The 144,179-nt window shown below is 33.6% G+C and overlaps 2 protein-coding genes across 2 annotated transcripts; both read right to left on the bottom strand.

Annotated features, from left to right (window-relative positions):
- Positions 1-31,802: 31,802 nt before the first annotated feature.
- On the bottom strand, positions 31,803-87,592 carry LOC149423746 (uncharacterized). The gene is made up of 7 exons (XM_089632097.1): positions 87,349-87,592; positions 82,280-82,412; positions 59,891-59,978; positions 59,665-59,750; positions 51,773-51,880; positions 47,893-47,952; positions 31,803-32,356 (listed from the first exon to the last, which is right to left on the bottom strand). The coding sequence occupies exons 2-7, from the start codon at positions 82,379-82,381 to the stop codon at positions 32,270-32,272; spliced, it is 531 nt and encodes a 176-aa protein (XP_089488223.1). The 5' UTR covers positions 82,382-82,412; positions 87,349-87,592; the 3' UTR covers positions 31,803-32,269.
- Positions 87,593-114,651: 27,059 nt separating this feature from the next.
- Ufsp2 (UFM1 specific peptidase 2) lies at positions 114,652-136,190 on the bottom strand. The gene is made up of 10 exons (XM_089631787.1): positions 136,099-136,190; positions 135,681-135,905; positions 135,283-135,504; positions 133,005-133,175; positions 131,457-131,556; positions 131,109-131,255; positions 129,050-129,172; positions 127,990-128,266; positions 117,383-117,636; positions 114,652-115,194 (listed from the first exon to the last, which is right to left on the bottom strand). Exons 1-10 carry the CDS (start codon positions 136,135-136,137, stop codon positions 114,983-114,985), a joined length of 1,770 nt encoding a protein of 589 aa, XP_089487913.1. The 5' UTR covers positions 136,138-136,190; the 3' UTR covers positions 114,652-114,982.
- Between the last annotated feature and the right edge of the window lie 7,989 nt (positions 136,191-144,179).

The raw sequence follows: 144,179 nt of genomic DNA, 5'->3' as shown, positions 1-144,179 counted from the left end.
TAAAAGTGACCGAATAGGATAGGGTCCCATTAGCGCAGTTGGTAGAGCATTGTCCCGGAAAGACAAGGGTCCTGGGTTCGAGTCCCAGATGTGACCGTTTCCTTTTCTGATTTTTCTGTTTCAGATTTGCGTTTAAGAATCACTAATATTGTCTTCAATATTTAAATATTATAATTTGAGGTTTTACTCAATAAGTTATTCCGAAAAATAATGATTTATTAATAGCAGAAAAGAAGATTTTTTAAATTATAACAATTTATGGACTATAGTTTAAGGTGATTTTTCAATTTTAAGCTGAATTTCATAAATATTAAATAAGTATAAACAAAACCTATAACGTAATAATAATTTATATATTATTATTTTATGTTAAATTCCAGAAGGTTGGTGTAATACCCAATAAGTACCAATAAAAAAGCTTTAATAGGCGTAAATAAATAAATATGTAAAAAAAATGTATATATATATAAACCTATATGTTTTTTTTATTTATTAACGAGGCTTCTGACTCACATAATGTTGTCATTTCTGTTTTTAAAATTACAATATTAAAATATTGTAATTATAATTTATAAGTTCTTTAAAAGGTGCCTTTTGTCCAAGATTACACTTTCAAATATTTTCCAATTTACATGATCGAATAAATTTCATGATTATGAAATATAATATATGTTGATTCGAGGTGAGTGCCGCAGCATCTCAAGAACTGAGCCACTCTGATGCAGTCACAACAATGGTGTTGATACGAGGTGGTCGTCGCATCATCTCAAGGGCTGAGCCACTCTGATGCAGTCACAACAATGATGTAGATTCGAGGTGGTCGTCGCATCATCTCAAGAGCTGAGCCACTCTGATGCTGTCACAACAATGATGTAGATTCGAGGTGGTCGTCGCATCATCTCAAGAGCTGAGCCACTCTGATGCTGTCACAACAATGATGTAGATTCGAGGTGGTCGTCGCATCATCTCAAGAGCTGAGCCACTCTGATGCTGTCACAACAATGATGTTGATTCGAGGTGGTCGTCGCATCATCTCAAGAGCTGAGCCACTCTGATGCTGTCACAACAATGATGTTGATTCGAGGTGGTCGTCGCTTCATCTCAAGGGCTGAGCCACTCTGATGCAGTCGCGACAAATATTTGATTGACTTTCGTGTCCTGCCATATCTACGAGTATATAAGTCGCAATATATCAACAACGTTGGACATAATTATTTCCAGAATTAACTGAAATGTGTTATCTTTTAATTATTTTTTTTTCTGATATTTAGTCCACAAAACAAGAGCCAAATAATATAAGTAAGCAACCCGTGGAAATATATTTTGACGCCTAAAGACTAAAGTTTAACTTATTCTTATCTTGACTCTATTGGGGTAAAACGCACGTAGATAATTTTACTAACTAAAGATAAGGATATAATCTTTTTAATAAGAAAAGTTAGAATAGACCAGAACTTATAAATTACCACGAATTTTCTTCACCAAAATTAATAATTTTCATAACAGGCAAAAAAATGTGTATTAGAATTGCGAAGTTATTTGGCGTTGACGTCATAGTCGAAACGTTTTTTTATGTAAATCTTCCAATATTGATCCACTTCAACAGGGTTTATTTTACCAAGGGCGCCGCAGGGGAAACACGTGTGATGTAATATATCTATTAACCGAAATTTTTCAACATTACACAGGCGTATGAGTTTGGCAAACTCAAATATATACCATTGATAATGATATTGTTACATTATATAATAAATTCTTCCTGTTAAAATTTCTTATACAGGGTGTCCTAGGGTAAAGCGCGCTTAATTTGAAGGGGGGTGATTCCACATGCTAATACAAGTAACAAATAAAAATAAGCAATAATTTATTAGTCGCATTGATATTTCAGGCGACTAATTATTGCTTATAATTATTTGTTATCCTTTTTGCTATGCACAAAACCTTGTCTTATAAACATTAGTTTATCATTAAAAATAATACTAGTACAAGTTAATAAGATGAATAATTTTTTTCTCAAATTCCAACTTTTAAAGGTAGTTTTAGGTAAATAATTTGAATTGTTTGTATGGGAAAATAAATATTCTTCCATGGTAAAATATTTTTATTTGAATGAAAATGGATATCGATTTTTTTTTTAATTCTACCATCATGTTGAATCACCTCCCGAAATTAATAATACCTAATAATAATAATACTTGGATGACTTTTATAGCGCAGTTTTTGTGCAAAAACATCTCAAGGGCGCTGTTAAGCACTTTAACTCCGGATACCCTGTATAACATCTTGTGAAGGTGCATAACATCCAACAAAACGTGCGAGTTGTTATATGATTTGAGGTTTTTATTTTTTTTTATTCTGGTAGTTTTTGCTAGAAAATTTTTAATGTTGTTGGTTAACAGCCACCCTCTCTTGGTTAATTTCTTTAGTTATTGATTGCAAGGTTTCGGATTAAAACTATTTACACATATTGGTTAGTCTGAAAATCAATAGATGTATGCTTCAACTCACGGAATAAACTCATTATCTGTCATTATTTGAAAAAAAATATCAAGCCGTTTTTTACAAAATAATGGTCTCATTTATAAACTTTCTTTTTCCATTTCAAACTGCAGAGTGCTTCCAGAACAGGGGGGGTCGGGCCCGTTTAACGCTGGCAATAAAATGTCATTTTTTCCATCTGATAGTCCCATGAGGCTACTGGGTGGCCTTCGCGCCCTACAACCATTAAAACAGTCGATATACATCCGATCCGACTATAGGATCGGATCAACGTCGCCGATTTAATTACCGATCCGATTGTCTAAGGCGCGCGGTGCCTACTTTTGTATGGAACTGAAATACACGTCCGTATTTTCTTTCGGACTCGTCAGTGTCCAAATGAGTATTGACATCCAATTACTCAAAGCTCATACAATAATGTTATTTTTTTTAAATTAATGAGTATTATAGAATAGTAGTAGAACAGAAAAATCAGAAAAATATTCGGTTTCGTCAATGAATCGCGTCAGTGAATTGATAGCAGTGTTTTTATTGAAGAGACTTGAAGGTTTAAAAAACTACATTAGTAGGTAATACTCAAATATGTAAATTGTTTACGAAAGGCGATTGTTAGTAGAAATAGTTAGTTTGATATACGCATTATATACCCAGAAGCAAAGAGCAAAGGCACGGCAAAGCTGAGGTCCTGGGCTCAATTCATAGATGCGTCTAAATCTTTTTCGGTTTTAAATTTTCGTTTGAGAGTCGCTAATTATTATATTCAATGATAAAATCATATTATTATTCAATTTATTAAAAAAAAAACTACTTTGATGCGTAATTATAAAATGCAATTATTTTATACTATTGGGCTGATTTCAGCGTTTTGCTGGCAGATCGGAAACGAGTGAGACTACAAAAATCGGTTTCAAGAATTGAACATGTATTTGGTTCGTCCGAACAATGGAGGTATTCCTTTTTACCTACGTGGTCAGAACTGATAGTCTGATCAGACCATTGAGATATACATCAATGGATCAGACAATCGGAAAACAAAATTGAACGTGTTTTCCTGGCCTCAATGTATATGTTAAAATCATCATTCAGTGCAAAATAAAACTCAATACATGTCTGCAACTGAAATACATGTCCGACTTTTCCTTCGGACTCGTCAATTTCCAAATGAGTATTGACACCCAATTACTCAAAGCTCGTACAATAATGTTATTTTTTATGAATTAATGAGTATAATAGAATAGTAGTAGAACAGAAAAATAGGAAAAATATTCGGTCGTCATCAATGAATCGCGTCAGTGAATTGATAGTAGTGTTTTTATTGAAGAGACCTGAAGTTCTAAAAAAACTTAATAGTATGTAATACTTAAATATATTAATTGTTTACGAAACGCGGTTGTCAGTAGTAATAGTTAGTTTGACATAGCATTATATAAGCATTAATTTCATTTTTGCTGACTGAGGAATTTTAAGCATTAAAATAAGTGTGCTTTCTGAAATAAATTTGATGAAGTCTGATAAGTGCTATCCAATATTAACTTCAAGGTTTAGAAATACTTTATTGTTGTACTTGCGGAAAACCAATGGATTACGAGAAGAGCGCGAGATGATTCAAGGGTTATTAATAAGATTTAGAAACGCTCAGATGGTAGAAGTTAACACTCTGAGGATGAAGAAATAAAGGATTGTCAGAGATATTTTTAACGCGCAAGTTTATTTTTCATAATTTAATTAGTAACGCCCTTTTTGGGAAATTTTACATAAGATTTTCAAAAATTATACAGATTTTTTTCTTTCATTTTATACATAACTGAACAGCGCCAGTATTATTTTTTCGTATAAATTAAAGTTGTCAATAGACTCACAGCATAATTTTTATCCTTCATTAGTATTCTGGGCAATGAGGAGTACATATAATACGGTTTTTATTCCCAGAATTTCTGCGCAGAAATAAATCCCGACTTCTGTCTATTACGTAGTGGAATTCGAAAATTTTTCAACGCAAGCAATTCTGTACTATTAAATGCATAATTTAGAATTTTGTACAGGAAAACCAAGTCAGTAAAAATCCTTAGGCATATTCAAAGATTATTGTAGTTCAACGAAATTTCAGGAATACTCATTTTAAAACTTGGAAGAACAAATAGGGGCAATCCAAAAAATACATACGTACAAAAATAAGCGATAATGTAGTTATGAATGTGGTTGTAACAAGAAATATGTGCCAGGACAGGAGTCATTTTCGTAAATACCGGACGCGTTATCCATTCGGGATATTTGGGCAGCGCTCGGTAAATGCCTGACACTCAAAATGACACATCAGCTATTTACCATTGTCCAATCAGTATTGTTTTAAAGTTCAAAATTCGTGTATTGTTTTTAACGGAAAAATAAAATAAATATAAAATATGCATGTATAATAATTTATCTAATACTACGTATACATTTGCGAATCGAAGAGCGAGTCGTTCCACATATCGTCACGAGACTTCGGGTATTTACCGAGCGCCCGAGCATTGCCGAAATATCCCGAGTAGATAACGCGTCGGGTATTTACAAATATTCAGACAGGAGTGTAGCATTGCGTTTTCGCTACTTGAGTCTACAGAAAAATGGTGTGACTTTAGCAATATTTGCTTAACCACTGAGCTATGGCGGCTTATCTCTTATCCGGGGCTTATCATTTGAGCTATGGTCAGAGCTGTCGACCGGAAATCGGAAGGACACGTGTTCAAGTCCCGTTGGCGTCATGTATCTTTTATCAGGAGATTTTTCAATGTGGATGAGTGTTTCAGGCTAATAATTATTGCTTATAAAATAATTGTTACCCTTTGTGCTATGCATAAAAAAATCTTGTCTTAAACATTAGTTTACCAAAAAAATAATAATTAATATTTGACAAGTTCTAGTATCTTCACCAAAAATGTAGACAATTTGTCTCGACGCCATCTAGTGAGAGAGTTAGCACTTACAATGCCTTTCTCATATAAAATAAAGTTGGTTGTTTCAGGTGAAAAAATGTAACGAGCAGTAATTATTGAATGAAATACTAGTATATATTGAATTATTTCGCGGATAAGAGATAAGCCGCCATAGCTCAGTGGTCAGAGCTGTCGATCGGAAATCGAAAGGACACGGGTTCAAGTCCCGTTGGCGTCATGTATCTTTTATCAGGAGATTTTTCAATGTGGATGAGTGTTTCAGGCTAATAATTATTGCTTATAAAATAATTGTTACCCTTTGTGCTATGCATAAAAAAATCTTGTCTTAAACATTAGTTTACCAAAAAAATAATAATTAATATTTGACAAGTTCTAGTATCTTCACCAAAAATGTAGACAATTTGTCTCGACGCCATCTAGTGAGAGAGTTAGCACTTACAATGTCTTTCTCATATAAAATAAAGTTGGTTGTTTCAGGTGAAAAAATTTAACGAGCAGTAATTATTGAATGAAACACTAGTACCTATACATTGAATTATTTCGCGGATAAGAGATAAGCCGCCATAGCTCAGTGGTCAGAGCTGTCGATCGGAAATCGAAAGGACACGGGTTCAAGTCTCGTTGGCGTCATGTATCTTTTATCAGGAGATTTTTCAATGTGGATGAGTGTTTCAGGCTAATAATTATTTCTTATAAAATAGTTTTTCTATTATTTTAGTTAAGTGAATACCGCACAAGAGTCTCTACTGCTTCCAAAAGCAGGAAGGGGAAAAGGAGGGTGGGGGAGTAACGTACTTGCCACTTAACTTATTGGTCACCAAAGACGGCTAAAACCACTGCAAGCAATGCTTCAATTATGATTTTTTGTCTTCGGAAGTATATTTTATATTATTTTGAATGAGTCAATTGTGAAATAACACAGATTCATAAAAAAAATATTACTTGCGCACGCCGGGATTTGAACCCGCGTTCTTAGAATTACTAGTCGAGAACCTTACCCCTCGACCACGGGCCAACTAGCGAATAGAGGTTTGCCACAACCGAAACCATAATGTCAACTACAAATAATTAAATAATCAACGAGTACGGCGAAAGTTTTGAACAAAAATGTCAGTTTTCTTATTTATTAGTCAGATCAATATCTTAACGAATTTTCAATTTCCATAGCACATTGGTTTCAAGCACTAATAAATAATTTCACTCAATTATTAGTCTATTAATGACTAATAAATCTATTTATGACTGAATCAGAAGGCATACTAATCGAGCTTGAAATGCATTCCCTGAATCAATGAATCGAACATCAATGCCACTGCCAATGCATTCTCGCAAACAATTATTAATCTAATGCAGACAGATCAGATTGTATGCATCGCATTCAAATCTCAACAATCACAGATAAACCAATCACCGTAATCCGGGAAATATTATTACAGTGGTTTAGCATTGTTCAGTGGAATGGAATTAATTTCTCGTCACGAAATGCCATTTGCATGAACTAATTTACAAGGGAAATGCTTTACGTTATTTAGTTTAACCTTTTCATAATTTGCCTTCGAATTCCAATCATTTTGCTAAATGTGAAATATAATTCATTTCGATTTTTTTTATTATTAATAAAGAACATGCGAACGTTAAATTGTAACTAATAATTATTTTTTTCATACGCAGCATAATTTTTTTAAATGTGAAATCTTACAAGAGACCCATCTGCAGCCAGTGATACTACAGCATCCCCGATTTTGGTATGTTGTCAGGCTAAAAGTAAAAAAAATAGAGGGGAAAGAGATGGGAAAGAGTAAGGTGGAAAAGTACCTGGCTATTCAAATCTGGTCACCAAACATGGCTAAAGCCATTTCAAACATTTCAATTCTGAATGGTGGACCAGGTCAATACTGAGAGTGAACGTGCCGCGAGTAAACTATATCTTATTATTATTGAATTAATTGTGAAATGACAAATCAAATAAAATGTACTTGCGCACGCCAGGATTTGAACCCACAACCTTCTGTTCTTGCTAGCTAGTCGAGAACCTTACCCCTTGACCACGAAGGCCGTCAAATACATACCTAAATGTGACATATAATTCATTTTGTTTCTTTTGTTGTAAAAAGGATATGCGATCGCTAAAATGTAACAAATATTTAATTAAGTTTTTTTCATACGATGCGGATCCTCTGTGAAGTGACTTTAAAATTGAAAATTAAACAATTACTTAGCAAACACAACTTTTTTATACCTAACGTTACAATCGTAGCTTCTTCAGGGCAGTATATTAGAATATTCTGAACTATGCGTCCCGGAAAACACTGGTCTGAGGCAGTCAACTCTTAATCAGTAACTTCATCAGCTGTAGACAGACTGATGATGTTACTGAACCTAAGCGCAAGCCAAATACTAAGTTTGGTGATCGCGCTTTCGGAGTATCTGAGCCGAAGACTTGGAATAAACTCCCTCCGGAACTAAGATCCATAACAAGTCCAATAGAATTCAGGTCTTAACTAAAAACTTACCTTTTTAAGCTGTCATACCCTTAAATTAAATATAACATCCCTGAGAGAAAGTCCAATTATATCCGATTTTCCAATTACGTCTTAAATCCTGTATCTAAATTTCGCTAATAAACAATTAGATAATGTTAATTTAGTGTTAATCTCAAGTGACCTACCAGGTAAGTATGGAACTGGATATTATCTCCATATATAGTTAGTAATAACAAAGATCATTGTAGAAATGTATTATAGATTTGTACAGCGTCCTCGAGGGCATTTTGCAGAAAAACGGCGCTATAGAAATCATCCAAACATTATTATTATTATTTCACTCCTCGGTAGAAAGTAACGTTGTCGCATAACCTGGTAGGCATTAAAAATAATGATAAAAGTGGTATTTAATAAGTTTTTCTGTTACTTTAAATTAATTCAGAAATACTGATAATAAATTATGGCTTCCATACTCACATGAAAACCTGTTCATATCAGATCAAACCAGTTTATAAGATTCAACCAGTTAGAAATATTTTAAAGCGGTTTTAACCTGATAAAACGAGATCAAACCACATAGAAACCTATCCAAACCGTACCAACAGAGTGGCTGAGTTCTCATTCTAACATTTATTTATTTTTGGTTTTTAAATAAATACATATTATTAAACATATACCAACTTTTTGTACAAACTAATCACACACAATTAAAAAAATCTCGGTGATGATCTGGATTGTAAGCCACCCAGACCATCAGAGAATAATTAATTCCCTTTGAAAAAAAGCGGGCGGCGTAAGAAATTATCATCCAGCCACCAAATACATAAAACTGAGGACTCACCGAGTATATCACTCGTATTGAGATTGGCAGCCTATAACTAATTCCTATTCTCAAGATTAATCTCCAAATTCGGCAGCGGACGGCAATCAGCACAATAAAACTTGCACTTGCACCATGAAATAATGATATGTCACGACAAGCTCTCAAGAGAGTAGAATTTTGAATAAATTGAATTAACACATTGTAATTCAAAAAGTACTGTCACTTTCTTGTGATAAAAATATTTAAATCTTTTAGTCGTAAATCGACCAAACAGGAATAGTGGTGCCCTCTTTTGTTAAACAACATAATTCAGATGAATCCAGCCGCTTAATGCACAGATGACTGAATTTCATTGTCACTTACCTGCAGAGAAAAATCTATACAATAACTGACCGGAGATGTCTATCCTGTCCACTATTTTTAATTTTAATTTTCAAATTTTAAGTCTACTGCTTCTCCAAATCTATATATTAATCCTAACTCCTCGGGCTAATTTGTTTGTTTTTTTAACATTCGGAACAGTTCGTCATAGTTACAAATATGAACTTGACAGTGTTAGTAAGAAAAAATACCAAGCCTTATAATAAAATAGAGAAGATAACAACAGAATAATTAAAATGGACACCGTTATGAATCCAAAGATTCCGACCGCAAGTTGAGAAAAATTTATGAAACTTGAATTTTCTATTAATTATTTTTGTATGTGAAACTAGAAAAAAGTGAGGTAGCAGTAATGTTAATAAAACATTTGTCTAGTACGAAAAAGTTTTTTTTTTCGTTATCAGTTATCTTAGTTCAGTGTTTAGACGAAAAAACGTAACGTGAGCCAATTTTAAAGCTTTTTATGTTTGATTTAAAAATTTAAATAATTAATTTTCCAATATTTATTTCTAGTAATAAAATTTTAATGTGTATTTCATCACCTTTCATAAACAGTTATTAGTTTTCGGATATGTTCACAAATATTCTACTTATTTGGTTTTTTTTTTGAGAAGCAGAAATACACAAAAATTCTATCTTATAAAGGTGATTGTGATTACACTTTTTTTACGAGCAAACGTTCGTGTGAAAAAGGACAAAGAACTTACAAAAGCAAAAAATGTTTTTATATACATTTGTTAAAAAACTTTTCTGAAAGAGATTTCGATTTTTTTTTGCTCTCACATAAAAATATATAAGACATAAATTAAGACATAATAGATACACAAGAGAAAGTGAAAAAGAAGAACAGAAATAAAATAATAACTAATTTTAATATTGAGAAATGTAGCAATAAATTTACAAAGTATAATAATTGAGAAATACTACTGAAGAAGTTTTTCAACTGTGATTTTTGATTTTTTTATAATTTTTCCAATCTTATGTTAACCGTTAATTGGTTAAACCATTTCACTCCAATTTATTTGTAATATTGTGGGACTCTGGTTGTGTTACAGCACGGAATAGTTATAGAGCCTTTACTTTCAAAATTAAAATTTAAGTTTCAAAGAATGTTTGTAAATCCGACATTTTAACACTAAGCCATCGATATATTGGATCCCTGCAGGGTGACTACTGTTTGTCCTGCGTAGTTTCCAGTAATTAAAAAATCATCGAACATATTACAGTGTCTTCAATTAGTTTGCTGTCTTCTAAAATGATCGAAGGTAATATTATATTCAACGGGGATTATATTACATTTTCAGTTGATCTGAGCTTAAGGCCAGGCTTTAGGGGTTGTATTAACCCTTACTTTCAATAACAGTCTTTCCTCATTGATATTCCCCAGTTAAGACTTCAAATGCTTTTGAGCAGAAGCCATGAATATCAAGTGGGCATTATTTTAATAAACGTGAATATTAATTAAAATATGACGGAATATTTTAAGAGAAAATAATTTCTTTAAATTTTGATAAAATTCAGCAGACTCTTAAATAAACTAAATTCATTTTGGATTTTTTTCACTGGGGTGAAAGATCAGAAAAGTGTTAATAATAAATGTTTTGTCTGCGTTTTTTTTAAACAAGTTTTCGAATGAGATAGAAAAATGATCCGTAATTCTTCAACAAAGGTATTCAGTGTTTTTAACGTAACTTCACATTACCTTTCTCTTCGATAATAAAAAATGTTAATCCTTTAAATACCGATGATTTGTTTTTAAGATTTATGTAGTTTAGTAAATAAATTTCCTCGTCGAAGACATCTAACAGATCCGGTAATGTTATTTAAAAACTGTTTGATCTGAATTTAAACTTTTTTTTTTTTTTTTTTTGTTGTGTGAAATGTGAGCTTAATAAGCTCACATTTTAACACAACCTCAAATAACACATCTGCCCTGATGATGGACACTGCAATGCTGTCCGAAACGTTGGCTAAAGAAGGAGTTAGCGCAACACGGCATAATACCCCAAAAACAAATAACAAAAATACTTTTGGCCGTGAAAATCTTAAATCATATTCCTTTGGGTTATTTTTTTCTTTTTTAAGTTTTTCGCCATAATATAATTCCTTAGCCACTCTAATAATTTTGGTGCAGATGTTTCTATATCTTTTATAGTAGTTAAGTTGTTCCATGTCGTAGGGTGTATATTTAATTTGTTTGTGAATTTTGTCTCGTTTACGAATACAGTTTAATATTCCCTGTGTTATCCATAGTTTAATTTTTTTAGCTTTGTGTGTGAGTTTTACTTGTTTTATGATAGTGTTTTTATTTATTTCTTGTGCTAACATGTTATGAAATTTATCCCAGGCCTCCTCCACGTTCTCTATTTGGTATATTGTACTCCAGTCTATTTGTTTGAGTTTTTCTTTCAAGTTTGAGTAGTTAATTATTTTTTTTGTGAATATTTTGTCTTGGTTGGGTTTTGTGTTTTCGGTGTCTATTGCTATCATATTCATGTAGTGATCTGTGATAGTGCTTTCAAGTACTACGGTTTTGGTTTTTAGTTTTGTTTTGATCATTATATGATCTATACAAGTTTTTGTGTTTTGTGTGACTCGTGTTGGAATCTTTATCGTTGGCTCCAGTCCATGCTGTGCTAGTAGTGTTAGGTATTCTATGTTTTGTGGGTGTCCGTTTTGTAAGATGTTTATGTTTAGATCTCCAATGATGATGATATTTTTATTTTTGTTGATTTCTTTTAAAGTATTGTTAAGTGCAGTTAGGAAATGTGTGATGTCGTTTTTGGATGGAGATCTGTACATCGCAAGAATACACGTTTCTTTATCATATGCTATGTGTATGCAGTTGGAGTCTATTATGAGTATTTCTTTGACGATTGTATTTATTTTATCATTGATGTATATGACTATGCCATCATTTTGATTTTTGTGTTTTTTTGTGTGGTGTGTGTTATAGTTTTCTATTGTTTTTGGTACATATTTATCGTTCAACCAGCATTCTGTCAGCACAATTATATCAAAATTATTATCAAGCTGTTGTAGGTATATCGTAAATTCATCAAAATTTTTATTAATTGACCTAATGTTTTGGTGTAATATTTTGATTCTATTTTTTTCTTTTGTGATGTTTGTCCATATATTAAAATCGTTTGTACTTACACAGTAGTGTTGGTTGTCCGAGTCTGTATATTCCATGTAATCCGCCATGTTGGTGATTAATTGTGAAAGTATATGATGTGAAGTGTATTTACGTGTGGAGTTGTGTTTATGTTAGTTTGTTAATGTCATCACAATGTTTAATATTGAAAATTTTGCCTTCCGGGGTCTTCCTGGTTAATAGATGGCCTCTTCGAAACCATACAAATTTGTAGTTAATTATTTTTGCATGGTTTTTTAATTTCCACATTAGTTGCTTGTAATATGGCGTCATTACTTCTCCAATGTAAATGTTTTGTTTTCCGGGCTGGTGTATTGCCTCCGTGGTGAGACCTTTTCTTGATGATAGTATGGCATCCCTTTTATTTTTGTTATTTAATTTGAAAGTTATTTTCGGTGGGTGGTTTGGTCGGCGATCTTGGATGTGATTTATATTCGAAATTTCTGTGTCTTCAGTTTGAACTCCGCACGCAGCAGTTATTTCCTTTATTATGTTTTTTGTCATTTTAGGATCATTATTTTGGATACCTGATATTTCGAGATACTCTTCCAGTGTCGCCTGTTCCATTTCTGTTGTTTTTACTAAAATACTATTGAATTCTATGTTTTTTTGTTCTAGTTCATTTTTTATTTCAGATATTTCTTTTTCTAACTGTGGAATTTTTTCAATAGATTTTATTAATGTATCGTATTGGTCGCTTATAAATTGAAGCGATTTTTTATTGTCCGCAGATTCCGTTTCTATCTTGTTTAAAATCACTGTTTTCATTTCATCGAATTTTTTGTCGATGTAATTTATAATGTAATTCATATTTTCTGGGTTTTCAGTGTGTGTTGAGTCGGAAGGCCGAAAGTTCTTACTAGAAGAAGGAGTGTAATTGGATTGTGATTGAGTTTTAGGATCCAATGTTTTACATTCTTTGCATTTCCAGTTGTCTCTGAGTGTTTTTGACATTTTTTTAAATTTTTCTGCGGTGCTATTTATGCAGGTGTAATGAAATGCATTTAAGCATATGCTGCATTTTATGCTCTTGTTTGGACTAATAATATTATCGCAACTATAGCAGTCCATTTTTGTTATTATTTACGTTTATTGTAATAATGTATTTATTTATTCGGTTTCTGTATATTTGTCTTTTATGCGAGGTTTCTTGATTTTATTTGATAATGGTAATTGATTTATTTAATAACAGTAGTAAAAATATATTAAATTAACACTGTAGTGACATCTATTGGTTTACTTCTAGTTTTTGAAAGATATTGCTCGGTAGGTGACTGGTTTCGCTTGGTCCATTTGTCGATAGATGGTGTAGTACGACAAATTATAAATAATTATTTAAATTATAACGAATGATTTATGATTTTTTTTTTTTAAGTGTCGCTTTTTTATATTGTTGTTGAATGTATCAGAATATAATTTAAGATCACATGGATTTTGCTTTGAGAATCACTTTTTGCGATATATTTAATATATGAAACACTATTTGACACTAGATAATGTTCTTGATCAGTTTTAGGGTAGTTAGATAAAGTTTTTAATTGTTATTTTATTTTATTTATGTTGAATTTATCAGGGAAACACTGTTTTGTTCATTTCTACTGTTGTTTTTTTTTTGTTTTTGCACTATTTTAAACTGAAAACAATGGTGTTGACAAATTAGATATCGGAAGACCGTTAGGTTTGTTGAGTAAAGTTTTTGAATTTTTATTATTGTTTATTTGAAATTCACTCTTTTATGTATTAAACTTTGATTATTCACTATTAAAGTTTTTTTTTTATACGTTAAATGACTTCAATTTAAACTAAAGATCGGGAGATATTTTGACAGGTGTTAACTGCACTAAGTAGGTAGATTAATTATAATATTATTATTATATTAGATTCGGTTTAAAGTGATATTTTTTCCGCATACATATCACTTGATTAATGTCTAATTAACACTATATTCATGTGATATTATATTCGCTGGTTTCACTTTTATTTTTAAGGTATAGTCGTTGACTTACAGTTGACCGCTCAACTTTTAGGTTAAGTATTATTGTACCAGGTTTTTATGCTGTTAAAGGGACTATTATTTGTTTTTGGAATTCACTGATTCACTCCACTGATTCTATCTTTTGTTTAATATGTTGGTTTAAATGTTATTCTTTAGATTTTACAGGATTTTTGTTGTTAAACTGTGGAGGTATTTTATTCCCTGTTGTTCGCGCAACGCAACTCACTGTTCTTTTGTGTCACTGTTATTATTATTTAAAACTTTTCAACATTCGTTTTACAGATGTTCTTATATAGGGGAGGTAGGGGAGGGACGGGCAGTCGGGAGACATAGGCACCCCCCTTTTATTCTGATCCGGTCACAGATTTTATTTTTTTCCTAATTTTGTAGTTTACTTTACCGACTGACAACACTGTTCATCCATAGACTATCTGTGATTTCTGTCAGTTGTTACACACAGACACGTTTGAAGGTAATGCACTCGTAAAAGTGAATATTTTGTTGTGGTTTCGGATCGTAATAAAGAGACAACTAACGAAAGGTATGTCTATTTTTTATTATAAATCTCTTGTCTATTTACTAACTTATAAATCAAACTGAAATACATGCTTAAATACCTAAATAAAAAGAAATACCGGTAACTAATTTTGAAAATGTATACAGAGGGAGTAATGGGCATTCTGATATGAGGGAGGTTTGGGCACGCCCAAATCTCCCTACTATATATTGAGTATAGGAGGATTTTTTAAAATTCTTATTACCTGCTTTAATTAAACTGTTTGAATAATTTTTTTATTACAGAAAGATGTCCTTCAAATTCAAAAAGAAAGGTTTGCGACGGGAAATTCCTAAAGATTTGATATTACGAGCCATAGAAGAGGTATCGAAAGGATCAAAAATAAAAACAACAGCTGATAAATATCATATCCCTAGATCAAGTTTGCAACGGTACCTTAAACAAGATTCTGTAAAGGATTCTTCGCACAGATTTATAACCTCACAAATTTTCACCGACGAAGAAGAACAAAAATTGTCAAATTACATGATAGTTTGTTTTAAACATAATTATGGATTGGCAAAGATACAAACACGTTAATTGGCCTATGACTATGCTGTAGCCATAAAGAAAACTAATATTCCTGAAAATTGGATCGATAAATTTACTACAAAACAGTCTGTTGTGCACTATGTCGGCCGAATCGAAGACATTATTCATTAAAATTTGTTAGGCTGAGTAAGATAAGAAACACTTTTTTTTTCCTGAAGTAGATGACGTAGCTAGTGTCCCACTAGACGACATCAAAACTAAATTGCCAGGACCAAAGACATGCAATAAAACCAAACGTGGTAGCTCTAAGTACACATTTCATAAACCTTTATGGGTTATACCTAATCTTAGATAAGTTAAGATACTATTTAAGATGTTTTTTTTTTATTTTTGAATACTATTATGGATATCAAGTGTTTTATAGGCTATGCCCAAGCCTCCCACAGGGTGTGTCCAAACCTCCCTGCCATAGGGAGCATCGGGCACTTTTGAATAACTTCTGAAATTATCTCGTAATGTTGAGACTGATTATAATTTCAAGAAAGTTCTCTCTAAAATATCTAGCCAAATGTGTGGTGAAATAAGAATTGGCAATAAATATTGATTATCTATAAGATCTAATTTTTTATGCATTTAATTGTGAAAAAGTGCCAATCCATCCCCTACCTCCCCTACATGTGAAAAAGTCAATTGCATAATTATCACATACATTTTGAGCATTGTAATTCAATAAAGGAGACCAAGTACATTTTAAAAATTTTATTTTATTTCTTGGATAATATTTTACCCCTTTAATTTTGACGTTTCAATGAAGAAATTAAAAGAGTTAATTCAAAACTACATTTTAATACTACATCTATAGTTATATTTTTTCTCCCTTACTAATGGGCGAGTTTTAGATTTTTAGCAGCTGTTAAACAACTATTACTAAGGATCGGTTTTTGGTTATGAATGGATTGAATTATATTATATTATTTAGACTTTATAGAAAATAACTGTAATGTATTGATCAACATGTCAGTTGCCTAGTATGGCGATTCAAAGTATCAATGTTGAGTAAATGTCAATTAAATACCACGTATTTCATGAATTGAAAAAATAATAATTAGAGAACTAAATATTTCGCATAGTAGAATTTCGAAGGTTTTTTTTAAATTTCTTTTGCCGCAAGATGCGGTCCGTAATAATGGTGACAAAAATATTGCTCAAGAATTACAACAAAACTCCTATACACAGTGCTTGAGCCAATACCACCTACCAGTTATTAAAAATCACTGCAAGGATAAATATTTTGGGTGTGCGCCACTACCACTAACCTACTCAGTAGAGAAGGTAAACTTATTTTTTTTAACAAGATAACGACAACTATGTACATTTAATTTGGTAGATATTCTTTCATAGAAATAAAACGAGTATCGCCATTAATTAGAGAAATTATATAAAGAATACTTGATGAGCCCCAATAAATATATTACACAAACAATACTAGATGAGCCCCGATAAATATTATACAAAGAATGCTAGATGAGCCCAGTAAAAAATATACAAAGAATACTAGATGAACCCCGATAAATATAATACAAAGAATATTTCATGAGCCAATAAATTTCAAACAAATAATATTTGAATGAGCCCCAATGAATATTATACAAAGAATACAAGAAAAGCTCCAATAAATATATTTTTTTAAATTGTGTGTATTTTCAATTACTTAAAGTATTTTACATTAAGGGTAGAGGGAAGAGACGTCTCACAAATTTATATTGCGAACAATCTTTTATGTATTCAAATTCATTCATCATGCTTTCCTGTAATTCTGAATCTTAACATGACTCCTCTCAAATGTTTGATTCACTCGATCGTTCTGACTTCCTGGCGCAGTTTCCATTTCTTCCACCCAGCTTTTCATATATAATATGTTCCTTTTATGTCCACGAGTTCTCCATGTCAAAACTATCTTATCTTAATAATAATAATAATTAGGAAATGAAATAAAAAGAATTTGGCATTCTCAGACTATAAAAATATTACCATTCGTTATTTTGGCTACTGGCATTATACCTAGCTCTCTAATTAAAAATTTAGGCGTATTAGATCTATCAAAAAATTTATATATAAAGATGCAAAAGTCGGTCATTTTGAATACATGTAGGATAACAAAAGATTTTTTAAATATTTATGTTGAGGGATCAGTAGGATTTATAGGCCCTGTTAGAAGTTCTACCGAGCCGAACCCTCTGATATGAAAATATCTGGAGACGGTGAATTTTTTTCCCATTTGATATCTGGTGATTTGACGTGTTGTTGTTCTTGTATTGTTTTGTATTTATTTTACTTATATAATGCACTTACATAGTGTTGATTGACTAGCTGATCATTTGTGGAAAAGTGAGTGGAAGGGTTAAGTTTTTCCTTTGGGGAAGACTTAACCCGGACAACTAAATCGGAAGTTTAAAAAAAATATAAATTTATTTCACATAAAAATCATACAATAAAACATGCGGAAACTTTGACTAGCCAACTAGGAATGGATCCTGTTTTAGGCCAGTCAAATTGACAAGTTTAGTTCATATCATAATTTAGCACTTAATATAAAACAAAACCGGAAAAATAAATAACAGCCAGATAGTAGTAATAAAAAGACAGATCACAGCAGGAGTTGTAAGGTAAAAAAAAGGGAAGGGTAGTTTATAAGTTAATAATATTATATTTTATCGTGTAATGGCCATTCTTATTATTTAAACAATTTTGAGGGTTAAAGGGGATTCTTTTTGCGACTTGTTGCCGACAGGCTGTCTCAAATATTTACAAAGTTTGCAAACATAACATTACCTAAAATCTGATAGTATTTCTACAGCTTCCGAAGTACGTGAAAGTTTCAATGTTGAATATTTAAGCATTGCTGTTGAGAATTCGAGAATATTTCTCGAGGAGAAGCGTTTGCACTTAAATTATTATATATTTAGGGAGTTATCATTGTGATTATAAATGCTTTCCTGAAATTGCGTACGACGAAAATACTTGCTGATTGCTCTCGAAGACTTGACAGGTGGATTCAGAAATATAATTGTTTTTGATTCAGTGATAGATGGAAAATAATGGATGAGAGACGTGAATTTAAAAAAAAAAGGTTTGAAAAAATTTTAATATTTTTTTTAGTTTTATATCATCATAAAGGGCTGAGGAGTCAGTCAAGTCAGTTGAGGTTAAACAAAAGACTTTGCAGGATGTTTTCTAAAATTTTCCCAAGAACACCTACTTCTAAGAGGAAAAGTTTTCTGCACGGAAAAAACTTACTGATATAAAATTTTGCTAATTTATTAAAAATTTTGCTAATTTCTTAAAAATTTTGCTAATTTCTTAAAAATTTTATCAATTTTTCGTATTCTTGTTAAAATATATAAAACATAAACGGGACTGCAGGCTTTTAACAAATTAATTGACAGATTTCCAAACAAATTATTAGTAAAACTCGAATGTGTCGTTAGGAATTTTCGAACTTGAACTTTTTCAAATTTCGTCATTATATAATAACAAGATAAGCGCAGCTGCATGAACAAGTGTTAATTATAATACTACTGTTATATTATGAAACTACTCATACATTGTTAGGAAATGGAATGCTATCCCATTTTTGCGAAATTTGGAAGGTGGGTTTGGGTACTTCTCCAATGGTCTCTCGACACATCGCCTTGCGCTACAGTGGGAGGGATATGTTCATATATCCTGGACATACTGATCTCGTACCTTTTATCTTCCCAGAATTTCTTCTGCTTCCATTTTTTCACGTTCCTTGCCTTCAAAAAAGATGCTCAACCCAGCATCCCAAAAATGACACAGACCCCAAGGAAAATTATTTTGCTCAGGGCCTCCTGTGTGGGGTTGTGTAAAAAAGTTTTTAACAGAGAGTCTTAATAATATAGTGATACTCATTTTTATCCGAATGACGTTCGGGATATGGGATTAGTAGGTATGCATTCGCAAAGACTTTATGGATGTGAAGTCTCAAATCCTGCAAGTACCCTACCTACTTAATGTACCCATTCCAAAATGTCACCATGACCATTGCAAGATGTCAATAAAGTGATATTATGCTCATTTGGAGCTCTGCAGAGCGTATTGCAGAATAATATCTCAGACAAGGAGGATTGACTCATAACATAACCACAACAGTAAAATAAAGTATTGTGAATATAATTTAACATTCATATTTCAAGGGAGTGAAGAATCTTGTAGACTGTGGCCACAACTGCGACGGGTGAGTTACTTTTATCATATACTAGAATCTGGGCTTGTCACATGTTCTAAAAGCCCAGGTTCAAACATTGAGCAATACTGTCCATCAAATTTAGCGGATGCATTTAAGTTAATTGTCCTATACAACATTACGATTAACATAGTTTGGGAATGGTCCTTCAGGTGTGTGGCGTAGGGTTTATCCCAGCAGCATATAACACCACCCCATTGGAGTCGCAGTTTTGCGACACCACTTGGCTTCTATACTTGCCTGTTCTGTTTCCAACCTTACTTATTTAATAAGCGTCGTGTTAGAATATTAACGCCTTAAGCTTTCGTTTCTATTTTTAACTCTAATTATTAGAGTAATCTTCCGTACTATATTTTCATCAACAACTCTTCCTTCTTCAAAAATCATCAAATTAATATGATATTTTTTCTTCGTTTTTCTTTTTTTTTGTTAATAATATTTGATTAACCAATTTTTAATATTAAAATATGAACGATTCAAAGGTAATTTTATTGTATTTAAAACTTTTCCAATTATAATACACGACATGCCCAAGTATCTAGACCCAGACAAATAACATTTTTTCTATATCCATTAGACATGATAACATAAATATGTCGTGCTTGCAGCATATTTAATACAAAACTCTCACAAAATTATCCCTTTACCACCAAGTTAACCCAAAACGCATTATGTAACTTCATGATAATATTTATGTGGAAAGTTTGAACAGAATAGGGATTTAAAGTTCACCTTCTGACTTAAATTCCACTTTTTTTTCAAACTTCGATTTCCAGTCGAAATAATTTTCAAAGTTTGCTATTTTTCAAAGCACGCCAAAACAATCGAAATCTTACGGGGTACGCGTGACGTCATACGTACCTTGGTTTTGTCAGTTAACAGTAATTCCAGTCAATTCCACTCGGGTCGGTATGAAATCATCAAGACTCAAAAACAAAAAAAAAATATTCAAAAACATTTCTATAAAACATGAATTCTTCTGAAATAATTTGTTTTCCACACTGGTAAACAGTTTGCAAGTCTACGCAACGCTACTTTCCACAAAATTGTCCCCATTCTTAATGCGCGACGTTGGCCGACTCGTAAGGAAGCGGTATAAGATCTGTCCGAACCCGCTGACCAATCACGGGATGTTTATGTATCTTACAAAATGTATTTATACAATACAATAGAATATATATATTTTCTAAGCTATAATATTTTTCACTCAAGTTCTTTATTACAGAAATGATTCCAGAAAAAAACAGTTTTTTTCTGCTGAAAAACTTTAAAACCCTCACAATATTATAATTTTTCTCTTAACAATTTATTTTATTTTACTATCTGCGATTTTATGCTAATGCCTAGCTCAGCACAAAACCGTAGTATTATGATCCCTTCATTCTTCCACAACTATTCACCAAAACCATTTAGATTCCAGAGACATTGTTACTTAACGTGTTCAGCTACTCACTCGTGGGTTCATAGATACCAATACACCCCTCTTGAATAGGAGAGCGCGGGTCAATTACCAGCTATTATCTTCAACACGATATTACGTAGCATTGAGATACTAGCATGTACTACATGTGTGTAGGCTTATTACCAGATTCTAGCTTATATTATGTACATATCGTATGAACACGTTATGAATGGGAGTTACATTCACTGGGCATTCATTATCTATCTTGTTCAATATCGTAATTTACAGTAGGGCAGTGGTTCTCTATGACCCTAAATTTAACCAAGAACATTCTAAGTAGGTTCTACATTTGCTTAGTACGTGACTTAATAAAGATCTGAACCCTATTATTATAGATAATAGGATTAATTCAATCGGATGAATTCCCGTTTGACAAACTTACTAATAAGTATAATGTAAATGAGGAAAATTTAGTGGACGCATTAAACGTTACAAAAAGTTAAAGTTACAAAAAGTTCGGCTACCTCCATGTCAGAGTGGCAAAGGAGCACTCTTGACTTTGGGTTCGAAACCCAGCGTGCTCAAATCAATCAATATATATTCTTAAAGAAAGTGTACAATATGCGTTCCGCTAAAACTCAGAAACGAGTCCGGCACAATCAAGGGAGTTATATGATGTGGTAGTCCTTTATCCCCCATCCATGAAGAATTTTCCCGTTTTTACCTGAAGGGCGTGCTATTGAAGATGTAAGGGCTGGAAGTTTTGCCCTCTAGAAAATAACTAGAACAGTCCAGAACATTCTATAGTATTCGAGAGCATTCCACAACATTCCAGAACATCCCGAAACATTCTGGAAGGTTGTGGGATGTTCTGGAAAAGTCTGGAACTTTCGGGAACATCATCACACAATAAACTAAAAAAGGGATTACAGGCCGTTTACTGATAAACTTTTAGTAAATTCGTAATCGTGACAATAAATTGGTATTTCTAAATAGTATAAACAATGTCACTATCCGCGTCTGTCTGTCTGTGCACTTAGTTCTTCTAAACTATGCAACGCAGTTTGATAAAGTTTTCACTATCATTTAGAATTTCTTCCGAAAGGTTTATATATACAATACATGGATATTAAATTTATTGAAAGTAGAGGAAAGTCAAGGAACGCTGGGTACACGTCAGCAAGTTTAGTTTTTTTAAAAGTATATTTAATGTTTTATTTTATATGAACAATTATAAAAAGTGCTTTTATTTGCGGCACATTGCACAGTAGATACTATGAAAATCGCTTCAGTGAAAAACAACAAAGTATTTAGAATTGATACATTGCTTTGTTCGAAATGATTTTCTGAACTACTTAACTTCCTTTGTAATAAACCACTTTTTATTTGAATTAATAATGACAGCCTACCGAGTTTCGCTTATCTCAAGCTTCGTCAGGGCTTATTATATTAACTCCTAATTAAATTAATATAATAAGTACTGACGAGATCAAGCTTGAGATCATCGAAACACGGTTGGCTGTCATTATTAATTCAAATAAAAAGTGGTGTATTAAAAGTGGTGGTTTAGCGATATACTCGTATAGTCCCAGGTATTTTTCACAATCTGAATTTTGTTTCTACTATTTCCAATGGTGTATTTGACGGATTTTTGTTTTGGTAAGCTTAAGATCATGTTACTAGTTTTTTTTTTTATTAATATTAATTGTTAATGTATTTTTAATTTGAAAGTTGTTTAATATGTTAAGAACAATTTTTTGATTTCTACAGTAAGTTTTCCAAATTTTTCATAAGTAAGTAAGTAAAATATAGCAGTATCATCTTCGTATAAGAAAATTTCGTCATTTAGATTTAATTGACATATATCATTTAAATATATTTGAAAAACGAGTGGCCCTTACATGGATCCTTGAGGAACTCCGCAGGTTATGGTATTATGTTGACATGTTTTGTTATCTAAGCTGCATTATTACAATCTGTTATTTAGATAGGATTTTAAAAGTTGGAGAGCAGGACCAGTTACACATATTTTTTGAATTTTTTTTACTAGTATCTCTTGACTCACGGCATCGAACGCTTTAGATATGAGGATTGATGTAGCATATTTTCCATTGTCTATGCTGTTTCTAAGTTTATTTATCAAGTCATTCGTTGCGGAAAGAGTATTAATTTTTTTCTGAAATTGTATTTTTTTATACATACTTTTTTTTTAGTAAAAACTTGTTTAGACTTTCATAAATAATATTTTCAAAATGTTGATAAAATTAATAAAATGGAGATGTGCCAGTAATTTGAGTTTTTCGTTTTAGATTGAGACTTGTAAATTCGTATTGCTGTCGCAATTTTAAAGCAATCTGGAAAAGTTCCCTTTGTAGAATGGTTAATTAGTTTTGATATTGGAGAAGCCAGTTGTTCGGACAGACGAAGTATTGTTTTACATTTTATTGTGTGGTAGCCAGCACTTGCACTTGGTTTAAGAGATTTAATAATTCTCTTTATTTTGTGCTCCGTGGTGGGCTGAAGATAAAAGGATTCAATGCTATTGTGCTCTAACGTTATTTCGTTAGCTGGATTGTGTGTTGAACTTATTTTTTTATTTTATCAGCCAAGGAGGACCCAGTATTGCAAAAGCAGTCGTTGAAATGTTTATATAAAAGATCTAGAGGTTGTGCACCGTAATAAAAGGTTCCATAACAGATTTTTTCTTGTTGATTCATATTTTATATTTTCATTTATTTTTTTTAGTTTTTTAAATAAATTTAACTAACATATATACGTAGGCCCGACGTGTGTTTAGTTGAGATGCAAAATGCAAATAGATTTCGAATAATGGGGTGAAAGAGCTCATCATTTTGACGCAACCAACCTTCTACAGTATTAGATCTCCCATTACCTCTACTAGTAATACCAGTACCTACATACTTTTTATACCGCTACCTCAAAACTCAAAACACCACTTTAGTTTACGTATGTTTTTATCACAAAGCAGTAGAAGAAAAATAAGAAAAAGAGAAAAATATTTTTCTACACCCAACCTAAACCAACGTAACCTAACTATTTATTCGTTTTCTATTTTGTCACAGTGTATAAACTTAGGTATATACGGTGTCCGGAAATCTGTAGTATAATCGGGAAACTGGAGAATCTACATCACATAGAGAATTAAAAATACTTTTTTTTAGATCTAAGAATTTCGATTTTTTTAAACTTTTTTTTTGCTATTTAATCATCTAAAAAACGCTTGGAGCCGGTTCTACGCTTTGAATCATTTTAAAAGACCGTAAAATACCCCTGGCGACCGAATTCGTTTCAAATGTGAAATAAAAATTTCCATCTTCGGACATGAATTACTCGAAAACGGAAGCTCAAATCAAAAAAAGTTTTACTACAAAATCGATGCCAAATGTGACGTAGATCCACCAGTTTACCGCTTGTTATAATTAATAATTATAGCTATTATGTTTTTATCGATTTTTTTCATTATTATGTTACATTTTGTTTACGAGGCTACTGCCCGCATCATGATAGTCGTAAAAATACTTCACGTCAATACCTATGTGAACAATAATGAAACGTATATAATATGCTTTTTATATATTCATTATTATAAAATATAACGTGAAGATACTCATAGTAAATAAATGAATATATAATTAGTTAATACATCGGAATTTAACAGGCCGCGCATACGGGAGACCAATTATTAAAACTTATTAAGTCACACTGACGTTAATTTAGTGAATTTTGCCTACCACACAAAATACTTATTCCAACCTTCTTCCAAAAACTGAATTATTTTATCGTATATTTTTAACCTATTAAATTTTTATTTTTTTTATTTTCTCATTGGCTAACTTATTATTTCTCGTGCTAAATATATTAAATCCCCCCGGGCGTTAAATATATTAATGTAAATATATCAATATAAAATAAATTTCCAATCTAAATCTTGCAATACAATATTTTATGAAAGAATATAAAATAATTTTCATAAAATAATTTTCAGAAATATTTAGTTAAAAGAAACCATTATTTGAATTTGTTATGTTCACGTTAAGCCGTTTAAACTAGTCGTTATCACTTACCAAGACTATACCAGGTAGGTACTATGGTAATATTGTTTTGATTTTTTCTTTGATTTTTAAGTTCTTACAAACATGTTTGAAAACATTAAAATTTATTTATATTCTTCAAATATTTTGATGGGGGTTTATTTTATACTCCCAAAAAATAAAACTTCACTTTGTAGTCGAACAGTTTCCCACCAAACGTTCGAATAATGAAATCACCAAATTTCCCAAAAAATGTATTATTAAAAGTTATAATCATCATTTTGTCAAATGTCATTTCTAAAATGCTTGACACTTTATACTATGAATGATTGTATGAAAAAAACACAAACTCCCATTTTGATGTATTTTTACTATTTAGTTCTTGAATTAACACTTCAAACTATGATCGATATTTAGATAAACCAGCTTTTTTATACTTACTCTTTGAACCACTTAGCAAAAAAGGGACACCAAACCCCTTGTCATCCCACCTACTTTTTAAGTATAATTGCGTAATATATTGATTACATCCCTTCACAGAATTTAGTTCACAATTAAAACAGCTTTCATTGAATTTTCGATTTCTTTGTTGTTATTTTATTAAAAATAAATATTTCATTGTTTTCTAGTGTATTAATATTTTCTTGAAAATACTGAAAAAAAATTTAATCCCTTCAAAACATTTTGAATCTCCAAAAATTCCGGCATGATAATTTTTGAGACCTGTGAGATTTTTCTTGTGAGAGAATGTGTAGGTACAAGGGATTAAATCACTACTTTGCACATCTTTTTATTAAAAAAAATTCCTTAAAAAATTATTTACCTGTTACCATACTTATGAAAATAACAAATTTAAATGGGACTTCAAAAAATTACTATACTTGCCTCTATGTTAATCATACCTAGTATTCGTTTTCCCTCGTATGGTATGGAAAGAATTGGCCACCTAAAAAAATTCTTTCTTAAACTTTGTCGTCGAGTTACTTCTAATGATTTGTCAGATTGATGTTGTATTCGAAAATATTTCCGATTGACATTAATTTTCCAATATATTCTTTTTTTATGTGAAACCGCACACGAACCTGGAGCTGAAGCCCAAACCCTCTGGAGCCAGTGAAACTATGGCATTCCCAATTGGGGTATGTTAGTGGAAGGGGAAGAGTAAATTGTGAAATAAAATATTAATTCAAATAAAATTTTATGCGCACGTCGGGATTCGAACCCGCCACCTACGGTTTGCTAGTCGAGAGCCTTTCCCCACGACCGCGGAGGCTTCCGTTTTAGAACTAATTCCAAAATAAAATACTGTTTTTGAGAACAATCGAAAGACTCTTAGGATTTAATATTACAAATGGAGATAGATATGCGATTAAAAATTTTAAAATTTTGATTTAAAAAATGGATATTTTTTTAGGATTGTTGTGTCGCTTACCTTTTATTTATTTTTTTCAAGCAAACTTTAAAAATACCACTTAAACAACGAATATAAATATCATATTTAATGAACCCTTTATGCTAATTTGTTCGGTTTTCCGAACAAACAGCTAACGCAGTTTATATGGTCTCAGAAAAATCGTTCTTGCTGTTATGGTGAGAAATTTGATCTAAATGGTGTTAGAAAGAGAAAATACCATGATAGGTATTCAAATGTCGAAGTTAACCATGGGATAATTAAAATATCTAAACTATATGAAACCAACGGTTCCGACCGCAATTTGAGAAGAAATTATGAAACTTTGTAAATTTTTTATTAATTATTATTGCATTCTAAATAACTTCTATCATCTTTCATATAGTTTTTAGTTTTCGGGTACGTATACATTATACGTTACACAAAAATTTTCCGACCTTCTGACAGCGTCTTTAAGAAATATAACGACCAATATGTCAGAGGCGTGTTGGTTAAACGAACGTATTCTGAATTTTATTCTTACTTCTCTTTTACTCGTTTCATATAAAAATAATATGAGCAAAAACTTTGCCAAATCTTTTACAAACATGCAAGCAATAGCAGTCAACAACTTTTTTAAATATATGACACTCATTGTGTCTATGGTCAACTTTTAAATGAAAATACGAAGCGTGGTGTTGCAACTTTCTAACATATATATATATGTATATCGAACGACTTTAATGGGTCAGTATTAGTTTGTGCCGTAAAGTACATAAAATACTATACTGCTGTCAATGTACCATGTTCTAAAAAGCAGAAAAATACCCATGCGGTTAACATTTCAAATGTTTAAGTTATTCGGTTTTAATAGTCAATATTATTAGTTTTATTCCTTTACTATACAAAATAATCCGGCAACACGTATATACAAGATTTGGCAAAGCATAATAATTAAAGTACTTATCTAAGTACGTTTGCAAGGAGCTTTACCTCAATATATACAGACACGTACATGTTCAATGTACAAACTAAATACATACTCTAACAAACCCATTTACACCTTGCTTCAATCCATTTACAGAATACAATGTACATAATGGCATTATAAATGTGATACATTCTACACAACAATGTCGTACCTGCTCGTAACCCCCAACCTAGCTCAATACTATTAGGATATTCAATGCCAGTGTTCTACGACAATCGGTACCTACATAGTGAACAGAAGGTCGTGGGTGTTTTGTGGCTTTTGTTCAGCTGGTTCATCAAATATATCCTTGGCAAGCTTTGACTCAGATCAAAGGGACATCATTTATAGTTAGTTCAGAAGAATAAAGTCGTGCAACATAAACTCAAATAGAGATGTGCGCAGTTGGGAAAAGTTTTGTCACTTTATTGTTGATTTTATTTGTATTTATATTTATTTATTTCTTTATGCAAAAATAAATTGGATTGATATTTTTAATTCCGAGTGTTTTTTTTTTTTTAATTTCAGCCATCAATTGTGTTCTCTGAACATGTAGTTCAACACATAAAATGAACATTCATTGGAGGTCACTAGGATTTGTGTATGTATCAGTGGCGTGCGGTCCATACAGGCTGAAGAGCTGTGCCTACCTAAGAAAAACAAACCATCAAAAGAAATTTAAAAACACTAAAATTTAGTTAATTAAAATGAATTTGGTAAAGAATTGTACGCTCATTTATTCAATAGGACAAAAATTATCAGCGGAGATAATAATAAATGGCTCTTTTAAAATTTCCCTACATTAATTACCCATAGCCGAACTTGCAAGACTACACATAGCCTACCTTTGGACAAAGGTAGACAATACACGCCACTAGTCTGTACACGTATAATGTAGATGGGTTCATCCTGCAGATTTTTAAATAACTTTAATTTATTTTTAAATTTTGACTGCGAAAAACGAATCATTTGCTTTCACTTTTTTGCATAAATTGTATTTATGAAACAATTAAAAAAGTTCAGTTAAATGACAGAGAAATTAATAGTTCCTAGGATTGACATGATATCAGATTATAACGACGATTACTATGCCGTGTTGTTGTTCCTCCTTGGCAATTGACGTTCTGAGATCTTTCTAGAGATTGTTCTAAGAATTTTTTTTTCTATGAATATCTAAAATATTAGCTATTTCTCTGAATTCTTAAATAATTATTGTGTAATAACAATTAATAAATAATAATTAATATAAAATGGCTACGAGTACAATATGCAGAGTCCCAAAAAGCTGTTGTTTGGATAAAACAATCCAAAAACATATAATAAAGAGCTGAAGAATCTGAAGATGATTTTATAATTTGGGACATTTTATTTTATTTCAAATAATTATATCTTATTTTATGCCACCATATAGAAAATAATAAAAGTATTATGCAGTTTTTTTTCGTGCATTGTTATGTGGTTTTAGTTAAATTATTTTTTTTGTGATGGCCATTGGTTCCAATTTTCTTTGTTTTGTTCTCCGCCAATCTCAGAGCCAATTTAGAGATTTCTAACAAAAGTTTGTTAGGCAATCGTTCTGTCACGGCCCGCAGTGAAGTTGTATATTAATTCTGTAAAGACCTAGCCAGGTTTTGGGTTCTTGATCAGTTAGTGAATAGAATCACAGGTGTTCATAGTCAGAGGGAGTAATAAAGTTCCCTTTCTTTTACACGTTGATGTGTCGCATAACAAGCGCGTCACAGAATATAATTTTTTTGCTAAAAATTTCAATAATTTCAATGTTTTTAGCTGATTTCAAAATAAAACAGAATATTTCTTTTAAAAATGTATATTTACATAACAATACAAATATTTTACATTTATATTATATCTGCAGCACACATACTGGCAATCTACAAATAATATTATATAGGGTTTTAAGCTTTTTATACGCTTAAACATAACACATAACACAGAAAGCATAATATTTTAATACAGACACTTTCAGACAAACAAAAAACTTATACTGTAGGTAGTTAAACTATTTAGGCATAAAATATCTAAAATGGAAATTATGGAACCAATTTGAATGGATAGATATATAATTTGCATTCAACATTATTAATTGATTGAGATTACATCATGATCAAATTAAAACTGTTTTATCTTTCTCCCGTAAAATTCAAACCATTTCAACAATAATTGAATTGTGGTCAGAACGGTTAAAAACGAATGAGTTGGTTAACTCCAAACCTCAATTAAAATTGTTTGAAATTTTGTCTAAATATTACGTGTTATTTCATTTAATGCAGTTTACCACTTGATTTTATATTCATAGTTAAGATTGTTGCCTAAAAACGAATAAATTTAATGTTTTTCATCTGAAACTAATGTCATTTTAAACAAAAAATTGTAAAACAGTTAGGATATAGCATTTTCTTTATAATAGCTTAGCTACAATATGCTGCATATGTATTAATAGGTATATTATAAATTAGTTTTTATTTCATGTATGTACAAATTTTATCACAAAAACTGCTCGATAAGTGATATGCACATAAATATGTTTGATTTTATTACTTAATTATTAATATATATTAATAATTTGTATTGTCATAAATGTATGCATGATTCGTGAGTAGAAAAATAAAATAAAAATGTAATAAATTAAAAATATATGTAGATATTTTTATTTTACATCTTTTACACCATTAAGATCAGCAGCACTTTCCAAACTTCGAGCTAAAGAAGGTATATTAAAAATATATACATATACGACTAACTTGAACGAACGAATTTACGAGTCTTTATTCTGATATGATTAAAAAAATACAAATTAATCGTATAAATCGTTACAAGCTCTATAAAACTGTTTTATTTTATTTTGTTTTTATTTAATAGTGGCTATGAAGTTGGTACGTTTGGATTAGTTCAGATAAGTATTCGAACAGACCGTGCCATCTTTGGAGCAAATTTAACAAAGTATGTTATTTTTTGTTTTAGTTTTTTTTTTCATTATTTCTAACCACTAATTATTTTTTACAAATATATTGCCTATCACATCGTTTTAACTTATCTATCACTACGTAAATATTCTTTCAACATTGATATGCCAATTTAAAATATTTATTTAGACCAAATCATATATTGTATATAAAAATAAAATTAAATTTACAACCAACTCTCATTTTCAAATAACAAAAAGAAGAGAAACTATTGAAAAAACTAGAGAAATTTCATAATGAAATTGTTGTATTCACAGATAAATTGGTAAAACTTATTTGATCAAACGAATTAAGTAAGCATATTTACAATTAATATAAACTTTTACAGAGATTATGCAGATAAAACAATTTAAAACATTTTTACTGCTAAAACCTATTAACAATGATTAATAAAGATATGGTGTCTTTATTTTTTTGTGGGAATTATTATCAACTGCCAAAGTTGCTTTTATCTTTAACAATACTTCCACTTGACAAGCAGTTCTCGGTTTATACTTATTCAAGAATGTTTGCAATCGAAGAATATGAGTATAATATCTATAAAATTAGCTACGTATGTTTCCAAGTACAGTCCCGAAATAGTTATCAGATCGAATGAATTTGGAAACGCTGATCTGCCAACATGGTAACTAGAGACTAATTCGGGGAATTACAGAAGTACACAGCATTCAGAGAATCGCTTTGGAGCTGTACCTCGAAACGTTTTATATTTTAGCAATGGCATTCGGAAATCAATATCGTATCTAATAATAGTAACAGTTCCTGAACAGTTCTCGGATCACAGTGATTCGAAAACGCAGATCAGGAAGGTTTTGTCACTACAAAAATTGTTTGAAATCAATATCAGAAATATGCCTGCCATTGAAGTGATTTTTCATAATGTGAAAGTCATTCCAATTTCAATTAACTGTATTCTAAATAAAAATTACACCCTTTAACAAATTTTAGGATCTTAGTGATTCAGAATGCAGGTATAGAAAGTTTTATCTCTGTACAAACATATTGCTAACGTTTGCCAAATCTTTCAGGTGGAGAAAAATGTAATTTAGTAATGGGCATATGGAAATCAATTTTTCCGTACGGAATTGGGTTGTAACTGATATTCACAGTTCATGCATCAGTTAAAAGAACATTATTTTACGGATCACATTTTGCAGAAACGCAGTTCTGGTAGATTTCGGCACTATGCAAATTGTTTAAATAAATCTTCCACATGTCAGATTTCCCATTTGGGAGTCGTACCATCAAATGCATTTTAATTTAGAGACGGGCATTCAGATTGCTCTGAATCTATGAGAAACGGTGTTCTGTTTTATCTATCTGAAGTCAGCCATCCCGGTCATCGATGCATACCCATTTTAGTGATGTACAGAAATGTCAGAAATCAATGAATCTAGGCGGATCAGTGGGTTAACCACGTGATAATACATGGCTGCGTGATAAAACAGTTTTCGGACCAATTTGATTCAGAAATTTAAGAAGAAAAAACGGCTCTTAATATATTCCTCACATTTGGAAGCAAATTTTTGAAACAATTCATATTTTTTATGATTAATATTCAGAAGTTACTGAATCTAGATGAACCGGCGTTCTTACTTATAGCTTCGATTCCAAAACAGTTCTACGATCACAGCGACTCAAAACGCAGATCTGGAAGACTGCGTCAAAATATAATCAATTTAATTTCATTTTCCAGAAGTCAGCCATCCTACCTGACCTTGCACCAAGAAGCCACCCCCTTTTTTCACAGTTCCGGGACTACTCCTCGGATCAGACTGACTCCGGGACGCTGACCTGGGAGTTGCTGTCATATCCCACCAGGAGGGATTCGTCTTCCAGCGGAGGGGCATCCATGGGATCCATGAGGAACTGTGACCTGCATCATAGCTCAATGGCTTCGGGCCCTCTCCAGGTCACACCGGCTTTCAAGAGATGATAGAAGCGCATTACGCCCCATATTGCGAAAGCCTAAATAGAAAAAAAAACATTATCGCGACATAAAAGTATATTGAATGCTGTGAAAATAAAATCCAAAACCCATGTGTGAATGTGTCAAAATGCAATAATGTGTAAAGAACGCAAGGCTGAATGAACGAAGAAATGGTGTATTGTATCATATGATGCAAATGTAAATGGTAGAAGAAATCGGGGACGCCCGAGGAAGACATTGCACGATCAAGTGTACCAAATCTTTCTAGTCGGGTCATGTCAAGAAGGGTTCGACAGAAGGGTACATTGGTGTGAGAAGATGTATGAATATGAATGAAGCAAGGAGTGTGTGTTGAGTTGTTTAACGGCCAATCCGCTCTGCCTACCCCTGCGGGATATGGCGTAAAGTACGTAAAAAAGGTCAAACAACATGTTATTAATATTTAAGGAAAAAACACAGATACGGACAGTAACTACGAAAACAATACATAAACATTAACTGGAGAATTCGCCTGCATCCTAACTATTTCTCAAATATTAAAAATACATTGACTTATTATATCTATTAGTTCTAAATATGTGTTAAATATATTTTTTTAAATCATATTTAAAGCCCAGCTGTTTAAACATTTCGCGTGCGGTGATTCATGATTTATCATTTTAGTTTAGGTAATGATCAATCTAGGATATGAGTATTCTATTCTGTTCTTTTACTTTCTGAGATTTGTCAAGCAACAATAGCAAAACATTCGAGTAGGTACCTAAAACTTCGTGTCCCTTTACAAAGAAACATCGATTAACGATTTGACACATTCAACCTATTTTTCTGGGGACAAATTTTATATTTTCTTGAAATTCTCTAGCCACCCTCCCCATTAATTTTTTTTATTTTCTGGGGACAAATTTTATTTTTTTGAAATTCTCTAGCCACCCTCCCCCCCCCACGAAATTTTTATTTTCACGTAAAAACATCAATTTTAAACATGTCCCACCTAACAGCAAATTCGGCTACTTTACGCTACCTTATGTATGAGAAACGGCGATATTAGGTCAAGATCCGTTGGCAACACTGAATTACAAACGGAAATTTCCTTACGTTTGCGTCGGCATAAACAAACTGTATGCAATAGCTGCGTTCCACATGACGTCATTAGGTTTTTTCCATTCGGTTTCTCCGAACGCGCCGGCTCGCATTCGGAACCTGCGTAAGGAATTTGTTCCGTTCGGAACTAAAACGAACGTGTGCGGCAGTTAATTTATTTTCTACTGATTCCGTGCATTCGGATGTCCGAATACGGAAAACGAATTCGGAAATCGAATACGAAAAACGTATGTATGCGGCCAGCCTTAATATGTTCGGAATCTTGCCACTACAGTGGACGTTTTAAAGTCGATACATTCACACAGAAGGTTATGAGAAGGTTACGGGGAGAAAAATGGTTAAGTCTGTTCTTTGTAAAGGAATCTGAAAAGTTTCGGGGTTTCTTAGTAGATGGTTATTTATAATGATTTTGATTGTGGACAAAACGAAAGATTCCACATGGTTATTTATAATTTTGAAATTAATACAATGTCAGTTTTGTCCCGACGTTCGTTTAATGCGTAATAATTATAGCAATGTAGAAAATCCAGTACTACCGGATAATGCCCAAGATACTCTCGTTTCAACTGATTCGATCTTTTTGTTGTAGATCGTAGACATTGGACTCTAAGCTACAGAATCGAATTCTAGAATGCTTCGAATCCTGGACGTGTAATAAGTATTTGAAATACATTGCCAGCTATGCTGATATATAAAAAAAGTAACATCGTAATTAAGAATACTATCTGCATTACATCTGCGATCCTGTGCCTCATAGTTACATTGAATCCAGATATTGCGACCATTTTGTGGTATTCACAATGGAAAAACAGAAGACTAAGCAATAAAAGTCGTATACCAGTAATATTCCACTTAGCATTTTTTCTTTATTATTCATATTTCTGTCTTCTCTTTCTTGGACTTTCTAGGTATGTATGACGTAAGTTCACATGTACGTTTAATATGGCACGGAGCGAAGGTGTGTAATAATTTATTCATTCTACTATTTTTAGACTTTTCAGCAATTTATGTAACACGAGCGTCGTCTGCTTCTCGAGAAAATTTATTCAAAGAAAAGAACCGAATCTATTTGCTTAAAATTTGTAAAGTTTTCAAGTGCTGCAAAGCGAGGGTCTCAGTTGTTGAATATTTCGAGAGTTTTCGCAGAACGAAAGGAGAAAAACAAAAGTTTTTCTGCCAACTTCGACAGTAACACACTTGTGTCAAGCATCGTGTAGTTATGTGTATGTGTGCAAAAGACCAAACCTTTTCCAGTAGAAACTTTTAATGCCAGAAATGAAATAAGACATAACTTGTGTAATAAGACACGGCGTTTTGCAAATATCCATTATAAATAATGTTGGCAAAGATCCAGCATGTATTTGTATTCAAAGGAACGTCTTGAATCTTTCTCCGTTTCGAGAAATATCAATTTTTTTTTTTTTTTTTTATTTTTTTTTTTTTTTTTTTTTTTATTTGTATAAAGATTACATACAATATTATTTATACCCGCTAAGCTACTGCAAGTAGCTTGTCAGCAGGAGATTAGTTGCACCTATAATAATAGTATAGTACATAAAATTAAAATAATCATCAACGCTTTAGCGTAGTAATACATACATTTCTACAAAAAAACCAAAAAAAAATAAATAAATAATTGTGTTATACCTTAAATTTGAAAATACAGAAACAGTGTTGTGGGGAAAAAAAACAGTCTTAATACATGAGGTTACTCCTTTTTTTTTTTTTTTTCCATTATTTCTGGCTTTCACCCTTCAAGGGTGTTCTTGGCCATCATTTAAAATTATTGAGAAAGGTGTATTGAAAGGTGAATTTAAATATTAATTTTATTTAAATAGGCAAATTTCAAAATTATAATGAAAATTGGAGTCGAGTTCAGACTTAAAAGAGATGAAATGTTGAATGGAGGGGAGGCAATTTTAGTTAAGGCTTGATAGAAGAGAGGATATTTGTTTAGAGAGGGACAACCAAAAAATATGTGATCTAAAGTTCCCACTTCTAGACCACAGAATGTACAATCTGGGGAGTCAAGGACGTGAATTTTAAAAAGATGGGAAGGAACGGAACAATGACCGATCCTCATTCGAATGAGTGAAGAAATTTCTTTTTTGGAAAAATGAGGGAATTGCTGAAACCACGGTTTTGATGGTATAGTCCTTTGTATTGAGGCATAGCAGGCTCCCTTGGATTGACTAGCAATGTGCCAATACTCTGACCAAACATTGCGGGATCTTTCTTTGATGATGGAAAAAATATCAGATAAGGGAATGTGGTTTATGAGGGTAACAACAGGGTTGGACGCTCCTTGTTTTGCCAAGGCATCCGCAATATCATTACCCATGATACCAACATGTCCAGGAATCCAAATCAGAGTTACAGATTTACCAGAGCTTTGAATGGATGCTATCATCACTCGAATAAGGCATACAAAATGATCATCAGGATGAAGAAGAGGACTGGATTTAAGTTTTTGGAGGGAACTGAGAGAGTCAGAGAGAACGAGGGAATGTTCAAAATTATTTTTGATTATATATTTGAGAGATTCTATTATTGCAATGCACTCAGCTGAAAATATTGAAAATTGATTTGAAATTGAATGAAATATTCTATCATTAGAATTATTGTGGTAAACGTTAATACCTATACCACAGTTAGGAGAGTCGGGAGATTTGGATCCATCAGTAAATAAAAGAGAAAAGTTGGGCCATTTAGATAAAATAATGTCATTGAACATATTATTGACAGTTCGGGCCGGGAGATTGGAATGACTTTTAAAGATTCCGATCCCTTCTAATATTGTTGGGGATAGGGTGACGTGACTATATTTTAGTTTGTATAAGGGAAGTAGATCATTTTGGATGATGTGGAGCTCTGAGAGAGACTTAAAATTTTTACAGATGTCAGGAATAGGTTTAGTTGAAGTTCTGATTGTAGATGAATGGTTTGAGTCAATGAACAACGAGACGCTGGGGATAACCTGATGACATTTAGAATTTAAACATTTAAGAACAAATTTGTCAGCAAATAGTTGACGCCTTAAATAAAGAGGAGGATCAGAACATTCTACTTGAAGGGAATTGATGGGTGACGATTGCATCGCTCCAGTTATTATTCGCAAAGATTTAGATTGAATTTTGTCTAATTTATTAAGTACATTTTTTGAGGCAGTACTAAAAAGTGGGCAGGCATAGTCGAGATGGCTTCGAATAAGTGCATTGTAAAGCAACTTAATGCAAGTAGGGTGAGCTCCCCACCAAACGCCAGATAATGATCTGATGATATTTAAATTTTTTTCGCATTTAGTAACTAAATTATTAATATGGGAAGACCATTTAAGTTTCCTATCAAATGTTACTCCCAAAAATTTTACTTCAGAAGCGTTGGAGATTGGAGAATTTTTAAATAAAATTTGAACGGGGGGGTTTTTATGGCGGTTTGAGAAGGTGACACACTGAGTCTTTTGGATTGAAAGTTCAAGACCATGTAACGTGAGCCATGTGCAAAGGGCATTCATGGCTTCGTTAAGATATTTGACGGCAAGAGGGATGATTTTGGATGATAAGAAGAAAGCTATGTCATCTGCGAACTCGATAATTTTTATTTGTGGGGGAATAGTGACATGCATATCATATGTGTATATATTATACAGTAAGGGGGACAAAACATCGCCTTGTGGTAAACCCTTCCAAATAGACCTACTTTGAGGAGAAATATCTGGAAGTTCAATGAAAATTTTTCTATCTAGAAATAGATTAATAATTGATTGGACAAACATGGGGGGAAGGCCAAGGCCTAGAAGTTTTTTTTTCAGGATTGGGATGGAAACATTGTCAAAGGCGCCTTCTATATCTATAAAGACGGCAAGACAAACTTCCTGTTTAGAAATTGATAAATTAATATCAGTGCTGATGATGGCAAGGTTATCCTGAGTGGATTTTTTTTTCCTAAATCCAAATTGAGATGGAGAGAGAAGCTGTTTACTCTCGACAAAAAATTCTAATCGGTTTTTAATTAATTTTTCATAAAGTTTACTGAGGGTGGATGAAAGAGCGATTGGCCTGTAGTTGGATCCAAAATTTGGAGATTTGTTTGTTTTTAAAATAGGGATGATTATTTGAGAACTCCAGTCATCAGGCATTATACCAGTCTGGAAGATTTTATTTAAGATGCTTAAGAAGTGGTTTAGAACATTATCATTACTATTTTTGATTATGCTGTAAGGTATACCATCTCTGCCTGGAGATGAGTCCTTGACTGTTGATAAACCATTTTTTAGCTCAATTAAGGTGAATGGAGAGTCTAGCCAATGATTAGACATGGGAGTATTATAGATGGGCGTTATTTCATCTAAGTTAGGAACAGAAGGGGGGGCAATTTTGTCCAAGAATTCATCTATCCATTTAGAATGGGACGCTCGAGGAGATGGTGAACTGAAGGAGGATCGAAATCTTCGGATCATAGACCAAACTTCCGAAATTGGAGTGTTCGGAGATACTGAACTGCAAAAGTTGTACCACCCGGATCTTTTTTTTGACCTCAATACCCTTTTGGCATTGGATTCAGCGTTTTTGTATATAAGATAGTTCTCCATAGTCATATTGTAACGATAGGAAAGAGATTTAGCTTTCCGAATTCTTACTACTTTGGAACATTCCTCATCCCACCAGGGAGTTGGAGGGAGTTTTTTGAGAGATTTAGTTTTAGGGGGAGGATTTGATTTATTTATTGCAGTTATGAGCATTGATTTGAAGTTATTATAATCATCTTTGACGGAAAATATATCGGTGGCGGGTGAATTTAGTAGGAACTTGTCCATATGAGAGTTAAATTCATCCCATTTGGTGTGTTTCGTTTTAATCTTTGTCGAAATATGAGACTTGTCCGATTGGAAAGAAGTTTGATAAGTAATGATGATCGGGAAATGATCACTGGAGCAAGGGTCGGGGGACACCACCCACGAGGAGAGAGAAGCCAGACTAGTAGAACATATCGAGAGATCCACTGCACTGGGGTTTGTGCTGGGGCGTGAGATCCTAGTAGGAGATCCGTCATTCAAAAGGAAAAGGTTGGATTGATCTAGGAAATCCATCACACTTCGACCATCTCGGTCGGAGAAAGCAGAACCCCAGACGGGGGAATGGGCATTAAAATCGCCTAATATAAAGAAAGGAGGGCTTAGTTGACTTACAATTTGCAACCAAGTTTGTTTATTGAAGTGGGCTGTTGGGGGAAGATAGACTGAAATAAAGGATGTGTCCTTTATTTTAGCTGCAACCATTTGGAAGTCAGCATTGGGGGGTTTGATATTATTTATTGGGGAAAATGATATGGATTTCTTAATAAAAAGGGCAGCACCGCCGCCCGAACCTTCCGGGCGATCGTCGCGGAGACAGGAATACCCTCCCACATTAAAGTGGGTGGATGGAGTAAACCAAGTCTCCGAGATAGCAGCCAAAGAAATAAAGTTGGAATTTAATAGGTTAAGGAGATCAGATTTGTTAGAAATAGCACTTCGGCTATTCCACTGAAGTATTCTGACATCCTGAAGAGCCATTTTGAATAAATGATTTTAATGTGGAAATAATAGTAGCAGCGTTGGACGGTAGATTAGTTTGAGAAGAAATAAGGTCAATTAGAAGAATAATAAGAGTTTGGATAAATGAAGAATTGTCTTGGGAGAGTTTTTCAGAAAGTTTAAGAGAGTTCATTGAGGACGGATTATAATTATTTGCACACCCATTTGTGGCATTTGAAAGAGGTGAACCATTGGGATTTAAGAGCAGTGAGTTGTGTTGTTGCTGATCGTATCCAGGAGCCGGTTTAGAGATAGCGTTTTTGTATGTGAATTTAGTTGAACGAGAAGAAGTTGTTGTAGTGGAGGGAAGAGGGTTGGATGAGGAGTTGCTGGATAAAGCCTCAGCAAATGATTTTTTGACAGGCGGGAATAATTTAGAAGCCTGCAGAAAAGACAAGTTCTGAGAGGCCATAGAAATTTTAATATTTTTTTGGCGAGATTGTTCTGGGCAAGATGTGTTGATAGCTGTATGTGAGCCTGAGCAGTTAAAACATTTAGGTGAGGAGGAAGAAGGACATTGGTCAGCTGCGTGGTTTTCTCCACATTTAAAACATCTGGGTTGAGATCTGCATGCAGCTTTGGTATGACCAAAACGGCAGCAATTGAAACATTGAGTGGTGGGATAAGTATACATTTCAACTGGTAATGAGTTGAAGAATAAATATATATGGGAGGGAAGAGATTGACCTTCAAAGGTGATAACAACAGATTGGGAGGGCTTCCAGGTAATTATACCCTCAGAGGAGTCCTTGTAATTTAGCCTCCTGGCTTTTATGGGATTGCCAATGTGTTGGGGGGTTGAAAGTGAAGACAGAATTTCTTCGATGGACAGATCGGTCGAGATACCTCTGACCAGGCCCATGCGAGTGACATTGAAAGTAGGGATATATGCCTTGAACTTTGAATTAGATGAAATGAAGATATTTTTGATGAAACTGTTGGCAGCTGGCCCTGAGAGGAATTCGACGGAGATTCGGAAGCGACCCTCGGCTTTTACACCTCCAGGTTTGATTGAAAGATTCTTGCTATTTGATAGGAATTTGCCAAATTCAAGAGGGTGGATGGTTTTTCCTTGCTCAGTTTTTTGGGCGTATGCTATGAATGGGCCACGGGAATGAGGAGAATAAAAGTTTGTTGGAGGAAGTTGAGAAAGTGCTGGTGGGGACAGTGAAGTCGAAGGCGAGTCAAGTTTTATTGGGGAAGAAGGAGTAAATTTCCTTTTTTTGGTAGAAGTCAAGATGACAGAATCACTGTCAGAAATTTCTACATTTTCCCCGTCTGGGGGGTCTGGAGAGGGATCTGGGGGCTTTGTAGGGGGTCCAGGAGGGAAATCTTCCTCCATTATTCACAACAGTAAACAACTACAATAATAGTATGAAAAATGACAGAAGTAAAAAAGTTTATAAATATCTGGAAATCAGCAGCGAAAAGTGACTCCTGGAAGATCAGGAGGGAGAAGAAACCTCAAGGCACAACACACTACACTTTTTTTTTGCCAGAAAACAAAAAAGAATGGTAAAAAATTAATTTTAGATAGAGCAAAACAAAACAACTGATGACAGCCAAATGTTATTGTTGCAATCCGAGGTTACTCCTTAGTAGCCATGATTTTAATATTAAAGAGAATTTATTAATGGAGCAATTTTCTTTTAATTCATATGGCAATTTGTTAAAAATTAAAGGTATTGTGTATTCAAGAGTTCTTTGACCATATTTGTTTTGAAACACAGGTACTTTCATTCCTTTATTTTGTATGAAACGTGTATTGTGTACATGATCCACCATTGTTTTATACGGACTGTCAGATATATGCTGTAATACAATTTTTTGCCACATAAGGGCACGAATCGGTAATACATTTATTGATTTATACATAATACTAATGTCTCTCCTCTGGTTATAAACGGTTTTGCTTACTAACAACTTTACCATGGCATTTTGAATCATTTGTACATGTTTTATGTTGGTTTTGCACGATTGACCCCATGAAGTTATCCCATATCTTACGGTAGATTCTGCAAGAGACAGATAAATCAATTTCATAGTTTTTAAAGGCACAAAATATTTTATTTTATACAGTCTTCCTACAATAGACCGAAGGCGCTTACACAGTTTTGAAATGTGTACATCCCACTTCATGTTACAATCTACTGTAACTCCTAGATAGACATAGTGGTTAACCAGTTCGATATTTGTACACGCACAGGGCTGTGTGATATTGTTGTGAATGCAGTCAAAAGAGTGAGATATGATTAGAGGTGCCTCGCTATACTTGGCATGTGGTGATCTTATATGCATCAGTTTTGTTTTTTTAGAATTAATTAGTAAACCATAATCATGTGACCACCTTAATAAAGAAATAAAGTCTTGCTGCAACAATTTCATTGCAATAGATAAATTTTCATGGGATATGACAAGTGCAGTATCATCAGCGTATACATAATATTTAACAAACGAAAAAATTTTTGTCATAAGAGATACAAAGATAATATAAAATGTTGGTTCCAAAATTGACCCCTGTGGAACTCCAGTTTTGACATTTTTTATTTCACTAAATTTATCTGATATTTTTACCTTGATTTGGCGGTTGGTTAAAAAGTTTTTGAATAGTTTGAGTGTATTTCCTCTTACCCCTATTGCCTCCAAAATATTTAACAATTTCGTCGTATCTATAGTATCAAATGCCTTAGAATTGTCTATGAACAGTACCAAAACATGTCTTTTGTTATTCAATTCATTATTTATAAAATTAGAAAAATCCTGTAGTAACATTTCGGTACTTTTTTTTTTTTGGAAACCATATTGATTGGGATCTATTATAGAAAAGTAGTCCAAGTATTTAGTTAGTTTTAAAGATAAGTATTTTTCGAGAATCTTTTCTATAGCTGGTAGTATACTAATCGGTCTATAGTTTCCTATATCGGTATGTTTTCCACTTTTATAAATAGGTCTGACAATACTACACTTCAGCTCATCCGGTATTACAGCCTGAGTTAAAATTATGTTAATCAGATGTGTTAATATAGGGCCTAGGATATCTATGTGTCTTTTTATGTCAAACATTCGTATGTTGTCTATGCCAGGAGACTTTGAATTTTTGAGGAGCTTCACTATGCTCACTATGTCTGCGAGTGACGCTCGTGGTATATATAAGCTATGTTGCAATTCTAGCGGGACGATATTTGATGCCCTAAAATCACATTTGTGTACCATTGAAGAAATGCTGTCTGAAAAATAGTTTACAAATTGGTTTGTCACAATTTCCACGGATTGATCTTTTAGCATATATCTAGATATAACATCATCACAGTTACTCTTTGTGTTACGTCCTAGAATTTTATTTATTTCATCCCAGGTTTTTTTGCTGTCTGTAAAATGATGCTTAAATCTATCATTATAAAATGCCGTTTTATTTTTGATTATTAATTTCGTGACATAATTACGAAATGATTTATATTGTTTTTCATAAATTGTATTTGTTGGTGAATTTTTCCATCGTTTAAATAAAAAATCTTTTTTTTTAATATGTGATAAAATATCTTCGGTCATCCATTCTTTTATTATCCAAGGTCGAGCTTTAGGTTTGACATCTATAATTAATCTACTATTTTCATACAATTCGTTAAAATTGGATTTTATTTGATTATATAAATTAGTGCAATCGTTTGTCTGTAGTAAAGCACTCCAGTTATAATTTCTAATAGAGCAATCTATACGTTTTTGGGATAAAATTGAGACCTGCCGTACTTCATTTACAATACGTTTATTCATTTTATAATATGGAATGCTCACACCTGTTGTAAAGTGATCAGCAATAATGAAGTCACATACACAAGCACGTAGCATGTCCGTGTCTTTATGCTTATTAATATACCTAACAAATATATGATCCAGGCACGTACGTGTCACTTTACCTTTAGCTATGGCTTCCCTCGTAACGTCACTGATACATTTAGTAAAATAATTATTTGAAAGAGTGTTTTCATAGTTGATCGTTATAGCGTCAATATAATTTAGCAAATCAATATTTATATCACCAAATATTAACATATTTTCATTACGGTTCGAATGTTTGGTTAGTAATGAAGAAAGCTCATTTATAAAAGATTGTTTACTAAGATTTGGTGGTCTATAAATAGCAAGAACATTAAGTGTTGTATTATTAGGTAATGTTATTAGGCATGAGATATTTTCGAAAAACATTGTTTCATATGTATTTTGTGTAAAAATTAAAGTATCCCGGATATATAAGCTTATACCCCCTCCCGATTTGGATGTGCGACAGTAACTGATGCTATTATAACCTGGAATTTCGAAAAGACAAGTTTGTTCACTTTTTATAGATGTTTCACATAACATTAATAAATCTATATTTTTCCAACAATTTTGGAGGTTAGCATGTAAAACATCCCAATATTTAGAGATTGATCGTATATTAACTTGCACACATATAAAACTTCCCACTTCACTGTTTTTTTCTACCATTTCTTCCGTCCATTGGTCTAACCTATTAGTTCTCTTAAAGTCAACATCATAGTCTTCATCTATGTAGTTAGACGCCATAGCTGATCGTGGAGAAATCCCTCGAAAGCGCTGCTAGGTATGCTGGGCAGTTCTCCCTGTCTCCGGTAGGATGAGTGGCGGGCTTTCCAAATCTGATGCAGGTGGCGCAAACTGCCTTCGCAGCAGTATTTGGGCAACTTTCGCGGGCGTGACCATCCTGGCCACAGTGACCACATCTTGTTTGATCTTTACAGAACTTGAAAGAGTGACCGATCATTTGGCACTTGGAACATACTGTGAGGCCAATAAAATCACGTACGCGGCACACTGTCCAGTCCACAAAGACCTTTCCCTGTTCCACTAAGATGTGTCGCAGGTTAGCAGGCACCTCGTAGACCCGGTGGCAAGTTGATCCTGTGCGAGCACCAGCTAGGTGACTGAGCCTGCAGCTTGCTATGGTGCTCCCAACGTCAGTTATCCCAGAGATGCCGGTAAGAGCGCTCTGCAGGAAATCATCATCAGTCAGCTCACGGGGAACATTAAAAAATATGACTCTCGGTAGTCTTTTGGTCGGCAGTCGGGCACTCAGGGTTGAAGAATTGACAAGAGCTGGGGCATTTAAAATTTTTTTACAGTCTTCTTTTGTCGCCGTCTGGAGTAACACACCATTATTTTTTTATTTTCCGGATCCCCGTCACGCGTACACCTAAATCTGATGGTCGGAAAGTGTCCTTCATAAGCTGCTTTGTTTGTTCACTATCTTTGGCCTTTAATTTGGGAAAAATGCACACCGAAGGCTTTGGGCTTCCCACTTGAATCCTCGTGCGTGTGATTGGGGGATTGGATGCTTTTTCAGGACGATTCCGAACAGCGTCCGCAAAACTATTCCGGGCAATGTCTGCAAAAGAAAGGCTGGCTTCCGTTGCCATAGCGACTCTATGCATGACAGGACCAAGGTCAGACTCCAGCTGATTTTTTCTTGTAGGTGCTTATTTTCTACTCGCTCGCTCCTTGTTTCTTCTCTCGCGATGTGAAGCTGTGCAGTAACTGTTGCCATATCAGCGCGCATAGCCTCGCGCTCCAGAAGCAATTGGGATACGGCTCGGAGAACTTCGGATACGCTTCTTGAAACTCGAAGTTGCTGGTCCTTTGATACCTTTGAGCTTTTTTCTGCCAGGACGTCTTGTAGTGCCATCAGATGAGATTGGGCGTCATTTAGGACTTCTACTCCAGAGGCACTGGGAGACACGTCAGGCTCATCTGAGCATCGGGATCCCTCATCATCCGAGTCAGAATCTTCATAATGAGGGTCAACTGTGATGATCTCTGGATCTGTTTTTTTGGCATTAGGGGAAAGCGTAATGTCCAGTACTCTTTTTTTCTTACGATGACCGTATTCATCGCGAGAAGGTTTTGTCGCATCAGAGGACATTATAGAAATTATAAATTTATTTTGGGGAAACAAATGCTACAATAATCCGTATTCGCTTTTGTTGTGATAGAAATGTCTTGTGATTGGTTAACTGAAATAACACTAGCCAATGGATGATTTTGGTCTTAAATGATGGGCATCTATGAATTCTTGCAATTTGTGAAAGAATTACCCGTCTATTATGAATATCTATGGAGATATATTAAAGACAAGATCAGTCTGCACAATTTTGCACAATTTCTGCGCAAAGCTCCAAGTTGTCTATGGTCACTGAATTTTGACAGGTAGCATTTTTTATGAGTTTTTTAACGTTATTAACCCCTCAGCAACGTAAGCAGATATATGCGTTAAAAATACGACAGCAGTCAAGTACAATAAGCGTGTTTACACGTCAACGCGTGTCTCTCCATAGAAATCGTTCTTACTCCGTTATTATTTTAGTTACATCCCTCAAACAAAAACTAAAAGGTCGATTATAGATCAAGCTACACATCACTACCAAGTTGTCTATGGAAATACAAAACAGGAATCTGCTGACAGTCGCATAATTGACACAAAATTTTTATCCGCGCAAAATGTCTGCCGGTAGCGCCACGCGCTTCACATATTAAATTTTTATAAAATATTTTTATATGAAATGATAAAAAAATGAGGTGATAAAAGTGTTTATTACACATATATACAATAGAATAAATATTTTTGTTTACATAATCTGTGATTTTAGTACCATTTTCACCTAAAAACATGACGTGAGTCATTTTTAACCTATTTTTAATGTTTGCGTTCTAAATTTTAATATTTAAAAATGCTAATATTTATTTGTAATATAATAATTTGAAAGCTTATTTTGTAACTTTTCTAAAACAGTTTTTACTATTCGGCTACGTTCAGAAATGTTTCATTTATAGAGCTTTAATTGTGAAGCGGTAATAACAAAAAGTTTTCGTAAAATGTCATTTCGTTAAAGACAGTTAAAGTGCTTACATGGCGATTTTCGGAGGGGTTAAGTACACAAGAGATTATACAATGGTAAGGCATTAAAAAAGGGGGATAAAAACCACCCCTATGAGTGTTATTTCACTAATTGAAAGCACGTAAAATATGAAAATTTCACTTTCCGTAAAATGTTGGTTTGGAATGAACTTAAAAACTAAAATGAGTCTTTTCTCAGTAAATTATATTCGTATTATATTCGTATTAAGAGTAAGACAATATATTGAAAGATAAAATATGTTATTAAAAAAGATTGAACTTGATGAGTTTGGTTAATTAGTTCCAGCATCAAACAAGATTTTGAAAATTCATATTTTGATCTGTAACTGTGATTTTTTTTTCAAATTTTCAATTTGCAAAAATATTGTCTTTAATTATAATTGGTGCCCACACGAGGAAAAGTAAAAGTAATGCATAAAAAAATGTGACAATCTATCCGAAGCTCTTGATTGTTGAGACTGCTCTTAAAAATTTGGACAACTAACTCAATATTATTATTTCTTATTTTGAAAGAAACAAAATTTATTTATTGTGGGATCAATATTATTTTACTAGCCGTACCCTACCTACCACGCGTTGTTGTGGCCAAGTCCTTCTGTGCAGATAGAGAAAAAATAGCGCGTGTTGCTTTTGATGGCGCTGTTTAAAAAAAACATGTTAGTCCAATAGATGGCGCAGTATTAAAAAAAAACATGTTTTCCCTTGTAATAGGTGACAAAAATCTAAAATGGTGACCGGATAAATCATCACAATGATAATTCATCACATCTTTAAAAAGTTATATAAAGTCATGGAAAGTGATGAAACAAAAATTTTATTAACTGGGTTAAGTAGGTTAGGTTGGGTTAGGTTAAGTTACTTTATATCATTTTTTAAAAGTGTGTTGAATTTTCACTGTGTTAAGTTATCATGGAACCATCTAAAATATATGCATTTAAAAACACGCGTATTCGAATGCAATTTTGTGTCAAAATTTCAAAGCAATTGTGAAGAACTTTCGGACATTTAAGATATTTCACAAATGAACACTTACATTTTAAACAAATAGTTAAGATATTTAAATATAAAATATATGTTACGCAAGTCATGAAAACGACTATAATTCTTCGATATATCCATGTCTAATTATTATTGTCGTTCTTAATGATTATTAAATGTAAAAAGATTCAAATTTTTAGTAATATAATTTTATAAGTAAAATATAAATAACTCTCGATAATATTATCTACCACATGTTATGTTCAAAAGGCTTCAGTTTGATTAGAAGACTTTTACCTTTACCACCAAGAGCTAAATATCAAAGGTAAGGCTTATGTATAACTCTCAGCTCAGATAAATCTAATACTTTAATAATATGAAGGTTTGTTCTAAGTGTTTGCTTCATATATCGTAGTATAAGCAAAATCCTTAGTTGGTTACGTTACGACTAACACCTGACTTTGACGCACGTCGTCTTTATACTTGTAAAGTGTACTTACAACCCTGCCTAATTAATATCTCATTCATAAGAAGCTCAAATTACACGAATACAAATTTGTAAGGCAAATACGCCGACGCAGTGGGACGACAATGACATAGAAAGAATAATTTATATTTACTTCAAAGAAAGTTTTGTCGGCTTAAGTATCTCAATATAAACGTTATTTTATTCAATGTGGAAAATATTCGCATTTTATGGGGTGAAGTAGTAATGATTCGTGTTACTTGGCTTATTACATAATAAATTTCGTTGATAATCTAAAAATAATATCCAGTACGAGTGTTGTATAAATATTGCATTTATTTTAAAATTAATTTGTTTTATTTTTCTCAATAAATTATCGAAACATAACATATTATCTTTGTATTTTTTTTTGTAATTCTTACTTTGTATTAAAATGAATGTCTTATTATGCTGAAAAACGTAGGCAGATAAGTCGTATTCTAAAAGTAAAAAAGATATTTTATTTAAGAAAATAATGGAAACTTACATTTAGTACACCTCTGGATAAAAAGAAAGAGACTTCCGCTTTACAAACGGAATCAAATTGCTGAAAGAAAAAACATCACAATATTAGTCAGGCTTATAAAACATTAAAAAATATGAAAAAGTTTATTTGTTTTGATAAATCACTTCAAAAATACTTGTTGATGACTGATGATGTTTTATTAAAAATTAAAACTTTTGGAGCAAACCGCCACAATATAATTAGTAATCATATACCGAAGTTTTTAATGTAAAGAATTGCATCTGACAAACGCTATATTTTGTAGTTGATTTGTTCGATCTATTTAAACATTTTTTTATTGTTTGTGGTTCTACCAATCTGTGTGGTGAAAACGAATCGGCGTAGATGTAGACGCTTTGCAAGGATTGAGATTTACCTGAAGTAAAATATAATAGCATCGTAGGGAAAGCAAATGCGCCTACTGAAACAAGGGATTGCTGAATAATCTTCTAGGAAAGAAGAATCAAAACTATAATTATTACATTTTCTGAAGAATTCAGAAATTTAATTGATTCTGCCAAAAAAATATGAAGGTTAAAATCTTATTCACCGAATTTGGTGAATGTCCAAGAAAACTGTCATACTACAAACTAACTGTCATACAACAAACAAACTGCCATACTACAAACAAACTGTCATACCACAAACAAACTTTCATACTACAAACAAACTTTCATACTACAAACAAACTATCATACTACAAACAAACTGTAATACTACAAAGAAAGTGTCATACTACAAACAAACTGTCATACTACAAACAAACTGTCCTACTATAAACAAACTGTCGTGCTACAAAGAAACTATCATACTGTAAACCAACTTTCTACTATTAACAAGTTACCACAGTTTTCTTCAAAAAAATTTTTTTTTCTTTTTATCCTTCCCAGACTAAAATTTTCTCGATTGTTAATTAATTTAGACAGTCAAAGTCACCATAAATTTATTGAAATAAGGAGCGCTAACAGATATTTTGTGATTTTCAAAAACATTTACGAATGTTCAAGGTTTTATCAATTCGAAGATTTAAAGAGAGCGTTATCATCGTTGGTTTAAATATACAAATAAACTCGTTTTAAAAGCAATTTAGTGTTGAATGATGGGTAGTGTTAAAAAACAACCTCTCTGGAAAACAACACCACCTCTGTAGGAGTAAGATTAATGGGTTGTTCTAAAATTTCAAAAAACACACGTTGAACAGAGAAAGCGTTAAAAAAATATTCTTGCTAACTCAACAAACAACATTTCGCGTAAAAGAATTTAAGAAAGCTGTATTTAAATAGGGGTGTGATAGTAGCTCAAAGCATTTTTTTCGCGTATTTACATCGAAATATCTTTATCAATCAACACTATTAATTTATGGCATAAAACTGGTAAAAGTATTCCTTAAAAAAAGAGTTCGACGTAGCGATTACTAAATAACTACTTAAACCGGATAACGAATTAGAAGAAAACAATCTAAAGTTGTAAACTGAACACTGATTAAAGTGTGAACACTTGGAAGGCTTGGATATGTATAGTGAAAGGATGGAGAAGAGAGTGCCAGAATAATGTGACCATCGAGTAAAAGAAACACTTCAGCCAAGTCATATCAATAGTCGAAATAATATGTTGCGTAACATTAAAAGAAGCTAAAAAAATATATGCCAAAGCAGAAGCTTGAGGTATTCTTATTTTATTTTCTACAACTTATGTAGGTGTATATTGCAACTAACCCAAATGAAGAAGCTAATTAGTTAGTATAATACAGGGTTTTCCAATAAGAGGTGTTATTTTGATATTCCATCGTAAAAGATCAATGGTTTCATTGCTTGTTTGGCACGTAGCGCCGTTTTGTTAAAAGTAAACGTTGTCCAGATCAATACCATTCAATTCTAGCCATAAAAAATCATTAATCATCTCTCGATAGCGCAATCCATTCACCGTAACTATTGCTCCAGCCTCATTTTAGAAAAAGTAAGGTCCAAAGACTCCGTCAGACCATAAACCCCACCAAACAGTCACACGTTGAAGATAAAGAGGCTTTTAAACAATAACTCTTGGGTTTTCCGAGCCCCAGATGCGACAATTTTGCTTGTTGACGAAGCCACCGAGGTGGAAATGGGCCTCATCACTCAAGATGATTTGCATTCGATTCACTCAAGTGAATTTTAATAATTTCAATGCTTTGTTGAAGCGTGTATCGTTCCATTTTTATTAATGGCGTAGTTTCTACTTGTCAAATGTTAAAAAATGACAGCTTTAAAAGTAACATCTACCGAAATAGTGGGCTATTCAAAATAACACCTCTTATTGGAAAACCCTGCATTATTTTAAGACCATATATACCTACTTTCAAATTAATGATTTTTACAAATAAATAAGTTCAAAATAATATTTACTAGGCTTACAAAACTCACAACTTTGGGGGATGAATGTCGAGGAGAAAAGTGACATTAGCACAGCCCCTAATTGTGAGGCACTATTCAACTGTTCAAGAAAGCGAACAAAAAATCCAGTGTAAGTAAATTGAGAATTTAGATTAATGACCCGAGTTCGGGGGATGAGAGGAGTTTACAAATTTATTTACAAGTCGAGTTACGAATTAGTCTCGAAGAAAAAGCTCAGCGGGAAGAGTAATGATGATTTACTTTATTTCATTAACCCAGATTGAAGTTTTTCAGGGTTGTTTTAATATTTCCTTTCAAACTTAAAGAGGTAATGGAGTCCGTTATCGAACCGCCATGGAAAAGTTTAACGCTTAATTTTTATATGCTCTACTTGTACCCAGGCATCTTCTTCGTTTCACTTTTTTATTATAAAATGTTGAAATTCACAATTATTATCAAAGTCTATGCGATATTAAAACACCAATTACTTACAGACAACAGATATTTTTCTATAGGTCCTCGAGTTCAATTGTACATTTCTACAAAACCATATAATAGACATGTCACAATAATAACAAATAAAATTAATTACGACACAATAAGAAAAAAAATTACTTCATAAATATATGGAAGAATCATAAACATTTTAGTTACATAAAAAAATACAATAAACAGCTAAACCTACACAAATCTCAAGTACGCCCAAAAATTGAATTCGGGAGCCACCTCTAGGTTGGAGCCCCACTATACTTGATAAACCTACATGGTTATGTGCAAAATAGGGCGCTTTGATTAACAGACCAGTTGCCATCTCTAATAAACAGGCGGCATGCTGCGTCTGTTTTATCGGTATTTTAATGGAACCTGCTCTAGGGAGGTAGCAGCATTGATACCCGGTGCACCAGGTAAACTCGACGTATACGAGCGGAACACCGTTCACAGTTGCTGTTGGCTTCATGAGAACGGGCCGCTTCTTCGACCCGTTTTCGTTTAAGATGACTCGTATGTGGAACGAGGTACCGGCATCTTTTTTCCTCCTTCATATAATCTGGGCCTCTTCAAGACCCGCATTAATAAATCCCTTCCTACAGCCCATATCATATCCCACATAGCTCCCCTGCTTTTATACTGTACAGACGTGGGCGCTCTTGTGAGGTGTCACATAAAAACCCAGAATACAGGGAGAAAAAGCAGAAATAATATATTTTTATTTTTAATATGATAAGTTTGCATTTACCTAATTCTCCCCCACTTATTTATTTTCAACAATTATTATACCAAAGTAAGATTGGTGCCATGCAAATAGTTTGTTAAAATATTTAGTTATTCATATTGCATACATATTATGTTGGTTAAACAAAGATAAGAGAATAGGTTAAACAACAATTAAATTGCGTAAAATGAAAATAAAAACAATAATTTTAAAGGCAGTAATTGCATCAAGATATAAAACATTTACATATTAACATGAATTAAATGCGGAGGTAACATACCCTATTAACATGATCTCTCAGTACATTTGAATACACCATCGCCATAGCCTCTAAAGCCATAAAGGTTATACAGCCAATGATCCATGGTACCACTAATGGTGATTTTTCCTGTGAACAAAATAACGGAAGCTTTTAAAAAATAGCCGGAGCGTTTTAATTTCATTAGCAAAGTAAAAAATATTTGCGTTGGTACACATTTTCCTCACGTTTCAAAGCAATTACTTCACTAGGTTGTGTTTGTTATCTGTGTGTGTAGCCTTGCGAAATGATTAAACAGCTGTTGTGAAGAGGTTTGTTATATTTAGATGAATTATATAAATAAACAGGCCCTGTCATACTTTCTCATAATGTAAGGGTAAGCAACGTTGACAGCATAATGTCTTCTTCTTACTTGTGTTTCTAAGAGATATTATTCTAGAGACGTCAGGGAGGTTTTGTGTTCTCGAGGTCAAACTATTTTAGTTATTACACGCAAACTAGCGGGTACTGTTCTCCTAAGACACAAACAGGTGTTTATTTTTATTTAAATTTTTATTAATTTTAAGAAGATGAAATACTTATTGATTATACTATTTTATTATTTCAATATTGAAGACAATATAAGGGATTTCTTAACAAAAATCTGATAAAGAAAAATCAGAAAAGGATACGGTCAAATCTAGGACTCGAACCCAGGGCTCTTGCCTTGCCGGGGCACAGCTCTAACACTGAGCTAATGGGACCATATCCCCTTCTGTCACATTTATCTGTATCACACTTCTAATAAGAACTACCAACATTGTCTTCATTTTTTCACCGCACATTTTTTATTGGCAACTATCTTTATGTATGATCGCAAGATTCAACCCGAACTAAATGCAATTTAGACAGCGTCTTTAAGATAAACCTATCTTATTTTTTATTTTAATGTGCGACATCTATTGACTTTTTTGCAAGTCTAGGATGAATATTTATTTTTTGGAATAACTTTATTGAGTAAAACCTCAAATGTTAATATTTAATTATTGAAGACAATATAGGATCACATGTAGGTCACATCTTGTCCCGGAAAAGCAAGGGTCTTGGATTCGAGTCCTAGATGTGACCGTATCCTTTTCTGATTTTTCTGTTTCAGATTTTCGTTTAGAAATCGCTAATATTGTCTTCAATAATTAAATATTACAATTTGAGGTTTTACTCAATAAAGTTATTCCAACAAATAAATATTTTATTATTTCTTCAATATGCATGATTCGTATATCGGCTGTAAAAATAACTCACGTCTAATGAAGATACATTTATAAAAAGTAAATAGTAATCAACCAAAACAGAGATGGGTCGATCGATCATTTTACACGGTCGCTCATGACAAAATCCAACTAATCTTCCTAGTTGTTACATTTTAAATTTGAATAAATAATTAAATGAAAGTGTCATAAGTCTCTTTATGTTATAATTTTTGATAATGTTTGACATTTTAATATTTTTTTATTTCTAAACTAACTATCATAGCATTAAATATGGCTACAAAACACTAGTTAACATTTATATTTGTGATTTTTTTTTCTTTTCTTCTCAGAATTTGGGAAATAAATGAATAACGTTTGTGTCTGACATTCGTATTTATAAATAAACTATTTAAGTCCGTGCACGCACAATTTTTTCAAGTCTGGGCAACTTTGCAAAAATCTGGTACAAATTTGGACTAAATTTTGTAGTTGAATCACTAGTTGACCACGAATCGAATAGCCTGCTTACCCAATTTTAAGAAATATGCGTACGTCGACTAATATATTTACGGGAATCCAACATTTTGGTGACGACCTGCCTAAATGGGACCAACTCTCGTGGACCCCCATTTCCATTGCTTTCACCCCAATTTTTTTTCATTTACATTGTCCCCCTACAGGTCAAATTCAACCCCCGGGGGTCCATATAGACCACATTTGGAATTACTGATTTAGTCAGTTAATTGGTATTCCTGAATCTACACAAGCGGCTTAAAAACGAACGGCTAGAGACAATTGGAAAACGTAAATTTTAAAAAATGTATAATGTAATATAATATTCCGGAAAAATAGTGCCTACCTAAAAAGCATAAATTATATATTTTGGTCTTATTATTATTATTTTATTTAACCTCACCTATCCTTAATTTATTTAACTAAACCTTATTTTATTTAACCTTACCTAACATAACATAACATATCATAACCTAACCTAACTTAACCTTATCAAACCTTTCTTAACCAAACCTAACATAACCTAACCTAACCAACCCCAACCTAACCCAACCTAACCTAACCTAACCTAACCTAACCTAACCTAACCTAACCTTTCGTTTCCTTTCCTAACCTAACCCAACCCAAAAAAACCTAAGCTAACCTAACCTAACCCATCCCAAAATAACCTAACCTAACCAAACCTAACCTAACCTAACCATCATAAACTAATCTAACCTATCCTAACATAACTTAACCTAACCTATAATAACCTAACCTTTTTTTAATATTTATTTGTAAAACATGCCTAAATACGTTTATTTTATTTTTCGGGTTTTGAGAGTTCGGCCAAAATAATCTACCTAATTTGCATTTTAAGCAACTGGTAAAAATTCTAGCAACTATGAATGCCCACTATGCAATCAGGAATACCAACATAAGAAAATGTCGTCAACAGAAATTATGTTGGCTGTCATCCCATACAACCAAAGCGAATTTCGATTTAACGTAATTAAAAATTAAAATTTTCCAAATTCAGACAGTTTTCTTTTATGTTAATAATGGCAAATCAAAAGGTTTTATTTAAAATATTTCGAATTAGCCGTGGCCAGCGATCCCGAATAATTACCGTATTTTGATAATGGCAAGTTACCATATTGTATTTAATTGATAAGTTAAAATTTTAATGTCACGTTAAAAAAATACCTAGTTGATCTGATAAAAACGGACAACAGACGAAGTTCCGTTTTTTCTTTAAATGTTCCCCTTTGACTGGTGAATATAATATAGGAACGTGCAGTCAGAGTTTAAAGAATAATATTTTTTTTTTAAAAAACGATGTCCACTTTAGTCTGAAATCAAAGAAAATATACTTAAATTTCTTTTTTGATACTCTTCCATCAACGTGTTAAGTTTTCCTATCATAAAGCTTTACTTTAACACAACAAAATGAGAGACCATTGCGCATAACATTAATTTTAATAGTTCAAATTATTATGAAGTTATTTAACATAATGTTATATTTCCCTTGGATATCCTGAAAGTTTTGCTAGGTCGTTTTACAATAGATTGCCATCAAAAAGTTTCTTACGGCAGTTGTTTGCGGTATTTCCGAACTAGGGAGCGATTTGAATAATTAGAAATCCTGCAGAACTAGTTTTACGGAGAGTTAGATAAATTTCGCAGTTGGTGATAATCATTTTATTCGGTCGGTAAAACTATGCATAGTATAAGTTTATTAAATTTAAACTAACGTAATTTCTCAACAGTTCTAGTGATCTAGTACCTCTAAAAAAATGTACAACGTGTTTGTGGCTGTGCGTATAATAATTTACCTGCACAACGTTGTTTTGAAACTTTTAAAAATATGAATAAGTGAGCATTTATAGACTTTCGTACAGAGTTTTGTTTGACAGACTCTGTGGTCGAGGGGTAAGGCTTTAATCTAGCAAGCTGCAGGTCACGGGTTCAAATCCCGTAATTTGATTAATTTGAATTATTCCACAAATTACTCATTTAAAATAATACAAACTATATATGCAACACGTTCTAGAGTGGAAAATAATCTCAGTATCGCCCTTGTCTAAGACCAACATTCAGAATTGAAACGTTGCTTGAAATGACTTTGGCCATGTTTGGTGACTAGACCTGAATAGTTCGGTATTCCTTCCCCTCCCGACTACCTTCAGCCTCACAACACTTTTGTGCGGTTGAACATAATTTTTTTTATCTGAAAAATATCAACGTTCAAAAGTGTTTTTAAATTAAACGGGTTTTAAACACGTTAAATCACTGACCTAAAAATGATCGCAGTCGCTCTGATTAATCGTCGGATTAGTGCCTTACTCGTTATCGGTACAAAAACAAAAAAAATACAAAAGCGTCTGATACATGGTGCAATTGCCCTAGATCAAATTTAAAGTGAAAATCTCTTAAAGCCTGAGCTTTTGATGTAGGTACACCAGAGCTTTTATCTCCTATGTTCAATTTTTTTTTTTTTTTACTCTTTGAAACCTTAAGAGTGTTGTTTTATTATAAGTGTTTTTTTTATTTGGACTAGAAGACTAGTTAGTGTAGAACCATAGCAATCACATTCGACAACAATTTATAAGGATTTCAGCAACAGAAAATAAAATATGAATTTGAGTACGGTTTCCGCAGATTAAAAGTACCTGCCGTGGCATACGTACATTTTTAAAATATAATTTTAGATAATACTAATTCAATTTAATGTACTTGATGTTCGTTAAAACTATATAAAAATGTTATTATCCATGTACATAAAAATCTAGATAATATTAATAAAATTTACCATAAACATATCACAAGACGCCACACCAGAAATTATTGATCCTTACGAGTAATACGGCAAAGTATCAAAAGACACACACATACTTGGGACCTAAACTGTAAAACAAAATCCCCCTTGAATTAAACATAAAATCTTGTAATATTTCCTACATAGGCCCAATAATAACTAAATGGTTGATTGGACTGGGTAGAGGAGAATCTGAAAAAATGTTAAAAAACGTCACATAATAAATAGACATAGTATAGACTAATCACACACTATATGTATCTTCCACTATTCTAATTATTGCTCCTACACAACTGAAACATACACAACAGCTCAAGTTCGATTCTATCATAAGATTGTAACGATTAAACATCCCAAATTAAAACATCAATGAGATATATTATAGACATAGACAAATTACACACTTACTTTCACATATTTTGGTTCCTTGGAACGGGAAATTTGCCTAGTTAGGAACCAATAATTTCGACCTGATAAGGTACAATAATCTATAATCACTAAAAATATTTTAATTATATCTTGTATCATATTGTACTGTGTTTAAATCTAAAGGAATAAATAAACAAAACTAACAATGCGAGTAATCGTTATCAAAAACATGGAATTATACTGACTGTCTTACAAGTACTTTAATCTGTAAAATTGAGTTTATTAAAATATGTTATTCAAAAGCTTTTATATTGATATTTTTTAATTTGGAAGGCGGGTATGGGTACCCCCGCCCGGGAAACCATTTATTGAATAACCAACACCTCTGCCATAGGTTACCTTAAGTGGTTAACTATGTTTGGTGAATTAACATTGGCGCCCAGTTCATGGGGTGAGGTTTATCCGGATCTTGGCGGCGGATGTGTATGTTCATCAACTGCATAACAAGCCGGATCATCAGATACTGGTGGAGGGAGATCTATTAACCTCTCCAACTGGACCCAGATTCCTTCCTACCCCTTGTACCTTTTCCTTCCCAGAACTTCTTATCCTCCATTTCCAAGGTCCTGTCGGTGGCCGAGTTGACATCGCGTTTGGGTCCCACCCAGGCGTAGTGTGTTCAATTCCTCGGCTGGCTAAGTCCTCCATCACAACACAAGCAACATTTTCAGCTTGCTGTGGTGGTAGTAGGAGATTTTCAAGTATTGTCAGGTTATTCGTAACCTGGGAATGTTCGACTTTCTTTACAAAAAAAAAAAATTCCTAAAAAGACCCTTACACAACCTCACCAAAGATGACATAGGCCCTGAGGGAAATTATTTTCCTCAGAGGCTCCTGTGAGGAGCTCATTAAAAAAAATTAAAAAATTAACTAACTCTAGAAATACTTTGCTTGGGCAACAAACTCGGGATTACCGAAATTACCAGTATAACTCTTATATTTGTCAGTCGTGTATGCAACAAGCAAGCAATGCATTATTATTTATTGAATTATTCATGTTATACCCACTCCGCATTATGAAAAACTAACAGGTGATCCTCTTATCAATAGAAGCAATGTGTTCAAAAGTGACCCTTTTTTCAATAGAATAAATGTTATCAAAAAGTTATAAAAATCAAATTTGAAAAAAAGAACTAAATTAAAGTTAGGTTAGGTTTTTATGACGTTTGTAATTCCAGTGGGTGTAATTTATGAAAACGTAGTTCTCTCCATGTGTAATTCTGGCAATGAAATTTTGGTACTTGGAATTCTCACCTGCCTAATTTCATCATATAACCATTCTAAATGCGGCTTAATAATAAAATATTGAGTTGGATACGAAATAATTAATCAACTACTTTAACTACTCAAAACTGTTTAAATATTAAATCATAGTAGCATGTGAAGTTTTGCAGGTGTAGTATAATGGAGAACATGACATAAAAAAATTATTAACAGAACATTATATCCGAGATAAACTGAGCTCCTACTACTACTGACCTATAAAGAACTGTCGTTGAAGGGATCAGAACATGAAATTCGAGATAAACTGGGCTCTTGCTACTACTGACCTACAAAAAAACTGTCCTTGAAGGGATCAGAACATGAAATCCGAGATAAACTGAGCTGCTACTGACCTATAAAAAACTGTCCTTGAAGGGATCAGAACATGAAATTCGAGATAAACTGGGCTCTTGCTACTACTGACCTACAAAAAACTGTCCTTGAAGGGATCAGAACATGAAATCCGAGATAAACTGAGCTGCTACTGACCTATAAAAAACTGTCATTGAAGGGATCAGAACATGAAATCTAAAATGAACTTAGCTCCTGTTACTACTGACTTATTAAAAAAAACTGTCATTGAATCCATCAGAACATGAAATCCGAGATAAACTGAGCTGCTACTGACCTATAAAAAACTGTCATTGAAGGGATCAGAACATGCAATCTAAAATGAACTTAGCTCCTGTTTTTACTGACTTATTAAAAAAAAACTGTAATTGAAGCGAGCTGAACATGAAATTCGAGATGAACTGTGCTATTGCTACTACTGACCTATAAAAAAATAACCAATAAACCCACCGTACCTACAATAATTACATGATTTTAAGAAAATTAAAAAAATAATATTTTATATTAACGACTAGTTTAAAACATATGGTAGGTGTGTATCTGAATAGGCAAGCTACTGTATTCGTGTCAACTCTTGTTTCGAAACCGGCTTGAAATAATGTAGTTTTGATGAAGCAGTAAAAATCTAAAAACATCATAATATAAAAAACACTCATTACAATAAGGTAAGATTGTTTCATTGTAAAACCATGTTCTGAAAACGTATAGTTTTGGTTGAACATAAACATAGCCAAACCACGGCTTTAGGATGAAACTACCCAGTCTTGGAATAACAAAAATAACCACAGAGCTCTACATGTTTCATAGCAACCTCATTATCATAGTGAGTAGGGTATACATACATGTTCAGTTTTCCCTTTACATATATGTGAGTAGTGAGTTTCATGCATATATATAAAAAGGGTGTTCATATTATTAACTATAAGTTATTCGAGATTGTATGTAAAATAAGGGTGGATATATGTATACATATAATACATCCGCCCACCCTACAGTAATTGGAAGAGAGAAAAGGGAATAAAGATTATATTACCTACTGAGACATAGAATCTCCAAACATCAAAGTAATCACTTAGCGAACGACTTAGCGATTAGGAAAACAATTACATTTTAGAGATTGGTTACAACGGATCTTTCAGCGGTATATTTATACTTGCGTATCGTTGGTTTAAATATCAAAATATTACAAATTACATTACATTAGGAATAATGAAACATTTTTCTTCTAATTTTATATTAAATATTAAGCTATTTTTTAGAAACGGCGTAGACCCGCAATTTGATAGTTAAACCGACAATTTGTCACATTTTATTAGATTCATTGGGCTTACCTTAAGTACACCGTAAAATAGCAGAATGCTGAGTCCAACCATGAAGGTCTGTGTGCCAATTATGGCGATATAAGAAATTTGAACACCTGAAAAATAATACAAAACCTTATAAAAATATGTTTTTAAGACTTATGATAAAATGTTGAATGCAATATCATTTTAATTTAATCACATTAAATTAAAGTTAAAATACAAAAATTAAGTAGTTATTCGATCATTTTCATACCGTAATATACATCTTCAAGATCTCCATATTTCCTTGCATTTACCCCTAATCTCCAAATATACAAAAGCACCACGAGGATCGACACATTCTGTAACAAATAAAATAACACAATAAGTATTGTAATTGTAATGAAAATAAAAATTAAATCAAAGCCATTTAACTAAGAACATATTTTTCAAGAAAGAAATAAGTATTTATTTTACGGAATAACTTTATTGAGTAACACCTCAAATTGTAATATTTAATTATTGAAGACAATATAAGCGATTTCTAAACGAAAATCTGAAACAGAAAAATCAGAAAAGGATACGGTCACATCTAGGACTCGAACCCAGGACCCTTGTCTTGCAGGGACACTTACATAAAATACAATAATTAAATATTACCATTTGAGGTTTTACTCAATAAAGTTTTTCCAAAAAATAAATATTCATCCTAGACTTGCAGAAAAGTCAATAGATGTCGCACATTAAAATAAAAAATAAGATAGGTTTATCTAAAAACCGTTGTCTAGATTGCATTTAGTTCGGGTTGAATCTTGCGTTCATACATAAAGATAGTTGCCAGTAAAAATGTGCGGTGAAAAAATGAAGACAATGTTGGTAGTTCTTATTCGAAGTATGATACAGTTAAAAGTGACCGAGGGGGATATGGTCCCATTAGCTCAGTGGTAGAACGGTGTCCCGGCAAGACAAGGGTCCTGGGTTCGAGTCCTAGATGTGACCGTATCCTTTTCTGATTTTTCTGTTTCAGATTTTCGTTTAGGAATCGCTAATATTTTCTTCAATAATTACAGAAATAAGTGTTTAGCTATCGTATAACTTGGAACTCAGAAATTTTTAGCCAATATTCACAGATTTTTAGAAGTAATACCATAAACTGAACGTATTATTTAAATCATCTGTTTTAGCGATAATTGCATAAATAAGTGTGTACAGTACATACTGATACCATGACCTGAAGACTAGCTAATCGATTTTTTATTTGGAACAGTAAACAAACCTCCGATATTTGGATGTATGTGGTGGCTCCGTTAAAGAATGAGCATCGCAATATTTTTTAGTAAATCAAGAAATATGTTTCTTATTTGCTCGAACTATACAAGAAATATTATAAATATGTTCTTATTTGCTCGAACTATACAAGAAATATTATAAATATTTTTTTTTAAAACTCGTCTTACAATTTGAGATCTTGCGCTGTTATTTTGCCTATTCATGGAATGACAATTTTGTTCTTCTTTGAATTCAAATATTCTGTCTTTCAGTTCGAAATCGCATTCCTCTTCTGCTCAATTCAGTTTCATATATTCTAAAGAGTAACCATTGTCAAACGTGCACTATATAAAGAAGAAATCGATAAGTATACATTTTGGAGTCCCGAGGTAAAAGCTTTTCAGCACATCTACTGGTCATGAAAAATCTAACCCATGAAATGCAAGGTAAGCCTTCAGAAACGATGTAAGAATATTGAAATTTAATACATTTCATAGATTTTAATATACTTTTTTTATTGATGAGAAAACAACAATACAAACATTAATAAATATATAATGATATCAATAGAGTATACAAAAATTCCTGCATCCAAAACTTTATAATGAAGCAAGAAATGCTAACAAATGCTCGGATGATAACAACTTCCTAAGGAAAGAGTACTTATTTTAATTACTTAGCAAATGCAATAAAGTTTGACATTTTTAATTACTTTCATTAATAGGGTTGTTACTTTGTTACCGAAGTCGAACTTAGGTTGGGTTGATATCCATAATAACTCATTGAAAAAATAAATGTCCTCGTGGGCATAAAAAGACATGTTCACTCATTTAACACATTACGGATAGCAAACATTGCCGGGTTAAGATATCCTGAGAATATTTGAGAACATCCTACAGCCACAATTGCAGAAATGTGGCTTGTGCAACGATGGAGGACTTATCTAGCAGAGGAATTTAACCTACGACGGCTGGGTAGGAACACGGCGCATTTTACACTCAGCTACTAATCGGTCTATATTGCGGATATCTCCATAACACATTCGTGTGTTACTGACAGTTTGTTAGAAAACCTGTCAATTCCTCCGTTAAAGGCCAGCAGTCCCATTTCAACCAGAATAAGAATAATTTTATTAGATTTTTAATAAATTAGCAATATTTTATTTATTTTTATAAAGTTAAAATTACATTAGATACATCCGTTAATTTAATCCAAATATATTTGATAAATCCAGCACCGGTTTCGAATATATACAAAATACATAAATTTTCTTTATAATAAATTATTGTCGGCCCTCTGTCACGATTTCCGCTCCAATAATTATTGCATTGAAACCGTTAACCGGTACCCGCCAGAGAACAATGTAAGATACCCGTCATGTTTCGTTGTGTTGAGGCTTAGAATAATGTCAATGATGAAATAACATTATAATTCTACATAGATTAAAAGGTAAACAGTTTTTATAGGCACCACACAAGCATTAATAGTAATTACTTTTTTTGTCTAATCTAAACGGGTACAATCGGAATTTTTTTATTTTGGAAACATTTGAAAAATGAATATCATTTAGATTTACTCGAGAGATATACAAAATACATTGGTCTCGCAACTATTTATAGTTGAACCAAAAAACACACCCTTTGCATTACGCTCCGCCTATTGATACCTACATATATTATTTTATAATGCACTTCTAACGGTTATGTCCTTGCAACATGTCTTAGCAACATGATTTAGCTTTACTTATAAAGATTCCCTAATACGCCACTGCAGCGTTGGTATAGCTATTCGAGCTATACTGCTCGGGTTTTTTAGACTGGCACCATTTTGTTCCAAACTTAAAAAATACGGTCATTTTCGCATTTCGCGTTTTGTTGCTAACTTCAAGTTTCTTGCATCAAAATTTGGCCAATTCCGTTTTGCGTTCCGTATTTGCTTTGGTAAATCGATATGTCGATTTAAAATATTCTTCTGATAGTGCCTGCAAATGGGTATTACTTTTTTTTACCTTCTCATTCGACCGATCGATAGTTGTCAAATCAACCAGATTGTTAAAAAAAAGTTCGCCATCTACGTCTTAGAACGATCGTAAGACGCTGCTATTCCTGGGTGTCGGACGGCTTAAAAATCTGTCAACTACTAATACTGCCGTATTACGGCCAGTATATGCGAGTGAGTAAGACGAATCGGTTTTAGCGAAGAAAGGACGATTGGGTATTATCGTTTTTCTTTATTCTCGTAAAAAATTACGATAATGAAGGAATTAATATTTTATTTTTATGTTGACGAATAAAGTTTGTAAAGCGATTTAAAATTTGTCATATTCGAGTTGCCGCCAAAACGACATGTAACAACACAAATTAATGAAACAAAATTTACTTGCGCACGCCAGGAGTTGAACCTTCGACCTTCCGTTTGCTGGTCGAGAGTCTTACCGCTCGACATTGAAGGTTGATCTAACTAAACAATCAACATCCTTGTTCCTAAACTTAGCAGTCAAATTATTATATAAAGCTCGTAACCTTTATAACCCTTTATAAAGACAAGAACATGGACCACAACGCCACGAAAAAAGTCGCTTTTACAGCCATCCGAGCTTAAAAGTCCTTCATATTTTATAAAAAGGACATCCGGTTCGTATAAGTAGTACCTTTGTTCGTTATTTCGCAACCTCTACAACTCTACAATACAAGGCTGCAGGAATTAGAGTATTATGGTAGGGGTTGAGTATTACGAACAACAAAGACCGATGAGCAGGGACGGCCGACTGGAAAGAGAACTTTGGCAAGTGACGAGGGTGCACAAAGATGTTGATTTTGATGCATTTGATTTTAATTGGATATTATGAACAAGCCACATTTATACTAACAAGACTTTGAAACATAATATAATATAACTATTTCGCACTCTGCGTTTGCAACGGAGAAGTATACTTAATTTAAAATTAAAGAAAATTGTATAATATTATGCTCTCTGCCAATCGATCATCGAATATGGAAAAATTTCACAAACTTTCAGCTATACATTCATTATCAAAGGTGCAAAAATTTGTCATAAAGTTCTTCTTTTTTAAAAAAACACTGACGATATATTTAACTTCACACCACATTTATGTAAGTGACCCTCTACCAATTCAATTTGGAGTCCCACAAGGAAGTGTCCTAGGCCATATTATGTTCCTCATTTATATCAATAAAATCTGTAACCTATCCATTACTGGAAACTTATAGCTTTTGCGGAAGACACCGTGCTTATAACACGACATAAAAATTGGAAAGAGATATTCGACATAGCTCAAAATGACATACGTTACAAGATAATCTCCTCACTCTCAAACCATGAAAAACTAAATTTCTTACCTTCTGTATATCTCCAGCAGCCCAACCCACTAACAACCATAAAATATTAAACCACTCTTGTCCAAGACCTGGATCTTCCTTTAATTGCCCAAACTTGAAACAAGTCACTCGTAATAAACATATGTGGGTATAAATCAACATCTACGTTGGAATCAGCACTTATAATTCGCATTCGCAAGCCCTCTCAAGTTTTTTGAACTATAAAATTGAAATATTTACAACGCTTAAAATATATATGCTCTCTGCCGCCTATAAGAATATGGCATCATTATTTGAGGTGAGTGTGCTCAAACTATCATTGATCCTCTACAAAAAGCATAAAAATTGTAATAGGTTTTATAAAGAAGCGACCGATAAGATATTCGACAATTCATCCAATATAATGTCTTAAATATACGTTGACTCCATCTTAAATATATGCTTCACATTTATTGCACAAATACAACAACAAAAAACTTTTTACAACACAATCATACCACCAGAACTATAACCAACCAACACTACATGTACCTAAACTATATACATACTACGTCAACACAAATACAAACTAGCTCCTAAAATCTTCAACCTTCTCCCTGATAACTTAAAAACCGAAACCCAACTTTATACTTTCAAAACACAAATAAAGCTAATAATAATAATTCTTAATTCGCAATACATTTCAATCAAAATACCCCTACTTTCTTCACTCACTTAATCTTCCTTCAAACAAGCATTCCATTTTAATTTACTTAATCTATTTATTATAAAAAATATCTATAAATCAAACTGAATTGTGAAATTAAATATTTATTCATATCACGCATAATATTGTGAACACATTCAAAATGTAAACTTATCCCGCCATAACACAGGGACACCTTGTAAGGCGGGTGAACTCATACTCCATACACAAAAATACCTACTAAAGCCCACAACCATAACTACATTTGTAAAATGAAACTTCTGATATTTTGCGGCTAAACTTTACGGTAACTTACCCGACGAAACATCACAAATAAGAAGTTTAAATCAAATTTAAACAATGGATATTCAATGAAGGTCACGCAATAACCAGTGAGCTTACTCAAGTCTAGAATATTTCGTGTAAAATTATTGTACATTGTCGATGAGAAAAAATTATACTAAGAAATGAATGGTGTTTTGTTGATAAACCATGGATCAATCGAGATTCGATAAATGAGGCAGGTTATGTCTAACATAAATATATTATTCTCTCGTTTTTGCTGTGCCATTATACCTTATTCCATTACTGTTTTTATGTTACCTTCTTGTGTTTACATCCCTGTTATGTTTTTGATGATAAATAAAAATATGTGAGAGTTCAATGATCTGGTCACATAAAATGGTGTGTCTTAAATAATAATATATTAAATTAATAGCTTTAGTGCAGGTCTGGGTAGTCTTCCTTGTTATTTTGTCTACAATGTTTAAACAATTTACATATTTTACGAATCCTTTATTTCAAAATGCTTTTCTTTCTCATATTCTTCGTACTTGTTTTATTATTTTCAGCTGGTCATCAATATCAAAATTTTCATGTTAACTGAACGCACTTTTTAAAAAACATTCTTTTAAAAACGTCTTCTTTCTACTTAAATAGTCAGCTGGTGAAAGGAGGAACAAATTATGTGAAAATAGAACCATTTAGCAATATAACGCAAGTCACATATTATCAGGGATTTCTTTTTCTACCTATAGAAAGTAATAAAATAGAATAAAATAATGCTGATCAAAAATGTTAGCTTTTCAGCACCTTGAATACATTTTGTACCCGCACTTGATGGCGCCGAGTAGTTTATGTAAGTAATTAGACGAGGTGCGATTAAATTACATATAATAGGTTATGAAACATTTTGTAAGTTAGGTTATGTTTTTTTGGTTATTATTTTTTTTTAATTTGTTTAATATTTGTATTTTTTACAATAAATATACAATGTTTACAAGTCATACTGTTTTAATTTATACAACACTTCCATTAAAAGCATTTGCTTGTGTATGGAAGAGGAGTGTACATTTGCGAAAAAATAATATATCTAGGTTACAAAGTAAAAAGAATTATAAAATTAAAATCAATAGAAATTATTGTATTGGGAAGGAAAAAATATATACTATGAAGGATAAGTAGAGTATAGTAGGATAATTTGTGAGATTTTCAAGTGAAACTAGGGGAATCAGTTGTTTTGTTAACGATTCCCCTTAAATATTTTTTTACATAGTTCTATATTTGTTTTTTATCATTAATGCTTCTAATTTATTAAGGAAATGTTTTTCTTGGTGGGTATAATAGTGCTGGGCAAAAGAAGTGTGTAGTTTAGGGTATGCAAATATTTATAAGTCTGGTTCGATTTTCAGTTATGAATGAGTATTTATCTTTTTCTTTGAAAATTTGAATAGTTGAATTTTTCATAAATAAGTGTTTAAATGTAGGAACTTTGAATTCTTCGAATATGCGTTCAAAATACATCAGAGAAAAATACAAAGCCGTTATTTAAAATTTGTTTAGTGATAAATGTTAATAAATACAGAAAACACAACGATTGTGAAAAATTAAAAGAAAAATTTAAAAAAAAACAAGTTAGCGAAGATTCAGTAAGTTATTCTTAGACAGGTAGGTATTTTGAGTATGCTTAGAGTTCAATTTTGGGATTATAACGTTATTATTTTTCGGATAAGTTATTTAACTGTTTTGCATTTTTTTTAACTGTACAGAAAACCCTTTTTCACTTTATATATTGTCTTTAAATACACTGAATATTTTGAAAAAGGTTTCAGTAGAAAATGTTGAGTTTTTGTAATATTATCAATTTAAAATACTATAATATATCTCAGCCAATAGTATAACATTTTCTAGTCCAAGAATATTTATATATCTTATAAATACATATATACATTTTTTTATCTTTAGAAAAGTAAAATATATAACTTATCTTTAGACAAGTTATACATATAATTTATCTATGGATAATTCATATGTAAAAAATGTGAAAAAAATTAATTTAAACTAAGAAAATAAGTACAAAATCGAAATGCAGGGGTGAAAATACTAATCAGCCGGGCTAGCTGGCGGAATGTGCATATTGTGAAGCAAACAGAAAATATTTTAAATAGGAAAGCATGACTGCGCATGTTCGCGTAGAAATACCAGATTTCTATTCATAAGTCAACAAAGCCTCCCTGATTATTAAAAGCTCTGAGCTTTCGGGAAGGGGTGTATCCTTTTAGAAATTCTTCATTGACAGGGTTTAATAATTAATATTTTATATAAGAAAACTCTATTTTTGTTTTTGGAAAGTTTTTTATTTGTTGATAAATGCCTACTTGAAAGTGTAGTAACCTCCTAACCTATCCAATATATCCTAACCTAACCACACTGTTTTTTTTTAAAGAAAGACAACCATCCCCTGTTACGAATAACCTAAAAATGTTATTTTTTTAACTATTCCGTTGTGATGTCCTGTTTTATTTTGTCAGATTACCGTATTATTGTACTTACAGATTATGAACCTAAAATATAGGGTATCGAAGCAGCAATAACTCTAAGCTATGGGCTTTTGTGGTCATCAAATGAACACAACTTTTTCTGTCTGACTGGTCAGTGGCTGAGTTGGCATCACGCCTGGGTCTCACTCAGGCGTAGTGTTAAATTCCTCGGCTTGCTCCTCACAAGTCCTCCATCACGACACAAACAACATTTTCAGCTTTCTGTGATAGTAGTAGGAGATTTTCAAAAATTTTCAAGTTTTTCGTAAACTGAGAATGTTTTTCTTTCTTTTATATAAAAAAAATAAAATAGATTTAAATTTTTTTGTGAATTACACATGAATCCTAAACTACATGTTTTTGATTCATTCTTTAAAAAAAACAACAAAAACATATTATAAGGGGTGATATGTGGCATTTACATACCCCTTACATCCTTCAAGGCTACTATAAGCTTTATTATTTATTCCACATTCTCAACTTTTAAAAATATATTGAAAACTGGAAAAAAATCAAGCATTTTTTAAAAGGTGGTGATTCCATTGGTCAAACAAATAAATTTTTTCCTAAGTAGGTACTTAGGTAAAAGTGTTTTCTTCATAAATAAATTTAAGCTCAATCTCATTTAAAAAATCCTTTTGCGTGTTAATCCATTCTAAGACATTCTCTGAACGTTATACATATTTACAACTTCACTTGTTACTTGAACTACTGAAACTATGGCCAAGCCGAGTAAAAACTACTAATTATGTCATAAAATACGAATCCTTATTGCTGACTATATTCAACTAATAAATATAACATGTAATATCCATTTATTGAAAATAACCCACACAGAAATCTATTCATGATCCTTCGTAATCCCTGTAAGTATACTCGATGAAGGGTCCTTCATAGGAGATCTATGAAATTTCACAGAATCCCGGTCGGCCCAAGGACCCGTGCCCTGCCGACGTAAGACAGGCGGCGGAACGAGGTGGATCAGACCTGCCACTGACAGGGTGGAGTGGTGTTCCGAAGGAAAGCCAACAGGCTTTCTAACTAACAAGTGCCTAAAAACTACCATTTTCACCAAACAAACTGTACAAACTGAAGCCACCGCGTCGAAAGGCTCTGCCGTCCATTCCTCAAATCAATCGCATTGTTCCCTTTCCATATGTTTTCCTTCCATGAGCGACATCCGAAAGGCGGTAGTGATGCACAAGGTCTGTGCAGATCTTTTACATAATTTCATTAGTATTAAAAATATGATAAGTATTCGATATTTGTGAGATATGTGTGTATATTTCGAATACTTACCAGAACTTTGAAATCATACAAACTTGTATGCGTGTATCTTTAGATTGGTGAGATTTAGAATTATAAACTGTCGGACCACTGCAACTACAAACAATTGACTCTTGCCGGGCTTCCGCTTGGAACTGCCAAACTAAACGCAATTAAATTTTATATGCCGTAAAAAATAAACTATCTCAAAAACACGTTCTGACAAGCATTCAATCTCGAGAACACACACCTACTACCTGCAAAATATCTGTTAGGTCTGCACAGACCTTGAAGTGGTTCTATACAAAATTGGTTTTGGAAAAAAATCCTCTTGAAAATATATGAAATCGAGCTGTTTATGCGCCCATTGCGTTCGCCGCAACGACTTCGAGGAAATTACAAAACCGTTTCGTTCTAACAATCCAGAAAAAAAGTTACGCATCTTTCAAAAACGAGAGGTTTAAATTGTAGATATCATGTTATTAATGATAAATTATTGATACAGGAAATAATCTTATGAAACGAAATAATGTCCTGATTTATTTCTCTAACTCATTCTTTAGCCAACGTTTCAGAAAGGATTACAGTTTCCATCATCAGGGCAAATTAGTAAAGATCGATTTTTGATTGATTAAGTGGTGAATTATTAAAAAATTTAAAATTTAAAAAAACGCGAAAATAATGAACCAAAAAATTCATTTTTAAATCATAAATATAACATTTATTTTTAATCAGAGTAGCCAATTGGTTCCAAGAAAAAATGGTGAGAGTGAAAAATGTTAAAGATACTGTTTTCATACAAATAGAACGGCATCATTGCACCTCATATGAATGTTTAAAATTTTACTGGCTATTGACTTAGAAGCCTTTTTTTTCGGTAAGGAAATTTTTTTACCTAAAAACCATACTCTATGTTTGTGTTATGTTGGGATTGGGAGGGAGATTCAGCTGCGAATTATTTTTGGAATTCCTTCGCATTTGCTTTGTGAAATAAGGAAAATCGTAAAAAACCTTATTCAGGAAGGAATGGCCGTCTGTCAACTTGAAACAGAGGCAGGCTGCTTTCAGTAACATTGGTTTATGATGTCCTGCATTTTGAGGTATGTGGGTGTGTATGTCTGTTGGTGTGTAAAGTTTGTGGTGAAGTGTGTGCTTATGTATGTCGATGTGATACTGCGTCATCAACTCCAATGTTCTAAAAACTGTAGTAAATAATAATTTAAGGTGATTTTTGGCGTTTAGTTTTGGTGTAGCCGTCAATTATCGGATACAAAGAACTATTGAGTCCCGTCGTCTTTGATATTTATGGGATTTTTATGAATTTCAATTGCTTCCGTAATAAGGCGTGCTCTATGTGCTTTAGGTCTTCCCGGAATTTCAGGAACAAATTCAACGTAATAGCCGATTTCAATCAAATGCTTTGTCTTGGTGTCCGAGTTTACATACCCTAAGGCCCTAAGGTGTTCGAATATTCTTTTGGAGATCGTCCATTCTGTCTGGCCTATGCTTTTTCAATCCGGAACAGCTTAGAGTTTATAAAATCCATCAGTTTCAAAAGGAGACTTGGCTTTTGCAGGCCTCAGTAGGTCTTGTATTTTATTGTAGTCACGAAGACAGTCTAGATGCTTTTTTATCTCAGTATCTTGGCAATTATCTGTCGGTCGCATTGTGAATATAAGGCAAGAAAGCGCAGCCTTTTAGCTCTAGTTCAATTCTGTCTTCGTTTAGGGTGGATTTGGCTTTTAAAATTTGCCTTATCGTTTTGTGAGATAACCATTCTGCTTTAATGCATTGGTTAGCTTTATAAGTTCTGACCCGATTTTTAGTTTCTCACATATTCAGGTTACTCGGGTCACCAACGTCCTCATAAGTCCTCTTTTCTGCGCTGGGTGGTGACGCGATTCAGCATTGGTTTTCTGTGTACAATTTTGTATACATAAATTTATATAATTTCACTTTCATCTTCTTCCCCTCTCTACTTTCTTCAGTATCACAACATACCAATATTGGAAATTCCTTAGTTCCGCTGGCTCCAGGCAGTTGCTCCTAGGCATTAATCACAATAAATCTGACTGAAAAACTGAACTGTTCAACTGTTTTGAGAAAAAATATTTTGTTTAAAATATTGTGATCTATACCTACCGATTCCTTGATGACATTGTAAAAGTATTGGGCCCTATACCTACCAATGCCGTGATGGCCTTATAAAAGTATTGCAACCATAGACATATGAATATTAGTAGACCTGCCCTAAGTGATTAAAAGCGTATTATCCCCACTCCCCATACCGGTTCCATTGGAGCCGGCTGTGCTCGCGTATGGCCTCAAGTGAAATTTGAAAACGTGACGTCATCATTCTTGTGCGAACTATGGTCGAGGCATCATCGGTTCATTTTACGAAATAACACGGCAAAATGTTGACTTGTACTATGAAAACTTGTAAAAATAGATGTGAAAAAGAGAATAAACCCAATTGTCGTATTACATTCCATATATAAGTATTATTTTACTTTATTTTAAGCATATTCACATCGTATAATATGAATCAGTTGTTACTATCACATCGAGAAACGTCTGGACGCGAAACACAAAGCTTGTTGGTTGCTGGGAAGTAAATTATGAACATTTATAAAAGTGTCTTAACTAAATACTTAAACGAAATATTCGACTCTGAAAATAGAACCGAATTTTTTTGCCGAATTCGGACTTCGCAAATTTGTTCATAACGTGGCGAGTAATTTGCGCTCCCATGTAAAAATGTCTATTCATTCAAAAGCAGATTTTACTTTTAAGAAGTAAATGGTGATATTATAATGCGAGATGCCTATTTACTGTCAGATTGATTTATTGACGAATCACAGTCAGCTTCACTCCCTTCGTTCTTCAACAGTTGATTTTACCCATCGCCATTATCTTCTCGTCTATTAATTCCTATGTCTGTGATTGCAACCTATACCTACCGATGAAGTGATGACATTATAAAAATATTGGGACCTATACCTACCGATTCTTTGATAACATTATAAAAGTATTGGGACCTATACTCACCGATGCAGTGATAACAATATATAAGTATTGGGACCCATATCTACCGATGCCGTGATGACATTATAAAGTTATCCTACCTTTTCGATCATCTTAACATACTCGTAATATTTTTTTCAGCTCTGTATATATAGAAAAAGAAATTAATGTTTTCAATCCCAAAATCTTACAAAGCTGGGTGTTACAATTGGTTTCCCCGTGTGAAGTGCCTTTCCTTGTTAAAAAAATAATGGAAATTATAAAAACCTTTATTGAAAATGTACCTGAGTAAATCTGAAAAAATATGTAATAACCTGAGTAATTTGTACAATATTTATTTTCATTTCTGCCATTAAGAAATTCAAAAAATAAGGCAGTACTTGAAACATGAGAGAACTCCTCAGTCGGGAAATGGTAGATTATTATTCTAAAGGAAATAAAAAATCGAATTTCCCTTAGCATTGACAGAGTTAAGTATCAATTATGGGAAATCATATTGGAAAAATAATAATAACGAATTTGACAAAGTAGATGTCTGCATGATTAAATTAATTTGTTAAAATGTGCTATAATTCCCTTACTAAACTGAATTGCGAACAAAAAAACGAGCTTTTTGCTCTCTTTGTAATCTGATACTTTCTACCCATGTATTCACGATTAATCCCAACTGAAAAACTGCCTGTTAAAAAATGATTATCACCCATACAAAAAGCTATCTCCTATAATACAAATAATAGCCGAAGTTTTAAAAAAACTTTTTCTCGTATATAAATCTTAAGCTTTTGTTCATCAAAACAGCCCAAACAAGTTTTAAAAAGTCACGACGGGCTTTTAATACAGCTTCGTATAAATTTTCCTTGTCCATTGTATTTCAGAATAACAATTTTGTCAATACATAAAATATACGTATTTTCTTAGGGGTGTTTGCTTTAATCAATATTAAAGCTTTGAAAGCAGGAAAAGTTGGTAATATAATATGAAGTAATCATTTAAGAAAATAACACTACGCAACATGAAACAGAAAATAAAAAGATAACGGTCGCAACTCGGAATCGAACCCAGGAACTCTATCTTACCGGGACAACGCCTCAATCCACTTGGCTATTGTGATCTAATTCTTTTATGTAATTTTTGTCGATCTCATATTTCAAATTCAGACTGAACATTATTATCTTCACCAAATTTTTCCCATAAGTATTCATAACCTTCAAAAGTTATTCCAATATAATAGAAAAGTATGTATTGTTAATATATCCCGTGTGGTGGTGGTAGGAATCTGGGAGGGGTCTCATTGTGTCGGGAGGGTCGTGCCCTTTTCAGTCGTTACCATGGTTTGGTCCGGACTTCGCCGTCTTCACGTTTCTTGAAAATGGCCGTTCTTTTGTCGTCATCCAGCGGGCTTTCCGGCTGCAATTTGCGACTTCTTCCTGTGGGGCTACCTGAAGGAAAATGTTTTTAAACATTGATCTCATACCTTGAAAAAATTCAAGGATCAAATTAGGCAGAAATCGCCGCTATACTCGTCGAGATATGCCAAAATGCTGCCGAAAATTTCATAAATCGCCTTCATCAATGTATCGCTGCTGATATTATCTTTAGGACTTGATGCATACCGAACAAAATAATTTAAACACCATTTCTGTTAGTTGCGCTGTTTTTTTAATAGCTTTTTAAAACTGCATTTTCTCTTTTGCCGCACCTTGAATTTTTATTTGCCTTCGATTAGAAGGATAAAGATTAAAATATTTTTGCAGTTAAAAGTAACGTTTTAAGTAACCAACTAACCACTACGCCGATTAGACGTAGAAGATAGACCGCCACATAACTATCTCGGCACATACTCCTTGCCTCATTCACATTCATACATAGTCTCATATGTACATACTCTTCTATTATTCTGACTCTTAACACGATCCGAATCAAGTATTTAGGTATATGATTAATTTATCGATCCATGTTTTCCTCGGGCGTCCGTATTTTTTTCTACAATTCACTTCCTTCTCATATATTCTTCTTACACACCTTTCTTCATTCATCCGGTCTACTTGCCCATAACATCGCCGTTACGCTCACAGCAGACATTGCATTCATTTCCACATTATCCTTTACATTTATGTATATTTATAAAAAAAATAATGTAAGTAGTGTAATTAATAGGTACATATGTAGTTCTTTATACTTTTCTGTTACATAAAAAAAATTCAACAATTTATGTATATATTTGTATGTACGTAATATATATAAGTATATTACATATTTTTGGCTTGGATAACTTAAGTAATTTATATTACTTTTCAGTATATTTTTTTTGCATCCTATGGAAAGGTTGGTAGAGAGAGTCAGACTTCTTGCATATTGTGGAAAGTTTGGGAGCGAGAGTCAGACTTCTTGCATTCTATGGAAAGGTTGGTAAAAAGAGTCAGACTTGTTGCATTTTATGGAAAGGTTGGAAAAAAGAGTCAGACGTCTTGCATATTATGGAAAGTTTGGGAGAGAGAGTCAGAACTCGTTGCATATTATGGAATGGTTGAGAGAGAGAGAGAGTCACACTTCTTGCATTCTATGTAAAGATTGGTAGAGAGAGTCAGATTTCTTGCATTTTATGAAAAGGTTGGGAGAGAGAGTCAGACTTCTTGCATTTTATGGAAAGGTTGGGAGAGAGAGTCAGACTTCTCTAAAAACGCGCGCCCGGCATTTCTGCAGAGTTGACATTTGTCACGTGAGAACGGATCGTTTCTATGATTCGTTCTCGAATTCAACAGCTCTGCGTTTCCTCCCTCCTACAACATGGGTCTCTTTAAGTTTCACTCCTTTATTTTCACAAAAAGACCCTCTACACAGCTCGCCAAAGATAGACCCTGAGAAAAATTATTTTCGTCGCGGCCTCCTGTGTAAAGTGATGTAAAAAAACAGGAAGTGGGTTCAGACATTCAGTACAGAAAACTAGAGTTTATTTAACAGGAAAATTCTTCAACCGTGAGCCCCTGTGTAGGGTACATCAAAACGAAATAATATGTAGATAATTTGATCTGGCTCCTAGTAGTGTAGTCGTATTATAATTAGACAATTGCACAAAAGTAAAAGTCGATATAATCTTAAAACATAAAATTACAGTTTGAGATGATTCATGATAATATCACAATTTCATTGGTTTTAGTTAATTTTTTTCAAGGCGCATTTAAATATTTTATGTACCATCTATAGAAGCAAATCTGAAAATCAAGTTTGAGATTTTCACGGACAAAAGCATAATCGTGATTCATTATGGGGTTGTTATTCCGTATTGCGTTTCCTCCTTTACGGAAAAGTGTCCAAAATGTTGGCTAAATAAGGGAGAATCGCAACACGGCATAATAACCGGAAAATTAATCACAATTAGTCCGAAAATGTTCAATAAACCCCATTAGTCCCTTTTGTTGCTCTCCATAAGGTAGGTAATGGTATATATTTTTTGTTATATGTACATGGCGCACACATTCGTGCATTTAAAAAAATTAAAAACAATGTAAAACTAATTCAAATTAACATTCTTGCCTTATGACTGCGTTCAATACATAAAAACAATCTCTCTGATGTAGATATCTTCAATTGAAAAGAAAATAAATATAAAATCTCTATTAAAAATGTATTCATATCCCATCTAAAATTTAGCGATATATTATGCAAGGACCACAGACATATGAATATATAGACTAGAAATTAAAGGTGAGGGTTAAAATCAACTGTTGAAGAACGAAGGGGGTAAAGCTGACTGTGATTCGTCAATAAATCAATCTGACAGTATATAGGCATCTCGCATTATAATATCACCATTTAGTTCTTAAAAGTAAAATCTGCTTTTGAATGAATAGACATTTTTACATGGGAGCGCAAATTACTCGCCACGTTATGAACAAATTTGCGAAGTCCGAATTCGGCAAAAAAAAATTCTTCTATTTTCAGAGTCGAATATTTTGTTTACGTATTTAGTTAAGACACTTTTATAAGTGTTCATAATTTACTTCCCAGTAACAACGATGCGCACACTTGAGAATCGCTACATTCGACCAATGTTGGCTCGATGTGATAGTATATGTTTCTACAACTGATTCATATTATACGACGTAAATAAGCTTAAAATGATGCTTACATATGGAATGTAATACGACAATTGGGTTTATTCTCTTTTTCACATCTATTTTTACAAGTTTACATATCACAAGCTACTATTTTGTCGTGTTATTTCATAAAATGCCTCGACCATAGCTCGACGCTAGTTCGAACAAGAATGATGACGTCACATTCTCAAGATTCACGGGAAGCCATACGCGAGCCCAGCCGGCTCCAATGGAACCGGTATGGGGAGTGGGGAATAATACCCTTTTAATCACTTAGGGCAGGTCTACTAATATTCATATGTCTATGGCAAGGACATATATTATGGAGTATCTCTTGTTATGATTATATATGGAATACCTGTTAATAATTGTTATAAATGTACTTTTCTGTAAAAAAAATAATTTATAATGGGTTTCTCAGTTAAGTAAATTGCACATGTTTAAACCAACCACATTGCAAACTGTTGATTTCCCTAAAATAGAATATATATGAAAATTACATTGAGAGCACTGGCAGTTATCATAAAAATATGTCTTTATGAATTTAAATAAAAGTATTTTAGTCATAAATCTCTAGTTTTTAGTCATAGGTGTTAGTCATATTATAGCAGAATTGTGTAAATTTTCAGTCATAAAATATGTTTAGTTGTAAGTCACTACGTCATAGTTGTAGTCACTTGCTATTAATATTAGTTAAAAATCACTAGTAATAAATCGAAGTTACAAGTGATAGGGTACAGGTTAAATGCACAAATAAAGTTTTAAAACCCCTTAAACTGAATTTCTCACGAAAACGGTGCTGTAAATTTTTTTTTATTGTTTCTAAATATTTAACAATATTTTGATCATCATTGGATATGTACACCTTATCAGAAAAGAGGAGTTCTTGTGTCTGATAAGGGAGCCACGATTCTTACATAGGTTTTATGTTGAAATAATATTTTTGTATAGAATAAAGATTTTTCGATGTAATGTTTAATTTAAGTTTTTTTTCTTAAAAAAATGAGTTCATTTATTTGTTCTGATTGGTTGACAATACAGCGCAGTTCAGAAGGGAGATTATTGTAGTTTTTTTATGGCTTGGTAAATATAATGGTGTTGCATTTGTGTTGTTTTAAAATTTGGTGTAATAAATTGGTTTCTATTTCTCATTAGTTTGTTAAATTCTTGGTATTATTTTTTATTTTTTTCTTTGCACATTTTTACAATGGAAGCTTGCTTAAATATGTCATTGACATTTGTTACTGGAAACAATTTAAATAGTGACTCTGTTGAGAAGGTAGAATTTTTTTAAGTATTACTTTTATGATGATTCTTTGTGAAACTTTTACAGAGTTTAGATTGTTTTTATAGGATCCTCCGAAGCCTATGATTCCGTAGATAAGCAAAGAGTGGACAAGGGCATTGTACAAATTTTGATTGTTTTCACACTTAAAATATTTCTTAACCTAACATATATATATATACATTTCCTGATTCTCTTTACAATCTCTGTAATGTGTCTGTTCCACTTCAGATTGTGATCAATGATCACACCGAGATATTTAACTTCAGAAGAAGAGTTGATTACAGTACAAATAGGATCGTGTTACTTACAGTTTACATTATCACATTTTTCGTTATGGATTATAATACTTACTTTCTGATTAGGTAATTTTTTTTAGGAAAATAAGACATATGTTGTTTTTTTGCATTAAGTGTGAGCAGGTTATTATCAAACTATGCTTTTAAAGCAATAATATCTTCGTTTGCAAGTTTGTTAACTATTCCCCATGTTTGACCTTTTATTAATAACACAGTGTCATCTGCGTAGGAAATTAATTCCCCTTTAATTTTCTGTTGGAAAATTTCATTTACATATATTAGAAATAATAATGGACCGAGAATTGTGCCTTGAGGAATGTCAAATTTACTTTTTAGTGATATACTAAATGTTTGGTTTAGTTTTACAATTTGAGGTCTCTCTGTTAAGTAGCTTTCTATCCATTTAAGGTCTATGTGGTTGATGCCATTTGCTTTTAATTTGAATACAAGTCTTTTATGGAAAATGCTATCAAATGCTTTTTTTAGGTCAATGAAAATTCCTTTACATTTATTTGATTTGTCCAGGGTACTCTGATATAAGATGAGTTTTTTGCAAGGGCATCTTGAGTACTTTTTCCCTCTGTAAATCCAAATTGATTTTCGTTTATGATTGAGTTTTTTTTTTATGAATGCATTAAGTCTTTTTTTAGCAATTTTTTCAAAGATTTTCGATATATTAGATAATAGTGAATTAGGTCTATAATAAGAAACGTCGTCTGGACTATCGGATTCAAATAATGGAGTAATTATGGCTTTTTTATACATGCTGGGGAAAATTCCTGTCTTGAAGCTGTTATTTATTATATGGGAGATTGGTGTAGAAACGTAATTTTAAATTTTTTTTAGTGTTTTTACGGAAAGACCGTTGAAACCCGGGGCAGAACCACCATTTATGATATAATTTCTACAACTTCAAGCGGATTGGTTAGTTCAAAAAATTCTAGTTTATTTTATGCGTACTGGTTTTTAGTATCATTTTTTTGAATTTTTATTTTTTCAGCTAGATTCTTTCCGACATTCGCGAAGAAATCATTAAATACATTTGTTGCTTCTTTGGTTCCTTAATACAGTTTATTATATTATTGTTTTGTGTTATGATCTTTATTTATTATTTTTAGTTTTCTGCTTATATTTCAAGATTTCATTCATTATAGTTCAAATTTTCTTAATGTCATTTTGAACTTTAGAAACGCAAATACAATAGTTTTAGGTGACATAAATTTAAATATATCGAACGATTATACATATAAGATAATTATTTCATAAAAAAATTCGATAAGTTTACCTATTTTTGAAAACCATGTTGAATTTCGCTACACGCTTCATAAGATGAAAAAAGTGCTGCGGCGTACAGCGGAATTTAAGTATTTCAAAAATATAAGCGTAAAGTACGAAATAATGTATTTTTGGTAAACTTGACTAATTCCGCTGCATGCCTTTTCTCTAAAAAAACAACACTTGATTTTAACTTAAATATCTAATGGAGACAACTATTTAAGTGGGGGTTTAAGTCACATAGGTACAAAACAGGTTTTTAGGGTTTAATTTGACTATTTTAATAATTCAACTTAACTTTGGTTGAGAAAAAATGGAATTTTGTGATAAGATGTTTTGAATCCCTTCGTTTTATGTAATTATCCCGCTGACTATTTTCTCTTCCGATAGGTTTGATTTGAGTCCTTTATTAACTTTTTTTAAAGGTTTTTTCTTTATGATTTCTTTAACTTCCAAGTTAAGGTTAAGTTTTTTAATTTCTTCAGTAAGAGTGCTCGCGTATTCTTTTTTTTTGGGCATGATACGATTATTTTTTCTTTATTTGTTTTCCGTAATCCATTTATTCCTATTTTTAGTTGGTTTAATTTTATGTCTTTCTGGATCTTGTTGCTTATTTCTTTAGCTTTTTTTGTTTTCTTTGTAGATGAGATTATTACTTGGAATTTTTCTTCTCGTGGACTTCTTTCATTGTTCAAATGATCCAAACATTATTATTACTAACGAAGTACATTATAATTATTAGTAAACTTACGACATTCTCAGAAATGTTACATTTAAATAATTGTTAACCTCAACGTTAACATAATAATTTATAAGGTAAATTTGTATTTCAAAACTAATGTTACTTCAGAAGATAATAAAAATGTATAAAGGATATTTAATCGGATTTAAATTGAATGGAATAACATTGCGTCAGAACGAGGAAAATTTCACATTTGATTGGTATTATTTTATAATATGGTATAATTTTCATAATAATTAATAATTATAGCTAATAATTATTACGGTTTATTAATTTATTTATTAGTAATATTGTATGTTTCGTGAACACCTCACTAGGAGAACCTGTGCTGAGGTGTTTACGTGGTTATGTATAGGTGTGACAAGTATTTATGTGTTGTAGAAGAAATTTTTTATTTTTTATAAGTTTTAATTATGATTATTGTTTTTTTTTTTGGTTTTTGTAAATTGAATATTCATAGTAAATATGTAGAAAAAAAATTAAAATATATTAACATATATGTAAGTGCATTGTAAGTGTTCTTGAATTTGACATTTCTTTCAATGACGGCAAATTGAATTTATTTTGTACTTTTGGCATAGGGGTCGGCGGGGGAGGTCACGGGGGAAAAATTTTAATTTTAAATACTTACATCTATTTGAATATCCCATTTGTTTTCTTGAATGAATGCACGAAAGAAGTGGAATCTTGGAAGAAAAAATTTACCCCCTTCCCGACATCCAATCGAGCTGATAGCAGATAGACTCTTTGTCGATGACAATGCATTCTGTCGACTTTTAGGGGCAATCACGCATATACACGCGAACGTATACACATTTCTCTGAAACTGGATGACATTAAAGCAGTTAATATGCGAAATAAATAACGACTCTACCCAATTGGGATTTGGCTCAATTATTAGCGTGGTTGGCTGCATTATCCGGATAGGAAGGTTCAATATTTTAAGGGAGGAAGGTTTAATGTAATCATATTATTAAATATTATACTGAATTTCTTTTGTAAAATTTCTACCAACTATTTAAATATTTTTGTTATCTTATTACCCAAACCATCAAAAACAGATATAATGGCCAATTCATTTTTTTATGTTTTAGCAAAAAAAGCAGTAAGATCGAATGTAGATTACCTAAATTACGTATTTTTTAATTTCATTTAATTAACAACGTAAAACAAATAATATTATATATTATTATAATATTGTATTTCACACAAAATCGTTTAAAATGTACGAAAGAAAACCAAAGCGCACAACCCATGCCGCTAGAAGGCGCTAGTGTAGCATGTTTGTATCAGAATGTATGGGAAATGTCAGAAGTTGGAGATATAATTAATATTATAGGGTATTTGGCAAAACTCACTACGGTCTGGTGAGAAATCGCCTACAATAATTAATAGACCGTTGTGCATAATACATTCTGGTGGTGAATGTCCAAAGTTTTACAAATATTAGTGGTTTATACTTTCTTTTATTGCATAACCCAAAACAGTGAAATCGAAAAAACGTCTGTACATACCTAATTTTATAGATAGATTATTATTCATTATTGTTATCGAATTAATATTATATATTTTTAAATCATTTATCAATGTATTAAATGACACGATTCACTTTTTTAATATATCGGCTTTCTGCTCGACTGCCCGGCCAGAGATTTTATTAGAAGCTTGACCAGAACGTTTCAGTGTTACAGGATACAAACAACCTCCTGGTACAACGATATTAATTTCCGGTGCACTGCTCAATCGATTTATTAAAAACGTTATATCTACTCAATGTTGGTATTTTTCTGCTGTCTGGTGGTAAAGGAAACATTTTTATAGGAGACAGGTACTACTATTATTTTTAACAAATTCCGCAGTAAATAAGGATTTTTAGCCGTCTTGAAGCTACGTTTCGATCTTTTAGCTTCCATCATCGGAGCAGATGGTATTTTTATGCATTTTCCATGTATCTGACATGTTTTGATTTTTGAACAAATTATGATGGTACTAGGTAAGACTTGGCTTTTATATATTTTTACCTTCCTACAGCCAGTTAGTCTTGTAATATTGGAAACAGAAAAAGTTTTTTAAATCGATTAAAAGTACTGTATTAACCAAACTAGTGTTATTCTGTTTAAAAAGTCTTCGTTTTTCCCTCAAATATCTCACCAAATTAAATTAAATGGTAATTTCAAAAGAATCTTGTTGTAAACTGCCAATCAACTTTGTTAAGCATTACCATTTTATGATTAATAGTGAATACAGAGGACACTTACCAGGGTACAGAGGTCACTACAGTAAGCGACATGCTTGATTTGCATCTGGAAGCAGCACTCTCCCTTGCAGCGCACTGTAAGAGTAGAGCACTGCTGACTTTATGGCCTTCCTACCATTACAGACCATTAGAGTCAGTGGGTACAGAGGACCATTACCAGAGTATAGAAGGCACTACAGTAAGCGGCATGCTTGGAATGCAGCCGGCAAAAGCCCCCTCCATTGCAGTGCACTTTAAGAGTAGAGCACTGCTGACTTCGTAGCCTTCCTACAGACCATTAGAGTCAGAGGGTACAAAGGATACTTACCAGAGTATAGAGGGCACTACAGTAAGCGGCATGCTTGGCGTGCAGCCGGCAGCAGCCCCCGGCTTTCAGCGCGCCGTAAGGGTACAATACTGCTGACTTCATGGCCTTCCTATTGCCTTCTGCTACATCCCGCCTGTAAAAACAAATCAAATTATTATTCTGGAAATTGGTTTGAGTATTCTAAAAAAGGCTCGACTCCAGTATACTTCTCTAGAAATGGTAATGCAAATAATATTTCAGTCTAACCGAATTTGATCGCTTTTCAAAATACATAAATTTAATAAAACTTTTTACATCTACAAAATTTCACAATCAAACATTCGTTTTCATCCACTTTTTCCTCTTATTTATTAAAAATTTCGCTTATAAATACAACATATTTGTGCGTGCTGTACGAGAAGTCAATTTTTTTCTGTAGAATAACAAGACAATCGACCCGATGGCGGCCGATATAAAACATGTACCTATTGACCAGTATAGCGAATTCAAAATAGCCTACCTTTATGTTTTAACCTTTCTTTCTTCTACTTACATTTTAAGGGTAATATTATTTTGTAGTTGTGCTTTTATTCATCCACGAGTCATGTAAGACCCATCTTCCGTGGGATTATGGGATTGTATGGGATGACAGCCAAAATAATTTCTGTTGATGACATATTCTTATGTTGGTATTCCCGATACTATACGAGTGGCTAGAAGATATGTTACCATTTAGATGAGAGATTACCATTTACTCTATGCAAATAAGGTAGGTACTATTTCGGCGGAACTTTAATTTTTAAAGATTGGGTTAGGTTAGGTCACTGATTAGGTTAGGTTAGGATATATTAGGTTAGGTTAGTATAGATTAGGTTAATTTAGTATATCTTAGGTTAGGTTAGGTTGGGTTACGTTAGTATATGTTAGGTTGGGTTAGATCAGGTAAGGATAGGATAGGTTAGGTTAAGTTAAGTTAAGTTAGGTTTTAAAATATTAAAAACTTGCATTAAAACCCTAATTTTATTTCCAGTTGTCATCCCATGCAATTGTCATTTTACATACTTCACAATTAGACTGTCAAATTTAAAAACTTCCCAAATTCAGATAGTTACCTTTTATAGTAATTAAGTTAAAACAAAAGTTTTTTTACTAAAAAAATCTTATTAAGCCTTGCCAGCTATCCTAAATTTTTACAATTTTTTTAACATTATTGCTATTCATTTCGACATACTCAGTCTGCTTACTGGCTGCCAATATATTGACTTACAACTTTTTTCCAATTGGAAACTTTTGACAAGGAAAAATGTTATCAGGAACATTGTTACCTAGAACGGTGCGTGAGGTTATGTGAGGATTCTAGATTTGACGTTTCGAGAAAGCAACAATGATTGGAGCTGACGTGACGCGGGTCTCGTGATTTCAGTAACATCGTTACGGACCGTGCGCAACAAGTTTTTAGCGAAGTGAGGATACAACTTGAGTATTGGATACTTGGGTATCCCTGTGGAAGAAAGGCCTTATACGAAAATATTAAAAAGAAAACATTGTTGATCAAGATAGTTTTGTAAATATTTTTATTTGTTATTCTTATTCAGGGCTTGTTTTATTTGTAAACTGAAGAATTATTTTTGTTTGTTAGATAAAACTGAGCTGTGAAACAAGCCTGTCTGTTGTTGTCTGCTCTTTCGGTAAACATTTACTTTGGCTGAGTGTTTTACAAAATTCACATCGAACATCAATTATTGGAACAATTTAAACCAACATCGTTTTGAAATATTTCAAATTAAACAAACAGTTTCATGTACCAACCTACATATCAAAAGTTTAAATTAAACAAACAGTTTCATATACCTACCTACAAATCAAATGTTTAAATTAAACCAACAGTTTCATAAACATACCAACATATCAAATGTATAAATTAGATCGAAAAACAAACATTCCGAGTTTTGTTTACCGGGGAATAAATAAAGCAGATACTCATTTCTCCTGTTTCTTTTTAAGCTAAACGAAAATATTTATGCGAATTATATTTGATCGTAATTGTTTGCAAATATATTAATAACAAACACTTTGCCTTTGAATACCACATTTTTTGTTTGAATTATCTGATGAAGTACGAAAAGCCTTTTTAGCAATTACGAAGTTAATCCTACTTGTAGTATTATTGTTAATGATCCCTAGTCAACAATCATGTCTGCAATGGTCACTGGAAATCTATTCTTAAAATTTTTTAATTTCCAGTAACTTTTTGTGGGATTCATAACAATTTTAAAGAATAAGCTTTCGCTTATCAACAACCCGATTATGAATAATTAGAAATGGAATGTTTGAGAAACGAAAACAAATAGAGTCTTCCTGGGCCACATTTAGAATATAATAGATCTTGAATTTTGACAAGTTCGTTTTTGTTCTCAAGACCACTAAATTCATTTGAATTGAAATGTTTGGTGACCAGATCTGAATAGCCAACTACTTCCCCACCTTCCTCCTCCCCATTTCCTTCCCTTCCCCAGTTCATCTTCAGCCTCACAAGCCTCCCAACATACCCCTATTGGGGATGCCATAGTCTCAATAACTCCAGACGGTTGGGAGCTGTTGTTATGCGGTATTCACTTTTTTATCGTCGTTATGAATTATCGTCATGAATTTTATAATACTATTGTGTTACATTATTATCCTCATCTGTTGTGTGTAATTATCTTTTTTAATCGATGCCTTCTAATCTAATATCCTTTGTATTTGTATGCCTCCATTTTTTAATCGATGCCTTATAATATTTTGTATTTGTATGCATTCGGTTTTTTGATCGATGCCTTCTAATCTAATATCTTGTATATTTGTTTGCCTCCGTTTTTTAATCGATGCCTTCTTATCTAATATCCTTTATATTCGTTTGCCTCCGTTTTTTAATCGATGCCTTCTAGTCTAATATCCTTTATATTTGTTTGCATCCGTTTTTTAATCGATGCCTTCTAATCTAATATTCTTTGTATCTGTATGCTTCCGTTTTTTATTGTGTGATGTGAATTTTATATTATTTTATATAATTCAACCATTTTTTGTTTATCTTTTTTTATGAGCCTTGTGACCTCCAGATTTTGACGTAGGCTTATGTGTGTAAACCATTGCCTTCATACTCTAATTTGTGTTTAGAGAGTTGATTATTACAGTGACATTAAAATTTTACATTATGGTAGGTATTTAAACGACATACCATAATGTAATTTTGTTCGCCTCAAATGCCCACAGAAAAGAGAAGATAATGGTTCACCTTATCCGTAGCAACTATCAATACTTGTTCTGAAATTTCGTACGACATTTAATATTCCTTCAAGTTCAAAATTTTACAAACAGAATCGATTTACGACTACATTAGAAGTGAACCAGGTGTTCGAATTGCTTGGGACTTACTAACTTCACAAAGAAAACTTCAGACTTCGAATAGCTTTGTGGGTCATGTAGTTTCTATATGGTAGTTTCTAGAATGGTAGTTTCTAGGATGGTAGTTTCTAGGATGTAGTTTCTAGGATGTACTTTATAGGTTGCAATTTCTAGAATAACCCATGGCAGAGTTGTATATTGAATCAATTGGTATGTTGTAAGTCTTCATAATTAACAAAGGTTTACTTGGTGAAAAATATCCTAGACAATTTTTAAAAATAAATAAAAGGAAGTACCAACATGAGTTAAGAAAACTGTTTGCTTACAGCGAAACTTAACGTTAAATCGCTATTTTAGATTCACCTTTACTACGAATCCATTTACATTATGAATACTAAATATGCCTTGGATAAATTTAAACTTTTCCTTAACTCTTGAGTTGAATCAAAAAAAAAAAAAGTTTATGAAAAATATAAGAGTACCTAAACCACAAAAAAATATAAGTGTAAACAAATAAAAAAAAACAGTAAACCACTAAAATATACGAGTAAACCACTAAAAATTTAAGAGTATACCACTAAAAATATAGGAGTAAATCACTAAAAATATAAGAGTAAACCACTAAAAATATAAGAGAAAAACACAAAAAATATAGGAGTGAGCCACTAAAATATAAGAGTAAACCACCAAAAATATAAGAGTAAGCCACTAAAAATATAAGACTAAACCACTAAAAATATAAGAGTAAGACACTAAAAATTTAGGAGTACACCACCAAAAATATAAGAGTAAATCACCAAAAATATAAGAGTAAACCACTAACCACTAAAAATATAAGAGTAAACTACTAAAAATATAATAGAAAAGCACTAAAAATATAAGAGTAAACTACTAAAAATATAATAGAAAAGCACTAAAAATATAAGAGTAAACTACTAAAAATGTATTTGGAGATATGTGAACGGATATAAGAAGAAATTTAAAAAAATACAGTGTAATGGCTAAGATAATACGTGATTCTTGATTAACATTTTTCTTTATTATGAAATTAGAAAAAAAAAAAAACTAATTGCGCTTAGTTACGAGTGTCTTTAGACTGCGTGTGCCAATCGATGTTTGTGCATATTACCTATATTCGTGACGACATAAGGCACAAAAATAATAAATACATGGCTTGAAGCTTCCTCTTAAAGTAATTAATTTATTGGCTCCATTTGATTATGATTTGTAATGGATTCGATCTTAGCTGATTATTTTTAATATTATTACGACATGGCAAAAATAATAATCGAAGAACTATGTGGTAATTAGCTATTTAATTACATAAATATATTATAATTTTTCATCATTTCTATACACAATGTTCGATTAGGGAAAAATTACGTGTATATAATTTTGATAAGTCGTGTACCACAAGGAACTAAGAATTGTTATTATGGATTTACATTTTACGCGTAAAAATGTTTAATTTTTTCCGTTGTCGGGTTGATGGCAAGAATCAAAGTTACACGAATCATTTTTAACTCAATAAAACTACAAAAATGATATAATAACTTAATAAAACCATCTAGATAAATAGATACACATTAAAAATTAAAAAAAAATAATTATAAACTTAGAATCAGATTTTAGAACTCTCTATCCCTACAAAAGCATTATAGCAAATAAATTAACACTTTATTACTATTAAAAATTAAATTTCTTACCTTAATTTACACAGGTTGTTCTTCCAATATGATCGTTGTATTAAAATACAAAACAAAAACTGATTTTAACAAATATTTCATTTTTATAACATAAAATCAGATTTTTTTATTTGATAAATTCACTCAGGTTTAATATACAAGTTAAATATTTCAAATCTGTTTGAAAACAGAATGGGTTACGAGACGTAACATTTGGCGTAGATGGTAATAATAATAAGTTTGTGTATACGGGCTCGTTCGCAGGAGCTTTGAGCCAAACTGAGGTACAGTCGGAATTCCTTCACCCAAAAGCTCTCAAATACACATGCGCTGTAGAGCTTTTAACTGTATTGGTTATAAAAGAAAAATCACGACCGTATCACTCTTCAACGGAATATATGAAAATTTGAGCATGTGTTCTATTCGGAAGTTCCCTTACGAAATGTAAATTAACACAAATTAGCTTTTTATCTAAAACTTTGGATTAAAAGTAAAATTTGCATGTTTCATCTTACCAAGTACACGCTCTTTCGAAAAAATGTAAAAATGGAACAGTTAATTCTTAAGAAGTTAAAAAAAAAAATCACGCAGCGATTTTTTTTGGTGAAAAAAATATGCATGGTAAACAATTTCTTTGTTTTTAAATGTCAGGTGTTAAAAAAAATCCGCCAAAACAAGAATATTGGAAGAAGCCTTGGGAGGTCTTTATTCAGTAGTAGATCGAAAATGGCTTTTTGAAAAAATATAATAATGGTAATATTATAAAATATTTGTGCGACAACAGCAAAAGGCGAAGTAGCTTTGGAACATTTTCTGCCAAATTGAGTTTTAAATTACCAAGTTTTCTTTCATTTTCATTTATTATTGTTCATTTTTCAATGATAATTTGTCATAATTATTTAATGTCGCCCTTAACCGACGATGTACATTATATATTATTTTAAAACAACTTAAACAGTTAACTTAATTGGTGTACTCTTAACAAACTTTTTCTTACGTGCCATTCAATAAGATTTTACAAAATAAGTCAACCAATTATTTATCCATATGAACATAACAACTCAACCCTTATCGTTGTCAAAGAAATTAATGACTTGGGCATAATTATCGTCTCTGAATTAAACCTTTTATTCCATATAAACGCAATAATAAATATAAACCATAACTTGAAAATTCATAGCCCGCATCACTTAAATGAGCATTGTAATTGTCCCTCATTAGAAAATGTTGACCATATAACGTATCTAGGTCTAAAAATAGATGGAAATTTAAAATGGACCAATCACATTAGCTATTTACATAATAAAATTAAAAAACTAAGTTATTTTTTCAAAACTATCAGGAATGTGCTCATTAAAAAAGACTTAATCAAAATCTACATGGCTCTCTGCCAATCACTGTTAGAATACGGTATTATCGGATGGGGCAGTGCAAATAAAAACATACTAAATCCACTTATTAAATCTCAAAAAGCCATAATGAAAATTATACTGAAAGTTCCTGTAAGAACTAGCACTAACGAAATCTTCACCAATTTTAACATCATGTCTATTAAACAACTATATTCTAAAACTATACTCATTTACATTCATAAACACAAAACACAAGAAATAACAACAAACACGTACAATATAAACACTAGATCTCATGATCAAAAACTTATCCAACAAATAATTACAAATACAACTTTTGGGCAAAAAAGCTTCTTATATCACAGTATTAAACTCTACAACAAAATACCACTCACACTCAAAAACCTCAACACTTTAACATTTAAATCTGAAATAAAAAGCTGGATACTTAACATAGGAAGATCTGAAATAGAAAATTTACTGAAATCAAACACAGACTAAAACAGAATCAACTGAACTATACCAAAAAACAGTACCTTACTTATTTTAAAATTACTTAAAAAATATATATATATACTACATTATACTTTGTTGTAATATTAATTTCTTATAATTAAATTATAATATGTAAATGACATCTTCAGCACGGGAAATCCCAGTGAGGATATCATTATATCTATGTGTTAATAAGAAAATAAGACAATAAATCATTATTATTATTATTATAATTAATAATAAGGGAATGAAAATGCTTGGCTTCATTCTTGCAAATTCCAGAGGTTTTAGGAATATTTCAAACTTAAAAATTCTGTATACATCTTTAGTTCGAAGCCAAGTCGAATATAATTAGTCAATCTGGTCCCCCATTTTAAAATACATATACAAATTCAATCGTAAAAATTCAACTTAAATTCCTAAGACACATATTTTTTACCCGGTATTCCCATTGAAAGCATGGACTAGAATTACTTGACGAAAGAATTAAACTTATTAAAACTTCCAGATCAAGAATTATATCCGACTTAAGGCGAAGCATAATGCTAAATATATATTTTGATTAATCTCTCTAACGAATTGGTGAACATTATGAATACCAAAAAATATGCTTTAGATAAATTGAAGGTTTTCCTATCGTTTCGTTTGAGTAGAATACAAATAAATAAATAAATTGGGTAAGTTTTTAGATTCTCACGGCCAAAAGCATTTTTGTTGTTTGTTTTTGGGGTGTTATGCCGTGTTGCGCTACACGGCATAACACCCCAAAAACAAACAACAAAAATAAATAAATTACTCAATAAAAAATATAAATGTAAACTAAAAAAAAAAACATCTTTTCAATAGAATATGAACGCGTAAAGGAAACAACTTTTAAAAAATACATTATTATAGCTAAGATTATCTGTGACAGTTGATTAACTTTTTTGCTTTCTTAAAAAATATTAACAAAATAAATAAAAACCAGTTTGGTGCATGAAATCGAACGTTTCTAGACTCCGTTTGTCAAGCGATTTTATTTTCTATTACCTACAATATAAGGTATACCTAGTGTACCTTAATGTTTTAAATGGTAGTGTAGACAGTCCTGATTTACTTAAGCTCTTTGAATTATATATACCTACGAAAGCTACTCGTTCCAAAATCCTATTTAAATGTAACAATACCAGGATTGAGTATTTAAAACATTTGTATGATCGTAAAATCCATTTGTTCGATTAAAACCTTTTAAATGGCCCTTAACATGAATTATATTATTATTTACCCCATTAGATTTTTGACATTAGAATTAATGCCATCATAACATAATTAATGTGTTGGACTCGGTAGTCCATATTAGGTGTTATTTAAAACAGCCCTCCTCAAACAGTTTTAATAATACGTAACATAAGTTTTAAAAAAGATCACGATAAAATAATTTTCTTGGTGACCAGTTCGCTTAGTTACCAATTAATTAAAATTATAGAGATATTTAAATGTAATAATTTACAAAATTAAAATACCTAACTAACTTACTAAACCGCAAGCCATTTCCCCGCAGGGTAGGCAGAGTGGATACACCCCGCACGAAATTGTCTTGGCGTACACTCCATATCATTAGCTGACAAGCATTATTTTCTTTTAGTAGGTACATAAAACTGGCATGGTGCCTAAAATTAACATATTTAAATGCTTAAGGGGGGGGCTAGGGTTTAAAAAAAAAAATTGCATTTTTTTTTTAATTTTAAATAAATTTTAATTATGTTAAGAATATTGTGTCCGAATTTCAAGTTGATTGGAGCAAAATTGACGAAGTTACGAGTATTTTTATACCTGTCGGATTTTAATCCCTACCCGACCATACGTATAAGCCGAGCAGAGCAGGATGCTGAGAGACAAATATTAAACATAAAAAATAGCGAATTAAACACAAAGCACAAAAATAAATGACAAAAAAGTTACGTATATGGATTAAATGCAGAATATATAATAGTAGCGGTGTATGGGGTGAGACAAAACCACAAGATAGACCCTGTCAACTGCAAATTCATTCTACTAAATTAAAACCTAACCTATATTTAACAATAACTTAAAATAAGGATTACTTTTAACTTAACATATGCATATAGGCAGAACAAATACGCACGAGGAACCAAAGGTTTCTATAAATGGAGAAATCATAAAAAAAGTGGAAGAAATTAAATATCTAGGTGTTATTATAGACTCAAAATTGAACTTCTCAAAAAATGCAGACTATACAATTAAAAAAATTGCAAAAAAAAAATCATTTCTTGGTAGAATCAGAAACAAAGTAAATAAAGAAACATGCCAGATAATATACAATACAATTATATCACCACACTTTAATTACTGTTCAAGTACCTATTCTTTTTCTCTGCAATAAAGAGAAAATGAAAAAAATGCAAATACTGCAAAATAAAGCAATGCGAATAATACTTAAGCGCAACATATACACACGGATAAGAGACATGTTAAAGGAGCTGAATATTTTGACGGTGAAGCAAACTGTGTATTTGAATGTACTTATTTTTATACATAAAATTAACTTAGGGATGATGTCTAAGGAACTGAAAAGAAAAATAAATTACAATAACGAGATACACGGACACGGGACGAGAAATTCTAAGCAAATTAGATTGCCAACAAGAAAAAAAACAAGCACCCAAAAATCTCTGATGTACCAGGCCGTTCAACTCTATAACAAAATCCCGAAGGAAATTGCTGTGATAGAAAATATTAATAAGTTCAAAAATGAATTAAGAAAATATGTCTATCTCAATTATTAATGTTTCTTTTTTTGTGACTTTAGTGAAATATTTAAAGAAAGATTGTGTTTGCCAAACAATGTACATGTTTATATGTTTATAAAACTATTAGCACACACGAAGATGTGAGCTAACTTAAGATTAATAAATAAATAAATAAATAACCTATATTTAACAATATTAAACATAAAAAATAGCGAATCAAACACAAAGCACAAAAGTAAATGACAAAAAAGTTACGTATATGGATTAAATGCAGAATACATAATAGTAGCGGTGTATGGGGTGAGACAAAACCACAAGATAGACCCTGTCAACTGCAAATTCAGCCTACTAAATTAATCCAACAATAGCCTTACTCCGTAGGCACTGCCGCGTCCATCACAAAATGAAACAAATCTGTATCACTAGAGGTAATCGTAAATGATTGGTTCTACTTGGAAGTGTTCATTGATTGAGACGCGCCTCAAACTGAATAACGCACCACCACGTCATCTTTCGTTCCGTGTGACTTCCCCACCCACTTCCTACTACGTGAAATCAGCGGCTCTCGGAGGCGGGCCCTATCTCTGCCTCACTAGCGTATTATTCCACTGCGCTGTGTAGTAGCTGGGTAAGCGGAAATACACGTGTAGTGCCGCGGAAAAGGAGAGAGATATTCTGTATTTTTTGGAAGGCTTAATATTAAAAAAAACCAACCACTAAAACCAAGTTTTTTTCACTATTATCCATCTATTTTTATTAACAGATATATTTTAAAATACATTTTTTGTTTGACTGAGGATTGAGCCTTCCTCCCTAGTGACTGGCTATTGACTGCTGTGAACTATTAAAATGTATTTAAAAATTAAATAAAATTTGGTTTGACTGAGGACCTCCCCAGTGACTAGAGTCACCCGCGCTAACAACTGAGCCAAATCCCTAATGGGTAGTACCGACATTTATTTCGTATATTAACAGCTCTAATGTCATCCGATTTCAGACTGTATGCGTGATTGTCACCAAATTGTTGAAGAATGCATTGTCATCGACAACTATTCTATCCGAGTTTCAGCGCGATCGGATATCGGGAAGTGATTTAATTCTACTTCCAATATTTGCATTAATTCATTCATCCCCGAAAATGAAATTAAAATTCAAATACATCTATTTAAAAATATCTCTCATCTTACATGTTGATTTTCTTGATGGTATGTTAGTCAATTTGATACCCATTACATGTGACGGACCATTAAACATTGAAACACCCGCATTAAAAAAAAATCAGATGAATATTATTTAAGGTGAATATGTACATAGTATGATTTTTCGAGAATTCCCCGTAATACTAGTTCAAGAACCGCCGGAATAAAACATGTTTTTGTTTCATGTGCGCTATTCATAATTCGTTTTTGTGGCATTTGGGCTATTTGTAAAGTGTGTTTTTGCTACGTGCGAGCAATTCATGACTACTTTCATGCGTAAATAACTAACCCGTCTGAATACAAATCATCCGGGAAACTAAAAACTAAATGTTAGCTATTTAAAGTTTCTGTATTTTATTTAACATTGGAGGTGATAACATTAATGTGCCATCCTAAGAAGTTATCGGTCAGGAATACAACACATTGTAATAAGTACTCGGTCGAATAATATTTATTTCTACACACTTGGATCGAGATAACAGCTTTTCCAATAAAGTACAGAATAACAAATTTGAAACATCAACATATTTTCGTAGGTCTGTTATTAGTATAATGCTTCATAATAAAATTAAACTTTTAAATAAAATCTCAAACTTATTTTTTTCACGGATTCTAATAAGTAGGTACTTTGAAAAAGGATAGTAGAGAGAATAATATTAATAATATAATAATAATAATATTTGTATGATTTGCATAGCGCCGTTTTTGTGCAAAATCACCTGAAGGGTGCCGTACAAATATATAATACACTTCTGCAATGTATGTTATTACTAACTATATATGGAGATAATATTCAGTATCATACTTACCTGGTAGGTCACTTAAGATTAACACTTAATTAACATTAAATTACTACATTTAGACATCTTTCGTGATTCCTTTCTAACGTACAAAACTAACTTATTAAATTTCTAAGCATGACATATTTCACAAATATTTTCACATCATTTTTCAAAACTCCTATGTATTAACAGTCAATTACAATTCGTGAGCTTATTATAATTCTTGTTTTCAATTCATGGTTTTCAATGGTTGTCAATGACAGTTGTCGAGTAGTGTTTTGCTCCGTATTAAAATAGCGAAATTGAGTGAAAAAAGTTTATTTTAATCAGTATAAAAAGTTTATTTAATCAGTATAAAGTAGCTGCAGAGTTGAAGAAGTTGTCAAATGACAAGTTGAAGCAACGAAATTTCAGTCAATGTAATTTTTGAATTGCCAATGCCGGACTGTCTACATACATTAAAACAGTGAAATAAAGCATAAAAAAGTCTACTAAGCGAAATCAGTTAATGTTGCGCAGTGGTGCGGTACACAGAAGTGAAAAGTACTTTAAATTTGAACAAAATTAACAAATTTTAAACGAAAATAAATAAATTTGAACGCCACAACTACACATTGTACAGTTTATCGCTACTTGACCATAGAGGGCAGAAAATCGTACAGGAATAAACAAAAAATAAAATAAATTAATGCGTTTCCGCTATTCGTCAACAGATGGAACTAAACACATAAATTGTTTCAAACTAATTTGCGAAACATATATTTTTATTTTTCCAATAAAATCAAGAAACCTCGCATACAAGACAAATATACAGAAACTGAATAAATAAATACATTATTAAAATAAACGTAAATAATTACAAAAATGGACTGCTATAGTTGCGATAATATTATTAGTCCAAACAAGAGCATAAAATGCAGCATATGCTTAAATGCATTTCATTACACCTGCATAAATAGCACCGCAGAAAAAATTAAAAAAACTGTCAAAAACACTCAGAGACAACTGGAAATGCAAAGAATGTAAAACATTGGATCCTAAAACTCAATCACAATCCAATTACACTCCTTCTTCTAGTAAGAACTTTCGGCCTACCGACTCAACATACACTGAAAACCCAGAAAATATGAATTACATTATAAATTACATAGACGAAAAATTCGATGAAATGAAAACAGTGATTTTAAACAAGATAGAAACGGAATTTGCGGACAATAAAAAATCGCTTCAATTTATAAGCGACCATTACGATACATTAATAAAATCTATTGAAAAAATTCCACAGTTAGAAAAAGATATATCTGAAATAAAAAATGAACTAGAACAAAAAAACATAGAATTCAAAAGTATTTTAGTAAAAACAACAGAGATGGAACAGGCGACACTGGAAAAGTATCTCGAAATATCAGGTATCCAAAATAATGATCCTAAAATGACAAAAAACATAATAAAAGAAATAACTGCTGCGTGCGGAGTTCAAACTGAAGACACGGAAATTTCGAATATAAATCACATCCAAGATCGCCGATCAAACCACCCACCGAAAATAACTTTCAAATTAAATAACAAAAATAAAAGGGATGCTATACTATCATCAAGAAAAGGTCTCACCACGGAGGCAATACACCAGCCCGGAAAACAAAACATTTACATTGGAGAAGTAATGACGCCATATTACAAGCAACTAATGTGGAATTTAAAAAACCATGCAAAAATAATTAACTACAAATTTGTATGGTTTCGAAGAGGCCATCTATTAACCAGGAAGACCCTGGAAGGCAAAATTTTCAATATTAAACATTGTGATGACATTAACAAACTAACATAGACACAACTCCACACGTAACTACACTTCACATCATATACTTACACAATTAATCACTAACATGGCGGATTACAAGGAATATACAGACTCGGACAACCAACACTACTGTGTAAGTACAAACGATTTTAATATATTTACAAACATCACAAAAGAAAAAAATAGAATCAAAATATTACACCAAAACATTAGGTCAATTAATAAAAATTTTGATGAATTTACGATATACCTACAACAGCTTGATAATAATTTTGATATAATTGTGCTGACAGAATGCTGGTTGAACGATAAATATGTACCAAAAACAATCAAAAACTATAACACACACCACACAAAAAAACACAAAAATCAAAATGATGGTATAGTTATATACATCAATGATAAAATAAATACAATCGTCGAAGAAATACACATAATAGACTCCAACTGCATACACATAACATATGATAAAGAAACGTGTATTCTTGCGATGTACAGATCTCCATCTAAAAACAACATCACACATTTCCTAACTGCACTTAACAATACTTTAAAAGAAATCAACAAAAATAAAAATATCATCATCATTGGAGACCTAAACATAAACATCTTACAAAACGGACACCCACAAAACATAGAATACCTAACACTACTAGCACAGCATGGACTGGAGCCAACGATAAAGGTTCCAACACGAATCACACAAAACACAAAAAGTTGTATAGATCATATAATGATCAAAACAAAACTAAAAACCAAAACCGTAGTACTTGAAAGCACTATCACAGATCACTACATGAATGTGATAGCAATAGACACCGAAAACACGAAACCCAACCAAGACAAAATATTCACAAAAAAATAATAAACTACTCAAACTTGAAAGAAAAACTCAAAAAAATAGACTGGAGTACAATATACCAAAAAGAGAACGTGGAAGAAGCCTGGGATAAATTTAATAACATGTTAGCACAAGAAATAAATAATAACACTATCATAAAACAAGTAAAACTCACACACAAAGCAAAAAAAATTAAACTATGGATAACACAGGGAATATTAAACTGTATTCGTAAACGAGACAAAATTCACAAAAAAATTAAATATACACCCTACGACATGGAACAACTTAACTACTATAAAAGATATAGAAACATCTGCACGAAAATTATTAGAGTGGCTAAGGAATTGTACTATAGAGAAAAACTTAAAAAAGAAAAAAATAACCCAAAAGAAATATGGAAAACATTAAAAGAAGTTACATACACACAAAAATACAAACAGAAAAATACTATTGAAAATCTAAATATTAACTCCAAAAAATTAGACGTCAATACAAATACAGAAACTATAGCAAATCATGTGAATAACTTCTTCGCAAATATAGGAAAAGTTTTAGCGAACCGTAAATTGCATAACACAAACACACTAACACAAACAAACAGATCAAATATCAATATAAAACCGACACAACACAGATTTACAATAAAAACAACCTCGGAAGAGGAAATTGACAAAATAATAAACACATTAAAAAACCGAATTGCTCCTGGATTAGATGAGATAACAACGGATTGCATTAAGATATTAAAAAATGAAATTTTAAAACCTATAACACACTTAATCAACCTTAGTATAACACACTCCTGCTTTCCTAGTACTCTTAAAAAAGGACTAGTTATCCCCATTTATAAATCCGGAGACAAAATGGAAATAACTAACTATAGACCAATCACTCTGTTAAACTCGCTTTCAAAGATTTTCGAAAGAGTATTAAAAAACCAAATTATAAAATACCTAGAAGAAAACAAATTAATCTCGGATAACCAATATGGATTTAGAGACAAAATAGGCACAAAAGAAGCTTTGGCATGTACAATAGATTATATACATAGCAACTTAGATCAAGGGTACAAATGCATAGCGATATATCTAGATTTAGCTAAAGCCTTTGACTCAATCTGCCACAATTCACTTTTTAAAAAATTAGAAAACATGGGTATCAAAGGCAAGGAACTTCAACTATTAAAAAGTTATATGAGTAACAGAACTCAACAAGTCAAAATTAACAACCATATTTGTAAACCACTGTCGATTACATATGGAGTTCCACAAGGAAGCATACTAGGGCCCGTTCTTTTTACTATTTACATAAATGAACTTTGCAGCATGAAAATAGACGGTGTAATAGTTAGCTATGCTGATGACACAGTTTTACTTTTCAAATCTAAGGATTGGAATAATGTATATAACATAGCGAATTTGGGAATCTCGCAAGTGAAAACATGGCTAGACTCAAACATACTTACACTTAACATATCAAAGACAAAATTCACAACATACAGTATAAATAGCACGGGACAGCCAAAAAACAACACAAACACCATAAAAATGCACGAATGTTTAAACACCAACATCTGCGATTGCCCTCCTCTAGAAAAAACAGAACAAATAAAGTATCTAGGAATCGTAATTGACCATAACCTTAGATGGATACCTCACATCAAACAAATCACAAATAAACTTCTCAAAACAATACACATTTTCCTAAACATAAGAAACATATATAAAATAAAACAATTGAAAACAATATACTTTGCACTTTGCCAATCAATAATAGAATATGGAATTATCGCTTGGGGAGGAGCAACAAACTCGGCTATCAATTACATAGAAACCGCACAGAAAACGATCTTAAAAGTAATACTCAAAAAACATAGACTGACTGATACAGACCAAATATTCAACAGCTGTGACGTACTAGATATTCGCCAATTATACGTTAAAACACTACTAAACTACATTTTTGACAAAAAAAAATAAATTTCAACATACACAAAATAGCACTAACAGACCAGTTAGACAAGCGTACAAAGAAAACATAAAAACTCCGACAGTAAATTCAAGCTTTGGACAAAGACACTACCAATACCATGCTATAAAAGCTTTCAACAGTTTAAAACTTGAAATTAAAATTGAGGAAAATAAAAATAAATTCACACACAAAATTACAAAATGGATTAAAGAACAAAAAAGACCATATTACCAAAATGTCATAGCATAAAATAAAAATAAAACCTACACGTAACACACAAAACCAACATAAACACACATCACTCACAAACACACAAGATTATTTTCATTGTATTATTTTTTTAATTTTAAATGTATTATTATGTATTTCGTATTTTTAATTTTAAATTTATTATTTTCTTTTCAAATTTATTATCTTCTCTTTAAATGTAATATGTAGATTAGATTTTCATATTATAAAATGAAGGCCTCAGCACGGGCAAGCCACCCAGTGAGGCCTACATTACTGGAAAACATAAATTGTAACAAAATAATGTACCAAATAAAAAAATAAAAAATTTTATTATCTATACACACACTTCCTTCCTTTTATAACAATCTCAGGCGAAATTACGTAATGATATTTTATGGACATACGTAATAGGTACTACAACTATGTAATAACTTAAAATATCTAACTGTATCTTATGGTACTGTGTATGTCTTAACAAATAAATAAATAAATAAAATAAACTAATTGTTTATCAGCCAAATTTAGATACATGATTTAGGACATAATTGGATATAATTTGACTTTCTCTCATGAATGTTATATTTAATTTAAGGGTATGACAGCGTAAATGGGTAAGTTTTTAATTTAGACCTGAATTCTGTTGCACTCGTTATTTATCTTAGTTCCGGAGGAAGTTTATTCCAAGCCTTCCGCCAAGATGCTCCGTAAACGCGATCACCAAACTTAGTAGGTATTTGTCTTGCGCTTGTTCTATCAGTCTGCCTACAGTTATGATGTTGCTGATCTAAGAGTTGACTGCCTCAGACCAGTGTTTTCCGGGATGGATAGTTCAGAAATGTAGGGTGGAACCATTTCATTGATGGATTTAAACACCATCCAGCACAGTTTGTACTGGATTCTTTCAGAGCGCTTGATCCAGTGAAGGTTACGAAGGTGTACTGAAATGTGTGTATATTTAGAAACCCCGGTTATGAGCCGTGCTGCTGCATTAAACACTGATTGAAGTTTGTCAATTTGATATTTTGGAAGGCTGGCATAAATGCCGTTACAGTAATCAAGACGTGAGACTAAGTAAGAGTCGATAAGTAATTTTGTTACTTCTGTAGGAAGGTTAAGTGTTTTATTATCTTCGTTTTTGTATCAAATAGAAATAATAACATCCTCACTGGAATCTCTCATGCTAATTTTCATTTCCATAATATTAAAGTATTGTAATATCGATAGTATGATGAATTTTTTTCTGAAATATTTCTTAAATACATTGTGCAGTGTTTGTTAGTTCAGTTGAGTGGTTCGGTTTCAGTCTGTATTTAGTTTCATCATATTTTCTATTATATCTTCCTATGTTTGGCATACAGATTTTTATTTGAGATTTAAGTTTCATAATATTTTTTTAATAACTTAAAACGTCAAAATTGGATATTTAATCATTGAAGACAATATTAGCGACTCTTGAACGAAAATTTGAAACAGAAAAATCAGAAAAAAAATCTTTTTTTTGAATCTGGAATTCCAAAAGGCGAACGAATTTTTTTCTGATATGCCTTTAGATTTGTTAGTTTTGAAAAGATTGGGATTTTGTTATAGAGTTCAGCCTCATTCACATTCATACATCTTCTCATACATACTCTTCTATTATTCTGACTCTTGACATGGCCCTCGGCGTCTCCGACTTCTGCTACCATTCACATTTGCATCATATATTCTCCTTACACTCCTTTCTTCGCTCATTCGTTCCACATGCCCAAACCATCTAAGCGTCTCTTTCTTGAACTTACTCATTGCGCTTACATCAGCCTTGCACTCTTTGCGGATCTCCATATTTCTCACACTATCATACATGGTTTTACCACACATACACCTCAGGAATCCACGCGGGCCTAGAAGAAACGTTAATACCATTTATTTCATGCATATAAGTTAGGCACTATTTGGCGTAATACTGGAAATAAAATTAAGGCAAGTTTTTTTTACAATTTTTTTAATATTTTTGTTAAAAAAAACCTAACCTATCCTTACCTGATCTCACCTGACCTAACATGTACTAATCTAACCCAGCCTAACCTATACTAATCTAAACTAACCTTACCTGATCTAACCAAACCTAAAATGTACTAATCTAGCCCAGCCTAAACTAAACTAATCTAACCTAACCTTACTATAGGTTAGTTATATATTCAGAAATGATTCAAATTCTAGCCACTCATATCAGGAACACCAACAAGAGAAAATGCCATCAACAGAAATCATTCCAGCTGTCATCCCATACAACGAAAGTGAATTTTCGATTTACGTAATTAGAAATTAAAAATATCCCAAATGCAGTCAGATTCCTTTTATAGTAATTAAGGTAAATCAGAAGGTTTTATTAAAATAGTATATTAAAGTATAAGTGGATAAACAGTCTTTAAAACACGCGCGATTTTTCAATAAAGCGAAATAAGCGAAATAAAGCAAGTGTTTTAAAGACCAGTTATCCACGAATACTTTACGCTATTTTTTTATTGGTACACTTTGAAAACATAAATATTGATATTATTATTAAAAATTTGGAAATAAGAACTATTAATGAATTCGTGATGTGACATCACAATATCTTGTTGTCATGGAAATGAAAAACACAAACATTAATTTGCAATCTGTCACATAAGATTAATAGTTGGATTTATAGTTAAAAGTTGACATGGACGGTGAACGTTGAAATTTGATGAATTGTTCAGATTCTCCGAAACAACCCGTCCATGTCAACTTTTAACTATAAATCCAACTATTAATCTTATGTGACAGATTGCAAATTAATGTTTGTGTTTTTCATTTCCATGACAACAAGATATTGTGATGTCACATCACGAATTCATTAATAGTTCTTATTTCCAAATTTTTAATAATAATATCAATATTTATGTTTTCAAAGTGTACCAATAAAAAAATAGCGTAAAGTATTCGTGGATAACTGGTCTTTAAAACACTTGCTTTATTTCGAGCACTCGGCTACGCCGTCGTGCTCGAAAAATCGCGCGTGTTTTAAAGACTGTTTATCCACTTATACTTTAATATACTAATATAATCCTTGTCCAGCGATTCCGAATAATTACCATTTTTTCCATCGTTTCTAATGACTTTATATCACTTTAAAGGTGTGTTGAATTGTCAGTGTGTTGAGTTATCATGGAACCGTAAGCAGAATGTATGTCGTGGAAATAAATGGTAGAAGAAGCCGAGGTCACGAGAGGAAGACAGAATGCTGAAGGAAATCAAGTACCTACCTACAAAAATTACCTTTTACAATTATTGACAAAAATATTATTATTATATTATCAGACGGCCGGCATAGTCCAGTGGTAACGCATTGGACTGCCATTCCGAAGGTCGCGGGTTCGAACCCGGCGTGCGCAAATAAATTTTATTTGATTAATTTGTGTTATTTCACAATTAATTAATTAAAATAATATATAGTATATTTGCGGCACGTTCCAGAGTGGAAGATACTACCAGTATCGCCCTGGTGTAAGACCACCATTCTCCAAATGGCTTTAGCCGTGTTTAGTGACTAGATCTGAATAGCCAGGTACTTCCCCACCTTCCTCTTTCCCTTCCCCACTTACCTTTAGCCTCACAACATCCCCCAATTGGGGATGCCATAGTCTCACTGACTCCAGACGGGAGCAGTTGGGACTCTTGTGAGGTATTCACTATAAAAAAAAAAAAAAAAGCTCCACACAGGAGGCCTCGAGGAAAATTATTTCGCTAAGAGCCTATGTTATCTTTGGTGATAATGTGAAGAGGGTTTTAAATTCATCCCTCCACTGCAGTACAAGGCGATGATGGGTCGAGAGAGTCCTATTAGAGAGGTAAAAAGATCTCCTTTTTTTAACACAGACAAACATTCCCGGGTTTTGAATAATATTTGAAAATCTCCTACTACCGCCACAGAAAGCGGAAAATGTTGCTTGTGTTGTGGTGGAGGACTTAGGCAGCCAAGGAATTGAACACACTACGCCTGGGTGGGACCCAATCGCCATGTCAACTCAGCCACCGACCGGTCTTAACTTAAACAGTATATACAATTATTGCCCACCACGTAGGTGAGCAGACGTATCCGCCGCAAAGACCTAGGCAACCCTCACCCCATGAACCCAATCACCACTGCTAATTCAGCAAGCCACATGGGTTGACATATGACAGAGGTGTTAGATATACAATTAATGGTTCCCAGGGCGGCGGTACCCATACTCGCCTTCCAAATTGCAATGATTGTGTCCACCTTAAAATTACCCCCAATTTAAGAGAATTCACACCCCAAAACTTTACTCCAAGCTATTAAGGCGAAATAGGTAGACTTGACCTGAAATTCGGCATTTTTGAGGCCACTTTTAGACGTATGGACACTTTTCTAGAAAAAAACACAAATTGATTTCGAAAGATCGTTATTTTATCTTGTAAAGTAAGATGTAAAATTTTGAAAAATAATATTATTTTCATATCATAATAAAGTGTTACCGTTGGACGATGCGCAGATTTGTTGCATTTTCAAAGGTGAAGTTGTATTATACAGCAAATATTTCAAATCATTGAATAATAATGTATAAACAATCAATAAATTATCTATCATATGTATGTATAAGAATTTTGTTTTTATTTCAAATAAAATTACTAATAAATAAATCCGAGCACGCGTTTTGTGACGAAAATCCCTCAATTGGACTATTTATTTATGGTCTTACAAATTGGTATAGTTCAGATTTTTTTAGAAAAATAATTTATCAAGATATAATTGAAACATTAGAAATAATTTATGACCAAAAAATATATTCTTAAAGTATATAATAGTAATTAATTTCGATTCGCGTTTGTTGTTTGTGTCTTGCCCCGGCGCAAGCCGAAATTTTATCATTCCCCGCTGCGACAGGGCGGCGAGCAGACGTCTATTCCACGCCAGTCTACTTGATAACATTTTAAAGAAATTCCTCGCTTAAAAATGAGGAAGAAAATACCCTCGAAAAAAAGTTTTATTAGATAGCACAAATTACGACATCAAAAACGTACGTGGGAGATATATTTTCAGAAAAAAACAAAGGTTAGTGATATTTAATTATCCGTGTACATTGTTCGTACTTATATGCTACAGGGTCGTTCGAAAGAATCAGTCAGAATAAGCACATATTTTTATAACATTTGGCGATAATTTTGTGTTGTTTAATTTCCAGGGAAAAGAATCAACTATGTGATGAAAGGCTTTAAATCACAGTGAAAGAAAAAACAGATAAACCATAGCTGCAAGAAAATATGCAAATTATTTATGAAAACGGACATGCTAACGACATCTGGCGGAGAAAGAATTGATCCAGCTTGCTTGCAGTAGACTCCTGTAATAGTTGAAATTATATCGAGGTTCTAAGACGAAAGCAGAGAGGTCGTAAAATCGTCTAGGACGACTGGTACTTCCCCTTTTCCTAGGCCTATAAATAAATATTGAATTTTGTCAACCAATAGATCTGAACAAAGAGCTATAAAATTTTGAGTAACCAATCAGTGAGCGGAGGGAGGTGTGTCTACGACGGACAAAGGAATAAACTTTGGATCGGGCAATAAAAAAAGATAATTAATGGCTTCTTCTTTCCCACAGAAATTAGAGGTGAACGCACTTTAGGGTCAACGTCGACTTTCAAGGTGACAAACTCCTGGAAATGTTTACAATAACTGAGGCATTTAGGTGATGGCGAACCATTGAAATCGAGTGCTTTGAAGATTTTACAAGTTGAAAAACACACACACGAAAATGCAATGGAAAAACTATAAACGTGATAGTATAAAAAAGGACGGGAAAAGCGAAGGAAAATCACTGGCAGAATTTTCAACTGTAGTACAATTATTTATGATAGAAGGAGGGTGTCATGTTCGATAAAAATCGTACTAAAGAGAGGTGAGAGTTTTGGAAACAATGGAAATTAATCGTTATCAATTTAAGATGAAACGGACATATTGGTAAATCAATCTTGGATGAAAATCTCGCAAAAAAAATACACATTTTAGAAAAGTGCGGCGATCGAATGGAAGGTTAATACAGATATTTTGGACTGCTACGAAGGTTCTAGGAAAATGAAAATTGAGTATTAGAAGAAGACAGTAAAATTAAACATATATCGATAGATTAGATTCAGGAAAAGTAGACATTTTCATGATTATTAGGTTAGATATATATTAGAGTTACCCAATATTACGGAGGGGTCGAAACAAGATAAAAGGTTGGCGGTCTCATGTATATTTTGAAGGATAAACAATCGGAATTTGAACATGATTTTTATTTACGTTAAGGTAATAAACGATTAGAAAAGCGATTAACTTTAACGTGGACCTTATGGAAGTATTTAGATTAGACAAAAGACATTAAAATTAATAGGTTTGAAATTAAACTATATTTACGAGTCTAGTACCAAAATTTTAAACATAAACAGATGTCAATGCATATGTTTTATGTGAATCCTGGTATGAGAAAGATAGAAAATTGGGCGGAGATTGGGTCAGGCAATAAAAATGACAGATATCCCAGAGTCTAATTAGGTATATCTCCCATGGAAGTGTGGAAAACTATATATTAATTAATAATAGATGAAGTATGAAATTTTCCTGGAGACCACACACGTCGGGAAAAGTGGAGAAAAGATAAAAGAAAGGGTAAAGAATGAAGATAAAGAATAATCCAAGTGGAGAAAAGTGATACAATTCAAATTTATCCGTGAAATAAATAAATACGACTTGGAAAATAATTAATTATAGAGTTATGAGAAATAACATAAGAAAAAAAAGAAGAAATTGTGCAAGAAAACGTCGCGGATAAAAGAAAATCCAAGAAGATAAGGAAAAATTCAAATCTGCGGCATTAAGAGAGAAAGTACTGGTGAAAATGGAAAAGCCCATATAAGGGACAATAAAATTGAGTAGAATTTAGACGAATCGAAATTCAAAAATGCGTAGTAAAGATTTCAGCATGGATTTAAACAATTTCGCACGAGATGCATAAAATTGAGATCTATATATATGTTATTGAGGATGGACCTATCGCGAATTGAGAAAAAAAAGGAACACAAAATCATGAGATCTTAACTACATTTTTGTATGAACAGAGGACAAAGGGAGCTTGGGCGATTAACGCAGACTTACCCGATTCGGACCCTATCGACTTAGATTTGTGAGATAAAAACTAACTACCGCCCAGAGCCGGAAAGCAGAACATCTTATGGAAGCAGAATCGATATTGATGAGAGGGATGTTTGGATTTACGAGTTGATAGGAGATAGAATTAAGCATCAAGAGAAATTCAGATACGTCTTTTGGAACCTGAGAGGGGTATAAAGTGACGGTACACACCAGTTTTGGGACAGTCGCGCCGAGGGTTTGAAAAGTTGTTACGTGGCAGTACTACGTCTATTGGTAAAATTCTAGTGAAATAATCTAAGTGTTAAATTCTGAACAAGTACCTGGACTTAGAAAGTTTTGTAAGAAGTCTTAAATTCAGTTTCTAAATTCTGAAAACCCCACCAGTGAAGTTTTGTTAAATCAGTTTAATTTGGTTAAACAGTGGAAATAAATATAATTTAAACTCAGTGCTTAAAAGTGTTAAGTGAAGTGCAAAAAGTGAATTGTGAATTAATTAAAAATTTAAAAATAATTATTTCATTCAAAGTGAAAACATTCAAATTAAATTTAAGAGTTTGTTATCGTTAATCTAAAGTGAACGTGATCGCGTATTGATATTTAAAAATAGATTATAATTTAACGTCAATTTGGTTAAAAAATAATAATAATAGTAATAAATACTTCATCTTAGGTTAAAAGAAACACAAAAACAAAAAAAAAGGATTCGATAATAATAAACGTTTAAATCTTTGTTCTAAAATTAACAGTTAGAAAAAAATTTAATTTATTAATAGTCGAGTAAATTAAAAGTTTGCACAATTTGGAATAAATTTTCTTATCAATTTATATAAAAAGAAATTTAGAATTAATAAATTGTTCAATTAAAATCCATCGTGCGTATAGCGACAGTGTTAAAAGTGTTTGTCGTTTTAACCGGAATTTTAATCATCAGTCTATCATTTCGAAAAAGAATTTGAAACAGCTATCATTCAAAAGCCTAAACTAGAAAGGTGTTATTAAATCAACGGGTTTTCTGGATTAGGATTTCGTTCGGAAGAAAAATTAAATATCAGCTAATTTATACGATTCAAGCGAGAATAAAATATTAAATAGGAATAAATAGTCGAAAAGATTTATTTTGAAATTAGTTGAAAAATACAATTAATTAGGTAGGATTTCTTCATCAAGGTTGTTGTGTACTACCCGACCGGAAATACCTTGACGTGGGTGAGTTTTCCTTTTATAAATAATTTTCAGGTCCCAGGAGACACAGAAGGGCTGTGAAGTGGAAGTATATCAATTGAATATTAAATTAAAACAACAAAACAAAGAATTACACATTAATATATGTATATTGTATATTTGTATATATATTTATAAATATAAAATAAAATATTGTATATAAAGAATATATATATGAGTAATGTAATTATATATATGTATTTTATTTATTAATCGAAGCATCGAAATGGTAGCGATTTTTAATACCTACCCGAGGACATATCTATATTATTGAAAAAAAAAAAAAGTATTTATTAATATTCAAGACCATGTAGAATCATATATTTTATATTTATTTATTAATATATGTACTCTTAGTTAACATATTTTGATAATCGAGATATGTGTACTTATATATGTATATTTATTCTTCAATTAAACCTAGTAAATTTACTAAATTCGGAAAATGAAATAAATAGTTTAACTTCAATAAAGGATTTAGAAATATTTTAATAAATAGTGCGCAATAAAAGTAAAGAGGCACAAATGACTTCTAAGGAATTTTAAAATAAACAAATCTCACATTTAGGTTAGTGTGTCAGGAGATGTTTATATTATTTGTTTACAAATAAAGACACTGGAGAATTGGGTCAACCGCATAGTTTGGAAGCGACCTTGGCCATAATTAGTTAGTCACAAAGGATTTTATTAATTACCCGAAACAGCTGGAAGATGCGTGTTCTCAAATACTTATCAATCACAAACGACAATTGAAAAATCACGGGTTAGCCAGATTTATATCGAAATATTACATGAAACATTTAAATATCATTGATTAGATAGTCGCATAGATTTTTATTAGTTATCTGAACCAGCGGGAAGCTGCGTGCGCTCAAATACCTATCAATCACAAACGACAATTGAAAAATCACGGGTTAGCCAGATTTATATCGAATAATTATACGAAACATTTGAATTTTATTGATTGGGTGCTCATACAAAACCCCATCAGTTGCCTGAGATATTTGAGGGTCGAGTACTCTCTAATGTGGCAATCAACCACTTGAAACAATTGGAAAATCACGGGATAGGATGAACAAAAATTAATGTTGAACCCTGGAGGTAAAATTTAAAACAAATACAGTTCATCAATAGGAGGCAGTGGTCGCTCCTATAACAAGACCATTAACCAAATCCAATAGAGATGGCGATTCTCTTAAATAAAAACGTCAAAACCAAACAAACAAAAGCCTGGAGTTCGATAGCTCTCCAAAACAAACTATCAAATATGATCTTATTCTACTAGTATTTATTAGTATTACCTTATTAGTACGTATATATTCGGTTACCAGACCTAGAGCTTCGCAGAGTTCTTGGCGCGAGATCCGAGCTCGGGATGCGAGGTAGATAGCCTCGTATTGCGAGTTATAAGCCTTTCCCAAACTGTATGTATACATATATTTATTCGTATGTACTGTTTACTGGAGGATGCGGACCTGCATACAGCTTGCATTTTAGGTCTAATAGACCACTATCGCATCTTCTCTTAAACGTGGAATGAGGATTCACGACCCGTAAGTCCACACAAACCGTGAGTATATGATTGTATATAGGACGAAACCGGTTCGCCCTAAGTAAATTGTAGTCCAAGGAGGGGTCGGAATTTGGGGGTATCGGGACCCGGGGGGAAACTTGAATGCAGTACATGATGACGTGGAAGGCTTCTTGGGACACGATAACTTAGGTATCAATCAAGGAGCCGTGTCAAAGGATTGTGCAAATTTCTAGTCCACTCCCGATCATCTCGTTTACTTGATGGAGGATTGGAGCCAAATTATGCCAGCAAATGGGCTATTCCGAGTTCGTCAAATATGCAATTAACTAATTACATTAACCTACTAAATCAATCTTTACATGTACCTTATAGCAGCAGAATCATAAAGGAGTGGTGCCACACAGACACAAAAGTTCACCAAAATCAAATTTACTAACAATTAACCATTTGAGTTATATTAAATTACCTGTCCAAATAAACATGTATAATATCTTTTATCAGCGTTTAACTACGATTTTGTTAGGGTGCAGGGAATCAGAATAATTACAATAGGAAAGTTAGCTCATTCAGAAAATTCATTTAAGTCTAGGTTTGCAATAGAAAGACTAATTCAACTTTGAACTCAACACCTCGATCAGAACCAAGAGGGTTACCACAAAAAATGAAAGTAATTAAAATCCTATATCATAAATCAAAAAAATTACACAACGTTTGATGGAATTTAATTACAATATAAATACGGGTATATTTGCGTTCAAGATCGTAAATAACGTATTAATTAGTTAAGTACATATGTCTATAAAGATATATAGTACAAGAGAGCTTTAAGTAGCTTTCTGTAGATATCAAAGAAGAGGGTCCAATTTTCATGGAGGCTTATGTGTTGTAGGGGAGGAATTTTCCATCCCTGCGAACACATATGCAAAGCCTTAGAAAAAAAAATTAAACATCGGTCATAGCCAAGAGAGAAGAAAATTCTATATTGTTTGAAACAAAATAAAAGAATGGCGAAAAGGCGAGAACATTACAACTATGGACAGGAGTTTATGTCTGTTATCGTTTTTTCATGTATAAATGTTAAAACTTATGCCAAAGTACGTGAAACTGTTTGTGATTGGTAGTCAAAAAGTGACACGAACCAAATGAATTTCGATTCGTGATGTGCGATTCAAATCATTTTTTTGTTCATAATTTCTATTTTATTGTCCAATTCACTATAACATTGGTATAATTCAACATATTTAATGTTTTTTGTGTTACTTTTTGTCAGTTTCATAATGTCATATTGTGAATTGAGTTTCTTGTTTTAGGAAAAAAAAAACAAGGTTATTTTTGACATACAAACCTATGATTTTTACTCGTGAATTTAATAACATTTCGAAAATTAGACGAGTCAGGTCGCTCCGTTAATCATGAAAACAAATACATGAAAGCGATACAATATTATGCAATCGCATAACTACATATGTAGGTAGGTACCGTAGAAAATAGTTGGAAATAAAACCTAGTTCTAATATATAAACTACTTCAGTTGTAAGGAATAAACCCTCTTTTCAATGTCATACATATCAAATCAAGTAATACTTTGAAGATAAGTATTAGAAATAAAACTTACCGGTAATACCTTTCGGACAAACGAATAAATAAGTAAAACAAAAGATTTTTACTCACCTTTGGAAAACTCGTGTAAAATATTTAAAAAAAAAAAAATTAAACAAATATTTGAAATTTTTTTAAATGTATATTTATATACCTACATATTTTATATCTACCATGTCAACAAACTGCATTTGTATTTATTTATGTTTACGCACTCCGACGTATAATTTACAAATATGTATGTAACTACTTATAAGGAAGAAAGCTACAACCAAGAATTAAACAACAATAATTGTTATTTCATCGGAACCATGCTGTAGTTTTCACTGCCGCGCGAGTGTACGGCTCGCAGCGGAATGAATTCGGTATTTCTGTCTCGGTCTAAAAAAACGTCCGATCGCGAGATCGTCTTTTAACGAAATTTGAATTCTCGTCCGCTGGTTAAATCGCCTTAATAAACCCGAGCAAAGCCGGGATCACTTCATATATTTATATAAAAGAAGATTGTCTGTGGCGGCCGGCATTTGTTTGATTTTAATACAAAGCTACAGTGTTATTCCGAGATTGATGAAATTTTGCACGCTTAACCTTCAAAACAAGAGGAAGGTCACTGTTTAAGTCTGATTTTGAAAAACTCTGTGTAAACCCCGAACAACGGCGGGGAGATCTATATTCTGTTTTAAAATGTAGGCACGTTTTCATTTTCTAATTTACATACCTATCCTGTTACAGCAGGTATTCCTGATTAGATTTTTACTGATACTAGGTAGGTACCTATTATGCGAATGTTATTTACAAGAAATATTTCATTTACCTGTAGTTTCACAAAATAATTATTTTTGAATCTAAACCCTTTCACACCCGCATTATTGTTTCTACATATATAAAGGTTGATATATTTATTTTAAAACCTCAGAAAATTATTTGAAATTTTTTGTTATTTTTTTTTAACAGCCAATGTAAAATTTTGTGTGATTTTGGTTTTCAATTCATTTATTCTTTCCCATTTTTTAACTTAATTTTATTTAAATATTGTATATATTTTTATAAGACAATATTGGCGATTCTTAAACGAAAATTTTAAATAGAAAAATCGGAAATATATTACCTTATCTCCTTCCATTAGCTCAGTTGGTAGAGCGACGCCCCGAGGCGAGGGTCCTGTGTTCAATTCCTAGATGCGACCGTATCCTTTTCTGATTTTTCTCAAATTTTCGTTTTAGTATTGTTAATATTGTCTTCACTAATTAAATATTACAATTCTAGGTTTTACTCATCAAGTTATTCCAAAAGTAAATAAAAACTTAATTTTATATTATTTATCTTCAAATAAAATGCACACCCAAAATGCTTTATTTTTACTATAGAATAGTGATAATAATTACTACAGGCCTTTGTGGGATTTTTCGCTACACACTGTCAAGTAATAAATCCCTAAAACATTCAAAGACCCGCCAACCTAAAAATTAAAGACGCAGACCGTTGGTACCTCTGGCAGTTGCGCATTTCGCTCGACGCAGTCAGTTGGCAACCTGCTACTGCGCAACCCACGCTTGGCCAGCCGCTTGTCGATCATCGGCGGCCATTCCACTCTACATCCGACCTCGGCCTTGACACTATGTGTGTGCGGTTGACTACGAAGACGCTCTCGGAGCGTTGTCGTTCTAAACGACATTTTTGTGTGTATTGCTTTTAAATCCGGTCTTGAGAAAAGTTCCGGCTACATCATGGGAGAACAATACGCGCGGTGGTGCGTATAAACGAGCATCATCACGGTAATTACTCTGTGATAACTGTGAGATTACGCCGCCAAGGTCTCGTCTATTGCATCATCCGGAACAACACATGTAAGCCTGTAATATAATCATTTCCTCATCATGTGCCCTATTTCTTGTAATGTCCTGATAAACAAGCTTGCCAGCCAGAACAAATTACGAGAGAGATTGTCCAATTCTAACAGCCAGGAATTAATTTAGGATATTAACTGTGTCTTCCATTTGTGTCCTACAATGTATCTGTGCATGTGAATACATCCATATATAATCCCAATTGGAGTTTCATTTGACGAAAGAAGTATGGTCAAGTAAAAGTCATCCAAGTACTATTATTATGGTCTGAATTGGTAGTTCCCCGCATAAAGGCCAGTTGGCCGACCCTTCCTGAATGAATTAGTTTCTCTAATCTCTACGCTGAGCTGATCGCCGAAGCCTATATAAACCCCCAATTCACAACACTGGTAACCTCAATTCACAACACTGGCGCCCTAAATTCACAACAACACTTTCAATTACAATAAAAAACCAATTTGGCCTGTACATACTATTATTGGAAGCACAAATTGTTTTTTAAAGTTTCAATAAAACAATTTACCTTGGAGGAATATCTCATTTTCTCCGACCAATCCACTAAGTTAAGTATGTATTTCATACTAGTATTATTTTTTTACACAAAATAAAAATAAACTTCCCAATATCAGAAACTTTATTTACAATTAAAAAATGTTATTAATTTTATTACAAATAGCAGTCATTTATTAAAAATCACAAAGTATAACATATTTTATGCTTTACATCTTACAAATATTATAAAGAAAAAAATACGAATTGCATTAAACAATAGATCATGCCAAAAACAATCAATTGAAATTAAAAAGGAATATGTATTACTTTTGGTATGATGGGCCATAAATAAATTTAAAATATACAGCAGATAAAAGGTCAACAAACGCTTTCTCCAACAAAACTGAGCAAATGCTCAGTTAAGAAAAAATACACTGACCAGAGAACTCCGCTGACAGTACACTCGGAAAAAACTTTTCCCAGTTCACTTAAAAGAAAATGTACTGCTGAGTAAAGACAATGCTCAGCCTTGTTGGTGATACCTAAAATGTTGGTTTTGCCAAATTTTAAATGACCTGTACTCAGTTAGGTCGATAAAAGCAACCTCAATAAATAAAAACATGGACATCATGTAGGTACATACATGGATTGTAAAATCAACAAAAAGCAACGTCCTTCATGGTTCAGGGGTAAGGCTCTCTACTAGCAAGTCGAATGTCGCGGGTTCAAATCCCGGCGTGCGCAAGCAAATTTTATTTGATTAATTTGTCTTATTTGACAATTTACTCATTATAATAATATAAAGTATATTTGCGGCACGTTCCAGAGTGGAAAATACTCTCTGTATCGCCCTGGTGTAAGACCAGAATTGAAATATTGCTTGAAATGGCTTTAGCCATATTTGGTACCAGATCTGAATAGCCAGGTACTTCCCGCCTTCCTTTTCCCCATCTCCTTTCCCGCCCCACCACCTTTAGCCTTACAACATACCCCAATTGGGGATGCCATATTCTCACTGGCTCCAGATGGTTGGGAGCAGTTGTGACTTTTGTGCGGTATTCACACATAAAAAAAAAATTAAATCTCAAGGCGACGGTGATTACTAAACGTTCGGTGATTACTAAAAATGATGTGTAATTAATTCGGGTAACTAAATTTCTAAGTAAAACCAAATAGGTTAAATTTACATAGTCCACAAAATCTTTTTTCATCCAAGAGTGAATTTCCTACGTTATGTTATGGCAACTGTACTGAATTTTTCTTATTATTTAAGGCCAAATATATAAATTGAACTTAAACTTATTCTTATATAAGTAGCAAGCTAGACGTAAATTTATTAAAATAGCAAGCATAAATAAGTAGTTTTATTTTTACAAAACTAATATTAGAATATAATATTGAGCACCCATTTATTTCACCATAGCAAAAAAATGGTGACAATTCGTAATGAATTTATTTCCCGTCAAACATTTTTTCCTTGAAAAGAAAAAGTTTGCATCTTACAAATATTATTGATTATAAATTGTGTAAAAAAAAAAAAAAACTGTGCAAAACAAAGTCCTGAAATGCAAACAAAATTTCATATTACCATAGACATCCAAATTAATAGACTTGCCCTAACATGAAACCTGGGTATCATTTCAATGAGCTGGAGGCCAACCACGTGACTTATATTTTTGGCATCAGGAGGATTAGGGAATGCTGTGAATAAACTATGTCATCAGTCGTACATTGACAACCGAAGAGCGCACATTGACCATGCGCAGAAAAGGAAAGTTCGCAACAGTTTGCAGGGCAGTACATTGTGAAACTTTTCTGCGCAGGATCGGAATGTTCGTGTGAAATACGGTTAAAATACTGAACCACCTTCAAATCGGGATCAAAGCTAAAAATGGGCGAGGTGGATAAATAATAACACATTTGTAAAAGTGTCCTAAATATTCAGTTTTGGAAACAAGCCCATACATTTGTTTACCCGATTTGGGATATGTAGTTAAGTTTTTTTACACAGCTAGCAATTTGTGCGCCATTGTAAAAAGGACGTTTTTTTACACAGCTAGCAATTTGTGCGCCATTGTAAAAAGGACTAGTAATTTGTAAGTAGATTTTATTTTTTAGGACCGAATGGTAATATTACAATGCGAGTTGCCTGTATACATTTATTGACAGATCATCAAAAGTGGGATGGTCACGCCGCTCTGTGCATGTTAGTTTGTTCCCCTTTCACTGATTGACTAGTCTATCAATTTTATTGTCTTTGTATATTACATACGTATAATAAACACCGAATTAACAAAAACATGAAAGTTGTATTTTGATGAAAAAATAAAATAAATGCAGTAAAAACTGGTCATAATAATATCAAGTTAAATTTATAAATTACACGGAAGGGTGGACAAGAGGCAGGCAAAGATTATAGTGGGCAGTTTTATCCCAAAAATCATTGTTCTTCCATCCGCACCATCCCTTACCCGTGACGATGGAAATATCCTCACTGCCGGTGTAGTGGGGGTCCAGAATGAGATATCGCATGTCTCCCGTATCGCTGTTGTATTCAACACCAAGTATTGTGTGGGCCAATACTCCTCCACCTGGATAAAATTAAAAAGCAAAATTATTTGTGTCACGTTTCTATCCTCTAATATATAATATACGTGTAAAGAAGAGTGCTGTGGCAGACGGGCATGGGGCAGGCGGTGTGGCTTTGATTTTTATACAAATCTAGTTTTATTACGAGATTGTTGAAATTTCGCATACTTGACCTATTGAACAAGAGGAAGGTCACCGCCTACTAGTGTTGATTACCTCATACATTTAGCGTAGGGAGTGTGGAGAACCCATCGCTCAGGGAGTGGAAACACTACCTGCGATAGCCATCCCAAGCTAAGATGCGAGCTACCGTGCTCAGGCTGAATGACCTGGGGAACAGTGTCACTAACGGTGCCGCATCTCGAAGAAACAGGGTCGCATCTCGGAATATTTAGACCTTACCCCAGCACTCGGGACTCTGCTGGAGTAGACCTTCTATTTCCCTAGATACTCGTGGGATGAAAATTGGACCATTCGAAAACTCCCTCTTCCCTTGTCGGGCCTTCAGGGAACCAAGGAGGAGGGTAGACGAGACCCTCTTCCCAGGCGGGGCCTTCAGGGAACCAAGGGAGAGTGGACTCCGCCGTTTTGGGGTCTTCAGGGAACCAATGAGGAGTGGGGAGGAGAGACGAGACCCTCTTCCTCCATGGGGCCTTCAGGGAACCAAGGGGGAATGGACTCTTCCATCATGGGGCCTTTAGGGATCCAAGGAGGAGTGGCCTCCTCTGTCGCGGGGCCTACAGGGAAAGAAGGAGGAGTGACAAAATCCTCTTCCATCATAGGGCCTTTAGGGAACCAAGGAGGGGTGGAGAGGAGAGACGAAGGCCTCTTCCCTCGTGGGGCCTTCAGGGAACCAAGAGGGAGTGGTCTCTTTCGTCGTGGGGCCTTCAGGGAACCAACGGGGAGTGGACTCTTCCCCCATGGGGCCTTTGGGAAACCAATAGGAGTGGAAAGGAGAGATCCTCTTCCCTCGTGGGACCTTTAGAGCGGAAAGATGAGGCCACCTCCGTGAACTCTTTCCTTGTGGGGCCTTCACGGAACTGAAGGGGAATGGAGAGGAGAGATGAGGCTCTCTTCCTTTGTGGGGTCTTCAGGGAACAAAGGGGGATTGGAGAGGAGAGATGAGACCTGGGAAGATACATTGTGGAACCAGAAGACATAGCCACGTATCCAATGACAACCCTGGTGAACTTTATAAAAGGGACCGGGTGACTGTTAAAGGAATTAGGTAAAATGAGATAGCACAATGGGCATATGGCCTGAGTTCTCACGGGAACTATATGTAAACCTTCTCTGCTCTAAAAAAAAAACCTCAAAGATGCACTACAAATATCCCATACAAACATGCAAAATGTTTCACCTCACTAGTAACTTATTTTTCTCACCTCTCTGTATTACTAGAAATAAGGTGTTTGGTATATTGACACTACATTTCGTGCATGGGACATTTTTGTACCAGAGCTGTGAGGTTGGAAGGTGGTTGGTGTATTGGCACTACATCAATACATTTCGAGTATGGGACATTTTATTAGAGCCATGAGGTGGCAGGGTGTTTGAGTAAACATTACTGTCATTTCGTGTATGCAACATTTTTGTATTAGAGCCTTAAGGTAGCATTTTGAATGAAGAATGAGGGACCTCAAACACCTCATACAGATGTATTACTATTTAGTACTTAAGACCTAAACAATACTAATCCACAGTGGCGTAGTTTTATACAAAACAAGTGGGGGGGACCCTCCACGGGGAGTTGAGCGATGGTGAGAGGGGGGGGGGGTATATGATCGTTCGTATGACGTGTTTGACACTTGCCTGCATATATTATTTTAGAACATGTCCATTTGTACCGATAAAAATGCAGTAACACCGGTAAACTGTTTTATCAGGTACGGTGATGGATGCATTTTATGCAAAAAGGGGTAATATTAAGAATAAAAAGTCTCAACTACCATACAAAACACAGCGCCGGCTGAAAAAAAAAGTAGGCTTTTAGACTGATGATGTCATGGGTCACGTCCATAGATATGATGCATTTTCAGGAGACCCGAAAAATGAAAAAGTTGAAAATTATTTTAACTGTTAAAACTAACTATAACAATAAAAAATGTGTAGAAGGATTGGTAGAAAGTTTTATAAAAATGGACTGGAGTTCCTTATTGCAATATTGTGGAAAGTTTTCTTTGAACATACCAATCATGATGGGTGACCCGTGCCTTTGGAAGTGGAAGACCAACTCTGCTCCATAGGACTGCAGATCCTGGCCCGAATTAGCAAAGATAATTTTAGACTGAATGCCTAACATTGTGTCTATGACGAAACCCACTTCTGTTGAGCCAATCCAATTCCTCGAGCCAATAAACGAAGACGTTTTGTCTCCTATCTTCACCAAACATTGCTGAATTTCTTTGTGTGTTGGAATGGGGGCCTCTGTGTATCCTTGGAACCTGCCAAAAAAACAAACTAATTTATTCAGTTTAATATAAAAATAATGCAAATATTCAATTTCAAAATATATTCTCATAAATTTTAATGGACGGTTTTCAAGTCACCTAAAAAAAATCAATCCGTAAAAGACAAAACTTTTGTTAAATAAAACGTAGACGTGAACGTAGAACGTAAAAGGAATGCACCTTCCTTGCCAGGGACTGGAGTCACTAAAAACCTCGCCAAATGCCGATTGGGTAGGATTGACATTTATGTTGTATATTAACTGCTGATTTGATTTCAGAGAAATGCGTATATGTCCGCGTGTGAGTATGTCATTGCCACAAAAAGTTCATATAATCTATTGTCATTAACAACGAATCTATGTGCCGATTTTCAGCTCAATCGGATGTCAGGAAGTGGGTTAATTTCCACTTTCAAGATTTGCGTTTATTCATTCCCAAAAACCAAAGTGAAATTCAATTAAGTAAATGTATTTAAAAAAACTCCCATTTGTGAAATATGTTGGCTATGTCTTCGTGTGGGAAGTCTATCCAGTAGTGAAAACCCTCAAATCACATTATAATTATATAATTTTCTTCAGGTTTTCTGTCTGCCATATTTATAATGGGTAGGGCGATGTTTAATAAGACAGGATAAAGCCTAATTCAGTAATGAATAAATGTAATATGTAATGACAATAACTGGAGTGAATCAAGCAGACCGTTATCGAAACTATAATTAACCCCTAGTTCCAATGTTCCACTTTGATATAGAAGTCTTAGATACCTGCGAAGCAACATCATGAAAACAGCAGACATAGCCGAACACCCTGGAACAATAACAACCCCGGTGAACTTTTTAAAAGAAATGTTACATATAAGAATTGTAACAGACGTACTGCTCCGGGATCGGACGCGGTCGCCCATGTTAAGATCGCCCATGATCTTCATCATCTATCTATTAAATATACTGCTAATTAAATATACTGCCGAATTATAAAATGTAAATGTATGTAAAATTATGTGAAATTTTAATGTAAAACCTAAGAAATTGTTATAATAAATGAAACGTCGGAGCTTGGCTAGAGGTATACGGGCAGAGAAGTATTGTGAGAGCTGGTAAAATCATAATCATATTTTAATTCGGGCACGATTGTTAGAACCGTGCCAAAACGTAGTGGGAAGCCGTGCCGTGCGCCATGCGCCGTCATAGCGTCACAAATGACCGGTGGTACGCCGTCATTACGTCCCACGGGCACGGTTCTGAGGATCGTGCCCAAACAAAGGAAGGCCGTGGTCACGTTCGACCACGGCCCGAAACTACCGGCCGAGCGGCGGTAGACGGCCCGGCGGGGCGCCGCGATAGCGTCGCAAACACGGCTCACGGATTCCAGGAATCAAAGAGAAAGTGGGCCCGTGTGCGCGTCGCGCGCCCGCTGGCGGCTATAAAACGGGCAACAGGCCCTCAAAACGTCAGATCTCCAGAAACCACCACCAGCTCTACACCTCTCTCTCTGCTCTGCCCTCTACCTCGCTCCGACTTCTGCTTCTACTCGCCTTCTTTCACTCTGACCCCCGCCTCACCCTGGACCACGGACTTGCCTACCCCTTCGGACCAGACTCGGAATCAGCTCAAGAACAAGCGACAAGCGATCGGACCAGCTCTACAGCGGCTTCAGAGACGGCCCCGTTCTACCCCTCCACGCCACTGAAGGACGACATCTCACGCCTCCACAGATTGGGATCACCGGCCCCATTTTACAGTCTTATGTGTCACCATTACGTCTGATACAAGAATTGTAACAAGGGGTGTGCATCACTTTACTTACATCGCATCTATGGTTTTGGTGTGTAAAACTTTAAGTATCTACACATTGTCATTTTGCTAATTGTTCAAATTGACAGCCCTGGAATTTTGACTTGGAGAGTTGCCAAACCTGAGAAAGCTAGAATCTGTGATTTGAATTGGAAGCAGTGGCATTATTGGATCACCAGCCCAGAGCAGCGGGCATTCCTCTTGGCTGAGGTTCGACGAACACATTCGCCATTTTTGTGAGCATCAGCTTTGCATATGGAGCATTGACCTTTGGATTGATGGAATCGGATGACATCTGCCAATCCTGATTGGTTAAGAGGGACGCTTTTGGAGACCAGCAGCTTGAGGCTGTTTTGCAATGGACTACAGCATTATTTTTTTGATAAATTATAAACTGGGACAGTTTCCGTGAAGAACCGGAATCTACTACTACACATTAAGAACGAACTGGTATCACACCTTAATTTTACCTATGCAAGCCCTTTGCCAGACAGATTTAATAGTAGGATGCTAATTAATTTCTTTTTTATTATGTCTTTTTTGTGGTAATACTTTTTAGTATTCTTAAATATTTTTTTTATTTCTAGATAATTGTACGAAACAATATACTGTCCGTACAATAACTGTAGATACGAAGGTAGCTGGGTACACTTTTTAGCGTTTTCAGTCTTGGTAGATGTTGTAGAGCCTTTGTGGTGGAGTTTAATGCCACGATCAGAGAGGAATTTATTCCAGATCTGAACTGACGAAAGGAATTTATTACTGGCAAAAACTGAATTTACTACTGAATAAAACACTTGAAAATATTTCTTGAGACTTTGGAGACTTGGAGATGGTTTCTTCAGGAGAGAGGATTCTCTTTCAGAGGTAGTTGTTGAACTGACTTTGTATGGAATTCGGTTCTCTATTTATAGAACGTTTTCAAATCGAACCCTCTCGGAGGTGTTCTATCCTCTTTCGTGAGGAGTAAAGTGGTTAGGTATTTTTCCTCTCTGCAATTATCTTGTTGAGAGGAAAGTTATATTTTAATATGATACCTTTCACCAAGTCAGTTCAATCTACCAAACCATCTCCCGCAGTCCCGTTTATTTATTTTATAAATAATTATACAAGTTTTCATATTGGGTTTGAAGTTAAATATCTTTGGTTTGAACATTTCCCAAAGGGTAACAAATATAGTTAGATATAATTATTCATGCAAATATATTAGTATATAATCATTTCTTGATGTTGATATTCATTTCGTAGTTATATCTTGCATCTTTTTCTCGTAAATCCAGTCTGATGATATCACAATTAATCACATTTGAATCTGTTATCAGTGTTTGATAAGAAAGTCAAGGTGATATGCCGTGCTGTGATTGGTTGGAGACGGCGGCCATCATGGAATTCCATCCGGGGAGTAGTGGAGGGGGTCCTACGTAAATACTGGGTAGCCCTCCTAGCCGTGGTCACTTCATGGGTTGGTGTGTCCGAGGGAGGTGCTGGATGATTATTTTCAGATGTTTTTCAGGTTCTGCTATTATATTCCTATGTAATTATCTTGATTAATCACATATAATACATCATTTGATTGAGTTATTTTGATGTAAAGTTTTCCAAATGTGTCGGCGACACGGTATCGAGCGGTTTCGGGGTTGAAGTGTTTTTGTGATTTTGGCGTAAATATGAATTCTCTTGAAATATTCTGGAGGTCTGGATACGTATGATACACTCCCCCCGTACAGTCTCGCCTGTACTCAGCTATTTGATCAGACGTATCTTCTTTTGATGTTTTTTCAGGTTGTAGGTCTTGTTGAGGTGGGTGTAGAGGGATGAAGGGGTGGAGGGTGCTGTCCAGACTTGGCTGTGTCAGTGAGGAGTAATCGTTGTCCGGGTATGACTCCACAATGCCAGCGCCATCCAGGGTCAGCAGGAGTGGGAATAGCTGTCCAGAGGTGCCTCCTTGTCAATACAGACCAGGAATGTCACTTGTCAGAAGGGGTTTACAGAGGTGCCTCCTTGTCACTTCAGACAAGGAATGTCACTTGTCAGAAGGGGTTTACAGAGGTGCCTCCTTGTCACCACAGACAAGGAATGTCACTTGTCAGAAGGGGTTTACAGAGGTGCCTCCTTGTCACTACAGACAAGGAATGTCACTTGTCAGAAGGGGTTTACAGAGGTGCCTCCTTGTCACTACAGACAAGGAATGTCACTTGTCAGAAGGGGTTTACAGAGGTGCCTCCTTGTCACTACAGACAAGGAATGTCACTTGTCAGAAGGGGTTTACAGAGGTGCCTCCTTGTCACTACAGACAAGGAATGTCACTTGTCAGCTGGGATTCCAGAGGTGCCTCCTTGTCATTTCAGACAAGGAATTTCACTTGTCAGAAGAGGTTTACAGAGGTGCCTCCTTGTCACTACATACAAGGAATGTCACTTGTCAGAAGGGGTTTACAGAGGTGCCTCCTTGTCACTACAGACAAGGAATGTCACTTGTCAGAAGGGGTTTACAGAGGTGCCTCCTTGTCACTACAGACAAGGAATGTCACTTGTCAGCTGGGATTCCAGAGGTGCCTCCTTGTCATCTCAGACAAGGAATGTCACTTGTCAGCAGGGGTTTACAGAGGTGCCTCCTTGTCGTTTCAGACAAGGAATGTCACTTGTCAGCAGGGGTTTACAGAGGTGCCTCCTTGTCACTACAGACAAGGAATGTCACTTGTCAGCTGGGGTTCCAGAGGTGCCTCCTTGTCTTTTCGGACAAGGAATGTCACTTGTCAGCAGGGTTTTACAGAGGTGCCTCCTTGTCACTACAGACAAGGAATGTCACTTGTCAGCCGGGGTTCCATGATTATCACTAGGTCATCCTTCTATATTGGTGTAGTCGGATGGTGCAATTTTGTCGGGCAGCCATAGTGGGTAGATACTCGCGCAGCAATCTTCTCCAAAGGTATCCGCGAGTTGTTGCCGCTGTTGTTGAGTCACTTCTTCTGTTTGTTGTAGAAGGATAATTGAGGTCGTGTCCTGGCTGACCATAGTAAGAAATGGTTGGGGTTCAGGGCTTTTTGTCTTGTGGGTCGACCGAGATATGGGTGAGTGGGCGGTTGTTTAGCATAAACTTGGCCTCCGTTAGGGATGTGCAGAGTTTCTTTTAACTGATCGCACTAATTTCTCTCACGCTCCCCCCATGTGGAACTTTGTGGTAGTATAAAGTGTCACTTTGTGTTTTGGGTAGCAACAGCGTCGGTTATCCTGGTGTCCTGGCTCAGTGACATTAGCGTGTTTTCTTGGTATCTTGGGTCTCTTCTTTTGACAGAAATAATCTAGCTCGTAAGATGTGGATGGTGGATGTGATGAATCAGGCGAGGTGGCGGTAGTTCGCCAATCTTTTGGCTTGTTGTACATAATCTTAATATGAAAGAAATGAATATGTATTTCTAGTAGTTTCCTCCGTACCGAGGTGATCTGATCTCTTATGGTAGTGGCTGATCAGACGAATGTATGCATTGTCGCCATCCAGGATAGTGGGAGTCCGGGCTATTCTTTTAGCCTTTTCCAGGGTCTGTAGGCGTGTGCCCATTCGGAGGATGCTGTCTGGTCTGAAGAAAGGGCTCAGGATATTGAGGTGGTTGCTGGTGGGCAATTTTTTACTTTCTCGGATGGTATGTATGTTGAATTGTGAATGTAACTTTCTGGTCCAGTACGGGGTATTATTCGCGTGGTATCGTCACTTTTGAGCACTTCACTTTCGGTGTGGCTTCACATGATGTGAACGTCTGCCACAGTACTGTTTTTAGTCCGGTAGTTCGGGTTGTGAAGCAGTCGGTGGTGGGAGTATTTGCACTCCTCTAAGCCGCACCAGTCACTAATTTTACAATGCCTTGTAAAATGTTTGCTATTGTGGCTCACTTGGTTTAATCCGGTATTTTTAATTAACTTGACTCGTAAGTTTAATCTTATCTTTCACGGCATAAGTACGACATTCACTGATTAGGTGGTCGTTTTCCTCTACACTGGACACGCCCGGTGCGGTTGTTGAACTCGTGAACTTTACTGTAATTGTCACGCACATTTTAACTGCTTCGATTATCGTCTCGATTATTCTTTCGATTATTTTCTCGATTGTTACCATACAAATTTTTGACTTTTCGATTATTTTTCGCAAAACTGTTTTTCCAATAGTATCACCTTTATTGACACTGTTTTCACACGGCGGGATCTGTTCTGACGTGGCAAACGTTTTCACAAAACTGTTTTTCTACTAGTTTATTTTATTTATTTTTTTATCACTTTTGTTTAAACTGTTTTAAATGAGAAAATTTGGTCAACAACGTTTGTTTCAATCGGGGTGACTGACTTTCCGTGGCTTTGTTGTTGAGGAAGGTCGAGGTTGTTTTTTGTTGACTCGGGTTGCTGCGGTCACACCAAGTGAGTCGACGGTAAAATTTGTTTTCAGCAGTTCTTCCAATCGTATCTGAGGCTGTTTCATGTTAAAGTGCCAATGTGGTGGCTGGGTGCTCGTATCCTGGGTCTGATCTACCATGGGCGCTCCATCCTAGTGCGGTGCGTGATTTTATTCGTGTGGTATTATTATTTTCTTGCACTTCTCGTGACACAATTAGGTAGGCGTTATCTTGTTCTATTAATATCTTCGGGATGACGGGTTTTCTGTGGATTTGTTGTTGAGGTTGCTTATTGTGTTGGCGGTGATGCGATATGTGTCACGGTGGATCCTTCATCAAGAAGTGCGAGTGTTGAACACGTTTCTTGTTTTGGTGCACTGGATACGATTGGTACGCTCTTCAGATGGACGTTCTGACCTCACAGTCTCACGATGTTTTCATCGTGTAGTAAGGTGTGATGTGGTAGATGACATCCCTCTATGTCGCACCACTTTTTTGCCTTGCAGTCCTGTGTGTGGTGTTTGTCCAAACATTTTCTGCATAAGTTGGCTGCATTAACTGTCTCCCTCCGTAGGGTGACGCTTTTGGCCGCAAACTCTCGGCATTCTCTGGTGGGGTGGTTGCGGCTGCACTGGGCACAACTGCTCATGGTTACTTGATGTTTCTGGTTCGGCCCGGGATAGCTGGGTGTTGTTATTGCCTTGCGTTTGAGGGTGTACGGCGTCCTTGCTGAGTTGTTGTTTTGCTCTTGGTATCCTGCATGGACTTGGTCTCGGCGTGGGCGAGGTCTCGGACGGTCTACCATCCCGCTGTTTGGTATCGCGTTGGTTATCTCCTTCATAAAGGCAGCGAGTTGGGTGATGGTGGCAGGAGTGCGCTGTCCGCGAACTTCCATCAGCCAGGCTAGACGCAGAGTGTTTGGCAGCTTGTCGGTAATGTCGCTCAGCAATGTTGGGTTGGTGAGGTAACCCTCGGTCTTCAGGATCCGGAGGGAGGCCACCAAATTTTTTACGGTCCCGGAGAAGTCGGCCAGGTCTTCCAGAGATACGTCAGGTGTAAGGTAGGGCAGCTTTTTCACTTTTTCGAGCATAAATTTGGCTATTGCTCCAGAATTGCCATACCGTTGCTCAAGTACGCTGAGGATTTCGGGTAGTTGAAAGGGATCCATCAGCAGGGGCGATACGGTCTCTCGTGCCTTGCCTTTGAGGGCGCGTTGCAGTCGGATAAGGTTCTCACTGGCGGTCATTTGGCAGGTGGTAGTAGACTGCATATATTGCGCCTTCCAGGTAGGCCACTCGAGTGGGTCCCCGGAAAATATGGGCAAATCCTTTGCCGAAGACTGTCTGGCGATGAGTGCTGCCATCCTTGAGTCATTTTCCAGTGTTCGAGGGGTGTCCTGGGATCTGGTGGAGCGGATGGCGTCTGCCATTATCGACGCTATTTGAGTCAGTGGGTCGGCGCCTTGTCGTAACCATTCTTGAGTATGTCGTGCCCTCTCATCATTTGTAGGAGGTGGTGGGAAGAGCGGAGAGTCCAGGTTCGTCAGGAATGGCTGTGGCTGATACTCCATTGTGTGGTGAGTTGGGTATCCTTGTCCTGATATGGTGATGTTAGCTGCAGGGCTCGGGGGTACATTTGAAGTTGCTTCAGGTGCGGTTAAGTTGTGCATCGGTTGGGTAGTAGTTTGACGAGTTGCTGTGTTCAGGGCTGATTGTAGTTCTGCGATTTGTTTGGTATGTTGCTCCTCTCGAATGCGCATTTCTCGGCGTAGCATTTGGAGGGAGTCTTCAGTTGATTCAGAAGGTGTATCGGGCTCTTGGGGGTTCTCAGTAGCAGGTTCTTCTTGACCAGTGTTGATAGGCTGGTTTCGGTTTCGGCTGGTCTCAGATGATGTTGAGGCTTTGCGGCCGCTGCGAAGTGACGGCATCTCTACTTTAGATGAGACTGAAGACGTGTGTAGATCCGGCTCGAAGGACCAAATGTACGAAACAATATACTGTCCGTACAATAACTGTAGATACGAAGGTAGCTGGGTACACTTTTTAGCGTTTTCAGTCTTGGTAGATGTTGTAGAGCCTTTGTGGTGGAGTTTAATGCCACGATCAGAGAGGAATTTATTCCAGATCTGAACTGACGAAAGGAATTTATTACTGGCAAAAACTGAATTTACTACTGAATAAAACACTTGAAAATATTTCTTGAGACTTTGGAGACTTGGAGATGGTTTCTTCAGGAGAGAGGATTCTCTTTCAGAGGTAGTTGTTGAACTGACTTTGTATGGAATTCGGTTCTCTATTTATAGAACGTTTTCAAATCGAACCCTCTCGGAGGTGTTCTATCCTCTTTCGTGAGGAGTAAAGTGGTTAGGTATTTTTCCTCTCTGCAATTATCTTGTTGAGAGGAAAGTTATATTTTAATATGATACCTTTCACCAAGTCAGTTCAATCTACCAAACCATCTCCCGCAGTCCCGTTTATTTATTTTATAAATAATTATACAAGTTTTCATATTGGGTTTGAAGTTAAATATCTTTGGTTTGAACATTTCCCAAAGGGTAACAAATATAGTTAGATATAATTATTCATGCAAATATATTAGTATATAATCATTTCTTGATGTTGATATTCATTTCGTAGTTATATCTTGCATCTTTTTCTCGTAAATCCAGTCTGATGATATCACAATTAATCACATTTGAATCTGTTATCAGTGTTTGATAAGAAAGTCAAGGTGATATGCCGTGCTGTGATTGGTTGGAGACGGCGGCCATCATGGAATTCCATCCGGGGAGTAGTGGAGGGGGTCCTACGTAAATACTGGGTAGCCCTCCTAGCCGTGGTCACTTCATGGGTTGGTGTGTCCGAGGGAGGTGCTGGATGATTATTTTCAGATGTTTTTCAGGTTCTGCTATTATATTCCTATGTAATTATCTTGATTAATCACATATAATACATCATTTGATTGAGTTATTTTGATGTAAAGTTTTCCAAATGTGTCGGCGACACGGTATCGAGCGGTTTCGGGGTTGAAGTGTTTTTGTGATTTTGGCGTAAATATTTTTTTATTTTTATTTATTTATTTTATTTTAAATGCACATTTACAGTTATACATAACCAATAATAAACATACATTTTATTTTAATTTATTAAGTAATAATAGCGTTTTTGAACTGGTGAATATTAAGTTGGAAAATATCTATATCAGGGGACAGGTAATTTAGTAACATAATCATTTTTCCGAGCGGCATTACTAATGGTAAGTTGGTTCTGCATTTTGGAACGACAAAGGTTCTGTGCCTGCGCGCTCTTGTATAATTGTCGGGGACATAAAACTCAAATTTTTCTATAATATCGGGAATACAGACGTTACCATTTAGAAGTTTATATGCTGTTATCAGCAAAGCAGTTTTCCTTCTATCAGTGAGGCTATTAATACCCAGCATGCCGGACAAAAAGGCTGATGGATATAACCAGGGATAATATCCGAAGTCTCTAAGATATAAATATCTCAGAAACTTCTTTTGTACTTTCTCTATCATTTGAGAGTAAGTTAAATCCATTGGTCCCCATATTACAGAACCACTTTCCAAAATGCTACGTACTAAACTATAGTATAGCACACGAATCGCGGCCGAGCTGCAAAAATGTCTGGAGTTGCTTAGCACAAATCCTAGCATTCTTAAAGCTTTGTTGCATATCGTTTCTATGTGGACGTGAAATGTTAAGTGCGTATCAAATGCGATTCCCAAATCTCTTGAAATAACAATGTGCTGAAGAGATGAATAAGACATTTTGTAGTTATAGTAAATCGTTTTGTTTGCCTTGGTGTAGCACATAATGGAGCATTTCTTAATATTAAACCCTAATTTATTGGTATGACTCCATTCGACGATAGAATTTATATCACTTTGTAGCTGCAAGCAATTTTCCAAAGATTTTATTAAAAGGAATAGTTTCATGTCATCCGCGAATAAGAGAAACTTGGAAAATTTATGAATTCTCTTGAAATATTCTGGAGGTCTGGATACGTATGATACAATAATAAACCCATCCTTACTTTTATTTGTTGCCACTTAATCTCACGGTAACAGAGACTGCTGTCAATGGGCTAATGGCCTGAGTGCTTACAGGAGCTATGCAGAGTCTGCTATAAATAATAATAACTATTAACTCACCTCATCCACGAAAACAGTGTTTGCAATGATCTGTAAGCACACCCCCAGCCACTGTCGTCAAACTTGTCCTGCATGTAATGGTGGTAGGTGTAGTTGCCCCTGACGAGGGCCACCCTGGTGTCGGGCTTGCCACCCACCTTTGTGGTGATGTACTCATGGGGGTTTATCAGCGGCTCTCCCACCGGTTGCTTGTTGAATGGATAGGCGTTGCCGCGCCGGAAACAAGGCCATATGACTGGTAGGCCGAGCTGCTCGTGCAACAGTTGACGGTCTGATTCTAAAATTATAAAAATAACAATATTATGTACAGCCATTAAAGAAAGAGAGAATTAGCATGGAAGCATGCTGACTGTCGCCGATTAAAGACTAAACTACGAAGACTAGAGTCAATGAAAGTCATGTGTTTGGTTTGTATGTAGAAAGGCGGGGCGCAGCTGTGCGTAAACACGATTCGCATTAGTATGAGGAACGATTTAGGCAACACTTTTGTGTGTGCGGGTTTCATCCTAATAATGGATCGTGTCCATCGCCTTTGCTTCTAATTTCTATGCATACTATAAAAATTTTTATATATTTGTGTTGAATAACATGATTTGGAAACTGATTTTTGAGACCAAAAATTCAAGACAATTTTTTTTTTATATTTGTTCTCTTTGATGGGGGTGACAGATTACGCTATAAGCTCATAGCGTTTTATATAACTCCACATTGCTCGCCATACAATCCCATTCAGACCTGTCACACATGAAAGATGATGTATTATAAGTATGGGGCGTGGCAACGCTGATGTGCCGTGATTTGGTAGTCAGGTGATATTTGAAAATAATGTGACACCCTAAACAATAGAATAGAAACTTAGAACAATTACGGAGCGCCGTAATTACGTGGGTGTTATCTTTCAATGTGACAGATCCCATACAAATAAATGATATTCAGCGGTAGTTCCCCAATTGATGACCCCCTCTCCTGTGGAAGATTATAACATAGTTATGACCAAAATTATGCATTATGCGTACAGAGTAATGCGTATAAGGCTTGACTCAAAAATCACATAACATACCAGTAGATTCTTCAGAAATGCCTCTGGGAATAATTCTTGTAAAGAAGTGACCACAATTATGAGGCAAAAAGTGGATGGTTTCAGGTACCCTCAGACCAGCTCCATCTCCGATGCCTTCTTGACCTAAATTAAAAGAAATTAAAAAATAATATACGTATGTATTGTGTACACGAATATGTTAGACATAACTTAACTCTCTTTTAAAAGGTCTATTTAAAACTAGCTGATGTATAACAGGTGTTATTTGAGGGTTATGAACAGTTTGGAGTAAAGTTTTGAGGTTGTGATAACTGGGTGCATTAATAAAGTGGAAGTAATATTATTGTGAAGAATGGAAAGTTTACCTTTTTAAGTATTTGTTTCACATGATTGTGCCATATCTTACTTCATCTACCATTCACTTCGACGTCATACAATCTCCTTACATATATTTTTTTTTCATCACATACGTCTCACTTGACCATACATATGAATTTGTTACACTTGATAGTGGTATGTCTTCCTCGGGTGTCCCCTACTTCTTCCACCATTCTCTTCCATGTCACACATTCTCCTTATACCCGCCTCAGAACAGAAACCTTCTAGTGAGGCGGGTTACTTTCACATTTGTTATATTAAACATGTAATTGCAATAAACGCCCGGGTTTCCGGCAATTAATAAAAAAAAAAAAATAAAAAAAATACCCCTTTCCAAGTCCATCACATCATACATACATGATTTTTTTTTTTTTTTTCTAAACAGAAAGACAAACATTCCCGAACTTAGCCAGCCGAGGAATTGAACACACTACGCCTGGGTGCGACCCAAATGCGATGTCAACTCGGCCACCGACCGGTCATTCAATTGGTCGTGCAATATATTCCTTGGGCGTCCCCAACTTCTTCTACCTCTAAATTTCAGGTTGTACATTTTCTTTACACCTTTTTCTTAGTTCATCGCTTACCATAAATAATTATTTGATTCATGTCTTCCTCGGGTGTCTCCAACTTTTTCTTCCATTCACTTCATATAGTAACACATTGTTACTGTTAAAGAGTACATTATATCTATCGACTTTAATTCGACTCCATATCTCAATCCAGTGCAGAGATAATGCGTTAAGTCTTTCTCGGGCGTCCCCAAATTTTTTACCATTCATTTCTGTAGACCACATTGTTTCTATTACAAAATTACATTATTTCAACTTTAATTTTACTCCATATCTCATTCCAATGTACCGATAATGCGTTAACCACTCAGAACATTAGAACGTCAAAAGACGTAAATATGATAATAGCGATCAAGATATTAGAAGGTCTTTTCACGTAAACGCGCGAGATTTTACAAATATCGATTTATTTCCATCACTAGTATACGGATTGCCATGATTTAAAAAACAGAGTATCGATAATGAATAACGCTACGCGTCTGTATTCAAGAATATCTATGGAACGTAGAGATGCATTATCTAAGCCGATTGAATCTGTCATCTTGTTCGTTCATAATTTATTGCGTTTCTAAATAATTTATTAAAAATATTTTAGTTTGGACGGTTAATATTTTGAGTTGACTAATAGTTTTTAATTATATTTCTTCAATTTATAAAGTGTTATTTCTTTATGATACTCAGAAAAAAGTACATTTTTCACGGCTTTGAAATAATGGTAAGCGATTTTTACATATTAACGTTTTCATAAAATGTATATTTAGAAACGCAAATATTTACGTATAACAACACAATGCGATAGTGGATTTCATAAGCTTTCCAAAACATTTTTTAGAATGAGGCTACGTTTCCCAAAACGTGAGTTATGAAACTTTTAGCAAAACTCGTAAATAACACAAAAATTATCACGTTTTGACAGTTCTCAAAGGAACACATAGTAAATAAAAGTCTTTGTCTGAGAGGTTAAGTCTTTATCGGGCGTCCCCGACTTCTTCTGTCATTCAACCACTCTATAAACACTCCTGGTAAAAATAAGAAAAAACTTTGAAATTTTCAGCGAAATCGGTCCAGAAGTTTTTTGAATTTTAAATAAAATAAAAATTATAGTTGATTAAAAATCTGTTCAATCTTACCCAGTTGTTCAAGCAGGTTATGTTCCAGTAATCGTAGAGACCTACAAGCGCTCTCAACGAGGACGTTGTATAGAGGAAGCAGCTTTGTATTCAGGTGGGCCATGGCCAAGGTATCGATAATGAGTGGTAGTTTTATGCAATATGCCGCTAGAAATATTCAAAATAATGTTAATAATTCTCTTCTTCTTCTTTCGTATGGTATTCGTATATATTCTTCTTCTTCTTCTTCTTCTTCGTATATATTCTTCTTCTTCTTCTTTTTATTAAAAATAATTCTCTACTACACAGTAATAATTTAGAGTTTATCTAAATATGTACTCAAAATTTAGATTTCAAAGAGATACTTACGTTTGCCTTGAGTAGACATCATTTTGACCGCAGTCTTTACTAATTTATCAGATATAAAATCTCTAGATGTTTTCAATACAAGATCCACTGGAATAACATCCTGAAAATAACGGTTATATCAGAATATGTACATACAGTGGTCTTTGATCTTTGAATTGTTTTCCACTTTTAACTTAACCCATTGAGTCCGAATTATAAAGCAAAAAAATTAACAATACGAAATTAATGCTTCATTATCAACCGTTTGAGTGCCAATCGTCGATTTTTGTCGATTCGTCTTTTAATGAAGATTGCCGATCGTCGAATTCCGTCGATTGCGTCAGTCATGTTCTGATTCGCGCGTACGTCGGTACGTAAAATTCTCATTTTTTCGAAACGCCTGGACTTCGGGATCCTCCTCTGCGTGATTCTAAACCAATATTCTTTAATAAAACATCGAAAAAATCATCGAAATCCTTGAAAATTCAAAGAATTTATGGGGTTTTAAAAAAATATATAGTTTCATAAAAAATATTGTTTTTTTGGTGGCATTTTACAAGCAACTGTATGAATTTTTTTGGCACTCAAACGGTTAAAGGGCGATTAGCATTTAAAAATTGAAATTCATGCATGTCACTTGTATGTCTGTTTCTCGTTTTCAGCCGACATACTTGAATAAAATATTGCCAGGTGGGTTTTCAAACTTTGACAAAGGATAAAACATTGGTGACATGTGGTGAAAATATGAATAGTAAATTTTTTATTAAAAAAAATGTTACCGGACAGCAAAGTGCCCATAACATTTTTTACTCTTAATTTGCTAAGGAATAGCTGTTTAAAGTTTGTCGGGTACGTGCCGATACACCCTGTATATTATGATAAACACCTCATACCTCGATTTATGTCAGGTCTTATACAAACCTAGTATTTATTCAATTATCATTACACTTGTTTATTTCTTTTAATTATGTATTGTCTCACTGCACTTCTATTAACAACTGTATCACTTACAATAATATTTTTGTGTACACATTACTTGTTCTGTAATTTATTACTAATATTCTCTTGTGTATCACTGTATGCTTATAATCCAATGTATCATTCTATTGAAAAAGCCATTTTATGACGTTTGAATAAATAAATAATAATATTCTCCCTATACTCCTTCATTCATCTGCTCCATATTCCTAAACTATCAAAGCATTCATTTTTTAATCATACTCATTACACCTACATTGGTCTTGCATTCTTTGCGAATCTTACTTACATCCTTCATCTGTCAGTTCTTCGCTTCAAAGCTATGAGGGTTATCTATCTATTAAATCAATCATAATTATTTTAAAAATCAACTGTTAAATAGTTAGCTTTTACAACGCTGGTCGTTTCAATGCCATCTATTCCAAGATGCGGCACGTCTTGGCACGATGTATGTGTTTTTAGTGAAACTTTGTGTAGATAAGATTGAGGGAATATTATATTTGCGCTGGTGAATATGGATGACTTCTTTTACTATGATAAACATCAATAGAAATGTATTAATCAAAATATAAATAAAGAAATGCAGCTTACAATATCATGGGCACTTCGTTTCTTCTTCTTGTTAGGGAATTCGTCCGACTGGTTCAGCAAATCCTCGATGGAAGGATCATCGTTCAAACCGCACAAGCCAACGCCCACATCTCCCCCCACCAGGTACACGTCTGTACCGGGGAAGTTGAACGAAACTTGGCCGGAAGCTATCTGAAATAGGGAAAAAGTTGAATCAAATACAAAGGCGAAGCAAAAGGGGGAAAGTCGGGGACTTTTGTAAAAATACATGTATAAGGGTCTTCTAACATCTGTGCAAAATTCAGCTTCCGGGGAATTAGTTCTGACACAAAACCTTCATTGACTGGGCTACTAGGATTCTTGCTGCAGAGCCTCCATATTCTATCTTTGTTGAACGTCAAGGTCTGGTATCTATGTGAGGATATGGTGTCAGCGCTTTATTAGCAGCAGACACATACCTGGACGGATGACGAACCTCGTGCTGGCACTGTTGGTGGACGCGGTGGACTCTCTCAAATATTATACTATACAAATTGTCCAATATTATTATTATTATTGTTAATATGCTGTTTTTCAGTTGCCTAAAAAGGTGGGAGAAAAACAGAAATGGGTATTCTTACGTGAATTTCAAAAAGGTACTTGTACACTGCTAAAGCTGTCTCCTCCAGGCAAGACAAACATCAGTTTTTCATACTAAATGTTTAGTTTATTGTGGAAAATCAATTTCAGGTAAATCTACTAGTAAAACGAACTTTTATCAAATAAAACATTAGACTGCATTAATAATAAATTAATTAATTCATATTATTTACTACAGCGTGTCAACTAATAAAGATGATTTTTGCATAAAAGGAATGCTTGTTTGAATAAGATGCATCTTAATTAATAATTAAACTAATTAATTAAGATTCTTACCTAACTTATCTCTTATATTGTAAACATGAAAGTAATTTCTCCAATCTTATGAATTTATTGTTATGTATTTGTGTTACATTATCTACTCCATATGAAATAAACCTATCAATTTTACTGTCCTGAAACGGGAAAACTTCCCAGTTGGACAGTCAAAGATTCATTATTGTGTAATTATATTTTTTAGTATCTATAAATAAATTACGTCATTATTTAAATTCAAATTCCATTCGAAAATTCAAACAATGAGATTAAAAATAATAAATTTTAATTTAAAATGACTTAGGGAAAATTATGTGAGATGGTTATTGAAAAGTTATGTTGTGAAGATGAAAGCAATGAGTTATTTTAAAAACTTACCACAATATTACAAGATATACTGTCCACATTAAAATATACATATAAGCAAGAGATATAATGTAGAGTAAATATTATGTGGGTATCAACACCAACTCCATAATTTCAGAAAAATGATTACAACTAGTAAGGTAAATATAATGGTAGAATTTTTTTTTAGAGTATCAAATATCATTTTCAAACCAGAAACAAAAATTAACAAATTATTAGTCGCATGAAATATCCATGCAAATTGAAAATATCTCCCGAGTAAAAATGAATGCCGCCGACGGGAATCGAACTAACACCTTACCATTGAGCTACGTCGGCTTATTTCCAACACGCCAAATAAACACCTCAGCACAGGTTCTCCTAGTGAGGTGTTCACGAAACATACAATATTAATCACATACAGTTTCACATTCTCAAACCTACCTTACACACAACATATTATAGTTATAAGTTTGAAATATATCATGTGCAAATATAAATAATTATGTGAACACTGAAAAATGTTACATAGAAATAAATAAAAAATAAAAATAAAAAAATTCAATGTGTGGGTACGTACTTCAATCATCAATTACTGATTTTTAAATATTTTTTTTTTACTAACTAATTATTGTTTATAATAATTTGTTATCCTTTTTAAAAATTAAGGTAATTATTGACCTAACCACAGCATGTTTAGAAACAGATTATGGAAACTATATTTCGTTTTAAAAATTACTAAGAGAAAAATATCTACATGCACAAAATAGGTTATTAGGTTCATAGTTTGCGTTCATTGTAATTTATTTTTACTTAGATTGAAATTAAACTTTCACAAACGTCAAATCCATGCTAAAAAAATCTATAATAGCAGCAAAGGAATCGTTTTATAAGGAAAATTATGAACTTTGAATAAATATGGAATTTTAATGCATTTTTAACCATTTCTCCCGGCGTAAATATTAATTTCTTGTAGTAATTAAGTTGATGTGTAATTTCCATAATCTGTGCCTATTAAAGCGTGGAGGTTTGGTAAATCTTTACCAAAATTATTACATACCTTCTTCCTTTTACTTTGTAGAGCTTCTTTGACTCCGTGTGATGTTGCTTCACAAAACAGCGGTAAAGTGGTCTGAAGCCTGAGATGAACAAATTGCTTCACAATTACTTCATTGGGCAAAACTTCGTATTCGGTCTCTTCAAGACGCTCGTGAATCAAGAAGTGGGCGGTAAGTTTCTCTGAACATGTGAGGATCAATGGATTGTCTGTCATATCAACATTCTGTAAACATTAACAAAACCTCAAACATTAACAAAAGATAAACACAAAAAAATATGAATGTTCGAATCCAAGACAAATTGATTATGAATAATGCCCAATGGAGTCATGTTTTCATTTGACATTGAAATTATTGTGCAAATTTGTATAAACATTATTGTCTTAACTTTAGTTTATACCTGCAAGATACTTTTGATACGAGTTTCGGAGTTCGCATGGTTGGAGAACTTCACAACACCGCATAATTCCACTTCGGTGGGAAAGTTGAGAAGAACTTCATTGTATGTGGGCTTGCCATATTCATCGTCAAGTTCTAAGTTGAAACCTAGAACTAGCAATGTGCTATCGTACATTAGCCCAAATAAGCAGCCATTACTCACTGAGGTATCGAGCTTCGTAAGTCGCTGAAAAACAAACGATACTTAATATAAAACAATCACGGAATAAGAAAGCATTAATATGCGCATCCGATTTGAGTGACATATGGAGGTTAGGAATGTTTTGGCACAAAGAATAGTTATCTAGTATCGAGAAGTTTAATTTTCGGTTTATTAAATCCGCAGTTTTTGGTGTATTAAAACTCTATTATTATTCTACCTCAATAACATAAGAAGAAATTTTAAGACGTGGTGACATTTTGAAATCTTTCTAGCCAACTACACAAAAACAAAAATATGTCATCAGTCACCTGTTACCAACGTAACAATCTGTTAGTATTGCCATACTCCGTCTTATTTTCCGATAAGTAGACACTAAAGTGTGCCAAGTTTTGGCAAACAGTCGAGAATCGAACCACAAAGAATTTTTGCATTTGAATAAGGAAGTTGAGTCCATTTTTTAAATTTTTTTTATCAATGTTCGCATTCAAACTTAAATACTGGTATTTTTTTATTTTAAAGTTTGTTTTCATAATTAAATTAATTCTCAAAGTTTAAATTTTATTAAGCCCGCCAAAACGAGCGGAATCCGAGCGGTAAGAGGCGGGGTGTGGTGTGACGTCATTCGAACTGTGAAAACCACGTCGCATAAGCATTTTGTATCGAAAAATTTGTAATTCTTTAACAAGGAATTCCAGTAATTTTTTTACCAATGTTAACCGTCTATTAGAATTGATGTTATTAAAAAAAAAGAAAATTGATTAAGATTTCATAGTTAAATTAATATTTTAAGTTAGAATATTTGCTTTTCTCGCCCGGTACGGTACTTGTACGGTATTGCCGTCGCTACTTGTTGACGTTCCCCGCGCGAATTCAGGACCACCGCGCAGAAAAGTAAAGACCAATAGTAAAATAACGGTTTACAGCCCAGTTCACTGTTTGACTTTTCTGGGCGGCCGGCGGCCTGAAGTGTATCACATGCTATGTGACATGTATAATAATAAAAACTTCTAAGTTATGCAATAAACAACATATTATTATAAAGCACTATACGAATATGTATCCTTAGAAATCCATTTCATATAATAATAACAACAAATACGTACTATATATTTGACAAACCCAAATAAACCTTTGGCCTATACACCTCTCTCATCTAAACCGACCATCTCTCATGTAATAGAAAGAGATGCACCATAGGTGATCTGTTGTACGTACAATCACGACACATGTGACGTCAGAATTCTTTCGACCAATCGTGGAGCGTATACAGTCTATTGCTATTGAATGCTTTTTCAAGAACGTTTAACTAATTCTAAGAATAATAATATAGAAATATATTTATATATTTAGAATCGATATTTTTTGATCTACATGAACATATTTTTTACAAGTCAAAATATTTTTTACTCAACTTCCTTATTCTTAAACTCTTGCATTTGCTCAAATATAGATTATCCTTTTTCTGTAGCCTGTAATATAGCTGTAAATTTGTTTAAAAATATATCAGTATTAAAGCTATTAAACTCAGTATTACAGCAATCTGCACGAAGCTAACACCACATGGCCAAGATCGCCGTCGTGAAAGCCAAAAATTAATGAAAAAGTATATAAGTACCTTTTTTACAAAAAAAAATCCAATGCAAAACAACAATAAATTTATCCATCCGTATGTGCAAAAATAAAACCAACTTCATATTTATTAGACAATTAAAATCCCGAAAATATAAAATTCTTCATAAATGGGGAGGTGGCTTACAAATATTTTTTACGGGAAACTCTTTTGTGAAGGTGTATATTTTTATGATTAGCAAAACAAGGATCAAATCAGTTCAGAAGAGACGTATGGCCGTTTTGCATGACATCTTTTTTTTATATATTTTGTCTAATCGGGATGAAAAAAGGGACGTGTTCTATTTTGGTAGTTGGAACCGTGAAAGACATGTTTTAGTATTACCAATTTTCGTACATTTTAAGATGGCGGACATTATTTGACGTCTGTCACTTATTACTGTTTTACGTAAGAATGTTACGTGTTTATTCCGTTTCATATTTAAAATATTATTTAAAAGACTACAATATCTATTTATTACTGATTGTGAATGTGTATTACTTTTAGGTATTGTGAATTTCACGTTGTGATGGACTCGCCCTGGGATAAATTTTTTTATTGTTGATTTATTATGGTGGGAAAGAAATTTTCAGTTGGTCTCACGACATAGGAAATTACCAGATGTTGGACAACTGATTTTAAAACAAGTGTTTAGATTTATTATGGTACTAGAGAAAAAAATAGGAACATGCACTGTATCGCCAGAGACCTCCGTGTTGGTAATTGTAAGCCGAGCTAAAATGCTGGTGGGCCAACACGCCACTGGACTGAGGGGAGTCGTGTTTCACCCTTTGAACAAAGAGTTGGACATTTTACTTGAGAAGTAACAATGTATTGGTTTTGAAACGATTTAAATTAATGTGACGGGTCCTAGGGCCGATAATTGATGTGTTCCTTTAGTGCATTTCTGTCTTTTGAATACAAAAAGCATTCAGAATTCAAAAGAACATAAATTAGAAATCGCATATGGCGATTTGGGGGGGTTGGTTTGGGGAGGGGGAGTCTGGATTTGAAAGCGCGGGGAGACGGTCGAGACAGTTAGCGTTGAAGATCGGAAGGAGGAAGTCGATAGTCGTGGTTAAGGAGCGCGGGCGGATAGACAGTTAGCGTTGAAGATCGGAAGGAGGAAGTCGATAGTCGTGGTTAAGGAGCGCGGGCGGATAGACAGTCAGCGTTGAAGATCGGAAGGAGGAAGTCGATAGTCGTGGTTAATGAGCGCGGGCGGATAGACAGTCAGCGTTGAAGAACGGAAGAAGAAAGTCGATAGTCGAGGGTGAAAAAAGCGGTTCAAGAGAGTCAGGTTTTGAAAACGTTGGGAGGCGGGAAATAGAGTCAAGGGGGTCAGAGTTTCAAGGTCTGGGAGACGGTCAGGAATAATCAGGATCGGTCAGCGTTTTAGGATAGTCGAGTCGGTAAAAACTAGGAAGCGCGTCAACAAGAATTAATCGTCGGGACGCGAACGCAGCTAAAGTCATTTATTGTAGAAGGTGTGGTTTTCTAACAGCATGAGTATTTTACTGCATGTGACTGTGTTTGTTCTTTATAATTATTTGGATTGTTGACACTAAGATGTATCGGTAAGTCTATTATAATCTAATTATTAACACTTATTTCCCTAATGTAAACCAAATAATTCAATTGTATTTTGAAGTAAGGGTATTTAACTTGAGCACTATAGGTACCCGTTAGCAAAGGAGGCCATAAATTACGAGACCTGGCCATTAAAAAAAGGACGAAGAACGGTTACCCTGAAACCGCTTTAGATCATCCAACAATAGACATTGTTTATGAGTTAGACTATTTTATGCAATTTAAAATGATTTAATAATTCTCCAGTAGTTATATTTAGCGCCAAAATTTATAGAACACAAACCATTGTATTTATGCAGTGTTTTTATAGTCCGGCGAACGGTTATTAGTCGAAACAATCAGATACCTATGGGCGGAATAGTAACGGATAGAACGGTTATTAGTCGAAACAATCAGATACCTATGGGCGGAATATTAACGGATAGAACGGTTAATTAAATGCTTCAATGCCTGTTATTTGACAATGAGTTGTCGTATCCTCCTTGGGAATTCAACTTATTCTATACGGAATTCATAAAATATATTTAATTACATATAACTTATTCAAACATCATAATTTTAATTCATTTTTGAATCGGAATAACGCAGCGGATTGAGGCTAGCCGCCGAGAGAATGCATCTGTCTGGCATTCCTATTCTATCAAGCGAGATTTTCATTTTTCATAAGTTTGGCGGGGACGAGGTGTACGAATTTTCCGTAGGCTGTCCTATCTTACCAAAGCGACAAAAGCGAAGGGAACGAAATTTGTAATCGGCTTGCCTAATAGGGACTTTTGTGTTAGCAAAGTCGATAACCCTGGATACCGAGAGATAGTCTATTTCAGTAGAGTAGCGCCGGTTTTTACCCTGCTCAGGTGTGGTTGAGTTATTCCCGTAAAAAGCACCGGTTTCTGTCGAAGGTGTTGGCGGACCAGCCTTAGATAGTCACCCTGAATAGACCCCTGTTTCGAGTATTTTCAGCTGGTGAGAGGATGCTTTCACTGAGTTAAAATCGAAGGGAACGAAAATTGCTAATGGGCTTTCCTACTTGAGTTAGCTGGTAGACGAAGGAACAAAGCGGATAAGGGCTATGCTATTCTTGTCTGGCGTATGGTGAGGATTTTCTCGCTGACAGAACGAAGGGATCGTGACGAATATGAAGTTGTATCGGCGATTTCTGACGTCCTTCCTGTCAAATTCAATAAGTACTTACCCCACTATAGGAGGAGAAGTCATCCAGAATTAGGTTGGAAATTGACTCCGACTGAAACCGTTTGAGCTGACGGAGATCGGATGATTTCAGATTCACGACCTGATGATTCCAGTATCCCTGATCCTTAGCGCCGGAAGTCGAGGATATCAATTTCTACCATTCTTTGATATTTGAAGCGAACGGAGGGTAACAAACGATAGAGCGAATGACCATGACTTTGAAGTGGGGTAAAATCTCCCGTCTAGGAAACATTCGTTATGTCGGATGGACGCCCTCATCCAAATTAAATATTGACATGACTATTTTGAGTGTGGACGAAAGACTTGAAGTATGTTCTGTATTGTACATATGATAAATATGTGTCATTACCTCTACTGGAACGAGAAGCTGTATAGACTGGAGCCAGGAGCTATTTGGAGTAGCGTGACTGCAGAGGCGAAGTCGAACAAACTGAAGCTGAATTCATCATTATTTTTACGAGCGTAAACCAGAGGGGTGTTCACGGGACTCCCGAACTCCTGACGTTGCTGATGCAAACCACTTCAGTATATGTTTATGTTTGAGGTTAGTAGAGTGGACTCCTAATTTTCGGCATGCTGGCGAAGCTAAACTCATCATTGATTTGGGGGAGGTTGACGCGACCTAGACCTCGCGCTACCCACGTGACCCAAATGGTTCCTGACACCAGGCTGTCATGCCACCGGACCGGAGCAGCCCCTTGTACCTAACGGTATAAGATGAATCTTCATCATTCATCATCAACATCAACATCAACAGTTACCACCAAGGACCCACATTCCACCTTCACCACCCTCCGGCAGGAGGCAAAACATGTCATTATTTCATCTGTCGCTGAGCGATATTCAATTCATTTCTGGAGGTGTTGGGATTGGACCATCAACTTGGCTGCTCTCGAGCTGGTCACGTTGATGGATGGGATTTGGACGGAGACCAATCGAAAGCAACACATGTTTTGTCTCTAGCTATTCCCGAAAATACCTACTCATAGAAATAACTCACAAACTAACAATCCCTAGTCAAATCATTAACTTAGAATTTTGTGCATCTTGAATTGAATTGTCTATAGCGAATTTCATGTACTTGTAATTAATTGTCTCATTATATTAGCACTTTATCGACTGTAGCAACCGGAAACGTTTGGACGAGCAAACAAGGTAGGAAAAGGTAGTTAAAATCAGGGTAGTCGGTCATTGTCTTATTTTCAAACCATACAGAATGTAACACGCCTCATCTAAAAAGAACCAAAGTTACCACAACCAATTAAAAGGATCCTTCAATGAATTAATCCCTGTCGAAACAAAAAATTGACACAACGTGACATATTAATTCGTTAAGATTGAAGGGTTGATAAACCGCGAGAAGTTGCAGATCAAACGAACAAAATATTAATCCGTTAACAAGGAGTTAGGGGAGGACGGTGAAAACATTACAACGTGTATGTTTGATGATTGAAATTTTTGTTCCTGCCATCTCTCATTGTTTTATGAATCTATATTACGTTAAAATGTTGCATTTTATATTTAAAATATTAATTAAAATGAAGTAGTAACTACAATATGTATTCGTTACTGATTGTGAGTGTATATTTACTGTTAGATATTGTAAATTTCGTGTGTATGTTTGATGATTTGACATTTTCTTTTGAGGAAATAATACACGAGAAATTTACACAAGTACTTTTAACTATGAGTGTTAACTTGATATTGTAACATTATTTTTAATTAATTAATATAAACAGATTGAGTGGTTCATTTATGGAGACAAGTTTGTGAGAACTGTTGGTTAGGCATCTGGAATGCTGTGTTTTGGTAGTTCCACCTAATACATTATATGAATATCGAACCGATCAAGATACGATGATCAGGTGGGCAATTTTTCTAACGCATATAGGTTCTTATAAAAATCATTATGACAAAGGTTCAAAGACGAACGGGTAGACAAAAACATCGATTGGGTTATGACCGCTATGACAAAGCTCGCAAATGACTGTTATAAATCAACGTGATTGGTTTATTTATGAAATCAACTATCTAATGACAGTGACAGATGATTTCATGGTTGTGATCTATGGTTATGTTTAAGGTGTTGCCATTTTGACGAATTAGTACCGTCCCAAAATATTATTTCTTCTCTAATGGCAACTATCTATATGAAAATAATGATCATGTGAAGCGAAAAATTTTCATGTGGGTCCCTATATGTGAATCGGTATGAAAAAAAGTATGGTGTAAAGGAGTCGTTCTTTCCAAAATTATAAATAATGACGGAGAATTTTCCATCTTGGTCACAATCGAACTCAACAATCACAGTCTGCTAAGAAACCATGAAACTTTCCATATTCCTTTCCAAATAACCTGCTTAACCTTCTTCCAACCTCTTATGCGAATATGTCAACTTTTATAGCATTTACTCAATCAATTGTAGATTTCGGACATATTATTTAGCCATACTCCCAGAACATTATTAAATTTCACGAATCACTTTTATTTCACTTGATCCAAATTTTATTTTTTCTTTTTTTATACACATTTATTGTTTTATTTTTACATAATGTGTTTTTGTACCTACGCCGTTATTGAACGATTGGTAAATATTATTTGTGTTTTTATGTCAATTTCTGTCCGTTGTGTGCATTATAAATAAAGAAGGTATTTTTAAAAATATTATTGAAACAGCTATTTGTGTTGTGATAGAAAACTTCATTTTATTGCATTCCAAAAACCTACTCTCTTTTTAGTGCAACGTGTTGCAAAACTACATCCGTGCTCTTAAATCTAGTAATGATAAAGATTATAATAAAATATAATGTTATTTTTATAATAATCATTAGTAACAATCATGATAAATATTTCTGTTAGACCTTAGTTTGGTATTCCTTATAAAAGTACAAATAGATAAACATTAAAGGTATAACTTCTTTTAACTAATCTAAATAAATTACAAATGTGCTTTACCTAATAATACTTTTATAGAAACAATCATCTAAAATTTAAAATTATTTGAATATTTTTCTCATTGTATATACTAAAAATCTTTAATATTTTTTAAGAACAACACAGAACAACTGTATTTTTTTCAAAAAGAATTACTTTGTTTTTTGTGTAGGTACTATTCAACTATTTTATAATTATTGATGTAAGTACAACACTGACCTACATTACAGTAGTATATTATCTTTATTTCTTCCAAGGTTATGCTCAAGGGTATCATTGCTCTTTATGCTCACTAAGAGAGACATTTACGTCCGTCAAGATTCTCTCTGGTAGAAGCCCTGGTTAGTGCGATTATGCACGAATGGCATTGAAGCCAATTCTAGGGTGAGAGGAAATTGTCTGGCAGCCATCTTGTATGACTAAGATTTCAACGGTTCCATGATATTTCATCCAAATGATAATTAAACACACCTTTAAAAGTGACACAGAGACATTAAAAGTGATGAAACAAAAACTAGGTTAAATAGTTACCTATGTAACCTATTTAACCTAGTTTTTGTTTCATCACTTTTCATGGCTCATCACTTTTTGTATGTGTAATGAACTGTCATTTTGATGAGATACCCGGGCACCCTTTTCAAATGATACAAATCAAATTTGCAAAGTTGCGGACAATGAAATATTATTCTTTTATTTTTGTGATGTTAATGCAGTAATAAAGGCTTATGTTTATTTGGGGTAAATGATGAGACAAGAAATGGGATACATCATTAAAAATATATGTAGGTTTTGCTATTTTCCATACATTTTCCTCCAAATTGTTCTTGAATTGCTCCGTCCAGGACTTTTTAGGTCCCTTGACCAAATAAGCCTGGTGATAGGTAACATTAAATATAAATGCATTCTTTTAATATTTTTAGCTTTCTAGGTACATATTAAAATTAAAATCCCAT

The sequence above is a fragment of the Hesperophylax consimilis genome, chromosome 5 (genome assembly GCF_061612785.1).
Source record: "Hesperophylax consimilis isolate HC1 chromosome 5, BYU_Hcon_1.0, whole genome shotgun sequence".
NCBI classification, from domain to species: domain Eukaryota; kingdom Metazoa; phylum Arthropoda; class Insecta; order Trichoptera; family Limnephilidae; genus Hesperophylax; species Hesperophylax consimilis.
This window is presented reverse-complemented; position numbering and strand designations above follow the sequence as displayed.

What these genes read in the sequence shown, in the direction of transcription:
- LOC149423746 (XM_089632097.1), bottom strand. Translation starts at nt 82,381, where the DNA reads ATGAAGTCAGCAGTATTGTACCCTTACGGCGCGCTGAAAGCCGGGGGC. An exon ending in TATTTTACGGTGTACTTAAG is followed by an intron (nt 51,881 to 59,664) that starts GTAAGCCCAATG and finishes TTTTGTTCACAG; the next exon opens with GAAAAATCACCATTAGTGGT. An exon ending in TATCCAGAGGTGTACTAAAT is followed by an intron (nt 32,357 to 47,892) that starts GTAAGTTTCCAT and finishes TTTTCTATTTAG; the next exon opens with GCTTTCGCAATATGGGGCGT.
- Ufsp2 (XM_089631787.1), bottom strand. Translation starts at nt 136,137, where the DNA reads ATGTCACCACGTCTTAAAATTTCTTCTTATGTTATTGAG. An exon ending in AACGAAGTGCCCATGATATT is followed by an intron (nt 131,557 to 133,004) that starts GTAAGCTGCATT and finishes CGTTATTTTCAG; the next exon opens with GATGTTATTCCAGTGGATCT. An exon ending in TAACCTGCTTGAACAACTGG is followed by an intron (nt 129,173 to 131,108) that starts GTAAGATTGAAC and finishes CTTTTAATTTAG; the next exon opens with GTCAAGAAGGCATCGGAGAT.